The sequence below is a fragment of the Pezoporus occidentalis genome, unplaced genomic scaffold (genome assembly GCF_034315485.1).
Source record: "Pezoporus occidentalis ecotype Australia unplaced genomic scaffold, CSIRO_AGI_Poc_V1 ctg3, whole genome shotgun sequence".
Classification (NCBI taxonomy): domain Eukaryota; kingdom Metazoa; phylum Chordata; class Aves; order Psittaciformes; family Psittacidae; genus Pezoporus; species Pezoporus occidentalis.
This window is the reverse complement of record NW_026914940.1, coordinates 19,756,825-19,901,003: the sequence shown is the minus strand read 5'-3', so window position 1 is coordinate 19,901,003 and position 144,179 is coordinate 19,756,825. Positions and strand designations below refer to the sequence as shown.

Here is a 144,179-nt window from a genome sequence, read left to right as displayed (position 1 = left end):
ATCGAGAGAAGGAGACGCCAGGTTTCTCGATGGCATTTCCCTCCGTGGGCACAGCTCATGCTGGCTGCGCCAGCCCCTGAGCAGGAGGAGCCGCCGGCACCCCGGAGCATCTGGCACCACCTCCGCATGGAGGTGCCACGCTGCAGGCCAGCTTCCCAGGAAAAATCACCCGTCAATCACCAGCGGAGTCAGGGGAGATGCTCCTGGGGCGTAGGAGGAGGTGCCGGAGAACAGCTGAGCAGGGGGCTGCCGCTTGGTTTGGCTTTTGTAAAGTTACTTTGCCGTCCGCATGATCCTCTCGTTCTTCCTCTCACAGCGCAGGTAAACAGACAGTAAATGGCACACACAGGTCCCAGCAGACTAAGCCACAGCACAGAGCTGCTGCAGATCTCAGGGCTTGCTGCAGCTGCCTCACAGACACACCCGCGCTTCCCAGAGACAGCAGCCTCCTTACACCCCTCTAGCAACACACCAGGGTAAGTGCAAGTGACGGAGCCCACTGGGTACCCCCACAGGCACTTTCCAGCCTGTGCCTGTACCTCCAGTGCATGCAGGCAACCCCGCTCACTCAGCAGAACCCTGCTAATTGAACGTACAGTCCCCGACCACTGCGCGTTTGGCAATGGAGGAAAACCTCTGGATGCAAAACCTCTTTTCAGGTGGAATCACAAATTTACCACTGGAAAGTTTACTGGCTAATCTTCAAGAGCTCTCAGATGCAGTTTATGAGCATGTAAATGTTCTCTGCCACTAAATGGCCCCAGGGGACGAGAATAACCTGTGTGAGGTTTACTGTGAGCCTTTTAACTGAAGGAGCACTGGGCTATGGCGCAGCTTTCTCTAAGGAAAAGGTAGTTGCAAGTGTAGGGAGGCTGATCTCCTCCCTGCAAGCATCACCAGCTGCCTCCAGCCCCAGCCTGCCGTGGGTGCACTAGGGCCAGAAGACCTGGCAGCTGGCCTGTCCTGCAGAGATGGACATATCCCGTTTACCACCCCTGAGCCAAAACCTCTCATCCTCTCAGACTCAAGTTCTTGCCTTTCATTGCAAGAACCAGGCAGTTGTGATAAAATTAGGACAGCTGCTGCTGACATTAATGAGCTTCAGATAAGGTCTTCAGGGTGGCCACTGGGAAATAAATGAATGCTGTTTAAGCCAGCAATATAAAGCTCTCCAGGCAATCCCTGCCACCTCTCACTCTACCAGCAGGCACCAGGCTGTCAAGGAAGGGGTCTGCTTGCAGGGATGAAGCATCATCAGCACAGCAAAGCACAGCACAACACTGCCCAAGGGCCAGCATGCTGTGCCTATGGACTGCAACTTCATGGGCTTCTGGGGCATTATCTTTTGTAAATTAGTATTTGTTCTGGTGTAATCTGAAACGCTGCGGGCCCTCAGGAAAGGTAAATACCTTCCCATACTTCCTCTCCACCTCACCTCTGTGTGGGTATTACTTTATGCAGAAAGAGCAGAGAATGGGACTTTATAGCTGCCACATTTCCAGCCTCACTGCTTCCAGTGTCTCTGCATGATACTCACTAGTATCTGGGGTGAGAATCTGCCTTCCCATCATTGAGGTCTATGGAAAGTGCTTCTCACCCCAACCACAGCCATCCTTTCATACAAGCAGCATTCACATTGAACATCACTGGTGGACATGCAATGTTCATTTTTTTAGCCCCACAAGCAAGTCTGGAAAATAAATTCTCTCTCCTGCTCCCAGGCAAAAATTGGCCTTTTTGTGTGGTTGATGTGAGAATAACCAGACCTTGTTAATTCAGCCCTACACTCAGCAGTAACAGGGAAATAAATTAGCAGCCATGACACAAAGGAAGCAGAAGTGACAGCAATTGCTTTCTGTTTTACAGGGTTTGGGCAAGACCATTTGAGCTTAAAATACAATCAGCATGTGCTAATACTGCCACTTGCATGTAATGGATGCAGCTATCGTATCACAAAGTACAGCAGCACCAGGAGTACATGCAGATTAATATTGTAGAAGTGAAGGAAGAGCTTTAACATGCCCATCAGGAGCCTCACGTTTTAAAGCATGTAAATCTAATGGGCCCAAGATGAATAAAACCAGAGAGCAAGAAAAAAAAGGGGGGGGGGGAAATCAAGACAGAGTTAAAAATACAGTTATTTTTTAATTGTGCGGAGAAATTACTATGCAGTGATTTTGTGTTGCAGATGGACATTGCAATAGGCCACATTCTAGTGTGAAAACATCTCATTTACCTCAGCAGCTGCACGCAGTGTTTCCCCATGTCTTTTGCCTGGCCTCAGCAGCCTACTGGGAGCCATAAAGCATCTTGACTAAATTGGATGCAGGATGTGCATCCCATGGATGTGACTGTTGCCTTATAGCTCAGGAGGACCAGGGGCTCAAGGAGGAAGCCTCAGCAGCTCACACCTCTGCACAGCCACAGCACTTGGGGCATCAGCCATCTGCCATCCTTTTAAAGGTGGCTCCAAAGGCAGGAGACATCCTCACTTCACCCCAAAAGCCTGTTCAAGTGTTGGAGAAGCTGGGAAAACATTTTTGGGCCCTACGCCCTGCTCAGCTAGCAAGAGAAGTTAAGCGTGACTGGTGTGACTGCATACAAGGGGCTTTTAAGAACAGGAGTCTTGGAGAAACAAACCAAGAAATGCTTCTTCCAAGGTGTTCATCCAAACATGTGGCACATACAGTAGCGGCTATAGGATGTAGTAGTTTCAGCCCCCTCCACATATGATCCCATTTGCCTGTGGAGGGTTGAGTAAACACAAGGCAGAGGGTACGGCAGGCGAGGCAGCTCTGCCAGGGCTTATCATAATACCCATCTCTGAAGCAGGCAATTACACATGCTATGAATGAAGTTATTCAGTGAACACATTCAGTTCTCCAGCCAGCCTAATAGGCTGTAATTTAACTCTGTTTCCCTTCACACTGAAAGAAAAAGGAAATCGATAACTGATAGGCAAGCTGCTGATGTGGAAGAAATACTATTATAGCTCTAAACTGGTACTTCCTTGCATTTATGATGCTGTGATGCTGTGGGACCCCGCAACCAAGATCTGAACAGCCTCTACTCACTAACCTGGTTTAAATTCATGAATGGAAACCCTCCTCTGCAGCTAGCTAGACAGCAGGAACTCACCAGCTGAGATTTATTTCAAAGAATCCTCCCCCCTTTCCTGAGGCTTTTGTTATTGCCACTGCCAAGTTGCAGAGTCACAACAGCCACAATGGGGCTGAAACTCCCAGGGCTCAACCGCCCCCAGGTCTGCTCCAGGCTCCTCAGGTTTAACACCGGCTGTAAATCTTTCCAGCTCTAGTGATTTTCCAGCCCCCCATAGCTGCTTCTGCCATGACTTCCAATGGAGCAGATGGTAGCACTACTGTCGCTATTCAGTACGATTATTGAATATTTATTAGCTGATGTTTGTGCTGTTCACCATTGGGCCACCAAGAAAGTGACTGCAGGACACAAGTGACCACATGAGTCTGTGTATGATGATCTCTTTTGTCACACAGCTGCTGGTATCTAAGCAGTGAGGAGTGAACAGGCTGTCACTCCCACTGTCACCAACATCTTTTGCCTGTCACACTTTTCCTGCATATCACTGCCTTCAGGAGCCCCCAGACCTTCCCTGGGTGTTGCTGGGAGATGGCAGATGTGCCACATCAGTCTGCCTTCAACTAATCATTCAAAACTGCCAGTGCAAGCAGTGAAACAGCACGCTCTGATCCCACTGCAGAGACCCCCTACGGCAGAGAGCAGTGAGGGTCACCATCAGCACACAACAGGCCCTGGGCAGGCCACTTGGTAACAGACCTGCAGACACAGCACAGGTGGGGAGCCCAAGCAACCTCCTGCATTGCAAGGTCACTGGCTGTTGAAAGGATTCTAGTGTTTCCCTGTAAAAACCCCTGAGTGTACTCTCTTCAGAACCATGTCCACGGGCTAGGAAACAGCAATAAGCAGCCAAACTTTTCCTACAGTTCTCAAGTTCAAGTTAGGTAGCGGTGCCAGAGGCTTTCATCAGATGAGTAGAAACTATTTGCACATTGAGTCTTGTTCTTAACACTCCTCCTGGATCTGCAAACTGACAAGAAAAACAAAATCACATCAAGTACTCAGCCATTTGCCCAGAATCCGCAGGAGATTTTGGGAACTTCCTCACTAGAAGTCATAGAGACAGAGATGGTTTGGGCTGGAAGGGACCTTAAAAGATCATCTACATCCAACCCCTGACATGGGCAGGGACACCTTCCACTAGAGCAGGCTGCTCCAAGCCCCATCCAGCCTGGCCTTGAACACTGCCAGGGATGGGGCAGCCACAGCTTCTCTGGGCAACCTGTGCCAGTGCCTCAGCACCCTCACAGGGAATATAAACAATAAGGAAAAGGAGCAACCTGAGACACGACCTTATCTGGGGGGCTTGAAAACAAAGCTTCCCAAACCACCCCAGCCACATGAGCACAGCCTGCTCTGAGACCAGGCCAGAGCAGGCAAACATGGTTCTTGTCAGTGCCTGCCCCCAGTTTGTCAGCCCTGCCCTCCACCACACACCTTTCACCAGGCACTGTGCTGCACACAGGGCTCCCTGCAGGGCAGGGCTTCAGCCTGAGCCGCAGCTCAAAGGTCACAGCATCACCACAGCAGCCATAGCGCAGAGTGGGCAGAGAGGCAGCCGTGCAGAGCTGCTTACAGCATCCCAGCAGCTCCATCTCTCTGTGTAGCTACCGAGTAGGAGTTGTGGCGTGATGTTTAGGAGGGGCTTGCAGGGACAGGCTTTGAGCAGATCCCCTAGCAAGCCATCAGCAGTCACTGCACCTGGTTCGGGTTTTTTCTGACATTCACTGGGCACCAGAGGACAGGAGCCAAAGCCATGGAAGTACCCAAAATACTGTCTTTTCATCAGTCTGTTCATCCCTTTTCAGCATTGGTTGATGACCTCCTCCATGCCTCTGCAGCGAGAGGCATTCCCTAAGGAAACAGGCATCTCCATAGCAGGAGTCAACACCTCATCCCTGATGCCAGGCTGATCCATGCAGCTCACTGTGACAGCTCCTCTTGTACCACCAGCTTATTAAAGATGCTGCAGCAGTTACCCAGGGCCATTCCCAGAGTGACATTAACCAAACTGTACTACAGCAAAAAAAAAAAAAAGGATTGATAAGGATTTGTCCCTGCAAACCTGCCACCTCCTACACCAGAGCCAATGCAGTGATGAATGGTGCAGGCAAAGCAATAGCAGTCCTGCGGCAGGACATTTCCTGGGTAAGCCCTTTAAGCAGATTTGGGAATAAGGATCAGCATTGCAGGAGCCCCTGGTCAGCAGAGCTCCACATGAAGCTGTGATATTGGAAGCACCACTGCCCATCATTGAAATCTTATGTCTGTCACTCAGAAATCCTCTTTGATTTCATTAGAAGCACCAAAATGCAACAGGGAATTCCTGATCCTGTCCATGTGGCTACACACGACCAGCCAAAGGCCAAAGTTACTGTTCTCCAAAGCAGGCACGTGTGCTCCACACTGAGATTTAACTGTATTTTAAGATGAAAATCCTTAGTTTAAGATTTCGGTTAGCAGAGTACAGCTCTAGCCCCACAGCTTGGGCAGCCTTCAGCCCTAGAGCCAGTGGAAACAGGAGAAGCTTCTGACTGTGCCGTTGCCATTACCTGTGCCCAGGTTCGAGGAGCAGGGCAGGCAGCTGCCTGCAAACCGGGAAGAGCAGCTCCCAACAGCAGTACTACAGTGCCCATCTTACCCTTCTGCTCCGGGGAAAGTATTGCTAAAACCTGACGTTCAAAGCCTTCTTTCTCCCCTCAGCTCCGCTGTTGCCTACGCGTAGCGCGCACTCTGTGCGCACCAGCCGTGTCCCTCAGTGCGCACACACATACAGTTTACCCACACACGGGTATTCCTGCGGAGCGCAGCGCAGGGCCCCCCGGCCCCACCACCGTCCTCCGGGCAAACACATCCTCTGCCACACGTAACGTTAACACATCAGCGCCTCCGGTGGCTGCTTCTCTCCCAGAAGGAGCTCTAGAGAACACGGCGACAGAGCATTAACACTTGCTGACTCAAGGGCTCCACCAGGAGGAAATCCAGCCCGGTTCATTCCCTCGGAAGGGCTGACGGGAGGTGCTCCCCTGCCAGGCTGGGGGTGACTGGCAGGGAGGCCACACTTGGGGTTTAACAACGCTCAAAGGCAAGGAGGAGGAACGTGGCAGAATTGGATTAGCGGAGTGTCAGCTGGCCAGGGGCTTGCTCCAGATGTGCTGCCACACACCGTGTCCTCGTCTGCTGCTAAATCTCACCAGCCCAGAAACAGGGCCTCCAGACTGCCAAGAAACACTGAGAGTGAGCTTGCTAACTGCCCTGTCTTCACCCACTTTCTTCACTTTCCCAGCAAGGTCTGGGAATAGTCACTAATACACTGCACTCCACAGTGGTTTTACTATCAGAGAGCAGGGCTGGGCGCACACTGTCCACTCATGACATCAAGTCACGGGTTCAGTAGGACCCATGCATCCGCTTGAATGAGAATCAGTCTTTTTGAAGCATGATGGCCACAGTGTGAGATACACAGAGCCAGACCCAGCTTGTGCCGCAGAACCCTCAGGAGCACAAAGATTCTGCCCAAACGCAGCACTGGAGCAGAATGAACCTTATGCCCTGCATGCCTGTCTCAAGGAGTCGCAAAGGGGCAGCAGGGACAAGACTTTTGACTTGACACCCTCGAGGACACCATCTTGTGTGAACCTCAGCCAGCACAGACTGTGGTGCCTAAGGCTGGGCTGCAGGCATGCCTGGGGCTGAACCCTACACTGTGGGGCCCAGGCACAGTCAGAATGCCCAATGCAAGGGCACGATGCCCTAGACAGATCAGATACCACCCACCAAAATTACATTACTGGAGTGTTTCTTCTTTGAACCTAAGGCACTCCCAGGAAATTTCTCCTTGAGCCAGAAGATTCCAGAAAAAAAGTATTTTTTGCTCCCTAAACTGCAAACACCATTTCTGAGAACAAAACCCAGCAAGTTGAGAGCTCACTAAGTGCAAGACAGCGTATGGAGCACTCTTAACTCTCTCCCGCGACCCAAAAGCTGTAAACACCAACTTACTCTGGCATGGCCCAGTTTCATCATTCTGGATATCTCACAGGAGAGCATGTAACAACAAACAAAGGCATGCTCCTCTCCACATTCACGTTTTATTGAAACTGTACATGTATTATACACACAAACGGGAGCTGCTGTACCAGACTTTGGTATCTCCTCTGCATTTACAAAACCTGAGCACATAGCAGTTTCATGCTTGTATATTCTGTACACTCTCTTCCTAATTCACAATACTCAAAACAAACGCTTTTTCACAGTTTTAGTGACATAAAAATAGGTTCCATTCCTCAGATAACAGACCCATTTACAAAATTTTCTCTTTTTCCCCCAGTACCACAGTATTTCCAAAAGGTGCTGGATTTTCTTCCCAAGCCCATAGTTCTCTTGCAGTTGCAGGGCACTAGTGAGGGACATCAATCCCAGCTTTTCTCTGTATTCTCCAAGATCCCCTCTGCCCTCCCTAAGTACCTTATGTCAAATGAAGCAGGCACTTCTGTAGGCAAGATAGCCGTCCTGTTTCCGTGCCCATTGCATACTCACAATCTTTTACTGAGACCAAACAAAAAGAGTCAGTTCTGCTGCTTATTTTTACACCAGGGACAACTGTTCACTAGGAACTATGCTAAAGCAGTGGACCTGTTTCCTGGAACTCAAGTACCCAGGGCTATGCCTGATGTGGGCTGGCAGGGAAATAACACCCCTACCACCCCATCACCGATAACCCTGGGCCGTCAGCTCATCTCATGGCAGGCGTATTGAAAGCAGAGCAAGATGTTTGCAACAATAAGAAAGACTTATAAAAGCTCTTATACAAATTGCTGAACATTATGAAAAAATGCTTGGGTTTAATGAAGAACCCTTTGTCCAGCTCATGTGCACTCACTTCAGCTTTGAAAAAAAAAAAAAAAGAACATATCTATTTGCAAGTAACCCAGCTACAACTGAATAGTATCTCTTCCATCCCAAGTACCCCTGCAGCATGCTTGCCATTACTCCATTGCTTCATTTGCTGCATGTGACATCAAAGAACTTGAGCAACTTCCAGACACACACTGGAACACACCAAAACCCAAAGAGCAGTCCTCTGTGAGATGCTGCTGATCCACACTACTTCAAGATTTGGTTTTAAAAGGTTTAATGCCTTCCTCCAGAATCGATTCTGTGATGGTTTCAATGGTTCACATTAAACACACAACTTGAAGTACCTTCACACATTACTGGTGCTTCCTTAGAGCCTAAGCAGTACGTTTGTAGCACCTCCAGGGATAATTCTTTGGAACAATATGCCTTCTCACCCCACCAATGCACAAGTGAAACAGAGAAGGGGAAAATATTAAACCACCCAGCATGACAAAGGGAAGACAGACCACACCCAGAGCTGGCTGTTCCAGTGTTGGATGCTGACTGCAACTCAGCACAACTACAGACTGCTTAATAAGGCACTTGTTCAGAGAAGCATGGAAAAACAAGGGGCACAAGACAAAGACATACAGGATGTGTGTTTTCTCCTCTATTAACAGGCTTGCCTTTTCAAGGAGCATTCGAAGACCACTGACCTGCTCAGTAACAGCTGTAAGACAAAAATCGTATGTATTTGATTTAAACTCCCACCAACAGCAATCGGTTTTGCAACCAGAGTAAAACATTTCCAGACAGAACCCAAGTTAATGGGAAGATCAAAGTGTATCCCTGGATTTAGCAAGATTTTATAGTTCACAGGTTATATCTTCCCACAATCACTTATTACTCTATCTACAGCAAGATGAAAGGGAAGAGCTTTTATTCTAAACCAACTCTGTAAACATGAAAATAGAAACCATGAAAATCATTTATAACAACACATATACAGAGTGCTACCTTATCTGGTTTTCAGATTAAAATCCCATAACATGAGGTAAATACACAGTTTGCTTTCTTAAAGTACTACCGAAGTCTTTAAAAAGTAGCTGTATCCAGGTGATTTTTAAAGACAGCAATCACAGCAGATGAATCAAGGGAATCTTCAAAAGGCAATCCTCCTAAAAAGCCACATAAAAAGGACCCCCCCCCCCCTATTTTTTTCTTTAAATAGAGAAATATATTTACTTCTCTGGCAAACAACATGAAAACCCAGGAAAAAAAAAAAAACAGTAGACTCCAATTCCAGGAGAGAAAACGGAGACGACTTCACAGCATAAACTGAAATGGGCAGAGGGCAACAGTCACTGTTCATTTGCCAAGTCATCAAAAATCTGCATCCAGAGTGAAGACATTGTCCATTGTTTCTGCCATAACAGCAAAACGTTGATATTCTGAAACCCGCTTCTCAAAGAAATTTGTTTTTCCTTCCAGAGAAATATTTTCCATGAAATCAAAAGGATTTTCTGCATGAAAGGCCTGTGAAAGGGAAACACCATTACCCTGGTGATTCTGAAAGGGTAACAGTGCTTTAAAAAACTTCAACAAACAAAACAGTCAAACCCTTTCAAACTAGCTCATCCCTTGCTGCAATATGCTGTAGGATCTATGGACCCCTATCTAAGCAAATTCAGTACTGTCACTCCTCAGGAGTTTGGTCTGTGGTGAAGCTCACCAGTGCAAGGTGCTTACTACCCTTGGAGGACCACAGAGCTTGAGCACAGCACAAGCTTCCCATTACAAACTTGCAGAGCAGCTGAAGGGAAACAATGGCATAAATTGTTCTTGCTCCTTTAAACAGTGAAGGATATACATTAGTGCTGTGGTTTCAGCTGTCACTCACAGAAAGTGGAAGCACTAAATATGACCTGCTCCCAGGCACATCAAGAGTGCTTTGTGCCGACAGCTTTCCTGGGCTACCAGGGCAGGCCAGCACTTCAGGCAAACGCATCTCTTACCTTTGAGAACCCAAGCTCCATCAGTAACCGGTCTGCAACAAATTCAATATATTGTTTCATCAAAGTGCAATTCATTCCGATCAGACCTACAGGTAATGCCTCTGTTAGAAACTCCTACAAGTTAAAATATAGGCAACATTTAGAGAAATGAAATTTAAGAAGGAAAAGGGAGAGAAGACACCTGTGTTTCACAGTAACATGATTTGTGATATTCCAGGCTCCTCAGGCACTTGTCTGAATAAATAACTTGTATCATTAAACTCAACAAGTGTCTTCTGCTTCCAGTAGTTGTTTGTACCTTCCTTTATTTTTAGCACATTTTTCTGGAAAAGGCACAAGAATTTTTATTACTGCCCCTCTCGTCTGCCTTCCCCCTCCTCCCTGTACGAACCCAAGCTTCAGTGTACACCTGAACTCCAACTTCCACAAAACCTACAGACCATACTAAAGGGAGCAGGAATAGATCCAGAAAACTACTGTTTTCCTTGGCTTCCAGCCATTATGGAACAACAGATCAGAGAGGACAGTGATTTATGTAAGTGCTGAACACAGCCACGTACATACTTACGCACCAATGCAATATCTATCAGTGAGGCAAAGCCAGGGCATCTGTCATCATCACAGTAGTTAAATAACAACAGAAAAGAAACAGTAAACTACAATCCCGCCAAACACGTAGCAGTGCAGAAACTTGTAGTTGCAAATGGGTAGCAGCTCATGTGAAACAACCTGACAGCAGCCTCAGAACTCAGCATAGTACTTGTGGCCACAGCAGACCCTGTCTTCTCCTGAGGACAGGCGGGGATGTGCATACAGTAGGGAGAGACAAAGATCCTGAAAGGACAGAGGTAACAAACCCTTCTCTAAGTGACCCTTGTGGCTGGACTACATGGTTGTTGGAACTATTTTCCAACTGGAACTATTCTAACCTACCCTATCCTATCCTAAAGAAGACAGCCTTTCTTACTTTCTGTCATTAAGGAGGAAACCAGCTGCCAGCTTCAGCTTCTCCCAGTTGATTGACAACTGAATCAGGAAGTCTCTGATTCTTACTGTCACCATCAAGGAAGAGAGAAAGGATAATATAATGCATCAGGGATCCAGGGCTGAGCCAAGTTTCAATTTATTTATGCACACAAGACTGATCCTGCAATGCCCACGATGCTGTCACGGCCAGGCTTACCTGCTCGATTTCAACAGCATTAACGATGATCTCACGGACCCGCTCTTCTGACGGCCTGTTCACTAAATAATGGAACATGAGACAAGCAAAATCACAATGTAGACCCTGAAGTAACAGAGAACATGAGAAAAAAAAGTCAGGTTTTCCTTCCTTCACATAGTTTGCTCTTTGAAGATGCTTCATTCAGGTTAAAGACTGTCAAGCAGGAGGCTAGGAAGCTTCATGTTAGCACACGTAGCAGGCACTTTTAGTTTACAACCCAGTTAATAACATCTGAAATCCAACATGTGCCATCTATGCCAAAATAATGCTCAGCATACATATTTCTCAGGTAAATATTTTTGAGAGCTGCTCTACTGCGAGTGATCCTTAACAGAGCCCTGCTGCGTCCCTGCCTTCCACCAGAGATGCTTCTGAAATGCAGAAAATCTCCCACATCAAGATCTGCAAAACTACCTGCCAGTTAAGGTAGGCTGTTTACCTGCTCTCCACTTGGAGATACCTGTACAGAAATACTTGGTTTAAGTTCCTTCAATAGCATTCTTCCCTTGCTTCTCATCACAGCATTTTCAGAAAGAAAGATTTAGATTAGAGTCACAAAACCCAAGAACAAGTCTCTCCACACAATGTGCAGTTACTGTGAGGAATTCACTACCACAACATGCATAGATTTTTAATACTTAAGACTACTGTGCCCCAACTCAACCCACCCTCACATCCACCCCGCTATCCTGCACAAGGCCAGTAAACTCTGCTCATTCCCAAGCTTCCCAAGACTTCCAGAAAAGCCTCCAGCCAGGACAAGACAACATCAGGAAAGATGAGCAATTCCTCACAGTCTGAGGGGGATCCCAGACAGCTGCTCTAAGAGGTGCCTCCATTTTGACTGGCTACAGCTTGAGACTCTGGCATCAGCCATACCTACTGCTGCTAGACTAAAGCAGCACTGTGCTACTGCCTCTCCTCCTGACAGCAAGGTGGTGATTACAGCCTATATGGACCATTAGGGCACATCCAGAGTGAAAACCCATCAGAAGGATTTGGTGGACGGTGGGCTATGAGACAGCCCTCTGCTATTGTTAACAACAGGCAAAACAAATCCAAGAAGCAAAAAGTTTTTCAGAAAGGCCACAAAATCCTTGAGATTCAGGTCATGAAACAGCCCTGAAATAACGTAATTTGGGAAATACTCCTCCTCTAGGGACAGCACTAGGTGCCTGCTGCAGGGTTCCGTGGTCTTGTTCAGGGCAACATCACCAGCAGGCTGCAGAATGTGCCTGGCTTCTCCCTGAAGTGGCATGCTGCCCTGACTGGTGCTCCCACCAGCTTTGCACCTTTAAGAATCAGAATTGCACCAGCTCAAAAAACAGCCTGAGAACAGAGCCTACAGCTCAAAAAACATTAAGCACCAACAATTTATCTGTTCAGGTGCATCAGAAAAGAGTTTCTGTACTTTTCCACTGTGGATTCTTTTTACTGCCACTGCTTCTGTAACAGTATTTCCTGGTTTTTGGTGCAGGTGCTGTGTGCACCAAGCCTTACATTTCGCAACAGCTCTGCAGCTGGAATTATGCCAGTGGGGCTCAAGAAAAAAAAAAAAAATCAGTCTTTTGGTGCTCAACTCTGCAAAGTACAGTTACACTGCTGTATGGAGGAACTTAAATCTCATTCACCTGAGAGTGACCCTTCTGACAAATATACTTCACTTGAATATATCAGTTCACGATGACTCACAGCAACAAAAGACACAAAGAAGGCCAAGGCTGAAGAACTGTTTTGCTTACTGATCATATCAATTTCTTCCAAAGTGTCTTTTAAATTAAAGGCATCTTGCAAGATGCCTCTTTTCAAACCAGTTTACCTAATACATGGAAATTACTTACATTATGATAAAGATCTCTATTCTTTTAGACCAACTCTGGTAAATTCAAACCACTAGCTTTTTATACTGCATACAAAACTGGTCCTTCCGCTTCTTTAGTACTGCCAGCACCACAAGATGTGTGGTACCTCAAAGACGGGCCTCAACCATAAGCAACTGCTGCCAACTGGCAGGCAGCAGTGCAGGAAGCAGTGAAAAGCAAAGGCAGCTGTCACCACATGGCCTGACACATTCAATGTGCAGCCCCTCAGATACATCACATCTTAAGCTAAGAAGCACTCACCTCTAATGCAGATCTGTAGCTGGCCACACCCAGGAATTTCTACTGCTGTGCAGTAACACCAGAACATGGAGAGGAATGGTATCTGCTGCTTATGCAGCACCCTAACACAGCTAGCCAGGCAATGGATGCAGGCGACCATCTGCAAGCTCTGGGACGCACAGCTAGGGGCTGTAATGGGGAGTGGTACAAGGAGACCACTTGGACCTGACTAAAGGTGTACAGCAAGGCTGTACAGTGAGGTCCTTGCTCAAGAGAGCCAACACTGCAGCTGGAAACCATGCAACTCCACGCCAGTCTTTGGGCAGCCAGGCACAGGAAAACAAATGTCCCCTTCAATCAAAAATGTCCACCTTTTAAGTCATACTTAAGTCATACTAAGCATAAGAGTATAGCTAATATTTATGTTTATTCCCTTTAAAAACAGGCATTACTGCTGAGGAACATAGCATCTTCATTAATATAATTCTGCCTTTCCCCTGGAAACCCACCTTTCCTCCCAGACAGTATGTAAGATATTACATACATTACCTCATCTCTGCTAATAAGTTCATTGGAGAAAGTCAGCCCTGGCATCAGGCCCCTCTTCTTCAGCCAAAATATAGCAGCAAAGGAACCTGAAAAGAAGATGCCTTCAACGGCAGCAAAGGCAACCACTCTCTCACCTGTTTAACAGAACACATTTTCAGTTAGACACAAAACAGTGTATTGCTTGTCAGCAAGATGCACCATTTGCATCAGACAGACTGATGCTGGAGAGGAGCAATCCCCTCTGCAGCACCAGGTGCTGTATTTGACCACATCTTTCAGCAGATCTCGAGGCACATGGGGTCTACACGCACAACAGCACTTAACCACAGGCAATGCCAGCAGAACTGAAGAACCAGAGCACCCACTGAAACTGTCACAGGTCAGAAGGGAAAGAACATATCTATCCAAAGTGGGCAGGACATTGGTACTTCTTTATCTCTTTCTCCTAAAAGGCAGGAAAATGGATGTGTAATTAATAGACAAAACCAAGAGAAGAGCTGATCTCCTATAAATTAAACTAAAAGCCCTACTTGTTGAGAATCTACATAAAACCATATTCTTGTAAGAGTGCAATACACATAATGTAATTCATCAAGACACAAATAACTACTTACATTATCCCACCTTTCATCCAAGGATGAACTATTGGTCCCAGTTCTCCCTGTTTTCTACAGGAATGTATTTCTTCAGACTCTTAAAACCATCTGACTGCCTAGTGAAGACACATCATTCCATGTACTCTATTTTTAACAACTTCACAAGAGCCTTGGATAAATTCTAGCATGAAAGCTTATGCATTAAGTGCTGGTGCCTTTTCACAGTAAGAACTGCATAGAATTTTCTTTAAAAAAAAAAAAACCTCGTAACAGCCACATGTTCTACTTCCCCTACGAGATGCAAATGCCATCTACTGGCTCATCTGAGGAAATTCAAGTCAGGAAAAAGCATGAAGAGCAATACAAACTGTATCAAGAAGTTACTAAGGAAAGAATTTGTCTGGCAACACTAAAAATCTCCTAGGTTACTTCTAGAGAGGAATGGAACAAAGCTGCTCATACTATATAGATTCAGTGAAGGACAAGACTGAATATCAATAAGATTTTTACTACATTCCACCTAACTAGCTATCATACAAATGAGTTACGCTGAACCAAAAATCACCAATCAGCAGCATCACATAATGTGAGTGCACAGTGGGAGACCACAGAACAGGTACAACAACTGAAACCTCAGCATAAGAAATCAACCAAACTGTGGAAACCTGGCTACAGGGCAGGTCCCCAAGCTGTAAGGAAACACCACGCAAACAAGCCACTCAGCCACTTCCATATGCCATATCTCCGTATGATATATCCATAACTGTAAGACCTGGGCCTCACAAATGTTTTAAATCTGGGAAGTTTTCTCAGTAAGATTAAAAAAGAGAAGAGTAAAAATGCACCTTACAAAAATTTGGATAGGATGCATGAAGTTTGGAGGCACCGAGGGAACATCACCTTTTGAGTTAGGGAACCTTCTGATTCCTAGAACACCCCATGCTGCTGGGAGCAAAATGAAGGAGATGAAGAAGCGATGCCATCATACACAGCAAGCAAAGCCAGACTAGGGAGGTAGTGGGACACTCCAGGACAGGAGGATCTACAGCTACAGAAAGAACTCCACTCAAAAATGAGCTGTGAACAACAGATGATGCAAAAAAATGATATTCAGATTTATTTTGTTTGTCTGGATGAATCTCTCCATCTCCTACACTTTCTCTGTTTGGTTTAAAAAATTCACCAGACTCTGCTCATTATGCATTTCAGCTACAATACGTCTTTCAGAGTCAACATTGTAAGCTGTATGCAACTGAATGCAACACTGGAAAGGATGCTCTGCATTATGCTGATGGAAGATCAGCCAGTGTCCCAGCTCTGAAATGAGATACAAAAAGTAGAAACTCGGTCCCAACAGCAAACCAGAAACACCAGAGACAGATGATTTTTGAACCTTTTTCACTCAGACTCAGTCACGCTGTTACAAAAAAGGCTAACTACATACATTTGTCTGTATAAACATGAACACAGAAAAAGCTTGGACTTCAGCTGCCCAGTTCTGCACACTAGGAGCCAACTGAAAGAAATAAGTGAAACCCCTAGAAACTCACCACTCCAGGGTGGTGAGGCACTGGAATGGGTTGCCCAGGGAGGTTGTGAATGCTCCATCCCTGGCAGTGCTCAAGACCAGGTTGGATGAGGCCTTGGGTGATATGATTTAGCATAAGGTGTCCCTGCCCACGGCAGGGGGGTTGGACCTAGATGATCTTAAGGTCCTTTCCAACCCTAATTATTCTATGATTCTAAATAAGGTCTACAAGCAAAACCTGAGGAAAGTAGCATAAAGACAAAGACAGAGAAGACTACAAGCATTTCGCATAACATGATTCTAGTGGGCACTGACATTACAATATTGCTTTAGCTGAAGATATACATGCTCAGCAAAAGTTACTTCTAATTCTTTAGCTAAATCAGAGAGCCAGAAGCCACTACATCATCTGTGGAGAATTTACTTCATGTTCCAGGGATGCAGCTCACTTCCAGAGGATTAGTTTGTGACATGTGACAGGAACAAATTTTTAAGAAGCTACACACCAAAAGTGGATTCTCTGTCATCAATCCACTTCAGAGCCCAGTCTGCTTTCTTCTTGACACAAGGCATTGTTTCAACAGCATTAAATAAGTAATCCCTATAAAAGAAAAGAAATAGAAAACATCAATATAATAAAAAGTGACTGATGTAAATCTGCCCTGGCTGTCCACACTGGCTCCACCAGAGGAACCCATTATGCCAGGCTCTGAACTAATCCAAATAAGAGACTCGCGACCCACAAGGGACAATCATCTGGTCTGGTTTTGTCTGGGAAAGAGTTAATTTTCTTCCCAGTAGCTAGTACGGTGCTGTGTTTTGGATTTAGGGTGAGAATAATGTTGATAACACACTGATGTTTTAGTTGTTGCTGAGCAGTGCTTATACTAAGTCAAGGACTTTTCAGCTTCTCACACCACCCCACCAGCAAGTAGGCTGAGGGCACAAGATGCTGGGAGGAGACACAGCCAGGAGAGCTGACCCAAACTGGCCAAAAGGATACTCCATACCATATGACGCCATGCTCAGTATATTCACTAGGGGAAAGCTGGCCAAGGGCCACTGCTCAGGAACTGGCTGGGCATCGGTCAGCCGGAGGCGAGCAATCGCATTGTGCATCACAGGTTTTGCATATTCTAATTCTTTTATCACCATTGTTGTTATTTTCCATTCCTTTTCTGTCCCATTAAACTGTCTGGATCTCAACAAGTGGAGGGGGAGGGAAGGAGCAAGCGCCTGTGTGGTTTTCCTGCCTGTCGGGTTAAACCACAACATGATCTTTGATAACAAGGGCACAAGGAGGCAGATGTGCAGAAAGCAACAATACCAAGGTCTCAAGAGGAGGTGAGCTGCAGAGATGGGAAATGAAGTCAGACCCAGGAGTGACCACTCACCAGACCACCCACCGGACTCCAAGCCAGACGGCAGCTACTTCCTACCCACAGAGCTAAACCTCATCTTGCACAACTCCACAAAAGGAACTGGACAATTCCCATGAGCACAGGCTCTGTTACCATGCTAAACACCTGAAATGAAACCTTGCAGTTCTCGCACTGTTACCACACAGGATGCTACCGTGGGATAGATACCAAGCTCTGCCTGACCATCAGCACTGTGGAGTCTCTGAGGGAAAGTGCTTCTTTTCAAATGTATTACCATTTGCACTAGGAAGGTCTACAGACAACAAAGGTATGGGGTCTCCAAAGAATCCAATACGTTAAACAGTTCAAGTCATATGAAAAAGCACTGACAACAAAAAAGCTGTCAGGATGGCAGTAACATCGATTACTGTACATTAGAAACACCAGCTGGATCACAAGCACTCAATTTCCTGCGGCAGATCATTTGCTGATGTGACAGCAAGCACCTCAAGAACATAATAACCACAACGAAACTGTCTAACAGCATTTCATATCGTCCACACTTTCTGCAATCAAAGATTTATACAAGTATTAACTAACTTTCTGACAGTCCCACACAGGTCTGTTGGTCAGTGATACTTCCCTGTATTTTGGGGGTGAGGCATGAAAGTCTTGAAAGCTTTAAGGGGCTGGCCCCAACTCCCCTAGTAAGTCAGTATGAAAACGGAAGGCAGCTGCTTGCTTCTACTGCCCAGCAATCGTGCCCCCAGTCTAGGTGACAAGATTTCCCCAAGGTCTTTAACACACCCAGAGGTTTACCTTTTCTCAGGATCTTTGATGTAGGTGTCTATGAGCAAGCTGTACATCTCTGAGTGAACGTTCTCAATGAGAATCTGAAAGCCGTAGAAACAACGGGCTTCTGGGATCTGCACTTCCTGACTAAAACGTGCCACCTGCCAAAACCAGAAAGCATGGCAATGAGGACAGTAAAACCAGTTCTGCATGACAGTACTGTAAACTTAGAATCACAGAATCATAGAATCATTAGGGTTGGAAAGTACCTTAAGATCATCTAGTTCCAACCCCCCTGCCATGGGCAGGGACACCTTACGCTAAATCATATCACCCAAGGCCTCGTCCAACCTGGCCTTGAACACTGCCAGGGATGGAGCATTCACAACTTCCCTGGGCAACCCATTCCAGTGCCTCACCACCCTAACAGGAAAGAACTTCCTTCTTACATCCAACCTAAACTTCCCCTGTTTAAGTGTTAACCCGTTGCCCCTTGTCCTATCACTACAGTCCCTAATGAAGAGTCCCTCTCCAGCATCCCTATAGCCCCCCTTCAGATACTGGAAGGCTGCTATGAGGTCTCCACGCAGCCTTCTCTTCTCCAGGCTGAACAGCCCCAACTTTCTCAGCCTGTCTTCATACAGGAGGTGCTCCAGTCCCGTGATCATCCTCGTGGCCCTCCTCTGGACTTGTTCCAACAGTTCCATGTCCTTTTTATGTTGAGGACACCAGAACTGCACACAAAGACAATAGATCTCTACCCTGAAGAAAGGATGTGAGCTGTTCAGCCCTTCTTTATTCACAGGTATGTCAACAGGTGTGGTGCAGAAGAAAATAAAGAAAGCTAGCTAGAAATAAATACATCTGCTGTGCATATTGGATAGAGAGCTCTAGTGAAGCATGAGGGCACAGGTACACAGGAGAACAGCGAAATATTGCAGTAGAAATCACTTCCTGTGGAACAAAGCCTCAGACTTTTTGTTTATCACTAAAAAAACCCAAACCTGTATAAGGCACACTCATGCAATATATGCAGATACTATGACATTCTACACATTAGAGACATTCAAGATTTAAACTGGGCATTTGCAGCCAGCTACCACTGATAACCTGTGGTGAGACATTCTGCAGAACTGATTTCAGCAGGAAGATTTCTCTACCTTTTTAGCATCATCCACCTGCAGCCCTCAAAGATTTTAGGATGCTGTTCAGTGAGAGCCAAATGGGTTTTACCAAAATGAAGCATACAGACCATGGCACAGCACAATCCTTCCCTACTTCTCATCCAACACAAATACAGGAAGAAGTGTGGGATTCTATTAATTCAATGAGAAACATGGATCAACACAGTCAGGCAGAAGGCTGAGCTTAAAAACTGCATCCAAGAGTGATGTGGAGTCTTGCTGACCACAGCTGGCCCAATTTAACTCAGACACTGGCCCCAGTGGAACAAGCTGCTTATTCCCCTTGGCAAAGGTGAGATGATGGGAAGAAAAAAAAGTGCACATTTAATAAACTTACGCATTCATGTCAGAAAACCAAAATTAAAAGCCAGTAAGCCAATAAACCAATAAAATCAGTATTTAAGGCCTCTCTAAAGCTTCCTTACCAGGTTTTCATTTACAATTCCATCACTGGCTGCAAAAAATGCCAGAACATGAGAAATAAAGTATTTTTCATCTGCTTTCAGCTTGTTCCAGTGAGGAAGGTCCTTTGACAAATCAACCTAATGAAAAGAAAGAAGAAAAGCGTTATTGTCCTTTGAGTCTGTCATTCTATAAGAACAGAATCAGTCTAGTCAAATGACCACAGCAGAGTTTTGGATTTTGCTCTCAAATCTTCACATGTAAAGGATTTAAATACATGTAGCTGTAAAAGACAACAGACACACAGCAGTACTGCTGTCTCCCTCTGCAACAGTAACATCATGTGTTTGCTTTGCAGTTTACACTCCGTAATTTAGAATAAAAATCAGTGTCAGTTGAATTATAAATAAATCAGATTTTGAAAAGCATTAGTATCTTCTTACCATGAGTATGAACATGCACCAATAAGCTGAGTTCATTCTGAGACACTTAACTCTACTTCAAATAAATGCTAATGCTGCAAGAAACTCATATCCAGGTGTGCCAAACGATGGACTGAGGGGACCTTTGCCTTTGGCAGGTTTTCAGCCTCCATCCTGCCAAAGAATGGCACAGGGCTAATGCTGTGCAACTGCTCTCCTCTACCAGACTGAGCTCCAGCCACAGCAGAAACCGCAACTTCCTTGGCAAAGCCTTTTCTGTTCGTTTGTTCGGAGGGATTTCTGAACCACAGCAGCAGTTAGGTAGGGCCAGATGTGAAAAATATGGAGGCCTAAAACCATATATGTGTATATGTGTGTGTGTATAAAACATGTACACGTATAGGTGTGCATATCAACACATATACACAAACAAATTTTACAGTTAACTGTCCAGCTCATTGGGAAATGCACTGTCAGATGGCAGGACAGTGTAAGAAGGAATCATCAATATGGTAAAATGCTGATCAGGCAGGAGTTTTAAATGCCTTTTCTTTTATGGTTTAAATCAACCTCTACTGCAACAGGGCAGCAAGCCTCCCAGGCTAGCAATGGAATAGCACTTCTACAGGCAGCAGCTCCTCACCATCCCAGGACACTGGCCTATTTAGAGACTACCAGTACTTCTAGTTCATTGCCTGCAACTGCAGATCACCGGCCACACACAAGGAAAGGCTGCAGAAGCTCTTGAGTTAGAATGAGTTCAGCTGGCAGGTAACCTCTCCCGATCAGTGCAACGCCCAGAAGCTTCCTCTGCTGCAAGCGTAGCAACCTGAGTACTGCTCAGGTCTGGCTAACCTGGGAAAAACTTACAGCTTGCAGTGTAACACTGTAACCAGTGAGAAGCATTTTTATCAAGTGCCCCAATTATCACCATCTTTCTGGAAATTGGGTGCTTAACACTAAAGACCAGCAATCACATGAAATTACACAGAAGATCTTACATAGCCAAGGAGCTTGTTGCAGGCACCGGCACCACAGCAGGATAGCAGCTACTAGACCACAAATCAGAGTGGTAGAGCTCTCTCCGTAACCAGAGAAGTGCCCCAGGATCCGATTACACCTCTGCTAAACCAAAAACCTAGAGCAGATCTGCTGAAGTTGCCTGGTGGAAGCAGCTTTTTTTCCAGTGCCCGTGAAGGGAGTCCTGCTCTGTCAGAGGCACCTTGTGTTTGATGCAGTTAACTCCAACCCCTTACAACATGGGAGCCAGCAGCAGAGCTAGGAAAGATGCACCAGGACCCCAGTTTGAGTGCCTTGTGCCAACCCACTGCTCACCTCTTCTGCAGTCCAAAAGGAGGCCTGAGCCTGTTTATACATTTTCCATATGTCTGGGTACTGGATGGGGAAGATGACAAACCGACGTGGGTTTTTTCTGAGCAGAGGCTCATCGACAGGGTCCAAGCCATTTTCAGCAGCACTCTGAGGGGAGCTCTGAAGATGAAGCACACACAGATCTCGTTAAGGTTGCCGTTACTTATTACTTCTCTTCCCCATGTCCCAGAGGCGTGGTTCAGAAGCCACTCATGTCACACACGACACTCACCTGCCCCCCGGGGGTACCTGCTCCCCTGCCCTCCATCCGCACTCCCACTGCCAGGGCAGCAGGGCTGCCTGCCTGGATCCACCGACTGCTCCCTCCCAGGAAGCTCCTGCGTGCGGAGGAAGCGTCTCTCCAGCGCAAGGAGGAAATCTGCCCCAGGAGATGGCATCAGCGGCTGCAGTACGGCACAGGGGAGGTGTGTGCAAGCTGCTGCTGCTGCCCGCCTGCACCCAGCACCGCTGCGCAAGCCTCACCCCCCAGGATACCTCCAGAGCATTTCCTGTACATCAAGCCACTGGAGGGACTGACTTACTTTAAAATGCCATGAGAGCACAGCAACTAATCCCCTTTGGTAGAGGAACAGCCCTATGCCACAGCAAGTCTGCACGGAGAGGTCTGCCTATGCAGTCCCGAGGGGAGCAGAAGGCAGCCCAAGTCAGCGTGGGTCTGGAGGCTGCTCTTAAATGCTCACATGAAGCTGTGTGCCCCTCCTGCCAACAGCAGGCAGCAGGAAAAGCCCTGCCCGGAGGCACCCACCCCACCTCACTCCCGCTGCACAAGCTCCTGCCAAACACCTGACCACAACTCTGCCTCACAGAGCTACCAGCCTGGCTGAGACAGGCACAGCTATGTTTAGGAGACAGGCCAGTGAAGAGCAGCATGGAGAGGGCACTCCACAAGTGGCACCTTCACCTCACCTCCAGCTGGGAAGACCCATCCCTGGGATCAACATCAGACAGCATCCTTGCCAGGCATGTCACCAAGCACCTACTGAAGACAACCTCGGAGAGCTGTCAGGAGAAGGGCTGGCAACTCACACTAACCAAAGTTTGCATGCCATCAGGATGCCTTTATGTGTTAGTTACGAGATCCCACCTCCACCTCCACATGAAGTATTACACACAATACAGAAGGGAAGGGGAGCAACTGAATACCATTGCTTCTACCCTCCCAGGAGGTGCCAAACTCCTTTCCCTACCCAGTCTGCTTGTAATCACTCACGCAATAAAAAAGTGATTCTTTATATCAGTTTGGAAAATACCCTCAAACAAATAATTCTACTCACATTTAAAACCAAACAAACCACAAATACCTATGCAGCTTGCATAGCTGGCACATGTACCGCAGAGTCCTAAAGAAAACACATCAGGAAGCACATTCTGGGTTACAATTTTACCATTTTATTACGTTTTTAAATATTACTCAACTACATGAGACAGATTTCCCAGCACCACCTTGCTGAGTCCCTGCTGAAGGCTACGACAGTGCCAGACCTTTCGTATTTCCTGGGATGCAGACAGTTGCAGTAACCCACTGGAAGTGCCAGAAGGGAGAATGTGGGCTGGCTGGGGAGGGCTCCCCACCTTAGCACACACCTTCTCAGGGCCTGCCACACAGCTGGCACCTCCATCTGTTTCTGCACCAGCCACATCGGTGGAAAGGAAACACTGCAAAAGCCTTCCTTGTTAGCCCAGTGTTACCCTGAGCCTTTTACCCTTCCATACTGCCTGGGGACTATTCCCAAGTATATATTTTAGCTTCACAAGCTGGTCAAGCAGTTGCTAACTCAGCCTTGATGCTCTTAAGCCTGTCAAAAGCCAGCATACCCAGCCCATAATGCACAGAGATAACCTGAGAAATACTTCTGGTGTCCAGAAGTGAAGCAGAGCACATAAAGAGTAAAGTTCCAGTATGGCAAGAAAACTAGAGACCAAGGAGCACTTGTCATGTTTCCAATAGCCTTTAACAGCTACAGACCACAGAGGGGTCAACATACCAGAAACAGTGTCAGTACACAGCGAGACAGAAAGGCAAGAGAAGAAAAAACCTGTGAAGCAGTGTGTGTGCTCTGTAGAGCCCTCACGCCAGGAAAGCAGAAGGATGATGGCTGGAGAAGGTAACAGTCACTACGCCAACACACCTCCTGTTTTCAGTCTGCACCCAGCACCTTTTCCTTGTTCCTACAATGGTGTATAAAACAATCAACACTCAACATAATAATGAAGAACATCCAGTTTATAATGTGAACATTCTACTTTCTGTTCAGACAACATGAACCAAATGCACAAAAGAGCTGGAGCTGGCAGACACAGCCCTACCCCTGATCTAGCAGGGTCAGCCAGAGCAGATTGCACAGGACTGCATCCAGCCAAGGTTTTGGTATCTCCAACGATGGAGACTAACACAACCTCCATGAGCAACCTGTGCCAGTATTTGACTCCCTTCACAACAAACAAGTGCCTTCTTACATGCAAATGTTATCTCCTGTGTTTCAGCACGTGCCTGTTGCCTCTGGTCTCATCATGGGGTACTACCAAGAACAATCTGGCTCCATCACCTTTATTCCACCAGGTATTTACACACACTGATGAGATCCCCAGAGCCTTCTCTTCTCCAGGCTAAACAGGCCCAGCACTCATGGCTCCCTCTTCTTATGACAGATACTCCAATCCCTTAACTATCAGCCCTTTGATGGACACACTGCAATACATCATATCCCAGTTGTTCTGCAACTGCAACCAACCCTTCTGGTGATGACAATAAACCCAACAGACAACAATGACTGGAAAGTGATACTGGAGCTCTTTCCCTTAATTTCAACACAGCAGACTAGGAAGCAGTTAACATGTATACACATACAACCACCACCCCACAGCAATAGCTGTTGGGCTGTGTATACAAGTATCTTGGTTATCAGCTGTAGCCAGGGAAAACGCTAAAGGTGCTGGCAGAGCCAGCACTGTGATGTGGCACATACCATGTTGTAGTATCTGACCGTGACCTCTTCCACACCCTGAAAGAAGGCAGTAGGTACACTGCACGAGCTCCCAAGGGCTTCAGGCTGGCCCTGAGTAGCCTAAGCCATGCTACTGGTGACACTGAGAAGATCACAGTGCTCTGGGGAGACACAGCTTCCACTGCACAGCAGCTGAGGAGCACAGCACCTGCTGGTTCTGCCTGCTGAAGGGATGCACAGCACTAAAGCTTGCCTCTGGGCAGGCTGGTGCGAGCACCTCTTCACCATACATACATGTGATCAGCATATTGCTATTCACAGAGAGAAAAAAAATAAGGGCTTTTTCAGGCTTGTATTTAACACAGCAAATCCCAGATTTAGGCAACATGAGTACTGCTGAGACGCAAAGGTTTGGGAACATCACGAGGGACTTTGTATTACAGAGATCCTTCACCCTCGCACCCCTCAGCCTGGCTTCGCAGGCTGGTGCTGCGGAGCACCCAGGAGGAGCTCACGCACCTCCCTGGGTCAGCCCTTCCCGGCCCACAGGAGCTCGGGGTACAGCGGACTGGCGGTGCCCTCCCAGCCCCGGGCGGGCTCAGCCCTGGGAGCCCATGAGGCAGAGCCCTGTGCTGCCCAGGCCCTGCGCCAGGTACCAGGGCTGCCAGGCCTGCCCGAGGCCGGGCCCGACTCCCGGCTGCGTTCATACATCACAGGTAAGCTCTGAGTGCTCTCCGCAGCCACGGTGCCGCCGCAGGGTACGGCCCTCGGGAGCGGAACAAGGACGCGAGGGCGCCCCGTGCCCTTCCCAGGGCCACCGCAACCGCCGCCACGGAGCCGCGCCACAGAGCCACGGGCGGCCGGGGTGGCCAGGACCCCTGCACGCCCGCCCCGCGCCCCCCGGGGAGGCGGCGGCAGCTCCCGGCACCCGGCGGTGCGGAGGCCTCGGCGCCCGGCTGCAGCCGGCTGCTCGGGCACGGGCCGGGCCGGGCCGGAGCCTGCAAGGCCGAAGACGGGACAGCGCCGAGCAGAGCTGCGCTGCCCTCGGCTGGCTTCCGCACGCCCACCGCACCTGTCCCCGGCGGCCGGTGGGTCCCCCGGCCGCGCGGCAGCGACTGCACGCCCGGGACATCTGCCGCGAAGCCTCGCCGCCCCGACCTTACCGGCTCCGGCCCAGCCGGCTCCTGCAGGGCCGCTCGCCCCCGGCTCTCGCCCATGGCCGCGGGAGGGCGGTGGTGGTTGAAGGGGGAACACCACGGTTGCGGCAGCTCCTCCTCCCCGGGGCGGGGCGGACAACGGCCGCTGCCCCTAGCCCCGCGGCAGAGCTCGGGCGCCAGAGGGCCGGAAAAAAGGAGTGGCAGCGGGGCCGGGGCCGTCCCCCATCGCCCGGCTGACGGCAGGGGATGGAGCGGGGGAAGCGGCCCGTGCTTACAGCCAGCCTCTGACCTCAGGGCAGACAGCGCAGGAGAGTGTGCGACCTCCGCGGCCGCCGAGAGAGAGGCCGAACCGTGGGGTGGTGGAGCGCTGACCACAGTTGATGCGTTCAAAACCAACAACAGAAAATAAACAACCTCCCACAACAGGGAGAAAACTGTGGACAATCCTCCAGAGGACGATAATGGAAGATGAACTAGTGGAGGGAGTTAACCGCTTGGGTCAACTATTTACTGGAGAACATGTACAGAGTTAAAGATAGCAGTGGTAGCTGCCACTGAGGCAGAACCTGAAGTGCCTGTACCCAGTAATAAGCAGGCATTCTAAAAGCGTACAGGAGCAACCAACCAATGTATGGAAAAGCCTTTAATCCACCCTGAGCTAATACAGAACACCCTCCAGCAACTGTGTAGGAGACATACATGGTTGCAGTGGTTGGAGATGCTTACAGGGGCTTGCAAGTGCAAACAGTGCCAGTGAAAGTCCCACTGACATTTGTTTCTGTCACTTCTTGCAAGCACAGAGATTGCATCCAGAGCTAGGACCCAGCTGAGTTCAGTGGTCTTCTCTTCTTTCCTCATCCCAAAGCTGGGCAGGTCCTTGGGCCCTGTTCCTGTAGGGATGTGGGTTATTTACTAAAACACTGAAATAGTCCAAGACTAAGAAGAAAAGTCCCACCCAATGGGCAGCGCCTGGTTTGTCATGAAGACCTCACATCAAAGACAAATCTAAAAGCAAAGACCGGTGAGCCACAACGAGCAGCAAGACAAGCGGGGAGCACACAAGCACAACTGAACTGTACTTAGAGTCCGAGAGAAATGCCTGGAGACCAGGGTGGTCCCTTGAGGAGGAGGAGGACATGGAGGCCTGGTGTTCTCAGTAGAGATGAATCCACAGACAGTGTGTACTGTCCTCACGACCGGTACCAGGTGCTCTCCAGTCCAAGTGCCAGCCAAATGTCCCCACCACCCCACAGCCAGGGAAGGCACAGAGTGCTCAGGGAGGGCTGCAGGGAATTCTGGTATCCTCTTCCAGAAAGGTAACCTTCAGTTTTGTTAGTTCTCTGCCATCAAGAATTTCAGATTATTTTCTTCAAGGCACCAGGCTGCCACAGAGTGACTGAGACCTTCCCTCTCCCTGCTTCCCAAGCACGGGAAGTGGGAGCTGGGCCAGCTGGGCTGATCCAGACCGTCTGTATCTACCTCCTCTTGCTTTATACATTCTGTGAGAGGAGCTCAAGCCTCCCCAGGACAGGGTGTGAGGAAAGTTCAGCAGCGAGATCCATGCAGCATGGTGACCATGCTCATCCGAAGCTCAAGAACAGCTTTGGGTTTTGTACATTGAGTTTTCTGAGGAGCAAAAACACCGCCCTAAGCAACAAGTTACTCAGCAGTACACCAGAAACACGCAAACAGTAAATGAGAAAAGGTGGGTTTACACCAACATCTGCTGTTACCTGTTTACTGCTCTTTCTGAGTGTCCTGGTTTCAGCACACCGAGTCAGCTTTTCAGTGCTATTACCCAGGTACCCATACAAGTTGCTTAATATTCATATCCAACAACAGCTCCACTCACTGGCATACAAAGTACCAGGGACTGCAATTTTTTGTCCAGAGCAAATGATTAGAGAAACACTGATTGATGTAGAGCAAACCCAACTGACCCATTAACACCGACAAATTACACTGGTGTGTCTAATGTAGAGTGTGCTGATGGTGTATGAGGGAGACGTGAGTTTCAGGGCAAAAACCACTAAGCAGCAAAACTTAGGCATGCTAATCCTGTCAAATAACACTGACCTTCCTAGCAGTTCTCTTAGCCCCCTAACCTGATTATCCTGGCTGCTCTTGCAAAACTCCCCAAACAAGGGATTGTCCCGATGAGTATTTGACAAGATTTAAGAACTACCACAAATAAGTATCTTTAGCAATAGAAAGGAGTTCTAGTATTTGGGGATAACTCCTTAAAGTCACACCTGCCCTTTAAGAGATGCACAGCAAACATCTATTTACATAATGCCTAGATTAATATACAAAGGAATAATACTGCAAAGGAAGTATACCACAAGGATTAACAAAGCAGCAGTTGGCTGCTCTTGCACCTCCACAGAAATCCACCAACTTGTTAGCTTTGCTTATATTAGTTACAACGTGTACATGATACTGAAATATGGAAAAGCACATGTGGAACTGTAAAACAGTTTACAAGCAGAATAATCATACACATCAAGTACAGCATTATGCATGATTTTGCATGATTTCAGGTTACTCAGCTCTACCTATGATGTCATATTCAGAAGGAGCTCCTCAGCAGGAGGTGGAAGCTGTACTGATTCCTTAGCTCCCAATTGCCCAGTGGTGCAGCACAGAACTACAGAATACCATGTTGGCAAGGACTTCAAGAATCATCTGGTCCAACCTTTCTAGGCAAGCATGACCTAGCCTAGATGACCCAGCTCCCTGTCCTGGTCTACCAGCCTCATACCTGCACTCGCTCACAACAAACATGGGTGCTAGGAGCTGTGTTTCTGCATGGGGAGGGACTCTGATGTGCAGGATCGCATCCGCTGTCATGTCCTGAGGCAGCACACTGCCAGAACGGGTGTTCCTGCAGGGTGACCTGTGGCTTCACAACAGCTCTCTCTTGCTCTGCTAACTGCAATTAATGGAGGTGCAGCAGCAGCACACACCTTTAGTGCACCTTTGGACAGACCCTGAGCTCATGGGATTACAGCAGAGCTTTGCATTCCTAAAACGTGCTCTGTCCAACAGAGTAATTATGATCCACTAAAACCGAAACACCACAGTTGCATTTAGCAGTCCTAAAAATAATAAAAGCAATTTAAAAAAAATGGAGTCCATATTAGCAGCGCACTTTTTCATGGCAAGGCAAAATCAGTTACTGATACAGTGTCCCAAAATTTTACGTTCTAAAGCATCCCAAATGCAGTAATCACAGCTTAAATTATAATTGCTCTTCCCTCCCCTTCCCCCAAAAGGTATTACTTATTTTAGGAGTGGTTAGATGCCTTTTAAAAATGCTTTATAAATATCATTTTCTCTATGAAGAATGCCATTTCAGGTAAATTGAAGAATTTTCTTATGTAAATTAAATTCACTTAAAATGGTTTTCTTTGGAGTGTCCTTGCAAAGCAAACTAACTACAGGCTGTGGCAGCAACCTATTTTCCAATAGGCTCACATGATTACAGTACTCACACACGTTTGTGTTAGTTGCCATTATCACTGGACAAGGGATACTGAGAAGTTTTACCACAGGAGCAACCAACTGTTTCTTGCTATACTAAATGGTATATTACTATAATAGTAACTTGTGATATTTAACAACAAAAAATACCTGTATATTAAGAAAGCCATTGATAAATGGGAGCAAAAGAAGTCCTACAGGGTTATGTTTCAAGCAAGATATAAAGTTATCCTCTTAAAGACAACTCCACAGAAAATCTTTAAAAGGTATATGAAAAATTAAAAGCTCTCCGTGATGCTCAATTCAGCAAATCTGTTCAATCATAAACTACTCAAGTAGCTCCAAATGAAAACCATGAAAGTAGTTTCCAACTAGGAAAGGACCCATCGGTGCTCCTGGTGATGCTAGAAGTTCTGCTGGGCAATGAGTACATTGCGATGGAGGCCAGATTCCAGTTGTGATGCCTGTTCTATGTCCTCCCCACACAGACCACGTGGGAACTTCCAGCACTGCGAGTTCAAGAGTCTCTGGAGCTTTTGCTAGACCCGTTCACCTACACACTTCAATCTGTGTGTGGACATTCACACCTTGGGATAAGCAAATGCCACACGCACTCAAATCCAGTTAATCCAGGCTTGCAGAATTTTCTGTTCTGACAGACCTGTTCTTAAAAAGGCAGTATGAAGAGTTCAGATCAAATCATACAAAGCTTGAAAAGCAAAAGGGAATAAAAGCTACGATAGACAGCCGTAGTCTGCCCTAGAGAGAGGAAGCCAGAGAAAAGCGTCACTAAAGCAAAAATTACAGACATGGAAAAAGCTCAGAACGGCATTTACAGATTCACACACATGACAAGATCCACAGATTATAAGGACACTATAAAAGGGAGTTAAAGGAGAACAGCAGCAAGCTTCCTCTGGGAAGGTTGCAACTAACCCACTGCACTCTCTCACACGGTGTTAAGCATGATGAAGAGGTGTGCTGAATTAGGGCACCCTGGGAGAAGCGGGACCGTAAGGGAGGCGGGTGCTGGGGACTGGGCACTTTTTAGACCTGCACTCCAGCTACCCAGGGAAGGCTCCCTCCTTGCCCTCTGTGCACTTCTCCTTGGGTGTATATGTGGAAGAAGTAAACTTCAGAAAAACAGCAGCTCTGTACACAATTGTGCAAGTTATACAAAGATAGTTTTAAGAGATTAGTAAAATTTCCCTTCCTCTGGCTCCCTGAATGACTGCGGCTGCACAAGAAGGGTATTGCTTTCCATTCACAGACTTGCCACTTTACAGCTTTTTCACTGCATGTTACCTAATGACCAGATGACTAACTTGCAGGAAAGAAAACTTCCTCCCAGACCAAACAGATGGGAAAGGCCACTTGATGGCAAGTCCATCCAATTTTTCACTTCTGGAAAACTAACAAAGCTGGAACAAGCAAATTTGTTTCTGCATTGGATATAGTCAGCTGAGAACAGAAACCAACAAGAATTAGCTCTGGAAGTTAGCACTAAGGTGTCAGCTCTCCCTAGTTCAGAACAGAAACTAGTCTAGTAGTTGGTGATAATGTTTCATTAGGAGCTAACTTTATCTCCTTTTTCAGCAGTTACGGATTTAGGACTATTCAAAAATGTAAACATTACAGGATTTTCTTTTAACTAGTTTCTCTACCTCTTAAAAGTGAACTAACAGAAGGGCTTAAGCCAAAGGGAGATGAGGTGTATGATTTTAATAAACATTTTTCTTATTAAAATCTTGATATAGTTTAAATATACCATACAGAGGAAAAAAGCTATTTATAAAGCTACATACACATTTCAAGTCAATGATGACAGCATAAATCATTCTAGAGTCCCTCTTATCAGAATGCCTTGTGTGTGTATATATGGTGAGCTACTGAGTTATCTGTATAATTTCTGTCTAGCTATACATTACAGGACTTTAAAAAAATGTTTAACCTATATACAAATATATATACATATAACATATATTTATATGTTATACATACACATACACTTATATACATATACACACAATACATATATATATACACACGCATAGTACTTTACATTTATATATGGCCTTTCATCCAAGGGCCTTGGATACTTTTTAATACATCGAGTCTCACAAAGCTTTGTGAGGGAGGGAGCTTTATTTTACAGACTGCAGATTTGATGCCTATTCTAAACAGTTTGTCTTGTTGCCTTCTACTTACTTTACACATTTCAGTTAGAGGCATTTTTGGTAATGGAAATAATGACACCAGTTAGAAATCCAGGCATATGTTGCTTTGTACCCTTGTAACTATCCTCCTTAGTATATGAGAACAGCCATACCAGCATAAATTTTCTCTATACTAATACACCTACAGCTAAACTTGTGTAGCTGTACTGCTTTTCGTTTTTAGCTGATATTAGCACAGTAAAATCCAATACAGTTTTGAACTTAAGATACACTGGAGGTCACAACAGGAAATCCCGACTAGAATCCAATCCTCAAACACTGAAACTACTCTTTTCTAAGATAATCGATTTAAGAGCTATTAGTACATGCAGAAATAATTCTACACCCGTTTCCTCAGTTATCCGCAACTTAACTACACAAGTCTGAACCAGTCAGCCTTATTTAGAAAACAGGATTTTCAACATCAATTTGGCAACTGGTGATCAGAATTTCTGATGTCAGCTGTCCTCCACACCTCTAGCAACTAAATGATGAAAACAGAGGCTTTTTTTTAAAATCACAACTGTGGGTAACTTCTGGTCATCCTCAACTAGCTGACAGAAAGGAAAACCCAGTGGAGCTCCAGCAAAGGTGAATTCCACTTGGATTTTGACAGAACGATAATTGAGTTCTTCCAACAAAAGGAAGAAAAATCGCAAACATGGACTCACGGTGTTGGAGAAGCAAGAAAGAGGGAGAACAACATCACCACCACAAAAGCTCTTAACCTTCAGTACTTCAGCCTGCTAAGCTTTCAGATACTTGTTTTGACACAGAAAAAGTAGCTCCTTCCTTTATTAATCACTTCCTAACTCTCAAAAATCTCTCAAGCATTAGGGAAAACAAGTCCTAGATTATGGTCAAAGACTGCCCTCCCCAAAAGCAACCAACCACTTCAAAAGTGAACATACAGCAGAACCCACTACAACGCAGTTTGGGAATTTTATTCTGACCTAATTACCTTGAGAGTTTTCAGAACAAGCCACTTTCCCTTCAAACCAATTCTGTGAAAAGAAGAGGTTGCCTGGCCTGTTTCATTCAGGATTCTCTGCTAACTGTAAAATGTGGGCTGAATATCTTCTGCAGGTCAATTTTTCAGTTACAAAATCCAGATTTTTAATGAACAACTATGTTTAGTGTATGCAGTTAGCTAAAGTATAAATGGCTAAATAAATAAAAACTATTGTTTCTTCAATATGGCTTGGTATTTTGTCTGTAATTTCTTTATTAAAAAACTGTAACAAGATACTTAAAAAAAGGCTAGATACAAAAGAAGTTAAGCTGCTCACGAACATTAAAGTTTTCCAAAATGTATCTTCAATAATCATGATCTTATAAACATTTTACAGTTACCAGAAAGTGCCCAGGCTGAGTTTACATAGTTAAGATAACGTAGTACAAGTGTTGGGTTAGAACTGGTAGTGGAACAATCGCCTGACTGTCTGTTCACTGAAACAGGGATACAAAAATGTTGATTGTGAACTATGAAATACTGTGCATTGGCCTCATCATATGTACAGGAAAAAAAACCCCAAACTGAAACAAAAAGCCACTAAGGTTACAGATTACATGCAAAATATTAGTGATGGTATCTGATGTGCCAGAGTTCAATGCAATCAGAACAAAAATTGCAATGAAAGTGGTTTCGTAGGTGAACGATCCCAACTCTGGGATCTGAGCTGTCAGGAACTTTTTACAAGTTCAATATACATGATACACAACTGCAGCCAACCACAAATTAAACACCATTTAAAAATAAAAAAAGTTAAAATAAAACACAGAACATACTTAATTTTTTATTTCGAAATTCCCTACTCCCTCTATACAAGAACCTTTGCTGAAACACTTTCCACAAAGGCAGCAGTGAATTTTCAGAACATTTTACATATTTTCCCTCAGCAAAAAGATAAATCACAGTGTAAATTATATTGTTCTGCTGTCATCTTTGGCTGGGGTTAGGCAAAGGAGTTACTGACTAGCAAACTGTTGCAATCAGATCTTGCCAGTACTCCTTAGGCCTTTATGTTACAAATTTAGTACAGGAATGTTTGCATTTAAATCTTTAAAGTACCACCAGGGGTATGACAGCATTAACTTTCATAAACTTTTATAGACAAATGGAAAAATCTACAAAACTTAGCTAGTAATATTACACAGCAATACACACTTTTTATACTCTACACAAAACCAAAATTCTTGGTCTTAATGGCGAGTAACAATTTCTGTTTCAGAATCTGCTTAGAGGAATAGAGTGGGACATAAAGGCGAGAAATGCAAGTGTTTGCTGTAGGAAGATGTTGGTCATCTGGAGGTCTTATTGTAATTGACGGCATAGGCTGGAATCCCTCCTCACTGGCAGGCAATGATGGACTTGAGGTCCAAAAGTAAACCTGAAAAAAGAAGACAGCATTTAAAATGTTGCTGTACAAGGCTAAAATTTGTATTGCCTACATGTTGTGTAGGGATAGGTTAGAGAACTGCACAGTCACAGCAAGTTTGGTCATACTATGTTCAATATTCCAGCTAACTCAATGGTCATGCTACATGGTTTTGTAGTGGCTTCCTTCCTTTGACTGTTCATTTTATGTTTTTCTGTTAAAATGGATAAAAGCAGCATTCAAAATGATCCTGCATCAACAAATCTTCAGTAAATCACATGCCCCCAGGTGGATCTGGGGAGATGGTGACTGCCATCAATACAAAATGCATCAGAAAGGTTTCACAAGTTAGTGGCTACAGAATGTAATAGTTGTACAGAGAAAAAGGCAGCAACAGAGAACATTTGCTTTACTGTCTGAAGTGTGATATAATGACTTGCAGGGCAGAATCACTACCAAATATGCCTTAACAAATGTGTTCTAGATTTTCTGTTTTTCAGATTAGTCCTTATTTCCTTTTAAGCAAACTGTAAAGGGAGTACCTTAAGTAGTAGAAGGTTTTTAGGAAGCACACAATGAACACAGTTTATAGACAACTTTTACAAAATGAACCCTGCTGAACAGTATCTTGCTCTTTCATGCTTCTCATCAGCTATTCCTAAAGGGCTCTGAGAAAGAGATAGTGTCATTACTGACATCTTTCAGCGAGGACACAGGTATTGCCTTTGGGATACACAGATTATCGAGGAGGAGAACTCAACCTCAAGACCCCACTAGCCCACAGCACAGCTGCCAAACCACAGTTAGTTTAAGAGTAAGTGTGCAGAGACTCTACTTCCGTGAGAGACCTGTGAATATGGATAAGGACACACTGCACTTAACTTTCAGCTGCAAGGAAGGTCTAGGATTCACACCTGATGTTTCCAGAACTGAGCGTCTAATCAAACCCTGTTACATTGCTTTGCAACCTTAATTTTTCACATACAGGTAGACACAGTTAAAAACAGTAATGATGCCTAAGTTATTCCAGTTCCTCTGTACATTTCCCCTGGGAACAGACAACTTACAAGATCTTGTCTTTCTGTCATGCTCATCTTCTCAACTATTGACCAAAACCAACGCTTGAATTGCAAAAGCTTCTCGGCATTTTCTCCTGTGTGAAATAAAAGAAGATATATAATTCAGCTGGTGCACCAGACAGTAAATATTAAGAAATCTGTTTTACCTGTACTGCAAGTTGGATCTCAGCTAAGTCTCATTCATAAAATCCAGATACTGGAGACACTAGTAGCTTCAAAACTAATACACATACTTCTGAATGTAAAAGCTAACTCTGAAATACCTCAATACAACCCTCATCCCCTCCCTCTTAAAAAGCCTAACAACAGCTAAATATAATTTATAAAATAATTTATAAAATATTTATAAAAATAAAAATATTAAAAAATATGCAAGAAATATCAGACTGTATCCATCACATTTATAGTTCTGAAGTTGGCTCAGAACTTTTAGAAGGAAAGACAGGCTACCAATAATACAATCCTTGTATTTAAGATATAGTGACCGGAAAGCTGGGAAAGCCTCTCCCCACCCCCCTATTGAAGGTAAATATTTTCAAAGGTATGTAAAAACAATAATAACTGTATTAGGACTTTCAGTGACTTCTTAAGTGATGTCAAATTTGAAGAGGTAGTTTAACGCTGGTAACTTTACACAGAACAGGCAGCCTTAAGTTATTCCTGCAACTCAGTTTCTGAATGAGGAAGTTCTTTCATACCTGACTCATCATTGAAAGAGGTAAAGCTGATTAGCATTTGCACATTTACTTCACCACAGCCATTTACTAAAAGTCTGAAATCTTCTGCTGTCAAATCTTCTAATGAATTCTTTGGAAGTACATCCAGGAGACCCTTCCTCATTGCCTTAAGTAAAAGACCACAAGGTTCACATTATAGTCATAATCATTTTCAGACTGACTATAAATGCATTACCAAAACGTTCCATGGGAAATCTCCCATTATCTCAGAATTCCTTATTCTTATTCTCCTAGCTGTTCTTTCCTTTCAAACCTTTGCCATCTGAGATTCAAATATTCTGAAGCAAAGAACTGCACCAATCTGTTAAACCCTACACCTACTGTTGCAAAAGAAAGCAGTAATGATTTGAACTAATATTCTGACCAGAAGCAGAAGCAAATGCACTCTCTAATGCTAAAAAGTCAGGTATTTTGCTGAGCTACACTGAATCTACTGAGCATTACAAAAAGCATCCTGCATGTTACTTTTTCTTTGCTTCCACAGATACTCACATGCCAACTCTGCTTTAAAAATGTTATACACACACATATTTTATATGAATAAAATCCTGAAAAGATTAGAAATTTCATTTTCAAAATGAAAGTATGAATAGATTTGTCTTAGGAAATTCCCAAGTGAATACAAACATTATGGCTTTCAACTCTTAAAATAAACAAGAGTGAAATTATGAATACAGCCACATACTGAGATCAAGTAGCCTATTTCCAGCAACATGTTCTTTCTGTGAGAACTGTGGAGCTAAACTTCGCAGAGGTAATCAAGCAGTCTGCTAGCCTATCTCAGAAGTATAGCAGGAAACCACCGCCCTCAGAAATGACCAAGATTAGATGTAGTATCATATAACAGACAGTAAGTAGTTCCCCGTACTGGACCTTCATTAACTGTTAACAAGAATATATGGTTCCATAACTTCAATTTAAAAAGTTCTTCCTTCAAAATCCAAATTATTTTTAATGCAGTTTTATAGTCAATTGCTAGGGCTCTTGCCAGGGTAGTAAAATAAAAGCAAAGCTGTATGTTTCATAACTGATTTTTGCTTTTCAAACGAGGACACAAGCCAGAAGTTCAAGGTGATTTATGTAAGTATTTTGAAATTGCTTTTTAATCTGTTTATAAGGCTAACCAAATCAAAGGTGACAGATGACTGTAACAGTCACTGCTAAATACAAAGCAAAAATTCCAGGAGGGTATGTGAAATTTGAGCTCAAGAAATGAATATACAAGCTTAAACTAATGAGATCAAGTTTAAAAGAAATTACCTTTCATTCTACAAAAGTATGTGGTCTGCACAGTACTGCACAAACAGCTGTATCATTACGAAACATTAGGACATTACATATTTTTAACCAAGCTGTCAAGACTTCAAATGAAACCTGAGTAGCAATACTGTTGTTAATGATACCAGAATTATCTCACTGAAAATTCACGTATTTTTTTGTTCTTCCGTTTTTAAAAACACTGCACCGAAGACTTACATGTAGAGGTTGTTCTGCTACTACCAACATCCGGTGTTCTGCGTATTTCCGGACATATTCATATACATTCTGAGGAGTGACTGGTATATTTACACCATTGGAAATAAGTTCAACCTATGGCAAAGTAACAAGCACCATTTAAAAAGAAAAGAAAAAAGGAAATAAGATTATTACAACAGACACAGTAAGCTGCACAGTGATTTACTACTTAATATGCCTCTAAAAACAAGCAAGATTTCCTATTAAAGGTTAGCTTTAAAGATTCCCTAGGACTGACTGTGCTATCCAGACTTCATGGTAGGCTCTATGTCAGCTTCAAGGAGAAAAGCCACACTTCAGTGTCCAAGAACCACCCTGTATTTGAATCTAGGAAACGTCAAACATTATCTCTGCCACCTGGCAAGTACATAGGTTATATACATGAACACTACCGCATGCATAAGCTGTCCAGTTCTGAAGCTACAGAGATACAGGTTTTTCTGTGCTTACCTGCCCTCCACCCTCCTCCTTACACAGGTCTATTGCAAAGGCTAAATCCATTGCTGCAAACACTGCATCAGCATCTGTACTCTGCGAAGCGAGGATAAGTTGCCGAAGGCTTTCATACATAACCGGATCAAAAAAAGCAAAGTCATGCCAGTTCACCTATAAAAAAAGATAGACGTTTGAAAGTAATGTTTGAAGCACTCCTGTCATTCAAGAATATACTCAAAATTATGTGATCTGTGCCTAATCTATGCACTGGCACAGAGCAGTGCATCACCCATGTAAAAAGCATACAAACACTTGGAAATAAAGGCAGTCAAACTGATATATTCAGCCACCTCTGAAGGTACATTGGAACACTCAACTGAGGTGCATTACCAGAACGTAAAGATAGACCTCTAAGGCCTTTCCTGACGTTAAGGGCATAGAGGCTACAAGGAAAATTCACAGTTTTTTTTTTTGCTGAAGAATATAATTAGAAGGGAATATTTCTTGGAAGATATCAGGGGATACTTGGAGGCATATCTTTCTGCCATTAACCCTTTTTCATCAAAGATTGTATGTATCTTGGATAACCGATTATGTGACCAACAGTTTTTAAAGAAAAAACAGCAGTAACAAACCTTGGTTTAAGTCTGTTGCATCACACAGAACTCACAATGCTACTGACTAATGCATGAAAAGTGCAATATATAATATGGATTTCTGGCGTGTGGAAGCATTTTTTGCCAAAAGTTTAGGTAATTATTCTCCGAATTAAGTTATACCTACACCTGAGACAAAATGACAAATTCAAGGAGTTCTCTCAAATACTGAGGAAAACGCTTTTTAGAAAGCTGACATGCTGTTGCCTAGTACTGTTGAACACTACATCTTCAAGTCTTCAGTCTCAGGCAGAGAAAAAGAGGAGACAGTAAGCTGTTTCTGAAGATAGTAAAAGGCTGACCTACTATAAATCATTACATCTTGGTCAAATACCTGACTCCTGGTACACGCACTCAGTTCAAACTCTAGGAAATGATAAAACTAATATTCTTCAAATTAAATTTAAAGGCAGCCTTACAGTTCCAGTATCAACTCTGCTACTCAATGCATGCACGAAAGAAAATAAAACAGTTTTTCAAGATTAAGTTTCATTAATTGAAGAAAATTAAAATTTCTGTGTCAATTTACCTTTCTGCCGAGAAGAACTTTGATTACGTGTCTATTTAACGTGATGGGACACAGCTCATTCTGCAACAAGCACAATCCTAGGATTCTGAAAACATGCATATGGGTTTTGATTCATCACAAAAGAAATTACACTGGAGATCATTCAGCAAACTCACTTTAGGAAAGTCAAAATATTCTAAGAATCAAGCTGCAGGTAGCTTTCCAGCCCTGTCTATCCCAAAAAGAAAATCATAGACATACATGATTTCAAAAAAGTATTTCCTTCAATATAAAACTTCCACATTGTTAAAAAAAATATAAAAATATAACAGGAAAAGAAACTTCACACTGTTTTCACACAGTGCAAATTCCCCACTATTTAGCTCCAAGTGAGAAATACAAAGCATAAAAGTAATAAAAATTTAGCACCTAGTATCATTGGTACTCTCCCTGGTATTTTGTATATTCATCTTTTACATGTTTCAGACTGCACTAGTTACTAGTAGCATACCTGCCAATGTTTCTGAAACAATTCAGCCTTGCTTCTGTATTTTTACCAGGTCTTGGTGTATAAAAACCTCGTTTTCCAGGTTGGTAGAAAAGTGGTGCATTGTCATCCCCATCATCTGTATCATCTAATTCCATATCTACAACACTGCGGCTGGAACCATGTCGCTTTCTGTTTTCCTGTTTTGAAAGTCAGAATAGCAATTAACATACTTAATTCTAGTTACTGACACACATCAAGAAGCTATTTGCTGCTAGACCCAAAGGTTCAAGTTCACTGCTTAAGAATTTCCATTATATTTCCTAATGGTAACATTTTATACCTCTTGTCTTGCATGATAAAGGAGAGCTACAGTTGCTTAATTTTTTAAAATTAACTGATATAACTGGAGCTTAAGTAAGTTTAATTTGTGCAACAATTCATTACCTGCACTTTATCTGAAGAGTCTAGCAATCCAAGATCCAATATACTGTCAGCACCATTCTCCCTTGACAAGGGAAAAAAAGATAAAGGCAGATTTAATTTCACAGTAAGGAACTGGGATATTCTGAAATGAGACAGATTAGATTAAACCAAAGTCAACAAGTCTCCAATCCAAAGAAAAATACATACAACAAAGCAAGGAATAAGTTGTATGTATCAGAGTTAGCTGTAGCATAGTCAAAGTGTTTTGGTCACAAAATCTGTTCTCATTTCTTACCTAAATCCTTGATACTTTACCTGCCATGTGCAATAATGAGTTCCATTGCTTCATCAACTCTTGCTCTAAGTGAATCTTCACTAGCTAGTAACAGAAGCAGCTGAGCAGGGGACAGTTCCAGCAACATTCCTGTGATTTTACTTGCAAATGCCTGGGGATAAGGAATTATATGACTTGGTATTCTCCTCCAGTTCGCTCATTTTCAAATATAGTTTTATGAAAGTTTTAGTATTTTTAATATAGAATTTACTGCAAGACACTTCCTAAGCTAAATAATAAATTACAGAAACAAAATCTTAAGAAAATGCCAAATAATATAGGAACAGCCCTACTTGTTCTAATAACTTATGTTAAACAATAATGGACAAGAAAATTAATTTTTAATTTAAAAAGGACAAGAACAACGTATAATTAAGTGTATGAAACTGTTAAGTCTTACTGGTTGCATTGCTTGCACTCGAGGGTAGAGCCTTTCTCCAAGGGCTTGTCTGTGTGCTGGAAGAGGGTCAGGGTCATCGCTAGGATTTCCCTCTGATGCCGGTCTAAAAGGCCGCGTGTCAATGGAAAGTTGTCTTCTAAAGTCCCTTAAGAAAATTAGAGCACTTTGTACTTATTTCAGAGGAAATACACAAAAATCTAGAACAGTATCATTTGCACACAGATGCAAAAAAGCATTAGCTTTTATGCTGGAATAGTAGTGTTGCTCACAACTGCTTGGAGAGAATGATTCAGAAGCACATAATCAAATGAACCAGAGATTTTTAGTTCTACTAGTATTCTGGATACAGCAGTCAGACATGCCAGCAATGAAAATGTTTATGAACTACCTCACAATTTTATTCTAGTACTCAATTTTTTATTATTGTTTTAAGCAGGACAGATGGATGGCAAATAGTTGAGACATAATCTATCAATGCTAAAGTAAGCATAATTATTCTTTAAAGAATTGAAGTATATATTGGATTGGAAAAAAAAATTTACCCTGAAAATTGCTCCTGAAAGTAAAAAAAGCCAGACACCTTTAATTTGAGGAAGTAAAGGTATCTTTCCTGAAGATGACCGAGGCAATAATTCTGTTTGACAAAGTATCTCCAACAAATTGAAAATATATATCACTTACCTATCCCTATCTCTCCGAGAACCAGCTCGTAAGCCACTACTTCTCCGCATTTCTCTCTCCCGCTCCCTTTCCCGATCTCTCTCTCCCCTATTTCGCAATCTCTGCATCAAACCTGAAGGGGAAAAAGCCTCATAAGCTCATAAACATCTTTATATTTCTTTCTCCTACTTAAGTTTCAGTGTAAGGAGGACACGGCTTCAGAAGACAGCTTGAAAGACGTAAATGAGACAGACCACTTCACTCAAAAGTAGTGACTGGGGTTCAGTCAAACTTAAGAAAGGAACCTGAAGTGTCTGTACCAACTTACAAATGCTGAAGTACTTCAAGAGTTATATATACTTTCAGAAACATTAAAATGTATTCATGACAAGCCAGATGGAGCAGTTATATTAAAATGTGTAACCTCTTACTAGCTAAAATCTTGACAATTATTACCTACTGGAGAGGAAGATGCTCAAAAGAACTGAAAGCACGTAAAGCAGACTTTTGTTTCTAGAAAAACAAGAGCTTCCTGTTTCTAGAAGCAGAAAGAATGCCATTTCCTTGCCCCAGAGAAGTAACATGCACAATTTTCACAGTTCCTGTGGTAACTAAGCTCTGAGACAATGCCAAGTACTTCAGTGTAAAAAAAAAAATCCAAGGCTTTTATGAATGTTATCTATAGATTAACTGCTATGCATCACTTACTTGTATGGGTACCTTTGTTGGCATTCTGAATGCAATCTAGATTTGGCAGTTTCTCGTTTGACAGAAAAGCTTGTGCAATAGCAGTGTAAAAGCTTCGTGCTACACCACTGCCTTCTCCAGGCTCATCCTTAAAAGTAACTTTTACTCTGTGTACAGCCATCGGAGTAGTAGCACACCTGCGACCAAAATGATTGTTGAGCTGCCTCATGGTCTGCTGAATTAGAAGATCTCTGTCTCGATCAACCTAATAAAAACACAAAAAAGTTTCAACTTCACAAGAAGTTTCTGGACACTTGTGCACAGACTGAGAAAACACCAATTAGACTGTGAAAAACTACAGCTCACAAAGTAAAGTTTAAGACACCTTCTTGCAGATTCTGAAATACAATTTCTCCTAGCAAGTTATATTAGCAAGTTATCCTGTGTGCAATAATTCAATTAATGAAAACAATTCAGAAAATAAACTAACATTTTTTACCTCCAACGTTAAATCCCTGGATTGCTGGTTTCTAAGCTTTTCCATCTCTCTACGGAACTTTGATTCCTTTACTTCAAAGCCACCTAATTCAGTCAGGATCTTAAAAAACAAGAAACAAAATCAGAATGAGGGAGGTGCACAATTTAATTTGAAGCGGAACTGCCCTTACACTGGGAAACACGTACCGATCCAGGCTCTGCTCCAACATCTTCCATGAATACTCTACCAAACAATTCTAAGGAAAGGCGCCAACGTCCCAGCAACATGTCATGAGATATAACCATGCCCATGAAGCTACACTGTGGCCTGATAGAAGGCAGGAATAAACAACAGAGAAGAAAATCAGCTGAAATTTCAGACACAGTTTGTGTACTTCATCTTTTTCTCATCCTCTGCCTTCAAATAAGCTCTTCTGATAAACACCACCACAGTACAGTAAGTTTGTGGACAAAAGCATACGAAATGGTTTAGTTTCAGCTGAAACACACATCTTCCTTCCAAGGAGAAATTACTCTCAAAGCATGTAACTTCACTGCTCCATGGAATTTACTGTTACTGGTCCCCCTTCAACCGAAACCTCAGTATTTTTTTTTAAAAGAGCTGCAATTCGAAGTGCAGGCAGTTCAGCCCCTCACTGCAAGAAGGGTGGGCAGCATCACCCTGCACACATGGCAAGCTGTCAATTCCAGTTTTTAAACTTAGCTACCCAGGACACCATAGTAGGTCTGTAGCAGGAAGCCAGGTAGTAAAGGACTTTTACTATAGTTTGCCCAGACTTCCTTGAAGACTGTTTGACTGTTCATTTTAAAGCTATCAAACTACAAATTCAAACTAAAGCTGCCCATTTAAAGTTTAGAAGACTTTTCAGAGTCCCAAATATTCTTTTGTCAGCTCAGTAATATTTCATAGAGTGATTTTTAACTCGAACTACCTGAAAGATGTGAGAGGTGGCCCTTCACTTTCTGTCAATCCTATCTCTGCCAACAAGCTGCTTTTCAGTTGTGCTGCAAGATCATGAGCTGAAGGCCCTGGCTTTGAACTCTCAGATTCTTCTGTAGGCACGTTTTGTTCCTCCCCTTCCTTCTTTTGCCGATTTTGCATGCTCATAACATTTTTTAAGTTGGCTGCATAAGACATTTTAGTTGGAAGAACCTAAAGAGGAGAAGTAAAATTTAATTGCACTTTCAAAGTAGTCTATAAGGCTTTTTCAGGATACATGTAATTTTTAAACCTCACAAGTATGAGCACTGTAATGGACCTGTTAAACACAATAACCTCAATCATTTCAACTACAAAACCACATATTTTCCCACTTCAGGCTTGCCATTTAATGCTTGGTCTGTAGGCAAGTCAATTTACTGGGATATAGGAATATTAAAGTCTTTTTATCATAAATAATGATATAATTGGCATTTCAAAATTAACTTGGGACCGTACTGCAGCCTTTGAAAATAATTCTTGAAATCTGCTATAAATCAGTAATCCTGAAAGTTCCTACATTAAAAAAAAAATCCAAACCCACACTTTCAATAAAAGGTCCAAGTTTTCACACGTACTTTCACACTTACGTAATTTGAAATTATTCTGAAAGCCACTTAAAATTCTCCCTGAAAATACTGAAGTGTCTTTTTAAGGAATGAAGGTAGTAGCTTCAATTGTTAAAGTAATAAAACCTTTAAATCTACCTCAAGGCAGTTTCTATCCACTGTGACTTCCATTAAGCATTTCCCACTGTTGGCAGAAGATGAATACAGACCCTGACTTGGTCGGCCAAACAGATCTTCTTTGCGAGCATTTGGCTGAAAATTAACAGAAGCATTCTGGGTAAATAATATACTTCAGTTAGAAGTGAAAAAGCAAACTGCAGTTTTCTTCCAGAACATCATCTCTGATGTCACCTGTAATAGATGAGGCTGGTCTGCCAATGGGATGGCTTCTGCCAGAGGAACCTCAAAAGGATTGGGTGGAATGCAGCCGAGGAACGTCATAGAGTCTGATCGTCTGAAAAATGGATGGTTTTGGCCAGTCTCTGCTGGAAGGGAGTCATCATCTTTGTCGTTGAGTGTAGCACCTAAATATCAGAGAAGATTTCAATGCAATTTTAACAGTTACAGAAGCAAAGAATTTAAAATACCAAAATGTTAATACGCTTCCCTCTCAGCTACCTGACTGGAGGAACTTTAATACTTCTACAGGATGCTTCCACAAATCCCGTATTTTTATTAAGATGCAGTTATGACTTTTTTTCTTTTTACCGTAACTAATTTTACTGAACACGTACTCCTAATCTATATATACTTGGTACAGAGTACATATTCCACCATTTTCAGCAGCAGTTTCATCAGATCAAAAAAATCAGTTTAACTCCAAACCAAATTTTAAATCCTGTCATAGTATAGAATAAGTAAGAGATGACAAAAAGAAGGCCCAGAAATGAGAATAGGCAATGGCAGAACAAATTTGGCAAGGAATTATGGTAAGGAAACCTTTCAAAAAAACCCAACTTTAGTGTAACATACAAGTAGCAAAACTTATTCAAATTCTCAGCTAGCTAAAGGGGAAAAAAAGCTAAGAAAGCATAAGTGGTATTTTTGCATACTACAGAAGTGTATCTGTACACTCACTTTGATTGGTGTCATCATCATTTTCATGTTCTGAATCTTCATTGTCAAGACCCAGTTCCAAAAGTTCCCGAGTTCTTAAAAAAAAAGAAAGAATAGTCAATCCTCTTGAAGAAAACATTAGGCAAGACACAGCTGTAGCAATCAGTAAAAGCAAGAGTATAATCTGTAAGTGTGCTTGAGAGATATACAAAATAAGAATGAACGCACTCTAAAATCAAAGTACTGTAGAGTACTTCTCATTACGTACTCACTACTTTACTCACACAGTTACTCTCCTACCCATTTGGCCACCTACTAAGTTTGATCTAAAAAGCTGCAGCTTCAGACAGTGATTGGTATGCTTGTTTTTAAGGATTCTGTCTATATATAAAACCTAGGAACCCTACATTAGTGTAAGAAATACAAGTGAGTACTAGTCTAAAATTTACTCGTGTAGAATAAATATGCCCAGTCTTACAAAAATGTCAGTGATCACACTTCAGAAAGTTAAGCCTGCAAGCTGCATATTAAAGAAATGGATTTCACTGTATTAAGAAAACAAGGATCAAGAACTTTGACTTGCATTCATTTCTGGCAGTTTGTGCATTGTGAAATATATTCCGAAACTAGATGATGACCAGTAAGATCTCATTTCATACAGGCTACTAAAACGTTATCTAGCAGACTCAACTGTTTGAATTTGAACCACTGATCTTTAATTGAAAAGGTCTGTGCCTTCACAGCATTATAAGCATTTTGTGTGAATTTTGCAATTCTTTGATGAACAGTTATTTGCCAGATTTCAATATGTGAATTCTGAGGGGACAAGCAGATTCCAGGAGTATGTTATTGCCTGGAAAAGGCTTAAAGCCACAGCTCTAACTATTTAAGTCAGCCAGTACAAAATCTCAATCATTTATTGTTTTAAATCACCCCTACTTGTAAGGAAACTACTGTTAACATCAGCATCCTCTGGTATGCATTTTGAGATCATAATAAGCCTTACATTATATACAATAATATTATATACAAGCAAAGATATATTGAACATGACACTGGAACTAAAGCAGCAGCCCAATATATATTTAAAGTATCAATACCTCTTATTTTACAGTTACTAAATTTATAGAGAAAAGGAAAAGTTATGTTTAACCTGTGATACTGACAAGTCAGGGCAGGAAGGGGCAAAGATGTGCATTTATTTAACCGTTGACTATGACTATTCAGGTATGTTACCTCAAAACTTAGTAAGAAATGGGAACAGATAGTGCAGACTACCAACACACAGATAATTCTACGACCATTAACTGACATTTCAAAATCAAACAACATTTCTAAAAAAAAGAAAATTAAAATCTTGCAATATATTAAAAAGTAATAAATGCATCCTGTAAAATGCTAGAGTTGAAGTAGCAGGGATTTAGAGATTTTCAACTTAAGGACATTTTCAGCTCTTTGATTTTCCTACCAAGTAAGTCTCAAATATCCAAAACCAAATGGAAAACAGCTAAGCCCATCATACTGAACTTTTTTATTTTTTTCCACATTGTTCTTAACATGTTTGAGAGAACTCCAAATAAGTTTGTCATCATGTTAACCGTTAACAGCAGACTGATGAAAAATTGCCCTGGAGCTTAAAATCAAATTAAAGTTTCAGCAGCAAGAAAGAAATTTTTTAGCAATCAGTGTAAAAAGATTTGAACAGGATACTGCAGCAAGCTTATCGAACATACATTATACACCATTATATATGTATTTTTTATATTACGCATGTTACTACATATACAGGCAGAGACGCAGATGTAAGTATATATTTGAGTTGCTGAGTAACACAAATGACTAAAACAAAAGGGCATACACCACTTGTGCAAAAGTGTTTGTTTCTGTGAGTCAGGCTCAGTACCTTTTCCGTTCCAGCTGAGGAGTATCCAATGTTGTCTGTTGATTCATTGCTTTAATCCAGTAAATAAGGGCTTGAAAAACATACGCAACATGCTTTAGTGAACAGACATCCAGAACAGGAAGAACATCTGAGTGCTCATCATTGTGAGAACGCATCAGAGACAGTGCGTAGTTCAGGAAGTCACCACGTGCTGACATCATTCCCTGACGGGCACTGAGTAAAGTAGCTCGTCTAGTGAAAGAAAAGGATGGAATACAGAGAGATCAGGCATCACAGCAGAATGCAGCCTTTACCTATTAGCCTTTATTTCTGAAAGATGGATGTGAAAACTAAAAAACAGAAACCCAGTGTGGTAAGAGTAACAACCATATTCCATGCTTTACTATAAGCAGCTCAGGTGCTGCATATTACAAATAATTAATACTCAAGGTGAATGTAACCCATAAAAATAAATGAAATAGTATGAACAACATAGGAAGCCAACTTAAAACAGTAAGTAAACTGCTGCATTACAAAATGTCAGCGAACAAGAAGATTAGATTTGACTCCAAGACTGCTAAATCGTATCACATAATCAAGCTATTTTCATACCTTCTTCCCTCAAGTGTTCTTAAACTGGCTTCCTCACGGGCTGTCATTCTTTCCCTTCTGGCTGAATTCTGAGAAGCATGGAGAGGATGATTTGGATGGCCAGGATCACCAGCAGATGCTAATGCAGAACCATAACGCAGCTGAGCTTCAGTAGAGTCCATGATACTAACCATCCAATTCCAAGTAGGAATAAGCTTTTCTTCTACGTAATTCTACAGAAAATGAGATGTAATGAGTTTTGCAAAGAGAACTAGATGACGAGAATGCAATCTCAACATAAGCCTCCACCATGGCTTTTATAGTTACACCTGATTCCTTCCAAAGAGGGTGTAAAATCACAGTTCAAGAATGACCAAAGAACAGTTTCAGAAAGCTCTACTGCAACTGCTGATTTACTGTAGTGGTATGCAGCTCTCAATACTTTATTCCTTGGTGTCTGTAAAGCTTTCTCACCACCCCTCTCTCTCTTTCGGACATCTCCTCCTCAACTTATGATCACCAAGCATCTTCCAGGTGTGCACATCTTGGGGATTTTGGTCCAACTGCTGACTTTCTAGTAGCTTTAACAGCCCTCATCCCGCTATGGCATTCACTAGCCAGATCTTTCACCATTCTTCACCCCTCGCAACTTACTCAGTAAAGACAACAAAGTTAAAACCTGCACAGAGAACTATGTCTGCATACAGACCTCTCCTGGTCCAGTCTTTCTTCACCTGTTCCCAATACAGGGAGAAAAGCAGGCTCCAGAGTCTAACTGCATTGACCTGTTTTTTGGTTTTTTTTTTTATCCAACATCAGGGACAGCAAACAGACATTTATCTGTACAAATCTTTAATCTCATTTAATTATTTGGTCCTTACTAACTTTCTTCTTTTATAAACTCAACAGTTCATATTAAAAAGAATAGGGCGAAGGTTTTCAAGTACAGACCACCAGTATCTCCAGAACAGTCAATCCTGACTTTATTATCACTCAGATACCAGTCAGACTAAGCTAAGAAAAAAAGTATGTATAAGAAATATGAACAATTTAATGGAATTAGTAACTACAGCTACTGCAGCATACACTACCTCTCATATAACAGAGAGGTAGTAATATAGAGGTAATATATTAGAGAAGTAAAACAGAGAGGCTGATAGAGCTGGGATAGTTTAGACTCAAGACATAAACTCAGAAGGATCTTACCAGTGTGTGTAAATAGCTCATAAAAAGGCATAAAGTATACAGAGACAACCTCTTCCCAGTGAATGGACAAGAGGCAATAAGCACAAACTTAAATACCTGAAATGTCCATTTAAACTTTAGCAAAAAACTTTTACTCTAAGAGTTGTCAAACAACAGGTTGCTCAGAGCACTTGTGGAGTCTCCATCCTGGGAGGTATTCAAAACCTAACTGAACATAGCTCCTGAGCAGCCTTCTGTTGACCCTGCAGGGAATTTAGACTAGACTATCTTCAGAGGTCACGCTCAACAACTCTATGATTTTACAAAAAAATAAAAAATAAAAATAAAGTCAGCTGTAGTGGAATTGTTTCTCTGCAGAGATCTGGATGTTCTTACCTGCAAGTTAACTGCATCTTGGTAAGTCAGCTTCACTGCAGCTGGGATCTGGGAGTACACTAAATGATTGTACTTGGGAATCAGACCCATCAGGTCAGATATCTGCCGTATCACAATACTGTATGCTCTTGCTAAGCTGCTCGCAGATGTTAAATAGCTGCTTGCATTACTGGCTTCAAGGGCTGCAGCTGCTGCTGCAGCACTCGTACTGATGGTACCACTTCGACGCAGGTTTGACGGATCAATGTAAATCAAGCCCGCTGAACTTGCTAAACAGAAAAGAAGGTATGACATTAATGAATTCATCTACCCTTTGTTACGTATTTTCTGTATTGACTTTTATCATGAACATTTCTAGAAATAAACTGGTAAATATTACTGACATCACAACTGTAACTAGCACAAAATTACTAGCTACAGCAAGCATACTCATATCTTAAGAACTACAACAGATAATTCCTTTTTTTTACATTCAAAACCAGAACTGGAACAGTCAAGATAGGTCAGCACTGTCCTTCTATAACAAAAAGATAAGACTTCATCCTTATGAGAACAAATGAACACAGAGGAGGGGGCAAGGCCAGAGACAACTGACATGCATTTTATTCAGACTTGCCTGCTGGGGCTGACGTACTAGAAGGAGCAGTGCTAGTAGTTCTCTGGTTTTGGGTATTACGTACAGCCCACTGCATGGAACGGGGAGCCTGGGCAGCACCACTGGCATGTGAGCTATTTGTGGTTCGTTCCAGAGGCTCATCAAGCATGAAGGTCTCCTGTTCTATGTCATCACTCTGACTGCTGCTGCTATCGGAGTCGCTGGAATCATTAGACTGAGAGTCGTCTTCAGAAAAAAATGCTGGAACACTGCTAGCTCCTGTGAGGAAAACAAGCAATAAATGTTAACTGACAACTGCACATTTGTGCCTGTATGATGTCAGTGCTCTAAACTTTTCCAAGAGAAGAAATTACACATACTAAAAAGGTTCAATTACCGCTATTGAAAATCTTCACTAAATTATCCTTGCAACACGCTGCTAACTTTCCACAAGTTTCATGAAAAAGCAGTAAAATTAATTACATTTCAGAAGATAAACTAAGAAATAATTTAATTCAAAAGTTCTTCACTGATTGTGCCCCTAGGCAATGAATTCTAAAAATATGCTTCCAAACTGGACAGTAGAGCACTGGCATTCAAAATGGCTTAAAATGATTGGTCAGGTTTTATGTTTTGTTTTAAACTGTATCTAACTTCTATACCAAAAAATGAGTGAAAACATTTCATTTAATGAGAAAGCAGAGAAATCTCTTGTAACACATGCAGAAGCTCTGTAAGAGCAAACAAAATTAGGATGCATCTTGGTGCATCTCCTTGTCTAAAAGTCTGTGTAGTACAATTACGGGCAAAGGGAAAGCAATGGAAAAGCAGGAAATGTGAGGAAATGGGGGGGTGGGGTTGCTAGGTGGTGGTGGGGTGCGAAAGAAGCTGGGTAAAGAGAAAAAAAAATACAAGAAAGGGAAAAAATAAGATTATAAGGGAAAGGTACATGTGAAAGTGTCACAACCAGGTAATTCTCGCTCTGTCCAGTCTAGCTGTGAAGTAATTTCTCTAGTGTACCTCTGGAGTGCTGGATGCAGTCCAGATCCAAAGGGAAAAATTCTGCCCTTGTGAAAGCCATATTAAATCACTAACACATTTATCTTTTCTGTACAACTTGATATCTGAATTTAAAGAGCTAGATCATACACAAGATGATGTGGCGTACCTGCTTCTGACCCAGCAGTAGCTGCAGTGACAACACTTCTGCGCCCACTAGCATTGTCCTGATTACTGTGGTTACTCTCACTGTCACTTTCTGTTTCAGCAGCAGCTAGCAAATCCAACTCCATATCACTGCCTATAAAAACAATATACAAAACATCTCATGTTTAGAATGTGGAAAAAAATAGCGTGACTGTAGTGATTCATATAAGACATCTTAAACCCAGAGCCTCTTACTATAGCAGAAGTTAATGGATACCCAAGGGAGATGTCATAAAAGCAATGCAAACATGCAGCAACACATGGAATATATTTTCTTATTTTCCAGCAGTTTGCAGCCCCTGGCCCTCTCACACCATACTGCACATACACATTCAACACACACACTGAAAATGAAGACTTTAAAGACTCAGAACAAGTCACTCAAGCCAAAGACTCTGCAACTCTTCATGTACATGTATTAGCACAATTAGCCATATAAGGTTTCAAATTAATACTTAAGGAATACCTGAAAATTTAAAAAAAATGTAATAAAAAAATACAGGTTCTATTCAAGTTTAACTTTTGAGAATCAAATGTTCTGAATACTCAGCAAGTGAATAGACAGATTTTCTGTACTGTAAATGTATTGACTGAAAACACAAAGCACAGTCAGAAAGAGATGATGATAATTTTTTTAAAAACATAGTTTTGAGCCATCTAATCCCCAACTAACTAAATACAAGTCATATTAATTGAATCCCCTGTGTATGAAAGTTCTTGCATTTTATTCAAAATACTGAACCATAATTTATTATTTTCTGATTGGTTTGTAAACTAGCTCACCATAATTCAGATCCCTTTTGAAAACACATCTACCATTAACCACTATTCTATCATTGACCATGCAAGAGCTGGGCTACTTTCAAAGCCTTGGGTGAGATGGTTTAGTGTGAGGTGCCCCTGACCATGGCAGGGGGGTTGAAACTAGATGATCTTAAGGTCCTTTCCAACCCTAACTATTCTATGATTCTATAGGTTATGTCTGTATTTTACAGTAGCAAATACAAAATGAAAAATAAATATTGTTAACCAGGAACATAACATTTGTTTTGTTTTTTTTTTTATCCTTTGGCACCTTAGTATTTTCTCCTCCAGCAGAAAGAGACAAATGAATGTATTAATGTGCCTACTACAAGCTATCTGTCACTCTCCTTATCTCCTTTTGTAAGATGTTTTGAGACCCCACTTGCAACACTGTGTGCAATTTTGGTGTCCTCAACATAAGAGGGACATGGAGCTGTTGGAGCAAGTCCAGAGGAGGGCCTTGAGAATGATACAGGGGCTGAAGCACCTCCCATAAGAAGACAGACTGAGAGAGCTGGGGCTGTTCAGTCTGGAGAAGAGAAGCTGCAAGGAGACCTCCCAGCAATCTTTCAGTAGCTGAAGGGGGCCTACAGGGATGCTGGAGAGGGACGCTTCATCAGGGACTGTAGGAACACGACAAGAGGTAACAGGTTTACACAAACAGAGAAAGTTCAGTATAGAAATAAGGAAGAAGTTCTTTACTGTGAGGGTGTCTAGGTACTAGAGCAGAGCCTTGGGTGACATGGTCTGGAGTGTGGTATCCTGCCCGTGGCAGGGGGGTGGAACTAGATGATCTTAAGGTCCTTTCCAACCCAAACCATTCTATGATACTATGACGTATAATCTGAAATCTTTGGATTCTCTACTTGTGCAAGTCTCCCATGTCATTATCGCTGGTGACTTCAAAGATACCTTTTATTTATGATGCACAGACTGCTTACCCAAGCAGTAATGTGCTATACATACCATCTTCATCATGCTCATCATGCTGTCCTTCTGCTTCAGCATTTTCTTCACCGTGCTCTTCCTGTTCATCATGATGGTCTTCTTCACCAGCTACCCCCTCAACCACCTCAACCTGGAAAGAGCATTGTAATTTTATACTAGAATATCTTCCGTATCAGACATAATCTACATATTTTCAAAAACTCAGAGCAAAATTTATATTAAAGACAGAAGAAAACAAAAAACCCCTCACATCCAAGAAAGATGAGCTCACAATTGAATTGACATGAACAGAAAATGAACTTATAGCCACACAAAACTTGTCTACATTTGTACAGGCCACAGTTTTGGGGGAAAAAAAAAAAATCAGGCACACAAATAAAACACAGCACTGGACATTAGATTTTAATTCTGAAAGGGTAAAACTGACTGTAAAACCTAGAATTAGTTTCTAAATATTGAAGAGCTACCATCTTCATAAAAGACCCTGTAGTTCTCTAATAGAACCTAAGAAATAGCAACCATGCATGAAAGAGAAGTTTTTAACAGGGAGTTGTAATATAGCACAAGTTTATATATAAAAGGAAATAACAGATGTATTAATTAGTATTCTAAATCATACTGTAACTGTCAAATGCAAGACAGGGTATACTCTAAAATGACTAAATACTGATGAATACAAAACAAGTTACAAACCTCTACTAAAACAATATGCTTACGGCACAGTAGGGCTATTTCAAGTGCTACTCTATCTTTTGCAAATCGGGGTTCCTGATGCATGTGTTTCTGGTTCAGACATTAAAGTATGTGCTAATGCATTAGGTGCGTGCTGAGAAAAAAAAATAAATACAAAAAAAAAGAAAACCAACCTCTTCCACGTCTGCTGAAACAATATCATCTTGTTCTTCATCCCTGCCACGAACTGGCTGTGACTGGCTGATTCGTCTTTGCTGCGGATTCCTTATGATGTAGGATGACTGAGATTGACTAGAACTTTAAAAACAAAACAAAAGTAGGTTGGACCCTTGGCTGTCATTATGTACCTAAAGTTACTGTAGAAATATGTCAGTAGGAAAATACTTCCAAAACGTTTGGCCAGAATAAAAAGCCCCAGAACAAGACCACCTTTAGCAAGTCTTTAAAAAGAACAAATAGTGAGCTTCAGTGAATTTTACCTGCTAGACTGGTCAGATGACGGTCTGGGTGGCAGAGGCTCCACAGAAAACAGTTCTTCACTTCCCTGCATGGCATCTATACTAGTGCTAGCAAGTGTAAAGGGTGCTGTAGGACGTGCAATTCCCATCCTAACTGGAATAATTAGAGATTCTGCTACATTGCACAACTCTTCAACAGCATAAGGCAATAATGCCTGGAATACACGTTTACATTTTCCAATTGGCTGTGGAATAAAATTGCTATGGGAAAAAAAACCAGAGAAAAATAAAGGTTAAATAACTTTTTAACACACACACCCCCCACCAAAAAAAAGTATTATGGTAATATCAACTTTAATTTTTTCCCTCCAGAAAGTCAAGACAATTTTTTTTAACAGATACATACATTTGCATTTATAGCAACTATGCGCAGCTATTCCAGTCAGCTAAAAACATCCTTCAATAATTCAAGACTAAGGCTGAATACCGAAATCTATTACTGACAATCACAGATTGTAGTTCTAAGTTAAAACTCCCTTCTTCCAAAAATCCTAACATTTTAAACAGAAAGGTTCAGTATGAACATGTAAGTTTAACAAGTTTTGTATTAAAAAGCTACATGACATATCATTAGCTAACATGCAGGCTTGAGGTTTGCAACTTTCCGCATTATGCTGCCTACAGACCACAAATTAAGATGTTTCTGCATACTGTTGATTTTTATCAACTAATTTAATAAAAGAATAAATGTTGAAAAAATAAACCCACCACAGCCAATGCTCACAGGCATCCCACCACTTCACTTACTTTTTCTTTTTGGAGGAAGCCATTTCCACGCTAAGAATGACAAACACTCTTGCCACAGAACGCAGGAATCTCATTGTAACAGCAATAGCTTCTTCTCTGCGCCCTGGCGTATACTTGTTTTGTAATTCCTTTACCAGAGTACCCAGTAAAGTATCTAAGAGCTGTAGAAACAGGTCATTACAACCCAATACAGTGACATGTAATTCAGAAGCATAAAACAAGACACATTAAGATTTAAAGGGAGATCACAGTTGTAGCACTAGAAATTTACAAAAATACAACCAACAAGTTATTTTCAAATTATTCTCCAAGAATATCACCAGAGATAATCTATAGTTTCATATTATTCAGAAAATCTATGTAAAATATGGCTAAAAGTGCTTACCAAAATGTCTGCTGTGCATTTGACAATGAGGCAGTGAGTAAAACAGTCCAAGCGAATAGTTCCACTTTGTTGGTTAAGGTAAACTTGTTCTTCAGGCAGAAGATGACCTATCCTACTGCTTGCACTAAGACTTGGAAAGAATAAAAAGAAAGGGAATGAATTTTATATAAGTCAGCAGGTCTCAAATATCACATCAAACTTTACATTGACAACTATATCTAAATACACACGGGTCTTTGTTTTCCTGGGAGCCAAACATGATCATGGACTTCAGTGCATTCCAGTCCTGCAAAACACGTTCCAAAGCAAGCTGAGCAAAGCGAGGAGGTTCTAAATCATGATCAGGCATATCAGAATCTAAGGAGACAAAAAAGCAACTTAAGAAAGAGGTACTGAAACATGGGATTTGCCATTTATTACACTGAAACAGCTCTTACCTTCAGGATTTGCAGTTTTACGATTACGATCTTCCCTAATTCTAGGTGGTCTGTACTGGCAGTGTTCCACAGTTTGTCTGGCAACTGTCTGTACTAAAAACAGCAGCAGATGCTCTCCCCTATAATGAAAAATTGATTAGTGGAGATATGATATACCACATATTTAAAAATAATAACAATTATTCTACCCTGGGCATTGCAAATATGAACTTGCCTGCTATTTGGCATGGTAACAAGATTTGTGGTAGTAAGCAGGCGGTAAAGGAGATCAAGGCGAGCAGACTTCTGTCCAGCAATTAGTGTTTTACACTTGCACTTTTCCCAGCAATCACAGTATGCTGTTGGAGATGTTCGTTTGAGTCTACAAGAAATAGAAAAGGTGAGCTGCAACACTTCTCAGTAACGTACCAAACATTCTCTACACAGGCAAAGGGTCTTAGTGTGCACATTAAGATTCCTGGTAAGAGTTTCTTGTTTATTGCAGCAGCAAGATGTCAAAACCTAGCTAAAAAGAGAAATGTAGTTTGTATGTGGCAACACCTGGTATTTGCTGTTCTTGTTTCCTACATCCATTTCTTTTCATAGCACCTAACTGAAACTCATCCAAGACCATTTATCCTTCCCCAAAATAGCCTTCCAGTCAAGGAAGCTGCCAATGTTCATGACATGCAGTAAAAGCTCAGTAACTGCTACAACACTAAGAATTGTAACAACACTGTTATAACTGTATCTGTTAGCTTATTATAGCTAGGATATTAATGCCGTAACATTTACACCCTCTAACAGTGCCACAGAACCTCTGCAGCTTCAAAGCTTTCGCCAGGCTGATCAGAGACTTCTTGACTGTTCCTCTGACTGCCTACTCACTTTTCCCTTTATTACAGTTGATCTAGGCATTTAATAGGCTACACTTTTCTAAAAGTTTACAAAAATGATCTGTCATCAGGATTCACTGCCTTCAGAAAACTGCTAGAGACATCCAAAATTAAAAAAATTATTATTTAGATATATTATTCTCAGAATATAAAGCACTTTGAGAATTAGAATTACACACTCTAAATTCTACAAAGTGAAAAGTAGAAGACAGCTTCAGATTACTCTTCCCATTCTAACTCATAAAACAAATCTTGCAGAGCAGAAGAAAGGTATTTTAAATATTTTATTAATCTTCTGTTCTCAAATATCAGAACACTTCAAGGAAAAAAATTAACTATCAGTAAACAAACCCACAAAATACTGATTTCATTATAAGAAAGAGAATACAATACTTACTTGCAGTCATGGCCTTTGTGACAGACCCTTGCACATTCTGTGCAACAACAAAGCGATTCCAATAGGCCACATGTTCGGCATTCAAATATATCCTAAAAAAAGCATTACCAAAAACGTTACACAGTTTTCTCCCTGCAGCACTTGCAATCTCACAGTATTCCAGGTTACAGTGAAAAAAGCACTTGCTCGAACTCATGCCTTCACTTAGAATTTAGTTAATTCCAGAAAGTGAAACTTCGTTGTTAGTTTGAATATTCAGTGTTTGCAAAAAGCTGTTTCCATGAAATTGCCAAAGTTAGCCAGAGGGGAAAGAGCCACACTCACAAAGAGCCATACTCTGACCAACACAGCCAGCTTTAAGAGTACAAAGCAACTGGAGGAGGCAATGATCATACCAGACTAAACAATGCAACTTTAATAATTTGAAGATTAGATTAGTAGACTAACACAATCCATGGTTGAAACACCTTCCTATTTACTTAAGGAAAAAAAAAAACAAACAACACAACAAAAAGCCTCACCTGGTTAATATGTTCTGCACCAGTCCATGTAAAACTGCATGTGTCATTACAACACAAAACATACAAAGGAGAGTCATCTGGATTTGTACCAGAAGGACAAACCATTCCCATAAACACATCATCTTCTTTTTCGCTGGAAGTTGCTTCAGCTAAAAGAACAATCAAATGCCAGTGTTAAAAACCACCCCCAAAATAACAACACCCCACCAACAGAACCAATACTGTACAAACACCTACCATTACAAAATCCCCTACAGAATTAGAATTTTGAATAAAGTCTCTATCACAATTGCTTGAGAAAGCTTTCTGCTCATCACGTTACAGGTATTTCTTACAGATGCTGCTTCAAAATCCTGACTGAAAAATACAACCACCAACTCTGCCCCACTTTTAAATTCACTGACATTCTAACCAAGTCAGTGGACCACTATTTTGAAGGATTAAAAAGTAATTCACGGGCAATATTCTTATAAGGAATACCCACAGTCCTGTAAGGCCTTGTCACACCGCAGCTCTAATCTGCTTAAGTCTCTTGTTGAGTTCAACTTCATATATTTTCTCTTAAACAATTAGATAGCAACATTGAAAGAGAGTCACAAAATGTGTTTATACAGAAGTCTTTTCAAGAACACGATCTAGCTTGGCACAGTGCTTTATCATATTGTTTTTTTTCCAATTCAAAGAGAAGTTCCAGGTGATACCTCTGAGCTACTGAAAAGCAGTACCATAACCCACTGATGTCTGTAAATCAATGAAATGCTGAAAAGACTAGGAAGAGCACAAAAGCAGTTAACATTCATAGAAATCTATTGTAATATACTCACTGCAAAAGAGGAAGATACTCCTTAAGAGGCACATTTCCAAAACATAAAGCAATATGCAGTGTTTTGGAAAGAGATGTTCACCACCATTACCCGCTGCTCAAACACATGTAATTCCACACTCAAAAAAGTACTGTTAATAATGAATCTGCACACATGCAGAACTTTAGAAGGAAACCACAGGCTAGTAATTACTGAAACTGGTGTACCTTTAGCAATTTTCTGTGCAGTTTCTAGAATTGTAATTGCAGCAGGATATGCCCGGCCACTAACTGCTGACATAAATGGTGTCATGCCTCTTGCATCCCTAGGGATTAAGAACAGCAGACAAGTTAAAACACACTGAATTTTTTTGTTCTAACAAGAAAGGTAGGAAATAAACTATGAAAAATTAGCACTGCTAATCTTGTGCAAACAGAAAAACCACAGAGTGAATAAGCACTCTTTTATATGTTTTATTTTTGTGAAATAGACCTATTATTAAGGGATGGTAGGCCACAAATACAGCCAATAGTCTAACATTCTCCAATTTAACTAATGCACCTTTAAATAACCTTTTCTAAAAGGCTTCTATGTAATAAATTTCATGTGGTATAACATTACAAAGGATAGTGAGAATTCATATGAAAATCCTTACTTAGCTGACAGCAATTCTCGAAGATAAGGTTGTAAAACAACACTATCACATAGTAATTTCAGTATGAAATGAGCATTTGCCTTCCGATCCTTTGATTCCACTACAGATGGCTCAGTAGAAGGACCTGTAATGAGAAAAAAGAAAAGTTGCAGAGAAACAGTTTTTCCTCAAAAAATGACTACTTATTAAAAACAAACAATTCAATGTTTCACTGGGGTAATTAATCAGTAGCCTGACTAGTCAATGGTTTGCCAGTTTCAGCAACATTTCACTGAAGTAAATTTCAGTTCCAAATCACATTCTGAAACACAGACAGTAATTCCAGTTCCATACTGATTACCATATTTTTACATGTTTTCCATTCCCAAGGTAAAAATAATTTTTACATAAAACACAGCATGGTGCTTCATTTACTTTCTGCACACTTGTGAAATTCTGCTTCAATCCAATCTTGCTCTGATAAGAGGCATTTTCATATGCAGGAAGTCTGCGCAGGCAAAAACAGCTTTTGAGATAATTTTCCTTCCAAAGCATAGTCAGAGAAGCAGTATGTCCTCACCTGGTATCGTGGAGGTGCTAGGTCCTTGGCCGGTGCCAGTCGCTGCTGTGGTAAGAGATCCCACAGCGGGGGCCAGGATAAAATCAATGTCACCATCTTTTAGTAAACAGAACAGCAGGATGTATATCAATACATAAAAACATCCCTAACAACATGCTCTTTCTGCAATGTCTAGCACACTGCAGGCTTTCTGTATTTAACTGGCACTTCCTACAGATGGCCATATTCCTTGATTAGTAATGTAACTCAGTGTTACAAAACACACTTTGCAGAAGTTTGACACCAGCATTAGAAAGACACATACTGGACTAAAAACCAGTCATTAAGTCTAAGTAAACTCTCAAAAGCTACCTCAGTGACTGCTTGCTACCTCAATGACATAAGGTATTTCAGTCTCAAGCTGAATTTAAGTGATTCATCTTAAAAGCCATAGTTGCCTTTATTAAATCTTTCATTCTACAGTCTTAATATAATACATGAGAAGACTTACCTGGATCCATTGCCGGAGGATCTGGAACCCAGCTGGGAGGAGCTATTGGTGGAGAAACTGGGTCCTGGTGATCACTTGATGAAGCACCAGCTTCATGCCTGCCCAATCCAGCAGCTCTCAAAGATCTTCTCATCATTTCCCTTAATCTCAAACTAAATACAGAACAAAGGTATAAATGAAAATGAGACTGTATTTCTAATTAGAACATTTTAAACACAGAATTGCACATTGAAAAAGGAAACCAAACTCTTCTTATCTCCATTTTTCTTCCGCATAAAGAATAATGAGAATAAAAAGCATAAGCTGAGGGGTATTATTACTTCTATTTGACATTGGTTTTACCCTAAACTCATTGCTAGGGTGTTATTGTGCAAGGACTGTCTCTTGCTGCTGCTGGGCTTTTTTTTAATCTCACTGCAAGAAGAGGTTAATGAAAGAATAAAAATGGGTCTTGAAAAAAAAAAAAAAATCTGAAAGGAGTTATTTGTTTAAGGTTACTTAACGTGAAACACTACTTTACTGAGAACAGTCAATACAGTTTCGAGAAATGCTGCATCATCTTCCTAGAGGGAAAGGTAGTAGGAGTGAGGTAGAAGCCAAAGAACCCAGTATGATACAGAGATACAAACGTAAAGGTAGCTTTGGTTTTTATTTTTTAATGCACTACCTCTTAAGAGTAATGTTTCCGACAGAACCCGAGGGGGAAGTTTCAATCCTCACACTTATCTCCCGTTATCAAAAATATCATGGGGGTAAGAACTGCAGCTTGAGAAGGATAACGACATCCTTTCATTTCAATTGCTTTGACTACACAGCTAACTGAAACAAAAAAAATGTACTATGCCCTCCTCCAGAGTTCTCTGAACTAACTAGAACTCAGTACAGATAACCATCAAATTCCCTCACGGAGAGCACCACTCTATTTCCATCATGAAAAGAAGAACAACATACATTTCATCAGAAATTAGGATTGTGTCATGGTCAGGAACCTATCCTTTAGAGCCACCTAGATACAAAGGACTCCCACTACAATATAAATACTTAGGGTAAAAAGAATCAACTTAAGTTCTTTCCCACTGGTGTCATGTTGACTGCAGTATTCTTTGTCTGTGTAAGAGACCACCTCCCTCAAAATTCTCTTAAAAGCAAAAAAGCCTGGACACTATAACAGTACTTCCGCAATAAAATTTAATTCCCCTTAGTAAAGAGGACTAGAGCTTATCCTCCCACCACTAGTTTTCACACCAGAAATGGCTTCAAAAAACCCACTAGAACTCTAGTTTGGTACTTGAAGAAGTGAAATCTGACTTGCAAGTAGCAACAGAGCCCATTGTCTAACTAGACTGAAGGAAAGAATCACTGAGATTGGTTATTAATATGGAAATCAGCATACAGAAAACAAGAATAAAGCATTAGTCAGTTTACCTTCTGCTGCTTGATGATCCTGCCCTATTTCCTGGCCCATTGCTTGATACCACAGAGATGGCATTTGCAATAGCTTCCACAGCTGAGAGCCTTTCCGCAAATGTGTTCCTTTCAGAGCGCTCTGCTTCTGAAAGATGAGAAAAAGCGTTAGTGCCAGCATTTTACTTGGGAAAATTATAAGGAAGGACTAAAGTATGAAACATCACTAATCATAAAACCTTCCCTGCGTTATTTTTATTAATTTATATTTTTTTAGAGGGACAGATTCATATATAAATTTTTATTTTGGACAAGCTTAACCATGATTCTCACTGGGTTTGGTTTCTAAAAGGCCATCAAGGAAGGAAATTGAAGGCATTCAAATTGCAGAATAAGCTTTTAGTTTTCAGTATCAGCAAGAGATAAAGACATCTCACATAGCTGATTCCAGACACTTCCTGAGTCAAGGCTTCAAAAGTATTGTCAACCAAAAAAATAACCGGAACACCGTAAAAATACCCTCCCCACACTTCACAATGAGCAGCTATGGACAACAATGCAAAGTCGTGAGTTTCTAAGATACTCTACTTATAAGCATGCTTAGGAAAACCGTGTTACGAGTATAATAAGGTAGCACAATCAGTTTACATAAGACAAAACGAGCATTTCTTCCAACATCTAAACCTTTAAGTACCATGATGTCTAAAAGTCCTTGACATAACATGGCTGAATTGTGCCAAGTGCTATACAGAATGTAAAAAATTGCCGAGTTAGTTACAGTACGACTTGAAGCAGCCACTTATTGTGATCACACAGTACTTCTGGAGCCCTCACAAAGGGGGTCACAGCTCTTGAGAGTGATCCCTCTAGCAATATAAAGCAATACAACTGTTCCCTGCAACAAACAGATTCCACCTGTCCTTCGTCCAGCAGTAAACTGCAGCTGAATTTTCACTGCTCTGCCCATGAAGTCACTATTCATTTTCAGAGACTCACCTACTGCAAATGCCTTGGCTTTAAGGGTAATTTGCTGTTAATTTGTCCAATGAACTTTGTCCCAGTTCTCTAGAAAAAACCCTCAGTTTGTATGTGTTCGGTAAAATTATCTGACATTTAGTATCATGACTCTTTAATGATTTCACATGTTTTGGACCTTTCTTTTAAATGTGTCTTTTCCAAGATCCTCTCTACTGGCAAGACTAAGGAGATACTAAATCACAGAGAAACAGAGGAGCTTTGCAGGTCTGGGGCCACTTTTCCTGCAATTCTTTAATCCAGCACTGCAGGAGCTATGGCAAAACTAGGCACAGGATCCGAGAATGAAAAAGCTTATCCCTGCCCATAATATTCCCTTTCTGGCACTTAAGGAGGAATCTACATGAAGAAGAGTGAAGAATCTCAGGCAGGTACTAGCTGGAAAGGAGCAGTATGTTTTGTAATTGTTAAGGAACATCATATCCAGAGTCTGCAATTGAAGCCTTAACTCCTAAATCAAACGTCTTTTCAGTTTAACAGATGGCTGTACAACTTACAGACAGTAACATTAATCAGCACTGGCCTCCAGATGATGAACAGAAAATAAGCTTGTCTTAATATCCATTGCTAACAGTTACAGCAGAAGGTGGATGTGACTTGACTCTAAAGATATGAATCCCCTTTTAAAAGAATTTTTATGATGGGAAAGAGAGAGGCAGAGGGGTGTTAGAAGTCTATCAGGTTCATGTTTTTCATTTTTCAGAAAGTTAAATTACATCCAAATGAAGTTACTGAAAAAACGTCAAGGTTGCAAAGACAAGCACTCAAATTAGGAAAAGTCAGATTAAGTTTGCCCATGCATCCTTATTTCTGCTTCCTTGCGTGCTTACAGTAAAATAATCTTTCTTTGTTAGGTTTTGTTTGGTTGGTTTGGGTTGGGGTTTTTTTGGAGGGAAGGGGGGAACTGTTTGCCCCCACAACAAGACCCCTGCCTCAATCAGTGCACAGGATGGACGACACATTAAAGATGAAGAGCTGTACAATGAGCAAGCTGTTTATGCCTTGTTTGCTGCAACATTTGAAAGCTGCGTAGTAAGGCAGTGACAGCTTGGCAAGGAGAGGGGGAAGCACTGTCTTCTGTTTAATGCCACTGAACACCACTTTGGAGAACTGGAACCTATTTCTGCTACATCTAACAACACACAGCACTATGATCATGATACATTTTACTCATTTCTAGACACCTGAAAGGTGCCCAACTCACAGAAATAATTAACATTCAGAGAACAACTAAAACTACCAGTAATCCAGCTGTAGAATAAAGTGTTTTGAAATAATACCTACTAAAAAAAAAAAAATTAGACCAGGCCCATGGCTTCTCAAGCAGAACCTTCAAAATTAGTTAATAGCTTTGAATACATAAAAACTTCAAACTATAATAAAACTTCAAGCAAGAGATGAGAAAGCTGCAGCATTACCCCCATTTTATAAACAGGGTTATGAGGAACAATTAAGGTCTATAAATGACTAAAATTCAATGACAGCACCATACAAAATCCCACAAGGAAGTTCATTCATTATCCAGTGCAGGGTTTGTATGATGTGCAATAAATAAGGAATGGGGCCACACACTGAATGATGAGGATAAAAAGAAATATTGAATAGCTACCCATTCGGTGAGCACCGTCCATCTTGTGCACTGAATGAGGTAGTCCTGTGGAAAAAATAGTATGACGGTGTAATTAAAGACCATTTCACAATGCACACCCATGCACAGCACAGGGGTAAACTTCATTCTGGCATTTCCTAATTTTTGAGTGCTTGACTTAGCAACCTTGCTCTGTTAGCATACTTCTTACATAACAGTATTTAACTGTGTCAGTAAGTGGCATTAACAGAAGGCCATTCTTTCACATCTCTTAATACATGTCAACTGCAAGTAGCATTTCCTACTGAAGGCATTAACATATATTACAAAACTTGAAAAATATTGAATACTGTTTCTCTTAAAAGCTTGTTAGTGAAATAACAGGGATACTAGTGATAGAAAGGTGGAAAAGCATTTGTTTTCATCCACAATCAACATGTGGATGTGAAAAGTTTGTTTTTTAGAATCAATAAAAACTGTTTAGTATTCTTAACTAAACAATTCTTACAAATCCTCATGAGAGTAATAACAGTGTTGTCACAGCACCTTTGAAAGGCTAGGACCTATTTTAGGTCCCAAATTTTAAGACACCTGTATAGGAAGAATACAGCCTTTATTTCAAATGTTCTTGAAAATGTATAAAAAAGTTTATTTTCACAGTATTTTCATTATATTTTTGAGCTCACCCTCTTCCTCTTTTGTTTCTTTGTTGCTGGTTGGAAAGCATACAGACACGCAAGCATGCAGAATATTGCGGTTTCCATCACATCTATGGCCAAGGAATGTCTGCAGCATTTGTGGATTCTGATCCAAGACAACTGCTTGTTCAAGATTCATCAGGTATTGTCTGCAAGCCTCATAGTCACATCGAAGAATGTGCTGCATTAAAGTTTGTTTCTGTACTCAAAAGAATAAAGTATTTTAACAATTTAAAATACAAAAGGCAGACATACAAGCTTCCTAACTTCCAGTTTTCTGGTTCTGGAGTTAATAGAAAGGCCTAAATCTAGGACATTAGCTGGAAGTTAGTACAGGAACTGCTGAGAATACACATCATCTCAATTATACCACTGATAAAAAAACAGAAATCAGCAAGCATTCAGGGCACAGACAAATTAAAAGGAAAGGAGAAGCTTAAGCAGCCAAAACTATCAGGCTCACAAAACTATGTCTTTGGCTTCAGAGCTGGGTTCTTAAAATAGATTACTTCATGGCTACATGTAACAGGAAAAGTGGTACAACTGAAAAACTAAGGAGTCTACATCAATTAGCTCCTACCTATTTGTTTTAAACAAGTGATATACATGCTGAAAAGCGAATGAACAGAAGCTGCTGAAGGTCTGGGAGGCTCACCCCATATACAACAAGTTTTTTTACAGCGATGGAATACTCCACTGTGAAATGAATCATAGTCTAACAGGTACACAGTACCTCCTGGTGGCAGCACAGCACACAGAAGATCTAACTGCACCAAATTACTTATGGTTTTATACAAGTTTGATAAATAAATTCACAACAGACCTATTCATACAGTAGCACAGATGAGTACAGAACTCTACAGGTGACTGGGGAGAAGGACAGAATATCTTTGCTTAATTTCCTAATGTATGGTCCAAATATATGATACACAAGAAAACAAGTTGTTGGATCCATCAGTAAAAAACTATATACTCATAAAACAAATAAAACTGTACACTGGCAATAAGCATAAAAAGATAACAGTTTTAAAAGTAATGCCCAAAATGGATCTTTCACTCTACTGTAGAAACATATTTGTACTTTCTTGTTTCTAAGAAAATCTTCAGTTGAAATCAGTTTCTTTGAAATAGTGAAATTACAAATCGGTATCTAAACACAAAGTTGCTTTACACATAACTTTATTAATGCAAGAGGAAAAAAAGTACATAGTTCTGTAGTAAAGAGAATACTTTACCTCAACAGCCATAATGATAACAGCAGCTTTCTTTTTGATGGTCGAGTTAGCAGGAAGATTTGTTAAGGAATGAACACCCATTCCAAGACTACTAATAGGTGGAAGATCAAGCCAGTCAGGGTCTCGTATCCCACCCATACAATCTTTTGCCATTGGATAGATTGTACCATTTCCATCTCTAAGAACAATAGGAGATTCCTACATTTGGAAAAAAAAGTTTTTATCATTAAATCTCTACAATTTATGAATATTATCTGTCCCAAAAGGTCCAGTTCTGCTTGACTGCCAGTAATGACAACAGTTTACCCTAAATTCTCACTTAGATCATTGTCTCCTATCATGACAAGTGGCAGAATAAGATACCACACTTCCTTTCTCAAATGCTTGAAATGTGCTTAACGTACTAAATACTATTAAAAGTATTTCCTGATGCTTTATATTCATTACCAATGAAACTCATAGTACCTATACTTTTCGTTTACTTAAATGCTTCAGAGAAAGTTGAATATATTAAAATGAAACATTCTATTTCAGTTTTTGCCAAAAGTATTTCCTTTGACTATCCTAAGCAAAATGTATCACATCTGCAGAAGTTACTAGAAGAGTTCAAGTATTTTTTAATCAGCCCTCCTCATGAAGGCCTAGCACAGTGTAATCAAGTTGTATAATCAGATAAGATACTTAACACCAGATAGTAGAAAGAGTTGCATAAAACTTCAATATATCGTTTTTAATGTCAAATACAGTTGGGTTTTTTTTTCTTAATATTTCCATTTATTCTGAAGGAGTGGATTTTCATCTGACCCAATTCCAAAGTATAACTAGATGACAAGTATACACTAACACAGGAAATACTGTCAAGTTTTTCCCCCTTTTTTACTCTGTATTCAAGGTAGAATTTGAGTGAGATTATTAGAAGTGCTTAAGTGAGTTAGACTGATATTTCCATCACGCCTTAAAAATATTTATGGTAGCAGCAAGTCTTTCATAACCCATCTGAAGAACTATTTCTTTGCCAGTCTTTGGAAAAGCCTTACAAAAGGCTGTACCATCCTATTCAAAGATGATGGAAAGTTAAGTGCAGTGAGGTTAAATTATTGAGATACAAAACCACAAACCTGTCCAGCTGTAAAAATAGCAACACTTCTCTCATTCTGCCCCAGGAATGCAATGCTGCTAGTAGGGAAATTATTTTCCTGTTCAGCCTTTCCTGTGGCAAGGTCAAATATGCAGTATCGAACCCAGTTCCCAGTTTTCAGAACAGCATGCACTCCTTCAAAGATACACGAAGAAAAATGTTAATGTCTTTTACTGATCGCATCCAGTAAAAGAACTCCTAACTAAAGCACTTTTAAGGAATCACCAGTATCAATGGAAACAACAGCTTATGTTAGTTTGACAATGGTTGGTTTCCACTAGGAAGAGAAACAGGTAATAAAGGCTCTAACAGAGTATCTTACAGGGTAAGTCCTACTTACCTTTTGAATCTACATTTACTGCGAGGATCTCTGTTTTTTCAGGAATACACAGCTTTTTAGGTGTCCTCTGAAAACAGTCAGGAACTTTGGGAGTTCCACCAGTTTTTACAACCTGAAAACATGCATTAAATTTTAAGATGTAATTAAACTCCCAGTGCTGACATTTCAGAATACCCAAACCTTTTTTTAAAGTGTTTCACAAAGACATACCTGCAGTTCATCTATTCTGAGCAGCCTACAGTCTTGGAGAAGAGAAGAAGGATCAGGATCTGAATTAGAACTGCTCTGACAGTTCGCATTACTGGACGTGCCCGGAAATTTAACAGCAACATAAGCACCATCCACTTTTAGCACCTACAAGCAGAACACATTACAGTTTTACCAAAAGCTTTGAACAGAAACAGTTTAGGTTGATTTGCTTCAAAATAAACTAGACCTTTATCAGGAAAAGAAAAAAACAAATATGAAAGTATTGGTAACAAAGTTTTTTGTAGACAGAGTCAAAGCACTTGCTCCCCACATAGTGAAAATTCCCTCTCAGAGCACAGACCCTAGTACAAGTACTAGAGAATCACTGATGGCTGTAACAATACTACCCAGAAGTTTCAAAATTCAGACCTACTCTAAAGATCCACGAACATTAACTCTGATCTAGACACTACAAGGGCAGAGTTCTAGTGAGACTTGCCAGACAACACTACACAAAAACAATGTTTTTGTAAAAAATATTAATCAAGGTACATTTAGATGTTTTCACGGTAATCAGACTAACTCGTAAGTCTGATATCACATGCCAATGGCACAGCCACAGCTTCTACCCTGACACGTAGGGATTGTTTTTGTAACGACTAAATGCTGCTAAAAACACTTTACAAATTTGGGCTGCTTCTGCAAACAGAAGATTGTAAATGGTCAACCTCTAGCAAAATGTATGAAATCTCATTTACTAAGTTTCAAATTTATAATCAGGGGCTGGGGTGGGGGGAAGAAACACACCTTAAGAAAAGGCACAATCTCCAAATATTTAAAGCTTCCTATCTCCATAATTAGAAGTTTTCTTTTACATGCTTTCTGTCTGCTCTTAATGTTACCACTTGCATCACTTTTCACATGTTCAGAGAAATGTTCCAGTTTTTAAAGTGCTGGAACTCTATGGTGACTCTTTCAAAGTCCACATGCCAAATATTTTTTCTTTCCCATTTTATGGTTCAAGAAAAAAAATCATGTAGCTTTAAAAAGTGGAAAATACATTTACTTTGATTTGGCTGAGAAGAACTTCACCTCTTCAAAGAGTAACTAAAATGCAGTTCTGTAACTAAATAGCTACTAGTATGGCTACTGGCCTTTGCACAGAAAGAAAATAAAACTATCCATTGACGCAGCAAGCAACTAGGAGCCTGAGTGAAACACCTGATAGGAATTGTACATAACAAGCTCCAAAACAGAGATGTGGTATAATGGATTGGCACTGAACAAGATAGGTAAGTTGCTTCTTTAATTGAAATTATGTAAGTCTTAATTCATTGAAAAATACATTAATAAAAATAAAATGCAAGAGTCTAAAGGATTTCAATGCTTTAGCTTACAGAACTAGTGTACTTATACCATTCATATTGCTAATGCAAAAGTTTCATCAATCAGAAACAAGCATTTTACAGAACTCTACAGGCAATGTTTGCCTTATGAGGACTAAACTAAAATAATGGAATCAAACAAATTACAATTAAGCAACAAAAATGGAAGTCTAAAGGTTTTCTTCCCAGACGCAAGATCCATTTCAGAGCATTTTCAGCTACAGGATAAAGAGATCTGATCCTTCTTTTTAATGTAAAAGAAAAAGAAATTGATAAGCTGAAAGATGAACATACATTCTTTATGTCTTTATTTGTCTCCTTTACCCTTATATCAACCCACCAGCACACTCCATTAAGCCACAATGCCAAAGCACACTGGCAGAAAACATTCCTCTGAAGTCCCTTCCTCAAAAAGTGGAAGCAGATCCTGAGCCCCACTTCTCCTCCCCTGTTCTCTCGTATGGTTGTTCACTAAAAATCACATTAAAGACTGGTATATTTTGAGGCTACTCAGCCTAAGTTGACTACCAGCACTTGAGCCTTTCAGCAGTAAACCTGTCTGGATCCACCAATCATCTGTAGATTCTCTCCCTCTCCAGAATCACCATATTCTCTCTAAAGACACAGCAGCAAAAAAACAGGTAAACATAATTTTTATGTCTTATCTCTTTGTTGGAACGGAAAAAAATTTAACATCACAGAAAAGGCTCCTCCCTCTACCCTCAAAGTAGAATAAGCACTTCCAAAGAAATACTGACACATTTCTTTAAAATTAAGATTAAAAGTTTAAAGATTAAAAAGATTAAAAAATTTCCTAATAGATAGGTAATTCTTTCCTAACAGATAACTCTTCTGGGATTCTATCCAGCCTGAGCTCTTTCAATTTAACCTTCTCAATGAAAGACTTCAATCTCAGACAGAAATCAAACAAAAAATACAATGTTCAAGCGACTGACTGAAACAATACAAAGTACAAGTTAAACAACTACTCTACTGAAATTCATGTTTCACAAGATCTCTAGTACTTGATAAACTTTCTGGGCATAGGATCTGCAAAACTGGTAATACATGGAAGTCTCACCGGATTAAGGATAACCTTGATGAACAGAAGTCACTTGGGGAGGCCCTGGACACTGCCAATAGAAAGCCTCAGACCAAAACAAAACACCAAAGAAGAAAAGGCAGCTCCAACCCAGGTTCTCTACCCTTTTGTTCTAACTGTGGTTCCAAACACCATTTAAGCCTTCCAGTAGAGGAGATCCAGAAGCTAATGCGGGCAGGTATCTGAAAGTGCATGGGATGGACAAAAGCAACTTCTTTTCCTCTGATATCAGTGAGCAGTAATGAAGGCTTATTTCAGCCTGTATCTTTTCTAAATGACAGTGAAAGATGACTCCATCATATTTCTTACCACTGCAGACAACAGAAGAAACAAGTGCCAAAATTTTTCATTATTTCAGTCTTCCATTAGGTGGATAATCTTATAATCATCGTCTCCTCCATGTAATGACATACTTTAAGGAACAAAGGCTTAGTTTTGCTCCAAGCCCATGAAGGATTTAAATGGTAATGAGACTGGAATATATTCCAAGGAGAAAGATGACTAAATCCAAGAGCGTATCTAGCAGACTTACGCTTTACTCATTTCTTTGTTATGGTAGCTCTTGACACAGCACACAAACACTTTTACAACTGTATACAGAAACAGTAAAACTCGCTGTCTTGAAGATCTTAGAATCCAAAACATGAAGGACAGATAGAGACAACAGGGCTTTCCCAAAACTGATATGAGGCAAACAATGGTTTAAGCAACTTCAATTAGATCTCAAAACTTCATTTATAGAAACTTGAGTATTTCAATGACTTAACTTGCTCCACACTCCCTTTTGCAGAAATGACCCAAAATTGGTAATGAAAATTCACTGTGGGCCTTCTCCTTTCAAAGATACTGCTCAAGGCAAATCTTCCACTCCTGCACAAGTAAACCATTAGGGATGTAAGCAGAAGGACTAAATCCACGTGCCTAGTGTGGACAGTTATTTTCTCTTCTGGTAACCTTTTTTTTTTAATCTTCTCTGAATCCAGCAGAAAGCAACCCAATCTCTTCATTTTGTACAAAACCTTTATTGGCTTTCCTGTTGTTCTGATTTTTGAAAAGCAAATCAGAGAACTGTCTAGATGACCTGATCCCTCCGAACATCACACTACAATGCCAAAGGAGAAACAGTGTTTCCCTCTACAGCACTAAGAGCAAAGCTTTACTAGAGAGAAAATGAAAACATTACAAAGGCAAAATAAAGTAATAGATCAAACAACTTTACAGTCATACTAATGAAGCGTAGCATTTCTAATTAATAAAATAAAAAATAAATCTGTTAGTATGTTACATGAGATTCACCTGAATATTAAGTTGCTGTATATGTGAAAGTCAGTCACAACACATGTAACTCTCCACAATCTCACTGGAGAAGTAAGAACCATTGCTTAAGTCACCAAAAATAATCCTCTGGATAAAACCACAGCTGCTTTTCTTAATACTGTGGTTCAACCTAGAGTACCAGAATATTATTTTTTAAGATTCATCACTTTCTATTCACAACACATTCAGTCTTTTATGTGTTCATTGTTTTATGGACAAGCAAAGATGCAACAAAAGTCTAGTCATAAACATTCTGCAGCATCCCCAAAGCTATGATTCTTTTAACAGCTTATCTAAAAGGGAAAACTTTTTCTTTCCCTCCACAAAGATGGTGGGACAGTGTATTTTAGACAAACCTTGCCAACAGGAACATTCTTAACGTCTTCCACAAATACAACTTCCCTCAGAGACCACTGTTCTTCATTTACTTTCTCCTCCTCTTTTGGGGCAGGAGTAGATCGTCGTCGCTCTGAGACAAAAAAAGTTATTACCAAAAAAGACAGACTTGAAATATTTAATCAAAGCATCAAAATGCAATGTTCAAACATCAAACCTGTCCCGCAAAAAAGATTATGAACAGTCCAATCCAGAAATTCACAAGAGGTTAACAAGAATCTGACTTTAAAAGTCAGAGCTACCTAACAGTACACCATGCCACTTCCATGTTTTTTCTGTGAAATTAGCACTAATAAGGCCTATCTGATAAAAAGCAATTTTTAAGGACATTCAAGCAAAATAATTAGAATACAATAAAATGCTTCATCAGGGTTAAGTATTTAAGCTTTGATGAAAAAGGTTGACATCATGACATCATTCAGTCCTGCTCAGTGCTTTTTATCACCTTTACAAATAAACTTTGTCCTCTACATATGGATTTTTGGTAAACATCTAGAAGAGGAGCAAATGAGGCAGAAACATAGCTATTTGGGCTAATAGTAATTGCAATAGTTAGATTTGTTGCAAAAATATTATCTGAACAATAGCTATATTAACACTTGGGATCAAATTTAAACACATAACATGGCTTACTTAACACTGACAAGAATCTTCAATCTCCTGAATTGAGTATACAGCATAATTATCAATATATTTAAAGTCAGAAGCAGAAAACTTCTAAGCCAACTGTGAAGTTAATTTCTAACACTACTACAAAATCTCAAGCAAAATTACAGTCAGGGAAAAATGACAGTTAAAAGAACTGCAGAAGAGAAGAAATCAGCAGCAAAAATTAATTAGTACTACAGATCTGAGCATACGAGATTCCTGGCCACTGAATGAGGCCATCTGATTCTCCAGATGAATGCTTTTTAGAACTGTAGTATATGAACAATTAAACAGGAGCAGAGAGATTTCTTCAAATGATAGCATTGTAATCAACTGTTTATAAGTGTATGGTTTAAACAACAGAAAAAAATGCTTAAGAGGTAAGTTGCATAAATTATAACATAGCCTTCTAGGTTTTTAAGTACAACCTGTACTGTAAGACTTCTCTCACTGCTTTTCTGCATTAGTGAAGAAAGTCTAGTTCTAAGCATTTTATGTAACAGACTATGAATTACTGCTTTATTCACTGAAGTTCACAGAATCATAGAACAGTTAGGGCTGGAAAGGGCCTTAAGATCATCTAGTTCCAACCCCCCTGCCGTGGGCAGGGACACCTCACACTAAACCATATCACCCAAGGCCTCGTCCAACCTGGTCTTGAACACTGCCAGGGATGGAGCATTCACAACCTCCCTCGGCAGCCTACTCCAGTGCCTCACCACCCTAACAGGAAAGAATTTCCTCCTTATATCCTATTCACCTGCAAGACAAACTGTGTAATAACAGCTTAAAGGGAATTTTCCAAAACAAGTTCAACTTCTCAGCTGTAAAGAAACTCACTCTTATATTGCAATTACACATAAGCAACTTTATCTTCAAACTTCCTCTTTATCACCTCCAGAAAGATACTTTTGATTCTGAGAACTGTTATGCTTGCTTAGATATACTTTTCATCAAGTAGTCACTGCTTATATTAATATTCTTAAATTTAACACTGACAATTCACAGGTTATCTAATGTCTATTACAGAGCTTTCACATACACTGCAGTTCAGACTGAAAGACCAAAAGGGATTCTGAAATTAGTACAGAATCTTTGTAGAACTGCCTTTTATGAAAACTTCTATCTACACAAATATTTTATGTTGCTATGAGCTACATATTACTTACTATATGGCATAGATGCACTGCTTGCTATTGAAGATGCATCACTACAAGTGGAAGCTGGGGATGGTGGAGGACCCATCTCAGTTTTCACTGGTTCCTGTTTGCTTTCAGGTCTGGAATAAATGATATAATTTAGCATGAAGAAGGAAAAAGGTGATTTTTTTTTTTCCATGAGAATGATATCCCAGCCACATTTCTTTAATTACACTTTAATGAAATAACTCCATACTCCATCCTAATCAACAAGACTATATATCTGATGTTGGGAATGGTGTTATCCTGATTTATCAGATATTAGCTTGATAATATTAACTGAGCATAGATACAATATTATAGAAAATAAACATCTTTAGATGTGCCTCATCTGAAGACAAGAATAATTACTAGCTTTGTATAGAAACCTGAAACACTAGCTAGAGCTGCTGAACTTTTTCAAGCTATTCTTGAAATGGTTTAAATCCTGTTTTAAGAAACATTTAAATGGCAACTGTCAGCCTGATTTCCTCTTCCTATCCCCAGAGTATGGAGGGACTGAAATAGGTCTCTCAATGCCATGAAGGGCCTGAAAATAGGTCCATAACAAAACCACTTAGTTATTAAAATATAAAATCTTGGAAACTTTGTGAAACACTGCAGGAAAATCTTAAATCTAATATTCCTTCTGCATTTCATATTTGCATAGCTGTTTCACACAGCTGAGACACCCTTCTGGCACTGAGCATTTCTGCACAGTTAGGAGAGTTAACAAAAAAGTTAGAATCTTACAAAGGCTGCAGGAAGTTCAAACTGACAAAAGCCTTTTTTCTTTTCATTTTTTTAATCAATTAATTCAAGAGAATACCACATAAATGTCCAGTGTGTGTGCATGTGTGCTCTCAACACTTACTTTGCCTCAGTAGTTTTGCTAGCTTTCTCCATGTTTTTCAAGCTCTCAGGTGATCGAAGCTGAAATCGACAGCTGTCATTCATGTTCCAAACAGATTCCATCAACACACCCACTTTAGGAATTCCAGCACTGATTGAAAAAGCAACTGCTCCAGCATGATAGAGGGGGTTATTTCTTAAACACACCTACAGACAGAAATATTTTTTTCTATGAGAACAACGGGTTATACTGAGAGAAGTCACATATGCATGCCATTTTCTTGGTGACATATGCAGTACTCAAAAAATAAAGCTTATGGAACTAGATGAAGAGGGAAGTCACCATGATGAACTACGCACTTTTCTAGGGAAAAAAGAGACTCTTGTGCCATTCACAGCTGAAAGCAACCACTTTAGCAGTGCAATTGCTTAATAAATAGTATTTAGATGCTCAATCACAAAAGGAACAATTCATCTAATAACAAAGGCTCACCCTGGAGTCAGTTATAACAGATTGGGAACAGAAAGAAATGTGTTCCCTTGGAAGAAGCTGTTTTGTCTCATACTAGTTCTAATACTAATCACAGAGAATCCTAACCCTCTGTGCCAGCTATTAACCTTTCTGGTGAAGGCTTCAAACCAAAGGCCTATCCCACTGCATAAATAAATCAAACCCAGACTCTAATGTATTAGGCACTTAAACGTCAAATAATTTACAAAGCTATTTGCCCTACTGAGAATCCTATTTCGATACGTATTCTCTCTCAGTAGGTAAGTTAAAACAGAAGTACTTCGTATGAGTACAGCTTGTTCCTCCATGTTTGCAGCCATCAGTCATACATGTAACGGTGACAACACTAACAGAACACACCAATTTACAGTCATATAATTAAAACATACTATTTTAATTCCATACTATTGATACAACTTTTGGGCGTAACAAGAATGCAGCCTTCATTTTGTTTTCAACAGCAGGCTGTAAACTTATCATACATCATGATTAAAACGCCACGTGACAGCTGCACTTGCCTGGGTTCCAACAGTTATGTTTGGCATAGAGGAGATACCAGCACTAGACTTCGGCTTTTTGTTTTTTGCTCTGGCCTTTTCTAGCATTTTCTTCCTTTGGCTGAAAGGAACTACACCCCTGTGGAAAAAGGCATATTATTTTAAAAAGGCTTTGTAATAAACACTCATTTTATAACTTTGAATATTTATTCCTTCTGCTTTATGTAGTGATGATTCAACATACAGGCCTCTGTGCCACCACCTCTGACAATGCTCTGTAGAAATGACAACTTTTCCTGTATTCACCCCCAAAATTCATCTCAGCTGGCCAATTTATTTGGAGGAGGAGCACATATGATATGTCATTGCCAAATGGCTTTTCTTCTAGTCCAAAATGCTGCAAGACCTCTGTCTCAGATGGTACACTCCAGTCACAGCTTTTTAAGTTGCGGGTTGTCCCCAAAGAACTTGAGGACATCCTTCCCATGACTAGTGATAATCTCCAGAACCTGCAGTCATAGGAGCACAGGGTGAGGCTTTTTGGTTTTGTATTCTGAAAGCCTCACTTTCTCTCTGGGGACATGGCTGAAGGAGTCTAAGACTCTTATAACAGACTTAAGCTGCAAGAAAGGGGAAAATAAGACACTTCTTTTGTAATTTAGCTGTTTAGCTGAAAACTCCCACATACACAGTTAAGCATGCCTATTATTGTGATACTTCATGTTTTAGTCAGTAGGTTATGGAGTTGGACACTTTTATTTAAAATTGTTAAATAAAACATGAAAAGTATCAGTCCTGCGTAACACTGGAAACCAAAATCCTGTCTAGTGTACTAGAGACCATTGTAACTATGGATATCAATAGTAACAGATGGTCTACATCAATCTGATTAACACAAATTCACCACTGCTGACATTTAATCCCTCCCAGAAAGGACAAGCTGGTTAATAAATAAATTGCTTTCAAAGATTACATATATACTAGTAAGTCTTTTTATATATTGCACCAATTATCCTAAAAGCAGTAAAGATGGCAGGTACTAATAGCCAGGTATCTCCAATGTTATAGCTTACTTTGTTATAATTTGTTTCTATATTATGAGTAACTACTTTAAGTGAGGTATGTCATAACATAACAAAAGGGTCAAGAATCAGTGTGCTGCAGTTTTGATTTGGGACTAGAAGTTAGAATAAAATACATCTGTGTTTAAGTTTACAAGCTTAGCAACAATTCTACTTGCATATATTCCAAAGAGTTATTAAAATTTAATGAGAAAACTGTTTCATTGAATTAATTTTCAATGCTTTGATTCCCAACTCATCACCAAGTATTTAACTCATGCATGCCTAAAAGCTACTTGAGCTTTGGCCATGATGTGTAATGCAATGACTTTTGACACACTGACAAAAATAATGCATACTGACAAAGCATTAGTACTGTTCAATGAATTCACTCAAAAGAGAAATTCATTTCAGAGAGCTTTTGGGAATGACATTTTTGTGGGTTTGAGGGTATTTCTGTTGTGGGTTTCTTGTTGTTTGTTGGTTGGGGGTTTTTAAACACAGACTTCTCAATTATCAAATTCTTAGTTAAAATATTTTAACTAACATTTCATATTTTACGATTTTTAAAAGAGTTAAATTTTAACAAGCTCTAGAGGGAACAACTGATGTTATTGCTCTCTTCTTTAAGATCTGAACCACAAACTAATAGACAAAATTTTCTAACAGAACCTGAGAGAAGATTGTGTACCTCCTACGTGGGTAAGTTTATTCCATACTCATAATCTGAAAAGGCCTGAAAGGTATAAAAAACGTTATTCTCTGATCCTGTGTAGTACTGAGCTATCTGAATCCTGACGCGTTTATACACATCTCCTGAAAGAATAACCTTGTCCTTTTAGAGTTGTTATAATTAGATCAAAAAACTTTTTTGGCATTAAAGAAGAAAATAAATATGCTTTAAAAAGGGAAACTAAGCTGAAGCGCAGAATTATAAACATCAGAACAACTGTAGTTCAGTTTTGCAACGCTCCTCAGAGCACAACATGAAAAAATCCAGTGGATCTACACTGCTGTAAATAAACACATTTACTTACCACCAATACAAATTGTTCTCTAGTTGAGCACACGTATAAAGAGCACAACAATGTAAAGAAACAATCCGCTCTCCCTGAAGCTCCGAGTATGTCTGTGCAGTGTGTTCTAATTTAGATGCTACGGAGCTTAAAGTTTCATCTACCCACGTAGCAACCTAAGTGAGAAGGGAAGAAAGGAAAAAAAAGAAAATTTACAATTTAATGTATATTTACTGGTTTTGAAAGGGGAAAGTGGGGTGAAGCAAACCACAAAATGGAAAACAATTATTCTCTTTGGGATTTTATTTACTACACCCTTCTCTTTCTTTCTCTCTTTTCAGGATTTTTTTTTTCCTCTATTTCCAGTCCCCTAAAAAAAGTAAATTTAAAAAAAACACCCACCAAAAACAAGAAAAAAAAACCAAACCAACAACAAAACACAAAAACGCATCACAAAAAAAACCTCACCACCAAAGACCATAGAGGTGTCAAAAAAAACTTCAACAAGTACATATACTTCATTAAATCAGTTTCAAGTTCACTCATAATTGGGCAGAAAAAGCTAACTTTACAGCACTAAAGTTTGAATGCCCTGAAATTTATAGTAAATATATACTGAACATTAACAAGCTTCTCTATTCTTAAACTAGTGTCAGTTTCTACTGTAACAGCAAACAGACAAGTATTTCAGATAATCAGGTAAAACAGGTATCTTCTTACTGTTTCAGCTGTAAATCTGCCACATACTGTTTTTTTAAAAAACCTTTTGCATCTATTAGAAAACACTAGCTGGGTTTCTGTTTCGGTTTTTCCTCTCTACAGAGGAAAGTAAGTAGAACGAATGAGCGAATTAAGTACTTTCAACTACTGATGAAGCTGAAGAATCAATTTCTCTGTAATACATTGCAAGTAACTGGAAAACCAAAAACCTCAACTTTGTCAAGTTCAGCAACCTAACACATCTCATACCTTGTTATTTTCAGTGGCAACAGTTGCTCTAATACTATTTGCGGAAAGCAGCACTATCTTTTCATTGGTTAATCCCAAGAACATGGCTCGTGGATGATGCAGTGAAGGATTCTTTGGAAACAGAAAAATATTTTAGATATTCAAGCATATAAATCATTCTGAAGGTAAGCATTTGAAGGTACACAGTACCTGTGCATTTCTGTAAGGCTCTGATTCACTCCACTTCCACTGATAGAGTTCTCCTTTACTGCTAACAGCCACGAGCTCAGAATACAGAGCCCCAATCGAAATAAACTTTGTTCCATCCTACAAATACAGAAATACAAAGTGTGAGATAACAAGATTATAAATACACACATATAAATATATAAATGAAAAAAAAAAAAAAATAACTTGAATCTGTTTTTTTCAGAGTTCCCATGAACGTCATACTTGAAAGTAAAGATACATCCAGCTTGTCTGAAACTCAGCATGCCCTCAAACAAACACACACACAAAAAAGCATTACTGCTTCTGACAGAGTGAGGGAATAAAGAGACAGATATTCTTTTCCTGAAGCTTAGCAATAACACATACATGGCGATTAAGTTTCTTAAGAGCTTCCACAACAGTTGAGGAACACAACACTGCCCATTAAAGATGGGAAGATCTCTTGAGTTCTGATAAAAAAAAAAACTTCCCTCTAAAATTCTCACCTTCTGAAATGAATGAAGAAACAATGTAATTCCATTATTTCATTCCTAAGCATACTCATGAAGATATCTTTCAACTACCCAAAAAGAAGCAATTACCAAATTCCCTGCCTCATCAGTTAAACAATTCTCATCTTTTACTTCTGAAGGTAAATAACTGCAGATGAAGCTTCTTTAAAAGAAAAAGTGACATCTTAAAAAGTGACATATAACACACTGATTTTTGTATCATTGTGACCTGATATGCTGGAAAAGTTCCAAATTAATGGGTTCTTTCCCCCTCCTCCCCCTTTTCTCCTGTTTAACATTTTACCACAACTCATACAGCATCTTTCTACTTCTTAAACAGTTCCACTTTGCTCAACTGCTTCATTCTGTCCCTTACCTGAATCTCTCACAGGCCTATTTTGCCCCCCTCTCATATTTGGTTGTATACCCACCATGCAGCAACTACATAACAGAAGCTCACCTTTTTCAAGTTCCTGTTCCCCCCTGTACTGAAACCAAAGTCAAACTACAAAGCTGTAAATTTGAGAGATTTCACAAAACATTTACTTCTGTTTACAGAGAAACATTTGTAAGGCCTATCTATTTGCTGCTTCTCAGCATGTGCAGCTACAGGACAATCACATTCTTTCTAAATTTTTTACTGTAACAACTAAAACTTTCCTTCCACTTAAGGGAGAATACAGCTTTTAAAAAAGTGAAAAACTGGTGTAAATTCAAATGCTGTCTTCTACAGCTATAAATCTGAAAGACAGGCACATGATAACTCATCTTCTGTGCAGTTATTTCCCATCTTTAGCGGCCTCCCAGATTACAACGTACCACATTTAAGCAATTCCACCATATGAGGGAAAACTGAACCCTACCAGACCATTAAAAAAAAACAAACCACACTACCCAGTATATTTATCTGTCCCTAAATAAAGGGGCTTTCCTTTCAGCTCTAGAAGTTTACAAGTGGAAATATTTTAGTTCCATAAATGTGACTTCACACTACTTTTTTTTACTTTATTCATGTCCAAAAGTGCACTTTTCAAAAGGTACCTGTCCTTGAATAACATGGGATTCAGTACATCCCTTACCAACAGCTCAAAATGTTTGCCAATACTTTGGGAAAGAAGAGAAAGAAGGCAGCAGGGAATGACAGAACAATCACAAGCAAGTCTTTTTTATACCCTGATAACAGGATCTAGAATTAAGTAAGTCGTAAGAGACTTACTTTGCTCTGGAGGGCATCTACCCACACAACACAGAAGCAGCACAAATGCTAATGTGTGTCATGATTAATACTTGCTATCACATAAATATTGTATATTCTGGGGAAGAACTGCCATCAGAACCTATTGTAGTCTAGTAAGATCCATCTCTACTTCATCTGAATAACTGAATTTTCAGAAGATATCTGGCCTAATGCTCCAAGGAAAGCAATTAATTTTTGCTCCAAGACAGTACCGTTATGACATTTAATCTTGCTAATGTGTTTCACAACTTTTTATAACCACACAGTTTTATACCTCAAGCTCAACACCAAAGAGACCAGCTGTTCCAAATTTTTCCCTCCCTTCCATGAAAATGTTAGCAGTTGTGATCTAAGTGCTACAGGAGCTCCCATAAACACAAGTTAACCACCCTCGTCATGCAGTACTACAGTTCTGCTTCAAATGCTGACATTAAAATGATGAAAAATAAAGGATAAATATTTGCAAACAAGACTGCTTATTTTGCAGTAATTCCTCAGGTACTTTAATCCCTTCCCTAGCTCACTGTCTTTTCCATTAACATTTCAAGATCTCCTTTCCAATTTTCAAATAGGAAGAAACATCTGAACTGGCCTCTCACAGAAATCATCTCCCTCAGGATTCACCTTGAAGAATTTCTGCTGGAAAAACCTTCAGAGTGAGGCTATAGCAAGAAAAAAGCCAGACAATTTATTTTGCATGTTCAGCTGATGGACTGAAAAGTTTAACTACTTTTGGATGAAGATGAAAGGCCTTTCCAGGAAGAGACACCTTTATTTAACTGGAAGCTAGGCTTTGTATCAATGCATATGCATTGGTATCTTGGAAGAAGTTCAATATATTTAAATTGAACAAGCATGCAATTAGTATCACAAGAAGTTAATTCCATAAAAAATGCCCAATAAAAGACAGCAATACCTGTCCTCGGGCAGAATCTGCTGAGTTTGCAAGTAACAAACACCTCACCCGGGGGGGGGGGGGGGGGCGGAACCCACACTAATTTCATAAGTATGTTTCAGGGCTAGAGGAAAGAATGGGGTTAACAGGGAAAACATTCCTGAAGTAGGAAAAAAAAAAAACAAATCCACAACAAAACAAAAATAAAACCATAATAACTGGTGTTACCAAAACAAAGTAGTGGAAAACAAAAAGCTAAGTTAGTACTTCAAATATAACCTACATTTATTCTTTTATGCTAAGCCCCCTGAAATCTCCCTCTACACAAGCTAGTTGACCATGCCCTTCTACCATCATGATAAAGCAAGCTGGACAAAAGCTGCCAATCTTCACTGACAGAGGTTCACCATTACTGGCTGAAAAAAATATGAATTAATACTTTAGACCTAAAAGGTCTGGTTGGGAGAACAACTTTGAGACAAACATTCTCTTTAGGTATCACCAAAATGAAGATGACAGGACCTAAACGTGAGCTGCTGGAAACAGAAATAAGCCTCTAAAGAAACCCCCCCTCTTCAAGCTTCTTTATCTATACTTAGTCTGAAAGGAAAAAACAGTGGCAGAAAAAGGAAGCATGACATTTCAAAACAGCAATCTCAGAGATACTGTGGACAGACAGAAATGGGAACACTAGAAAGACACCCCAAGTCCATCAAATTTGGTCTAATAAACATAGGTTAGCACTTCCATTCCTCAGAAGTTTTTTGGTTTGGTTGGTTGGTTGGTTTGGGTTTGTCATGCTTTGTTTTTTAAAGTCATTTCCTCAAGCATTTAGGTAATTTATAAAAAAATTACTACAGATACCCAGTTAGCAACATATAGCTGGTGTTCCTATTATTCTGGTATCTCACATGGGAGTTACTTCTTGCCTTGAAAATGGAATCAGGGTTACAAAGAAAACCAGCTAATAAAAACCAAAGGGATTCTGAAGAAGCAAACAATACTCATTTAAATCACTGGACAACTCAAAACACTGCAAATAAATGTCACCTTACACTATTGCTACTTAAAAGCCTAATCCACTCAAACAGAAAGTATCTCTGGGAATAATAATGCTAATAAAAAAAAAAGATGATTCCTTGATGAAGAATAGTTTAGATTGTTTCACGAGTGTCCTACTGCCTATTAAATGCTTTGACAACCTAAGTAAAAACAGGAAGAAAAAAAATAAAAACCTCAGACCTTATGATCTACAGCAGTGCCTTTGAAACACATGGAGAAGAAAACAAACACTATCAACAGAAGCACAGCTTATAAGTTATTTATCATTTTCCTAAGTGCATAATAAAGAATCTGCCTTATTACATTATCTCACATAAACGTGGATATTCAAAAAGGAAATGCAAAGCATGCAAATAAAACAATTTAAAAAATTCAGTACCTTATCTGGCCACCACTGCAAGTCTTCCCCCAAGGAAACAGGACTTTGAACGGGTGTATTCTTCTTGTCCAGGTTTGGTTCCCCTTCCTTACTTGTAGAGCCTCTTTCATTATCAAATGAGGCTCCATCAAGCCACCTTCGTTCACGCAAACGTAAAACGGACTCACGTTCACGCAACAGCTCAGAGTCTCTCTCTAAGGGAAGAAGGAGAACTGGTATGCAATTGGGTCACACCAGTGGGATAAAAGTAAGCCACTCTCTAGTAAAGACCCTTCAGGATGCAACTAACAGCAGTTAAATCTACTCACACAGATTAAAAATAAAGTCCTGACATGCAACATTCAATACATTAACCCTTTCAAGTGTATGTACTTTAGAATTACTGAACATAAAAATAAATTAGAAATGAACTCTTACAGTTCTGTGCAGTATAAAAAAATGCTAAAGCATTTTCACTTACATCATAAGAGGCCAAATACATTTAACACTGCAATTTAAAGTTTTATAGTACAATACGTAGGTTTGTAGCACTGTTTTATCAACGTAATAACAACAACAAAAGAAGTCTAAGTCTATATAGTCTGCTAGAGACCTTTATGCAAACCAGAAAAGAGTATTTATTAGAGTTTCATAACTTAAAAAAAAAACGAAAACACAAAACCCAGTAGTTTGAAAAGGTTAAAGAAAGCAAGCATTAAAAAAAAAAGCTCTCATATAATGTTTGATAATCCAACCCCTTTTGTTTAAAACAATATTCCATAGGACTGGATTTAATAAATTAAAGTGTGTCTGTTTTGAGTAGATCAAATGAAAACTTTTCAAGAGTCAGACAAGTTTTAAAAAGGATCCTTGTAGGAAAATGTTCCTTACCAAAATGCTTCCCCTCCAATTGGCCTACAAACTGTCTAAAGCCAGTACACTCTGCAGTTCACTCATGCAGATAAATTTTTAAAATCAGGTAATCAAACTAACTTTCCAAGAGTCAACTATGCATGGAAAATAAGTATTAGAAAATTCGTGGTAACGTCTTATATAGAAAAACCTTAGGAAAGGAAAAAAAAGGAGGAATTTAGAAGGAGTTATGTCAGATGCTGAATATTCGTACATGTACATAATGCATTTAAACCTATTAAGTACTTCACTTATGCTCATAAAAATCAACTGAATAACATGTATTAGATGAACACGTTATTATATCTTTGTTTCAACAAATTACACCACGTCTTGGGTCTTTTGCTGTAGTAGACAAATGGGAGTTTTCATATCAGCCAAACACAACAGCTTGTCGTACACGAATTATTTCATAAAGTACTGTATTATTTTCTAGCAAACATCACATTGACCCCTGACTATTAATTTTGTAACAGGAACTTAAGTGTTTAGCAATTAATATACTAAAACATGCTTATGAAAGGCAACAAAACTGCACTGAACAATTACAGCAGAGGTTGGATTAACAGTTTGGAAATACTCTACGCATTTGCGCAACAGCTTCAAAAAGACAGGAAATTGCTGCATGGTCTGTTATAAATCTTTTAGGTGTAATATGCTTTAAAAAAAAGAAAAAGAAAAAGAAAAAAAAGTAAAATGCCTTAACACTGCTCAAGGAGGTTTTTTTTAATCAGCTGCCAATAGTTCTCATTATCCAACTATAAGAATGCTTCCAAAAAGTAAGATTTAGGGGTTTTTCTCCCTTCAAAGTAGCTATAGTTCCTCATTCCATAAAGGTAATTTCTATCATGGAACAATTAAGGAAATGTGAAGAACAGTGAACAAAGAGCAACCCAAAAGAAAGAAAGAAAAAAAGAATGCTGCATGTCATCGTTGCTCATTTTTAAGCCAAATTAAAGATTTGTAATGCAATCTATGTATTAGTAGGTACTTACACTACAGTTTATTTTAAACTTAACATGCAAAAATTGTGTAACACCTTGCAACACCAAAGATCCATAGATTTAAAATACATGACTATCAAGGTTCTTGCAGAACTTACCTGCTAATACTCATAATTCATTAATAATTTTGATAATGGGTAGCAGTCTATTTGTCTACTCTATATTTGACAACATATCACAGTCTACTTTCGCATTACATCAGAATCTACACCACCAGTGTGTACTACCACTAGCTTTTTCCACAGCAAACTACTTATTACAAAGAAAAAAGGTGCAAAATTACCTCTGGATGAGCCTAGCCTGGAAAGTGATGAGCGCCGAAAGGATGGATAACCAAAGTAACTAATATCTTCTGAAAACATAGCATCAGCATCAATAATGACACTTGGGTGAGCAGAATGTATGTCAGCATCCAGAAGAGACATAAGATCCTCTATAAGAGGAGACAAGGGTCTTAAGTGAATAATCAGCTACTTAAAACAACAGCTAGAGAGACCATCAACTAAACAAATATCAAAACAAAAAAATCCTATTAATAGAATTTCTGCTCTTCAGATTCACCAGTGCAAACTCATGTGCCTCCTATGCAACCACATTTACTATCAAGCTTGGCAGACTAGTGAACAAAACCAGTTTCCCTACAAGAACTGCTCTGTCACTTATCTAACCACATTTCCCAAACAAGACTTGCCCAACACACATTTTTCTGTAACACAGAAATTCAAACTTTAGCCTGTCACTCGAAAGAACAAGGCACCAGGATAAGATACATACATACATACATACACACATACATACATCTGCACACACACTCATGCACATAATGCAGGACTCCAAAGATAACCTAGAATTAAGGGAGGACAGAACTGATGATGAAAGCCGGCTTTCACAAAGCCACATCTTTGATGTCAAAGAATACATTCCTTCGCAGAACGTTTCTTCAACAGAATGACAAAGTTTAATACACAGGTCAGTAGCTTGTAGCTTTCAGTACAAATCTTTACATTGAGCTATGTTACAACAGTTATCTGGAAAAAAAACCACAATTTTTAAATACCATGCAGTTAAAAACAGAAACACAACCAAAACAAGAAAGATGAACTTCATTACTGTGACTGCCCTAGCTTCTGTGTTAGAGAACTTTGTTCAGTTTATCTGAAATACTGATCACCCTTAAAGTACAAAACAATGTCCTTCCATTTACCAGACTGCAGCTACTATCCACACGCAAAAGAGGCTACCAAAAATTCATATAATTTACTGAAATTCAGCAATATGGCTTATAAGACAAGTAAACCTGACAACCATCTTGCTGCTAAAGAAAGGACAGCCCAGCTTCCCTCCTTCATCCCTGTGGCAGACACCAAATCAGGCAAGGCGGAATTTCTAAACCCACAACTGGCATATTCACCTGGCTTCAAACAATACTTCACAGGGTACAGAAGTAAGGTGGGAAGCAATCTTCAGACTGACTTGACTGGGTAGTCCACCACATTCCCAAGGGTGATGCCTCACCACACACAGCAATGCTGACTAGACCGTACTGCTGCCAAATGCAACAGTTCTGCCCCATCCTGGACTTTCAAGCAAATCTGACTAAAAGCTCAGGCTCCCCAAATTAGGTTTCAGCTAACCCATGCAGGTACACAAACCTCATTAAGATATAAGGGAATCACAGGATAGCTCTTTCTGGCAACAGGACAGCCTTATCTGCTTAATGCACCCATGAAGCTAAAATGATGCTATACAGCGTCCCTTCAACAAACACAGAAGGAGCACATGTAATTTCAACACATCTAGTTCTCAGCCTGTACCTCGCTGTAAGCATAAAACAAGAGTGGCTAGAAATCAAGGTCTGAAGTTAAATAAAAGCATTCTTAAATAGTATTTCATGGTTTAAGCCCAGCCAGTAACTTAGCACCATGCAGCTATTTGCTCATACCACTCTTCCTTTGCCCCCTCTGGGCAGAGGCAGATGGGGAAGAAAATCAAAAGAATGTAAACTCCATGGGTTAAGAATAGTCCAATAACTAAGGCACAATATACTACTACTACTAATCATAATAATGATAATGATAAGGGAAATAACAAGCAGAGAAAATATAAAACCTAAAAAGGCAAGGAAAAAGAAAAAACCCAATAAACACAAGTGATGTACGACACAATTGCTCACCACCCGTCAACCGATACCCAGCCCGTCTCAAGCAGTGATCTGTTTTTCTGGGTAACTCCTCCCGTTTATACACTGGGCATGACATGTTGTGGTACGGGATACCCTTTTGGCTCGTTTGGGTCAGGTATCCTGTCTCTGCTTTCTCCTGGCTTCCCATGCGCCTCCTCACTGACAGAGCATGAAAGAGGAAAAAGTCCCTGACTAGGGTAAGCACTATTGAGCAACAACTAAAACATGGATGTGTTATCAGCGTTATTCCCAGACTAAAGCCAAAACACAGCACTGTACCAGCTACTACAAAGGAGAAAAATAACTGTTACAGCTGAAACCAGGACACAGTAAGAACTGATTATTATGGGTCTTTTTCTAAGTGTCTGGAATGGGAGTGGTGGGTACTGGGGGGGGGGGGGGGTGGTGAAACACAAACGAGTGGGTATCCAAAAATTGAAAAGGAGCCAGAAGTCTACACTGCCAGTATTAATTTACTTACCTCTTCCACTTACCGATATTAAAGAGTGTTGAGACTTTCACATCCCTCCACATCAGAATATTCATCCTTAAATTTGTGAAGTCTCATCTCCAGGAAATGTAATACCTACCAACTACAACCAGCTGCCCCAAAAAAACTGCACTGTAATCAGTGAGTGCTGTGGATTTCAAAGCAAGCAAGACCTGCACGAATGCTTTCTGCATTAAATAAGTAAGCCACTCAAGTACAGCCTGTGCTTCTAAAAGCATACCATTTGGGACTTGGTGGTTCATCCAGTACATTTTAAGCAGTCATCCTTGACAGACTGCTTGGAAACCCTAGCATTGGATTTGGCAAACAGGCTCTGTCTTACTAAAACACTTCAGATCACTCAGAATTACCTTATTCTGCCTCTACTATATCTATTTTCCACTGGCTTTCCACAATGATAAAGAGCGGTACACCTCACCTTAATGTGTCAACTTGTAAGTACCAGACTTTAAGAGATGAAAACAAAGCTGAGACTCTGTGGTATCTCCCAAAATCCACATGCTGCTTCTCTTCCCTCCTCCCACACCTACCATGACCACCTCTTCCTAGCTAAGCTCCAACCTCTCCACAGCCTAGCAACTCATTCTCATTTGGTTTTGATCACTGTGCAACCAAGAACTGAAAAAAACTTTTATCTCTGTTTAGGAATGGAGTGGCCTGTGCAGAAAAGAACTCTGCAGCCTCATTAAAAGACAGTATCTTGAGGTTTTTGAAGGTAAAGTAAGCCAGAAATCCTCTCGACAGGAAACAGGCACTAACTTGTGACATTCACACACCCTTCCACCACGTTAGGCATCTAGAGTTCAGCTGTGTTTCCAAAAGAAAAGTAAAAATTCGAGCCATCAGAATTAAGAAACAAAACCATGTTGAGGTTTTTTTTTCCTAAATGTGCATTAAGCCAAGTGAGCAAATGAAGCCTCTTCCTTCCCTCTTATTTCAACTTCAAATAAGATTTTAATTTTCTTCCAGTATTTCTGCAAGAGATCCCCTTTCTTCCATTTTCCATACATGCTAAAAAACCTGCTACAACCAATAGGAAAAGGAGCCAAATTCACTCCATGCTCCCCTTCGGGGGGGGGGGGGGGGACACGACAACACAACAAAACATTCTCAATGACTTTGTTTTCCTGCTCTTCAGAAAATTCCCATGGGATGACATCATTTACCTCTTGTGCTGTGCTAGACCAGAATCAGTCAGCACCCTTTGTATTTAGACGTAATAACTCTGACTAACCTATTTAGGTAAGGAAGTACCTATGATTTCCTAGTAAACACCACTGAAAACTGGAAGCAAAAGGATACCCAGCGCAGAGGGGGAAAAAGACCAAACCAAACAAAACCCACAACCCCTGCCCCAATTAAAAAGCCAAGTTTAGTAGCATGTAAACAGCAATTCAAATATGAAAAATTTTATTTTCAACAGTTTCATGTGTAGCATTATCACTGGATTCAATAACTGAAGGCATTGCCTAGATTGATTCCAATCTCTAGTTGAGCTCACACTAAACCTTTTCCCATAATGGGGCAATTGTAAGTTCTCTACCCTCTTCTCAGCTGCATATTTTTATGAACTATCCAAGAACTGAATGCCTTGAGCATCTCCTTCTCTTTCAAGTTTGGATTAAACTGGCAAAACTGACAAAGAAACATGTATTTTTGTTTCCTAGGAAAGCGAACTCAAACAGAACTCCACAACTCATTTCTCAATAAGATATATTTCTTCAAAACATTATCCAACTTGAACTTCATCTTAACAAAAAAGAGAGAAAACCACCACTAAAAACACAAAAGACACCAACAAAACCACAGAAAAACCACACACCTAATTGTTTTCCCCAAAGGCAAGCCACTGAGCTAATCCTACGCTGTGCCCCATTCTCATCTCCTTTCACTGCAAGTCAATACAGTAAGCACTGCAGCAACACCAGCCCATCTCTCTTCTCTATAGTAATAAAAAAAAGCCTTTTAAACAGCTCATCTCAATTCCAAAATCCAAAGTAGCCTGCATGTTGCCAAACCCATGTTCCACAAGTCTCACTAGCAAGAACCCACTATATCATACAGAAGTTCCTGAGCAAACACGCACACATCTGAACTATGCAAACAACAAAATATCTTAACTTCTACAAAATCTCTATATAGAAGATTAACAGAACATAAAGCTCAGAAGAAGCCTCTAATACAATTTGATGTGAGCTGGAAAAATAATCTAGAGACTTCAAGTCTTTTCTATGCTAAATGATCTTCTTTGTAGTTTTTACCTTGATTATTTTCTTTATGTACTTGTTACATCAAATGAACCCACATTCCCCTCTGCTAACCATCATAAAAGAAAGAGGACTAGAGAAGTCAAAGTACGTAAGAGTCCAACAATAAATACCTAAGAGACTCTTACTGAAGGCAGTCTGTACAGAAAAGTAAAGTTCTGCTCTTCTTTTGGAAGAATTTGGGTAGGACTCAGACCAGTTTCTTGTTACTCTAAACGAACAAAAATCAGGTAACAACCTTCATAATACTCACTGCAATTATCACAACTGACTTACTAATGTGTCCTGATTTGCATTCAAAAAAAAATTTATTAAGGTCACAGTTGCTGTAAAGTACTTTAGCTTTTTCATTTATTTATTTTTTTCATTTATTTTTTAAACCATATGTAAATTATTCTTAAGGTTTAAAAAACAAACAAACAAAAAGCTTCTCTGTCTTGGAAGGCTTGGAGGAGCAACCCCTAAATTTAAGGGTCACAAAGCACCAGACATGCAGAAAGTAAAAATTAGCATATACTTCAAAATGCAAGAGTCTCAAAAGTCCTGAGATAAAAAGAGTCGGGTAATTCGCTTTTTTTTTGTGCTTGGAAGGGACAAAATCAAGAGACTTTAAAGCACAATTTGAAATAATAAAAAAAAAAAATAAAAGGGGAGGAGAAGGAGAGAAGTAGAAGTTCTTTATCTTTCTGAATCATACATAAAAACCTAAGAATTGAATGCCTATAGCTTTCATCAGTTATCTACAGTTTTCTTTAATGAACTTTGATGTTAAAGAAGAGCATCCAGAAGCAAGGTGACAAATGAAAGCAAAACGAGTGCAAGGTTTCTAGAGCAAAAGACTTTAAAAAGGTTCTACACAGTTCTGAAGTTCAGGATGCTGGTATTTTTCCAGAGAGCTATAGGCACGTTTCTCTGGCCACCAGGTTTTCCTGAAAATTAGCCTGCATGGTTATGTGACACAAGCAAGGACAGGTAGTTTGTACTACTTAACATACCAACAATAGTCATGGCAACACTGACTCTCCTACTGTTCTCATCACGTTTAGATAGTAAACTAATTTCTGTGCAAAGAACTTATTTTTGTCCATAAAACTGAAATAAGACAAACAGAGAAGGCATAGCATGTGGAATCACTGTCCCTCAAAGTGTTTAAAAACCATGTAGATGTCCTTAGTGACATGGTTTTAGTGGTGGACTTGGCAGTCCTGGGGTAAAGGTTGGACTTGATGATCTCAGACAGAGATCATAACTTGATGATCTTAGACACCTGACGATCTTAGACAAGAAGAGACACCTCTGTCTCTTCCAACCTACATAATTCTACGATTCTATGCTCTACACATTGTGAATTACATCTTTGAAGACTGGAGTTAAAACAAGGTTTCATTTCAATTGTCATTTCCACATCTTTTCCCACAAGAACTGGGAAAGTTATCCCAGTTTCTCTATGTGGTAAAAGAAAAAAAGGAAAAAAATACTAACATTAGAAGGCTGCAAATCCTTATAGGAAGGACTAGTCTAAACAAGGGAGAACCTTTAAAAACTAAGCCAAGAACAAAATGGTTTCCTGGACAGCTAATGAGGACAGTGAAACTCTGCATACTACTTTAATGTATCTCAAATACAAAAGATGCACAGACTGTAATGCAGGCACCTTCAAATAAAAGTTACCAGCCACAGGCTGTCAGTCCCTATCAACTGATCCTTATGATCTCAAGCAGTACTAAGAGAATAGTTAATGCCGTATAAAGCTGGTTAGTATGGTTAAAAGGAACTCCTACAGTAAATGATTACTAACAATGATTTATCTTCTGGAGACTGGTTCTGGAGGAATGCATTTGAGCATGCTTAAAGTAAAAACTCCTGTTCTGAATACTTGGAAAGACTTCAGAGAATTCACTTCCTCCAGGGCATCTGTCTAATGCTATTAAGCTGATCGCTAAAAACCAAGAGTCCAGTTAAAGGTTTTTCACTCCTTTCACCAGATGACTCTTGATTCTACAGCAAAATAAAGCAGCTTGAGAGATGCAACTAAAACTAGAGAGGCAAAATTAAATACAAAGCCTTTGCTTCAGAGCAAAAAAACAAAAACGAACAAAAAGAAAAAAACAACTTTGTCTAATCATATGATTGACAAGATAAGGATGGAGGAAGCCCATGAACCTTCCTGGTGAACCAGATGAGCAGAAAAAAAAAAACACTTAACTAGAAAAATATCAAAAGGTCATTTTGACATACAGAAAGAAAAGCTAGTATGTAGTCAGAGTTTAGATGTGATCTTTTCATGCAGTGCACCTAACAAAGACATTATATTTGGCTGCTATGTTTTCAAATATGGTTACTCAGCAAGAAAAAAATTATTCAGCCAATGCAAAAGACAACTCAGTGTTTTATTAAAAGCAATTGTATGGGATGGACAATATTAAAAAAATAGCTGGATTTTAATTACAGTGTTTTACTGGTATAGCCCCAATACTCCAGCATTTATGAGGGGAACTTGATGAATAAAATCTTCAAATTGTAACAACTATAAGTTCTTCTGCCCTCACTTGAGGTATTTTGACTAAAAAAAGAGATGTATTATTTTTGCTCTAAAACTGCTGTATCTTAAGAAGTTATGTTAGTAGTGAAAAACATGCAAGTCGCTAGGTTTTAAAATTAGCTTTTATGAGCAAGCCACACAGCAGTCTCAGCATCTCATTGAGCAGCAAAATACAGATGTAAGTAACACTGATGTTACAAAGCCTGGGATTCAAAGAAACCAAAAAAAAAACCACATACAAACAAACAAACAAAAAAAAAACCTTCATGCCACCCACAAATAGGGTCAATAGTTATTCTACAGTGCCTGACCTAATCCCTCAAGACATCCCCATACATCTTTTGGTTTGTGCATCTTTAGATTTTGCTTCTATAAGCAAGAACTGTCTTCGCTGCATACCTTGCACAGCACGGAGAACGCTGTCAGCGCTTAAATACAGAAAAATCAGAACACACTGGCATTTTCTTATCAAAAGTTGCAGGATACAAACCTCCAGGAAGATATGATTCACTTGCTGTGTCATCCCCATCATCTCCATCTTCATCATCACGACTCAACAAATTATTTACAGCAAGGTTTACATCAAGATTTGTTCGCTGGAGCTCCCGAATAATAATACTTCTGGACTTTCCTTGTAAAACAACTTGTGCCTGTAAGAGCAGAGCATAATTGGTTCCAGGTCACTGTCAGCTCATCAACCACCAGCCATAAGAAACAAATGTTTAATTCTAAAAATAGTCTAATAAAACCCAAGAGTCAACTACAGTACATACAGTAAAGATTCACACAGATTTTTTTCAGTTTCTTTAACTAGATAGTCAACCTTCTCTCAGCTCAAGTAACTGAGCTGAATTCCAACTTGGGTACTGAATTTCTCAATGGAATCTTCTCAAAATGCTTAATGCTGTACCTGACGGATAAGCAAAACCTGGTTTTGAGAATGTTCTGTATGTTCCCAAGAAAGTGCTTAAACTTCCTATGCCAATTAACAGTTTTGCAATCAACTGTTGTCCAAAAACCACACTTCATTCCCTGTCTTTGACATCAGCTTCTCTTTCCAGTGCCCTTCAATATGTAACCACCTTACTTCGCCTTTTTTTCCCCATCATTCTGGTTCTAACAGCTCATCTTCAGCAATTTCTTTAACACTCAGATTTTATTAGCAAAGTGCAAATGCAGAAAAAGCCTTCCATATGTTAAACACATGCAATGAATTTACAAAAACCAGAAGCATTCTGGTCTACTCCACTAAACTGAAATCCAAAGCATTTTGTTTTTCCAGACAGACTAGCCTTTACTGAATGCCAGACAAGATGTCGGAGTTCTGGAAGATCACAAACTCTGTGAGTAAGGTAAGAGACCAGCACAGAATGTTTTCATAATGCAGTAAAAATGAGGCACCAAAAAGCAAAAAAAAAAAGAAAGGAACATTTTAACAGCACACAAAGGTAAACTTTTTTTGACATAACATTCTATGCCAGAAGTTTACAGGTTTCTGAGACATGGTGGAATCTATTACACAGATCAGATGTGAAGATTTTCCCACTGGTCTGCTTTAGAGTTACCCAAAAATGTTCTAGATACTTTCTGCTTTACAGACAGACAAAGTATGCTATTAAAAAAACCCAAACAAACAAAGATCACAGCAAGGGAAGCAAAGTTACAACTTAATCAACAAATGATACATTAGATTACAGAACTGAACTGACTGGAGCAGGGGATATTAGTCTGTTTTCTGTTTTTTGTAAGGTATCCAGGACATCAATAAACACTCTCAAAAAAACAGAACAAAACAAACCTGGAGGTGAACAATGAAGTCAACCCTACCAGTCCACAGTTGAAAGAGACCACTGGGGGTCATCTAAGCAAACCACCTCCTGAAAGCAGGGCTAACCTTGCTTCAGAGTAACCAATACCTCTAGTATTTTGCTTCTGCGAAGGTAGAAGCTGCCAGCTTTTACTGGTTTTGAATTGAAAAAGAGAAACGTGGGTCTATAGATACCCTGCCTGCTACCTCGTATCTTGTGCCAGTCATGCTATTGCCATGCAAGCAGGTTATCTGTGGCCTTAGCAACTAACATCTGTATTCTAAATGTAGACTAGCAAGTTATTTGGAACTAAGAAATACAATGCATTAACAAGCCATATTTTGAATATATTATTTTCGTCGTCTTTGTTGTTTTAACAAATGGCACTTCATCACACAATGCAAAGTCCAACACTTATTCAAGCTTTAATGCATTAGGAGGCATAATTAGAGCAATTTATACGTTAATCAGTTACATATATAAAAATATTAAATAGACATGTCCATGAAGAAAAAATATTAGTATTTTAAGGAAATCAGACGTTTAATGTCTTCCTTTCAAATCTAAAATGGATCACTTCTTTTATCAAACAAGAAAAGAAAGTCAACCTGCCCCTGTTCCTTATTCTCCTTCACTGGCCATATGCTTGAAACGATTTTCAAATATTTTTTCTTACATCTTTCTTACATCTTCCATCTGAAATGAACAATACATGACATTCCTCATCTAGATTAAACCCATACTTTGTCTAAGTGGATGTTTAGGAAATAAAAATGCTAGAATCCAAAATAAAGTCTATCACTCATGCTATGCATTTAAGAATAAAAGCAATTTAGCTGGAGAAAGACAATCTTTTCAATTATATGCCATTACTCCTCAGAGAAATTGCACTACTATTACACCACCTTGCTGTTCACATGCTATGAGAAGCTCTCTAGTTTTCAGCAACAAGCAGTCTCTAGTTCACATACCTGTGAAATGAGCTCCTCTGGAATGACTGATGCTGGAATCACTGGTTGTGGTTGACTCCCCAGCAGTCCAGATCCTCTATCACGTCCTGTGCGTATAACTCTGGTCTGCCTTCGAGAATCTCGAGCTCCAGCAGATGATCTACCAGAAGATCCTCCTCCACTTCCACCAACCCCTGAACTCCAGCGACTTCTAGAAGATTAGGTGACATTTTAATATTTTTTTTTAATACAGCAGCATACTTCAGGGACTACTTCAGAAAGTGAGTATATGTTAACAACTTTTAGACAGTCTCTAAAAAACACTGAAAATTGACTTCATAGACAAACATTATGAAAGTATCTCTCAAAACTAGTAAGAACAAGAGCACCAGGCAATCGATAAGTTCTGAAATATGCAGAAGAAACACAGAACAGGATTCCAACTGGAAGTTGTGCTCTTTCCTACTGATACAGTTGTGTGGATGTGTACATACAGAAATACATGCACACACCAATTCCCAGAGTTTCTAAAAGCAATGGTATCAGCAGCGTAACATCCAACACTCAGCTGTTAACTTCCTACTATAAAAGCACATATGCAGCAGCTTCATGGTCACTGGACTTTTTGACAGAAGGTCACTTACACTCCTAAAATTTCTGAGAGTTTATTTAAGAAATTGCTTAAGAGTGCACTGGAAAATAAAGTAATCTTATTTACTGCAGAAGAAATCTTATACTCAATAGTCCGCTGATTCTTATGAATGTTTTTCAACCTGTTTTTGTTAGATAAATCAACATCAACCATATACATTGCAAAAACATGCTTGAAATGAAGAGTTTTTCATCACTATGAGTCAGGATCAAAACAAGGGAGTAAAAAGGCAGTGATGCGTAGAAATAAGACAGTTTGCCATCTTTACAGCTTTTCACTAATCTTAACACCACAGAACTGTTCTGGATGCAAGACTAAACATACTGTTGTCATGAAAAACACTCTAGTTTGTTCTTCAAGGTTATCTAAACTTTGTTGCACAAATCTAGCTCAAAAGATACTGGATATGGTATTATTACTATTTAATAACCGGTATCAGCAGAACTTTCCTGCTCTCAACCACCCTGATCCTCAATCTCCTTCCAAGAAAAAAAAAAGTAAGAAAAAAAGGTATGTTCTCTGAAACAGCACAAAATTCACATTGAAAGTATATCACATGTAGCTAGGAAAGCTAATTAAGAATACTTGTCTTTCTTACATGTTATGGCTGAAGTTGATTATTAATACCCTTTGCCAGATAATCGGTTTCTGAAAGTGGGAAGGGGGCTGAAGGGAAAATAAGAGGAAGTCAAAATCTTCCTACACAATTCTTAATTCAACTTTCAGCAGGGAAGATGTGGGTTTAAAGGTTGTGTATTGATTTTAATACTTATTACAGATGTATTTTCTACATTTATAAACTATCAATGGCGGAATTAAGAAATCTAACAGTTAAAAGCATTTACATTAGCATAAGTCAAATATTCCAAGTGTGCCCTAACTTGGTCCTGGTATGGGGGAAAAAATAATCATAGGGACGCAGCTATTCCTATTAAAGCTATCTAAACCTAGAATAAATATTAATATTGAAATCTTTCTGCTCATTTTTGCTTACCTACTGGTTTTCCACATCTCTTTACTGCCCACTAGCATGCTAGCAATTTTCCAAATCCAGTGATTGGAACAGGATTTGACAATTTAAAAGTTTTTAAGACTCAGGTTATTAAATTAAGGAGTCCCTTCATTGAACAGAGCAGTTACAGTGTCTACTATACCACTACTCTACTAGTTTGGAGACTTTCAAATACCCAATTCTGAAACATGCAAGACGAGAGATGAGGCACCCTTTAGGGTTTTAACTGGTTATGCTCAGGTAAAAATAACAAGGAAAATAATTTTTTACTTTCCACAGGAAGTTTTTCAACGTGACAATACCAATTTGCCTTTACAGTTTAACACATGGCTTTCAGGTTCAGATTCACAAAGATTTCACAAAAAGCTTGGGGGAGGAGAGGGAAGGGTAACAGACTGAGTTATCTTTCATGCAACAAAGCCCCAGATGAAATTAGCTTATTTGGCAACATAAAGAACATTCACTTTTGTGGAAAAGCTGTAGTTCCTCCCTCTTAATAAATCATTCACATGCAGAAACCAGTCTGTAAACGCAATTCTCCTCACTATGGTCAGTAACCTTAGGAAGCAGCAATGTTCAACACATCTTACAAAAATATATTAACAGAGAGTTCACTGTGATTAGGTAACAGAGATTACTCATATAAAGGGACACCATCAATTTTAAAGCTAATAATAAAAAAACCTGAATCTGTATAGTACATTTAGTACATAGTACAATTTTAAAGATTCTGAATGACAACCTTTTCCAACTGTTCCCTTCCTATTACTATGTGTAGGGCCCAACTAACAAAGTACTGCTCATTACCTGGGGCAGGGGAGAGAAGGCACAACAGAACTGAGCACACAAATGTCTGCAAACATAGATAATGAAGATTCTTCCTGCATAAATGCACTCATTTTACTTTATGCTGCTTGCCTAATGGGGTTTAAATTGATAGTGTCCCTCTAAAAAACTGCTTGTCAAAATCGAGGAACTAAAAAATGTTCCAAAAAAAAGACGGCACAGGCAAAACCAAGCTATTCTTCATACATATATGAAGAATGCTCCATGTCCTAGGTACTGAAGGGTCACTTGTGTATCTGTTATTTTGACCAAGTCAATAAAGTTTTTCTTGTTACACCCTACCTACACGACTGCCATAATCATACGTTCCCTTATACATACTGCATACAATTTATATATGTGTATACACATATACTCAAATATGGAACAAACAGATTGCAGCCTCAATCCTATCAAAACTTACCCAAGGGTGTTGCCTGCCAGTCTGCCCAGAGTTTCAGAACCAGACAGAAACCATGGGGAGTCACTAGTCCTGCCTGGCCTGGATGTCCTTCCTGCCCCTGAGCCACTGCTCAACTTTGAACTGAAAGTAAAAGATGGTAAATCAGTCACAAAACAATCCCAAATGGGTTAAGAACAAAACCTGGAATCCCAGGTCTAAATTCTCAGGGACTTAGTCTGGTAACATACCAGCTTAAGCAACACCCTTGGGGAATATTCCAAACTAATCTAACTGTATATTAAGAGGTACACTGAAAGAGAAAGTGGAAAGCATGCCTAACAGATCTTATGTACATCAGTAATCCATAATAGCACAGTCGCAAATACATATTAAACTAATTATGATTTGAGTTAGCGACTGCGCTAAATTTTCAGTTAGCACATATGTACAAACTGTAATCACCAGGTGTTCTTTCCATAAACCTGAGCCTGAGTATGCTACTTAGATATTAAGAAGTGACTTGCACTCAAATATGAACCATTTAACAGTCCTGTTAAGGAAGACTTACCTGGACTGAAGACAACAGGTCTAGAAAGTGAGCCTCTCCAGATGGGACCACTTTCAGAGTGGATTCTACATGAACCTTAACAATTTAACAAAGTTTCTTTTATTTTTTTCTGAGGGGCTTTTCTCTTGAAGTTAAAGAGATCCTGTCTCACTTATTTTCGAGTCATATCCACTGTTTATTCCTATAAAAATCTGTCAAGCTAGGCTGTTTGGCTGCATCACCATAACCATTACGTACCCACTCAAAGTACCCATTCCAAAGGAACTCTAGTTTAAAAGTAAACAAAAACCAAACCAAAAAAGCAGCTATGCTGCTTATCCAGTTCAGAAGAATGATTTAATATGAAGAAAAGAGTTTCTTACCCATCATTATTATCAGGTTTACCCAATTCCAATCTGTCTGGTTGAACTGAAAAACCAATCCTGCAGACTCTACCATCCTGCATTTAAAACAAGAAAACCAAGTGTCCAAAACAGAAATGTAAGACAAGTGACAGAAAAAAATACAAACAAGGCTTCAGTTACTGAAGAATGTTGATAAATTTGATGTTAGAGGAATTAATTTTAACTGTACAATTTCAAGTTTGTTATGTGAGCAGATTTAAGTAATTTACCTCAAGAAGAAATGCAGCATGATTTGGTCCCACCACACACTGTTTAATAGTGGCCTGTTCCAATACATTCAAAGGGGGGTGGCTGAAAACAAGAAGTGTATATATGTATAATAACATTTCTAAACTTTTAAATTCTGAAAAAAAATAAATATAAAAACCAAGTGGTATATGGAAGGCACAATACACAGTGACAGTTAACGATACAAAACCATTCAAGAATGACTAAATATGTACATTAGTTGAGGCAATAATGATGTATTTTTGGTCATTAAATACAGAAAATACAGCACAAAACCTTAAAGAGATAAGAGTTCTCATGTAATGTGATCGGCAAGTGACAACAGGGATTATTCTTCAAATTAAGGCATCACAGGGAGGCTATTTAATAATATTGTTTATCATAAATGAAAATCTAACCTTTTTTTACTAATATAGGAATCTGAAGCATTTTTGAACCTCAGTATTAGCAGAATTGAGGCTAAGAGTGTATCTACAGCACAATCATTTACTTCTTGTTGCTGTTGCTGAAATATTGTACTTTCCTAAGTGGTTTACAGCAGCATGTGGTATGTCTTACCTGTTTAAATTATATTTGTTCAGCTTCTCTGAAACTTCCCTTAATCTGAAACAAAAAGAAATGAAGTTGTTGTTTGAAAGACATCATCCACAGTACACAAAATCCACTTAAGCAACATATTTACAACATTATAGGAACAACTTACCACCACATTTACTGAAGCTTGATATAAATGTGACATGGTGCTGGAAGCCTGTATAAGAACTGGATGGTGTTCAGCTTCAAATCAGGTTTTGCTTTAGAGTTTTACCCTTCCACCTACTATCTTGCCACAAAACCCCATTCTTTCTTGCATTTCTATGTGGTTTGCAGGTCACTATCAAAAAGCACTACTATTGCCTTGTTACCACCATTTACATCTTTACACACAAAATAAGCAGATGAAGCAATGAGCATTAACTGTAGATATACTTGTGGTTCCTTGTATAAGCTTGAATACGGTATCCCAGAGCAGACAGCATTATCATTTTCTAGGAAATCCAAGTACGTGGCATATCAGAGCCAAAAATATGCCAGTCAGTTCCCCAAAACTGGAAAGACAGGGGAACAGATGCACAAAAGCCAGCACCAAAAGGGTCAAACAAAAAACTTTGATTAGTAGAAGGAATAATCAAGAGCAAATTAACTATATATAGGGTTATGTAAAACATTACCTTTACTAAAAGGGAAAGAGTGTTTCCAAACATTCTTCCATCTTACTTTCATGGCACTTCACCAAATGGATGATCAGAACCAAAAAAAAGGGCCAACCCACAGATCATTCCTGCTCAGAAGTATGGTATCCAAAAGTGGAAACCAACACAGTAATTTCTAATACACTCAGAAAAGATCCAGGCAGCAAGGATACTCTTGCAATATCAGGTAAGTGTTTCAGGTAAAACTCGAGCTCCTTTCTTCCCAAAGATAACAAGCAAACCTGAAAAGCCCCTAAGCAGCTTCCAATTTTAGTTAGACTATATTCAGTCTATTAAGTTATAAAACTGAGATGAATCCTGTAAAAATAATGCAAGGTCTTCCTAATTAAGAAAAAAAAAAAACACCCCCACCTTTGGCACCATATTCATCTTGGCATTCCACACACCTCCTTAACCAGCAATACCTATCCAAACCTAAGAGACATGCACAGCAGCACTGTTTTCTTCTGTCTGAACCCATGTCTTTAAACCCATTCTTTTCACTTGCTTCAACACTTCAGTTTCTACACACAGACTGCTATGGACAACAGACTTCAGGTACTTGCAAGCCCTGAGCATGAGAAAGAATATAGATTTGAAGTCCAAACAACCAAGCCTTAACATTCTCAACTGTCTAACTCTAAAGTGCTTGTCCTGAGGGAAAAAGGGGAAAGATACATGTCTGTTTGAGAAACAAGGTAAGTCATACAGATAGAAATAACTTTCAAGCACAAAAGGAAAGGACTACAGTGAAAGGAGAGCAGGAAGGAAGTGAACATGCTTAGAATCGCCTTTTGCTATCCAAGCCAAGCTGCTGGTTTGCCAATCGGCAATTTCACACTCCCAGTTTCCAGCCACAAGTGCTTCACACAGGCCAAGAGTACATACATAGATAAGGTTTGTGAAGACAGCCCACAAAAGGGAAAGAGAGAACATAAACCTCACAAAGTATTCCAGAAGAGTGAACTAATGTGGGAGAATGTGGAATGAACCTGGAAGACAAATGGCATACCTTCCACAGCTTACTGGTTTGGTTTTATAAAGCAAGCAGGGATCTGCTGCATAATACATGAGTTAAAGTTAAACATCCCTAAGTTTCATGTCTTAACTATATCACCTAACAATTTCCTATAGGAATCCTGAGCAGTTTCCCATTAACATTTCTCCTCTTGGCAAGCATAAGTAATAATAGAATAGGAAAACCTACATTTAAGTTCATTGCACTGCCTATGTGAAAAGCTAACAGCAAATAAAGTAGCCCTTTCTTGAAGATGGTTAGTAGACTAGTCTATGAGCAACATTTAAAGCTTCCTTATCCAAGCTTTGTGTCACAAAACCTGAGCATACAGAAAATGGACATTTTTCAATTTAAAAAATTCATCATAATCCTTTTTTACTTGTAAAAAAACCCAGCTGCTAAGACTTGCATACTCAGTGCATCTATTACTAACACAAACCTCAAGAGAGTAGGTCTACCTGCAACAGGCTTGGGTCAAGAGCTCTAACAGTACTGAGAAGAGGCTACTGTGAGCATTTAAGGAGAGGGAGCAGAGAAGGATACAAGCAATGATGCTGAAGATACTAACCTCTCCTACAGGAAGGAAAGAAAAACAAGTTAACCACCTCATATGCAACTGCTATAATAGCAGAATTAGCAGGTACTGCCTAATAACCTTGGAGATCCAAGAGAACTTGAATTTGATGCAGAACACCCCTGGGTGAAAAGTGTAGCTCCCCAGCACCCCAGCTGCTGGTTTCAGCCCCACTCCTCCCCCTGCCTGCTGCTGCCACCATCGTCCATGTGAACACCAAGCACAAAACTAAACCAGCAGAAAAACAGAGTAAAGCAGAAAGATGTATTTGTGTATTCTGCATGGAGAGTATGTGTGCGCTAATAAAAACTCTGGAAACATTTCCTTCGGCAGTCTGAGCCTTTCTATTTGCACAATCGCATGGTATTGGACTACCAACCCTCTGAAGGGAAAACATGAAATGCATATTTAAGATCACATTAATTTTAACAGCACAATTCAGTAATTTCAACTGAAGAGATACAGCCAGAGACAATTCAATCAATTCTTGCAATAAGGAAGGTCAACACATCTACTGAGACCTTTCTGGATAAAGCAAATCTCCAATATGAATGCCTGGGCAGGCTAAGCTTTGAAAAATGTCCATTAAAGCCATTAAACCATTTCAAAAGACAAAGAGGCAACATGTATTTTGCTCACAGATTTCTGAAGAAATGCACTAACTTGCCACACTTGTACACACAAAGCTTAGTGATGAGGGCTCCTGTGTTGAGACACACATTCTTTAAATATCCTTCCCAAAATTCATCCAGAAACAGTTGTGAGGAAAACAAAAGTCTGTCTGTCCAAGCCAAGCGGGACTGCTTCGAGTTAAAGTTTTGCAGCTACAGTTTCTAGCCTCTCCAAACTGATTAGGCTAGAAGGGAATTGCTCACACTAAGCAGCTGAAGGGGCTCCAGTTCAGGACTGCAGGAGCTCAACTTTACAAGTGACACTTTTATTCATTGCAAGATATTCTTTGTCTCAAAGAACATTTCTATTTCCAGAGAAGTTTATCTGAGGACCCATCACTCTACCACATCTTGCTTTATAAAAGCAAGTTAAACTCAGAAGTGCAAGAGAGCTACAGAGAAACTTTATTTCAAAATACCAAGTATTTTATTAAAAAAAATGGGCTTTGGTACATTTTCAAGTAAATTTACTCTATTTTAACAGGTGCCTAAACCCACAAAAGCAAAATTCTAGTTTACATTCTGTGGTTTTACCCAATTTGTGAGAATAAAAATCTGTTCTGAAGTTGTCAGGCTGTCGTGAGATTTATTTTTAAGACATTATAGACTTCTATAGCACCTTCCCTATGCTCAGTCCCCTGTGGCAGTCCAGCAGCAGCAGTCCTACCTTGCCAGTCATCCTGCAGGAATATCCATCCTGCCCAAGTACTTCCATCATGCCAGAAACCACTCACACACAATCAAGACATAAGACATAAGCAGAACTCTTACTGCTATAAGGTTTTAGAATAGTTCAACAAATGTATGTGCATCCTTCTCCTGTATTAGGAAACCAAATTAAAAAAAAAAAAAGAAAAAAAACCCATACCTACATCATCTATAGGCAGTGAACATCTGCAAGACCTTTGCAAGCAGGCAAGTAACATGAAAAGCAGAGTGAACTGTAAATAGAAATCTCATGCAGCAAGATTTACATAATTTTCCTATCAACAACTTATTCGCTGTTGAACAGAAGCAGTATTTACAGGTGCTAATAGCTAATCTGACATTTTGCAGCTTTGGTCAAATGACAGTACATCTTGCACACTTGTTCACAGGTATTAAAACAATTTCTGCCATCTCAGAGATTAATTTCTGTAACAATATAAAGGAAGCTATTTTTCATTTTTCTCTGCAACTTCAGACTATATTTCTAAATGTCAGCTAGGTCTTTGAAGAGCACACGGTAAAAGAATCACAGAAGTTAAGCAATCCAAACAAAGGATTTAACTGCAGAGATGTAAAACTGAGTGTTTGCATGCTGCAAGTCTCCAGAAGGAAGGAAGTTTTTCTGTACTCAGCCACGAACACTATAGAGTCCCTGACAGAATATTCAGAAGTCTCTTGGATTTTTCCTCAAGTTGCTCCTTTATAACCTTAAAGAGTTATTTGTACACTTTAAAATTAAAACTATTGGGCAGGGGCCCCACCACATGAGCTTTCCTCACCTCAGCACTACATGGTGATGGTAAGAGTTGCAGAAGAGGAAAAGGAAAAGTGCATTTAAAAAACAACCAGCTTGGTATGATGAACAACTTTGAGCAGGGAAATTAAAACTATTAGCCCTGGTACATTTTTCCAAGTGAACTTAATAATCAATGAAGTCTGTAAGTCAACAAACTTAAGAGACTTTCACACCAGAGCAGAAAGAAGTACAGAAGAACTGATACAACCTTCATCTCCATCCCTCAGATGAGCCACTGAAGTGCTACAAGCATAGGGAGCCAGACCCAGAAAGCAGCTTTGTGGCCATGAATAGGTTTAGCAGAGCAGTACTGCACAGCCTCCAGCTCAAAGCCCTACCACACTTGCCTATGTTGAATCACATGGAAATGAATGCCTGTGCCCGTCTACTGGTGTATATAAACAGAGTTTCAGAAATGCAGAAAATGGACTCCAATGAGAAGCTTAAGAAAACATCTTTGTTTCCCAATCCCAGGATATCTTGGCCACTGGACGCTGTCACTGATACAAAGTCACATCCAGCTTTTTCCATGCCACAATACAGCACACAAAAGGACCCCAACCCCGACTGCCATGTCAAACATCAGAAAGCAGTTTCTAAAGCAGAATTCCACAGTTCCTGTACCAGGCACCTTTTTCCTAATTGAATAAATGAGGAAATAAACCTCTTTTCCCCCAGTGAGTAGGAAGAAAATGCAGCGGGGGAAGAGGAGAAGATTAGAGTGTGCTTTAAGTATTAAGTCATTCTGGGTAGTAAGGGGGGGGCATCCATGTAAAACAATGCTTAAGCACCACACAAAAGCAGACAGTAAGATTTCCTGGAGAAAATATAAAGTAATGCACATTTTAATAAAAAAAAGAAAAAATCCCACGCACAGGTACAAATTGACAGCCTCTGATGTTGGGATGATGTGCTTAAGACTGTAATACACAGGTCACTGTAACAAGAGGACAAAGAAAGTCACTGCTCCACTCAGTCAGTAATCAAATGTACCATGGCTTCACCACATCCTCTCCTCATTCCAAGAAATATAAAATAGGACTATTGGGTTATTACACACTAAACCAACACCTACTGCCCAGGAAATCCCTGAGCTGAAAATTCTTAGAAGCTGGAAAAGCATCACTGTATGTTTGCCCTATTTTAACACTCTTCTCCTGTCATCTAGCACTGGCCACTGCCACAAATGGAAGGAAAAAAAGACAGACCCTTGTCTGACTGTAACAGCTACTCTTATGTTGCATGGTATTAACCCACATGGGATTACACAATATGGCTCCCAAATTTTATTTTCTATTTCATAAGACTGTCAGTTTGGTTGATAGATGTGGTTCTGACCATTTAATAGCTCTCTCTTGAACAATATTAACACACTGTGCTGAATCAGTAAGCTATAGCAGAAAGCTAATATGGCAAACATCAAACAAAGTAATCTCCTGAAAACAATTTTCTGCAATACCACTGAAAAATCTTCAGGTAATACAATAACTGCAGGAAGTAAATTCCCTTACAGCAGACCATTATTATTTCATGATATAACAACACTCGTATAGATAATGACCTACATCTAAAGTTAGGTATAAGACAGCCCACAACAAGGTTAAACCAGGGCAAGAAAAAATGGCAAAGATAGGACAGTGGCAACAACATCAGAAGGTTAAAGATAAGATACCCACCAATATCTAATACTGAGAATTAAAGACATACTGCAGACACAGGTAAAATGACTTAGTCATCTTCTTCACCATACAGAGAAGATAATCATCAGTTTTAGTTTTAAGAAAGCAAGGCAGATTTTATATCAATGTGCGGGAGAATGAGCGGAAAGCAGTATATATTGTCTTCCTGGACTTCAGTAAGGCTTTTGAAACCGTCTCCTGCAAGATCTTCACAGAGAAGCTCCTGAAGTATGAATGCATGAGCAGACAATGAGATAAGCTGAAAACTGGCTGAACATGTGGGCCCAGATGGTGGTGATCAGCAGCATGAAGTCTAGTTGAAGGCCAATGACTAGCAGTGTACCCCAGGGGTCAATACGAGGTCCAGTCCTGTGGTTCAGTATTTTCATTAACCATCTGGATGATCGGGCAGAGCATACCCTCAGCAAGCCTGCTGAGACACCCACCAAACTGGGAGGAATGGCTGGCATGCCAGAGGATCATGCTGCCATCCACAGCACAGCAATCTTCTGACTTCCAGCAAGGAGAAGCAAAAAGTTCTGAGTATGGGGAGGAATAACCCCATGCGACAAAACATGCTGGGGGCTGCTCAGCTAGAAAGCAGCTCTGCAAGAACAGGACCTGGGAATCCTGCTGGACACCAGGTTGAACTAGCATGAGCTGCCCTGCAGCAAAGACAGGGAATGGTATCCTGGGCTGCCTTAAGGCAAAGCATTGACAGCAGGCTGAGGGAGGTGATGCTTGCCTTTATTCAGCACTGGTGAGGCCACACCTGGAGTTGTGCATCCAGTTCTGAGCTCCCCAGTTCAAGAGTTCTGGAGAGTCCAGCAAAAGGCCACAAAGATGATTAAGGGACTGGAGCACCTCTCAAATGAGGAAAGGCTGGGAGCTGAGACTGTTACACCAAGGGGCCAGGCAAGTGTCTGAGAAAAAAAGAGTTGCAATGAGAAGTCTGAATATAAACAAAGAAATCACAGATGGAACAAATGGCACTATCCTGACATAGCTTATAGCTGTTACAGCACACCTACATATGTTATTTAACACAATATCCAGAGGATCTGGTAGTAAATCCTACCGCTACAGATCACCTAAATGCCTAGTGGTATTTCTGTGGAAAAAAGAAAAATACCCCACAGGAGAATAAGTCAGCCTCAATCTGATGTTATTCTATGACAGCAGACTTCCAAAAACGTGAGTCCCAGATTCAGGCAATACAAGACAGAAATCTGTTCCCTGGTATAGAATGCATCAAATCATCATTCTGTGTTTCCAGATTCTGTTCAGCTGCACAAAGTTCTTGTAGCTGCAAAAAGTTTCTGTTTAGCATTTAACAGAAGGCTATTCCTTCAGCCAGAAAACCACTAAAAGCTAAACAATTGGACCAACCAACTCAGCTGGGTGGAAGTTCTGAATTTTAAAACAATGGAAACTGTAAGCTATTTAGCTATCCATCATTTCAGTAAGTATATCCTTCCATGAGAGTAAGATGTAGATAACAGGAATTTGCAACACCATGGTTGTCTTCAAGGATACTTTAAAAATACACAAAACAGCGTAAGCTAGTATTACTATGTTGAGCAGCATGAATGCTAACTACTAAAATGCAGCTAGGAAGCTGTACAGTGGTTTGACTAGAACACATGAAACTTAAAAGACCACATTTAGACAAAAGGGAGTGAGGAGGAATCCTATTTTACTGACAGAGCATTACTGTAGCAATTCCACCAGGGAAGAAAAAAAAAAAACAACAAACAAAAAAACTATGAAAATAAAAATCCAGTCATTGTAAAACCTTAAAACCCTTTTGTGTTCCATTTTGACACATTGTGGAAGCTTCTTCAAAAGTTAATTGCAAGCCACCAGGGAGGCTCTGTACGTACCAGCACACCAACCTGAAGCCAATTGCCAGGTTCTGGTCACAGCTGAGGGTACTGTGGAAACCCAAATCATAATCTCGGCATCATTTTCCCCTTCATTCTTGCTCTAAGCTTTTGGAAGCTCTTACCACTATGTGTAAAGTTGGAAAATGGCCTTTGATTAGAGCATTCAAAGGTTATCAAAATATTTTAAGAAGAAGGAACTGTCACATCATTAAATTCTTTGTGTCTTGGCTGGAGAAAAGCAACAGTATATTTTATACAAGTGATTTTATTAAAAACAAAGCACAAACAAGACACTGAATTCTAACTGCTTTGCAAGAAAGTCCAGCATGCTTATTCACATGCTGAATTACTTTTAGCAATAGGGAAAGATCGTTTAGCATGTCCAGTCCTTTACTTGCCAATTCTTCCATTTCCAAGGCTCAAAGCCTTTAACAAAACCTCTAACATCACAGTATTATCTGCATGTCACTTTTTCAAACTTGTTAAAAAATGCTTTTTAAGTATCAGGTGCTCCTTTCCACACTCCGCACTGTCTTCTACTAAACATACATCTTCAAAAACCTTCCTTTCAGACACTGCATCTTTGATTCAGATAGGAACAGAACAAGGCCTGGCACACGGAGTAGAGCAGAAAGCAAGCACCATGCCAGAAAAACAAGCAGCCAAATCACTTTATCAGATGCACACTGCAGGCAAAATAACCCAAAAGAAACCTCAGCTGTTGAGGTGTGCAGCTCATCACAATACTTCTCTGCACTGCTGAAAACAGATTCTCTTTACCATCTGCATGTACCACAGCCACAAAACTCCAGGTGCTCCCCCTCAGCATAACTAGTGTTTTGGTTCCTCTACAAGAACTCATGAAGCAGCACACTGTGTACCTCCTGCTTCACTTTTTGCCTATGGCCATACTATTTTAGGTAACAATCTTGCCAAATACAGATTCTGCACCACAAGAGAAAGCAAGCTGTGGCTGTTGCAGCAAACAGCCTGTTACCCCCCATGCCCTCCCACCAAGAGCATGGCAAGCCTGGCCAGCTTACATCCTGCCTACCCCATCGATCTGCCCTACAACATGATTCGTATCACTGGAATGTTTCATTAAGTACCTTTAAATGCTTGTTCTAGAGATAAGTACATTCTGCCAAACTCAGCAAATTAATGTAAATAATGCCAAAAAAAAGAAAAATAAAAAGAAAAATAAAGGAAAGAGAAAAGAAAAAGGAGAAGGAAAACTTCTGTTACTAATGTACAAAGTATGGCTAGAGCCGAAGAAAGGAGTTTCAACAACCTAAGAGAAATCCTTATTAAAGGTCAGACAACAGTAACTCAGTTATACTAAAAGGAGAAACAATACAGAATGGATTAAAAGCCATAAATCCTCTTTAGAAGAGCACTTCTTGATGTTTACTAGAAAAAGAAAAAAAAAGCAGCCCTGATCATTGTCAGGCTGGACAGAGAACAGCAAAACTTCATACCATAAATGAAAGAATAAACACCGACAGACACATTTAAGAAAATTAATTAGTGAAATGAAAAAAATAAAAGGATACCATCCTTACTCAAGGAAAAGACAAACCCAGTGACTTCAAGTGACTGTTAACAGAGTAAGGCCCATAGCTCTCGGCCAACAGCATTCACATGGGTATTTATTTTCCAGTTAGGTTTTTTCGTAAAAACGCTGTAGCACAAACATTTTTCTATATTAAGTCAATGCCAGACTCCATACTGGAAACTATATAGTGACAGCATAATCTTTTTGAGAATTGAGAGACTTAATCAAGATCCATCTCCTTGTATTCGACTTACCTTTGTATATCCCAAAGGTGAAAAACCTAAGAGTTAGAGGAAACCTAATGCAGACCAGCAAATGAAGCATTATGAAAGATTAAGCAAATTTGTTAAACGCTGCTTTAACACAGGCTTAGCTTAAGCTAGCCAACTACTACTTCTACACAGCATTAAAAAAAAAAAAAAAAAAGGACAAAAATTAGCATCCTGCCTAACTAGAGATGAGGGCAGAAAATAACACTGCCAAGCCCTGTGTACAGAACACAGTTTCTGTCTGGACTATTTTCTAATGAACAGGCAAACTACAGCTGCACATGTACAACCATCCTCCATTACTCAAGATATTCCAACAGTTCACAACAGTGATTACTTTGAGTAAAAAAGCAAGAATCACAAACAAACAAAAAACACACCCCCTAGAATGTTTTGGGGTTTGTATTGTTTTGTTTGGGTTTTTTTTTCTGAAGATCAAATTTCATAAGATCACTGCAATCTGCAGTAGCCTTCATTGCTTTCATCTGTTAAGTTACACTACCGTTGTCACAAATTACATTAGCTTATCTCACAGCTGGCAATAAAATGACAATGACAGTGAGAAGTTCCAACACAGTCCATGTCCAAAATAGTACTAGTCATGTGAATGTTTTAAAACTTTTTTCATCCTGCGTTCCTTAATAAAACATCATCATATAACACTAAATCAGAAACATAAGGGAGCAAAGCTATTTTGGGGCATCTTTTGGCTAAAAGGTAGTAACCAGTTTAATGAAAAAAAGCTGTCCAAAACAGAACTGCAGAAAGCACACATTTCATCTCCATGGTGGATGTAAACAATTTGAGGAATTGCTAAGAGACATCTTATGGCACACCACCAACAGGCTTGGGATTGCAAAAACCAGCCAATGAGGCAAACCAGAAGATGCTATGTTAAAAATCATTTTTAGAACAGCCACAAATAATCATGCTGGGGCGTTACAAAAAGGTGGCAATATTCAGAACCTTTCTATACCAATGTGGACCGGCCTGTAAAACATGCTGATTTGCTGAAAGACAGGGTGAAGCATATTTACCGTGAGAAATTCCGCCTGACAAGTGCTGGCAAGAGCCTTGTGAGATGAAAACATTTTTCAAAGATAGCAAATTCAAGAGATACATCAGTCAACTGGAACCAAACCGGCAGCTTTACATAAACACAGATGACCAGTGCACCCAGCTTATGCCTTTCTACTCAGTTTTACAGTATATTTGCAGTGTTTAGAATAGGCAAATTTCATACCTTTGTACCAGTGTGATGGTGCATTTTCTCTCAGAAATGTAACAAAAAGCTCTTTAAACTGAAACAAAATAGTTCATTTTGCTTGGAGGGGAAGGGTAAAAAAAAAAGCAGCAGTGCTGGTTGACTGAAGGGTTTTTAAGCACAGAAAGACTCCAAAAAGTAGAGCACAGAGTTTATTGTCAAAACAGCTCTATGCAAGAAAGAGTTAAAAATTAAGATCTGAAACCTGAATAATCGTTGCTGTAGTGGACTAACTTGAACTGTGACCATCCTCACTTAAGCTGACAGGTTTATAGCTCGGACAAAATACACGTACACCTTGAAAACTACATTTGCACACTTATTTCAGTATTTTTTTCCTCCCACTTGTTCCTCCCAGTTTAAAATCCTCTAGCCACTACAACTAAGCTTTGTCCCCATGCTTTCTCTGGAGCATATACAAATGCCAACTATTGCAGTCTTCTATGTGAAGTTGTTACTAAGAGCCAAATCTGTCCTGGACTTCACTGAATTCAAGCTTAAAAAAAAATGTTTATGCAACTGAAAAGAAGTAGTTTTTGCATATGGCTTTCTTCTGGTAAGTGGCTGTTGAGCTGATGCAGGGAAAGAGAAAACAGCAGCTTTGAAAGGGAGAATCTTGCAAATTTAACTACCTAATTGCTGTTAGCATAACCACTACAATAAAAGCTACATTGAAATCTAGTGTAATCACTGCAGTAAAACCTACCTCGAAACCCCTGCTCCTTTATCTGATTTTCAAATATATACCACCATCTATTTCAGTTAAGCCAGGAACAATTAACTCTGCCATAACTGTAAAAGGGCAGCTACAACACACTGCAGAGCGTGCCATGGTACATCCTTGGTTGTTTTCCTGCAAGTGTTAAGTAATTTTTCACTTAAATATAACTGTGTACTGAACAGTTATTTACTTAAACTTTAGATAGTTTAAGGGGGGAAAAAGTGCCATGTCCTTTTTACCTATTTTACGGCTTAATTACAAATTTTTGACACACATCATTTTACAGAAGTATCCTATATGGCAACTAGAACATTTAATAAATACATGCTACATCAAAATTAACTCAGAAGAATGCTATTGATTATAGATTTTAACTTTTACCAAGAATTAGCACATAAACGTCACTGAACCTTACTGTTCTTAGAATTAAAAGCATTGTTTTCTGACAGCTCTGACTTGCACTGCCATGCTTAAAGCACGGTTATTAATGTGATACTCCATTAATCTTGCTTTATCATTAGTCTAACAAGAAATATGCTCAAGCCTCATAGATAATTTGAGGAGGAAAAAAGAGGCAACATTTGTGCCCCAATTACTGTTTTACTAAATTCCTTGTGACAAGTCACAACTACTCTCTGTCCAGATCACATTCACAGGAACAGTTTCACATTACAGTAGCCAAAATAAACTTGCTGCTTTCAAAATGGAAGGAACTCAAACCTGCTTCCTCTTCTCTATTCTTCACTCCCAACTCTTTCTCCTGCAGCACTTTTCGAAACCCTCCCTTTTTTATCCAGCTATTCTGATGGTCACCCACCAGTTCAACTTCCCAGTGTATTTATTTATAAAACTAGCCCTGATAAAGTGAAGTATCATTTTAGCAAATTAAGTCAGTTTACTGTGGGATCAGACACTTAAAAGTTAGTGCAAGGTAAGAAGTGGGGAAAAGAAACCTTCCCCCTTCAGAAGAGAGCAATTACTTTTAACTGCAACATCTCAGGAAAGTTTCAGCAAGAATATTCACAGACAATTACCTACACATTCTCTAAAAGCAGTATCTAGAGCTTAGCAAACAACTGTAACCAAAAGACAACCCTGGCAGAGCAAAGTCCAAAAAGGCCCAGACTTCTGGCCTGTGTAACCTTTCACATTCAACCAGATATGAAATGGTGCTTATGTGTAAGTTCTGATGCTTAACTTCCCAAATCATCATCCTTAAATGACAACAGTGAAATAAGATCAAACCTTAATGCACTGATGCTCAGTGTATGAATCCTGTAACACTGTATAACCACACTGGTGGCGCAAACCTTTTGATGCAGCTAAAATATTTTCTTTTCAAAAAAGTGTTTCTAACTAAGAGTGTGATGATAATAATAATGCCATGATAGCAGGGGCTGGAACTAGATGATCTTAAGGTCCTTTCCAACCCTAACTATTCTATGATTCTATGATAGTCATGCCATTCCCTCACTTTCTTCTAAAAGAAGTAAATTTAAATTTTGCTATGCTTTCAAGAAATAAATCATAAAAACAAAGTCAACACTTCTACATTACTGAAGTCTCATCAAGCAACTGTAAGCCAGAGAATTAAAGTACTCCATCAGCAATGGTTCTCCTGTAATTAAACCATCTATTCCTGTTAGAGGCAGGCTAACTTCACTTTTGCTAAAGTAGATTAGGAAACGGTTTAAAGTGTACCAAAATAAAATCACTGGAGCTAAAAAAAGTACTGTATTATCTGCTCACAACTTGCGAGGTTTCTATTTAAGAACAATTCAGTCAATTCCTTCTTTCCCTCAACTTCCTGTCCACAAAGAGGACAGGTACTCTCCCAGCGCGCCTGTGACCACAGAAGGGGGAGTTTAGGGCTAAACAAACACTTGCTCATCAGGAGCTCTCTTTCCCTCTCCATGCATGACTCCCACAGACATGTGGCTCCCTGAACAGAATCACACCACACCCTACACCAGCTCCTTCCAGCAACATCTGCTTGGGATTTTTAATACATTTGCTCATCAGCAAATGCAAAGCAGGGCAGGAGGTGTTAAGAAAATCTGACAGAGCAGCAGCATGCATATCCACTGATCACTTCCCTATTACCTTGAAATGATGTTTTCATGTACATAAACTACGTGATACACAGGCGCAGGCTCAGTATGCACTTGCTAGGTATTTTTTCCATGGAAATTGATTATCAGAGGGTGTAAACAATGCGGGCAAGGTAAAGCACACTTTCAGTTCAGGCATGGCTTAAAATAAGTAATATTTGAATAATAGAGAAAGGCACTGAATATATGATCAAGAAAAAACAAACTTGTACAAGAGCGAGATAATGCCTTCTTCCCGTAATGCTGACTGTCCACAAATACTCACTGTAGCTTCAAACGATCTTTTCTCAGTCACATTATTTGTTTCAAAGAACTTACCGCAGGAAAACTTATTACTTGCCACTTCTTAACACTCAAATTCAGAATACCCTCTATTTAACCAACTTCATTACATCTCATCTTCAGGAGAAGAGAAAAAAAACATATTAACATTGCATCAATGACCACTTCAAAAACAACACCTTACCCTATGCTAGGACTTGAATGACTTAGCTGACTAGAATTTTCTTAGTGTAAAGCAAAAGCAAAGGCAAAGCCTTGAGACAAATCCTGTCCCTGAAGGTTAGTTCATGCACAGTGAAAGACTCCTCATTCCGCAAAGTAGCAAGTTAAACTGCTCCTGTGAGGTCTCATAATAGCCAAGAAAAGGTACCTGTCTCGGTTACACCCACTTCCTAACCCAACGTAAAATTAAGAAATACACTAAGAAGAATTTACTAAGATTGACTTATCTATGAAACTCTGACAAACTTCTTTCCCAAAGCACAAAGTCTCCAACCCTGAAACATACATGGAACAGGTGGATAACCACAAAATATATCTAATACCCACTGCAACTGAAACTATGGATCACTTTTTCAAAGATTAAAGCCATTAATTATTTACAACCCAATACTTTATGGAGCTGTTTCTCAAACTGCAAGCCCTATACAATTTTTCTCAAGTTAAATTTCTCATACTCAGTTTGCAGAGAACCAATTGCTGGGGGAAATTCCAAGTTACCTATCTTCCTAAATAAACTTACCAGAACAAGTTTAACTACCTCAGTTCATCCTAAACAGAAGTTTAGCCTACTATCCATTTAAAAAAGTGAATCTTAATGCAACTGCAAAACTAAATATAACCCTATTCTCTACGAGATTTCTTCAGCACAACTACCTTCCAGACATTTGAGTGAATACCACGAACAAGCCTACACTGTTTCAACTTACTTGAGAGAGGTCTAATAACTACTATCAAGGTACAATACTAGCTAGTGTTTCCAAAAGCAGTAGTTAAGAAGTACTTTCAGATGATGAGTAGGCATGCTCAGGAGTTTTCCTAATTATTTGTGGAACTACAGTTACTTTTCCCTTCTTTTTCCAGGTGTTTTACCATTCTCCACGTTGCTGCATGAATAAGAGGGACAACAAATTGCACAGAAAAATCTAATAAAAACTGTAAAACACAGAGACACAAACTAGACCAAACTGGAAAAAAAAAAAAATAAAATCAACCCTACTTCCTCACATTCTGGAGCCTAAAGCAGAGCAATACTTCAGGAGAAGGATGCTTTCCAAACACACTTCACCCCTTCACACATCTCTGCTGATGATTAAGCATAATGCTTCAAGTATTTTATTATAAAAATTCAAAACTGCCATGTATCCTGAACACACAGGCACTGCAGCGTTAAACCCCTTGTGGTTTAAAATGTGATTATTCCTTAGATGCAGAACACAAATCCATTACTGAAAACAACACAATTAATCATGTTCAATATACACCACAAGTGAAAGCATACAATGCAGAATTATGGTCCCAAAATCACATTCTGAGAAACAATTATCACCCAGGATGCAGACAGAAAAATCCTCACTTGGGCTACTGACCAGTATCTGCAGCACAGACTCAAAAAAGTCTATAAAACGTGAGAGAGAAGAAGAAAAATCATGGAGACATGAGATGTTCCAAGATCCTTAGTTCTATGAGCACATACATGAGAATGTATTAAGCTATCTAGATCCTGATCTATATTGACAGCAATGCTACTGATAAAATTGAACTGGCATTTCCAACACGTGTGTGCCTGAACCCTACTAATGAATCATTCTGATTTCACTGCATTGCAAGTTCTGATACACAGCTATTGCACTTCTACTAAAATTATATTTATGAAGTGGAAATTCATGACTTGCAGCTCAGATCAAGGAGCCACCTGATTTTTCAAAATCAGTCACTGCTTAATAGCACTTCTGCAGCTTTCTCCATATATTAATTACCACATTATGAAGCTTCCTGTATCAAATAGAAGTTGTGAGAGCTGCTGCTGTGGTAAGAAGGAAAAAAATTAAAAAAGAAAAGGAAGTGTTATGAAGACTGAAGTGGCATCATATTTAACATCAATAACTCAACAAAACAGGTGACATTAAAGAAAAAACAGATGAGCTCTCTCACTCTGTGTAAAGTGTGATAATTACACATTAAATGTTCTCTAAGGGCCTACCAACATTCAAACAAGATTTTAAAAACTGGAAAGAAAGAAAAAAAAAACACATTGGGGTCCTTTCAAGTTCAAAGTCCAGCTCTTACCCTAAATCAAAACAGCCCAAAGAGGCAGAAAAACTCCTAGTACAGCATCACCTCTCAGTTTGTCACGCTAAAGGAAGATGATGCGCGTCAAATACGAATGTATTACTGTGGAGAAAGCCAATCAACCCCCTAGGAATGGGTAGGTCTACTAGAAACAGGATCCTGTAAAATGTATTATCGGGTTAAGGAAAAAAAAATACACTCCACATTAACACACTTCAGGACTTAAACCTATTTTATCACTAGAAATTTCTCTTCCCTGTTTAAGGACATGGATGATGGATGTAGCTCGGCAGAGATTTTATCTTTACAATAACCTATTTTCCTCATCATAAGCTCTCAAACCTCAGATGTGTTTTAACAGGGGCATCTCAGCAAAGACTGGTCTAGGAAAAGTGACCTAACTACAAACAAGAGTGAAATGAGGTGGACCCTGACCTACTATGAAACTTGGCAAGATCAAAACCAAAAGAATATAACCAAGAGCCCATACTTTAAGGTTCATAAATATTAAAAAACTATTTATAAAAATTAAATAACATTTTTCTACAGTGCAAAAAGAGTATGCTTCTACCCAGTGATGAATAAAGATCTCAATTTATTCACACACAAATTTATAAAAAATTAAAGATTAGCAGTCACACTTCTTAAGAATTTCTGTATAAAAGGATACAAGGAAAATGTACAAGCTGTAACGCATACCAGTAGTAACTGCTATACAAGAAATATTTGACAGCCACACAGAATGCTGTCAAATACACATCAAGCAGTGAAGAAAATTCGGTGCATGGATTTATTTTCTCCCAACCATTCAGGTTTCTCCCCAGCCTGCAATTTCTGTCCCCCAATCCAACACAGAAGTTAGCTGCACAGTTTCCAAGCAGGCTGTGCTTCTGTTCTAGCTGTCATTCCCACCCCAGCCAAGGCACACACAACCAGTAATCTGGAGACTGGGCTTCTTTTCTTATTTTAAAAGAGGTACGTGTGAGAGAAACGCACAGAACACTGGGGGGACGAGCGCCTTTAACATCCCCAGCGTACGTTTCCTTTATCCTTGCTGCCATCATTCGCTCACACACACCACGATCCCCCCATCTGCATTGTCTGCCTTGCTCCATCTCTGATTAATATGGACACAGCCACACTCGCTCCCTCCTCATCGTGCTGGGCCAAGCATCCTCTGAAGCGCACTTCCCCAGGCAGACTCCGGGATCCCCCAGCAGGCCGGATTACCGCCGAGGCCGCCAAGGGGGCGACAGGCCCGCGGCGAAGGTCACGGCCGCCCACCCCCACGCCTTGCCGGGGCAAAGTTTACAGCGGCGGCCGCCCGGAGAGGCCGGGTGTGTACGGCGCGGCCCGCTCCGCTCCTACGAGAGGAAGGAACCGGGGCCCTGCGGCGTGGCTGTAGGACGGCAGCACGGCGCTGGGGAGGGGAGGTGCCGGTGCGTCCTCCGCGGTCGGCGGTGCCCGCTCCCCCGAGGTGCCCCCGCCACGCCGCGATCCGGCCGGCCGCCACCGGCCCCTCCCCTCACCCACAGGGGGCCGAGCCCCGCCAGGCCGGCCCCTCCCCTCCTTTCCCCGCCGCACGGCCTGCCCCTCACCGGTCATTGAGCTGGTCCTCGGTGCCCGGCAGCGGGTGCACCACGAAGTGGATCGAGGTCATGTTCCGCGCCGCCGCTGCCCACCCCCCCCGGCGGAGGGAGGCGGGCGGGCGGGGGCCGGGCACACAATGGGGGCGGGGGGGTGGCGGGGGATGGGGCGCTCTGCCTCTGTCCCTCCCCTGGGGCCGCTTGTGGCCGCTGGCGGAGTCCTGGGGCTCACCCGCCGCGGTGCGGAGCGCAAGGAGGAAGGAGCCCGCCGCAACGGCGCCGGGAGGAGGCTCAGCCCTCACCGCGCTCACGCACGCGCCGCCATCTTGGCTCCAGCGGGCGCTTCTCCCTTCCTCCCCTCCCTCCCTCCGTGCGCCGCGACGGGGAGGGCGGGGCGGCAGCGCGCTGCCGCCGTGCAAGCCGCTCGCTGACTGGCGAGCACGCCACCACGCTGCGCCCCCTCACTAAGCGCGCCGCAGATTGGCTGGGGAGGCCCGGCGGAGCGCGGTGACGTCATGCGCGAGCGGCGTAAAATGACCACGTGCCCTCAAGAGCAGCTCCCCAGCGGGTGGGGCGGCGCGCGAGCGGATCCCTGAGGCGCAGGACGGGGTTTCCCCCTCCTCCCGGACGCGCACCCGCGGCGGGGCGGGGGCGGGTGGTGCCGCTTCCCCTCGGCCGGGGGGTGGGGACAGGCTGGGGCGGGTCTGAGGCACGGACCCTCCGCGCCGCGGGCAGCGCGACCCGGCTGCGGCGTCCGGGCTGTTCTTGTAGCTCCTTGCCGCGCCGGTGTGCTCGGTCAGGCCGTTCCCCTGAGTGGCGTGTGCTCCGGCTCGCTAGCCCCTGTTGTGAGCGGCCCCTCGGCCTGTCAGAATGGTTTCGGGGTGGAAGTGGAGCGGGTGCACGAGGCCGTCCCGGAAATCTCCGGTGCGGGGTTGCAGCTGGGCTTCCCCCTCCTGGTGTACGGGCAGCCGCAGATGTGGTTCAGACCCATTGTCCTTGGTCGACTGCGTTCCAAAGTCGGCTCGTCGATTTGTAACTCGGCGAAGAACGCGCGCAGTCCTACCTCAACAACCACCCTTCTCCAGGGACACTGGTGGTATATAAGGATGAAAAGTTACCTCCCAAGCCGATGAAGTACTCAGTGCTGCTCTTGCTGTGCACACTCCCTTCGAACGGGGTTTAATTGGTACTCTTAAAGAGCGTACTTTGCAAATGTTGCTGTTCTTAACAAATTAACATCTCAATTTGCTGAAAGTTGAGTAACAAAGTCAATAAAAAGCCATTTGTTTCTATAGAAACTAACACTTCGTCTAGGATTGTACCAAGATTTGGGTTTTAAAAATACTTTTTACTGGAATTTGCAGCTTTTGCACACTGCTTTCACTAATTTTCAGGAAATCGGAAATGTAGAAAAGCAGCCTGGAATTTTATAGCATGTGAGGAATGCTGGTAATCACATGATAATAGTACAGAAAAAAAAAATCTAGAACCTAGTTCAGTAAGTTGTAATTAATTTCTAAGCCTGTGTAACAAACCCTGGAAACCTGTCTGTTCCTCTGCTATCAAATCTAAGAAATTCTGTGACTTCCCATCTTCCATTCCCCTTTCTTCCCTAGCTCCTTTTCCAATACAGCCCAAAGGTTGCACATCCAGGAGTTGGCTGATGTAGCTGCTTACCCTCCAAAGATCTGGGGAGTTGTGAAGTTTTTCTCAGTACAGCTCTCCACAACATGAGGGAACACGGGAAAGAGAAAAAATATTCAGCTGATGTGTTCCAAGTTTCTTGTTCTCAGACACTGTTCGCCCTATGTTCTGTTCTCAAGTGACAGAGATGTTCAAATGGATTCAAAATGCAAATAAGTAATTTAGTTTTTCCTAGAAGGAAGATCCTAACAGGTTTCTGGAAATGCACAAGGCACGGAATGGGACTCATTCTGTTTCAGTCACAAACCAGTGCAGCAGCTGTGCTTTGAAAAATAAGTACATCCATGACTTGCCTTTATTTTCCTCTTAGGCCGGAGTTCTGCATTTGATTATACCAAAGTTTGTTAGTTTTGTCCTGCTTTTTCTTTTTAGCATCAGTCTTTATGCTTTTCTTGAATACATTTTTGTTGTTTATTGCAGTGATTGATTCTTCTAAGCTGGCTTGACTTCAGTCATTTTATCAGCAACACTTGCATGTTTCGATACTCAGCTGAAAGACCTTGCATCTTAATTTGGTTAAAAAAAAAAAAAAAGATTGTTTGTGTTTGACAGCCATTCCTTTTTTCCACTGAATTTAGGAAGATGTGCCACATGAACTCCTGACGTAGGTCTGGTTGCATCCTTGGGAATGCTTTGGGAAATGTTGGATATGGTTCAGGAGCTTCGGGTGTTTATGTTTGCTCTTGGTATCAAGTTGTACTTGCCCAAAGCACTTGCATTTCCAAATAACATGACTTGTTCAGTGGTGTTCTCTTAGGGGCTGGGCGCAAGGAAGAGATTTCCATTACTCTCTTCATTCCACCTTGCACAAGGGTTGTGGAAACACACTAGGTAAAAGACAGGAAAAGAGCTAGGAAAGCCCAAAGGGGGCACACCTCTGTTAAGGGCTCAGCAGTCAGCTGCTGGTATTTCCAAGTAACCCTTTTCTGTAGCCTTAGTTACATTGTGACTGAGCCCCAGTTTTAGCCACTGCGTATGGCTGTGCCAATACAAACAGTTGTCATAAGCAAAACTGAAAGAAAAATTAAAATTGACTCCACTGGAACTTGGAGCCAGAATAAACTTGAGTAGTGCAAATGTCAGCTTTTGTTCACACTGAGAGCTTACACTGCTCTTTAAGATGGGAACTTATCATAAACGTAGATGGGAGAACACCAACCCAAGTGTTCAGCTGGCATTGTCGTTATTCCAACAGGAGGTTGTATCAGGGTGGAAGTTCCAGCTGCTGTCAAGAGACCCACACTGCTCTAGCAGGCTGCAAGGCTGTGTCTCACTTTTGGAGCACCAGTAAATGGTAATGCACTGAATGCCTCTGTTGTCCACTGATGCATTTCTTAGAAGATAATCATGTAGGTAACACTGTGTGATGGTCCTTTAATTATCTGAAATTATTCCATATAGAATTGTTTTCTGATAACAGAACTGCTCATTCTTGCAACTTCTGGGTTTTAAGAACTTAAGAATAAAAGACTTTTCCCAAGTGCTCTGGATTGTTGTGGTCTGTTGGGTGGTGTCCTGGGTTTAGCAGTAGCAGCCATTTTTTCTCCTTAGTAGCTGGTGCAGCACTGTGTTTTTGACTTTCGGCCTGGGAACGGTGCTGATAGCACCAATGTTTTTAGTTACTGCTCAAATGTTTGGTCTGGCCAAGGACTTTGTGAACCTCATGCTCTGCCAGGGAGGAGGGGAAGCCGGGAGGAAGCAGAGACAGGACACCTGACCCAAACTGACCAAAGAGGTATTCCATACCACAGCACGTCATGCCCAGGAGGTAACAGAGAGTTACCCGGAAGGGCTAGGCACTGCGGAGCTGGATGAGGTATCGGTCGGTGCTTGGTCGGACTGGGGGGGGCGAGTTACCGGTCTGCTGGTGGTGAGGTGATGTATTCTCTTCCCTTGTTATTTCCTTTGTCATTGTTATTATTGGTGGTAGCAGTAGTGATTTGTGTTATACCTTAGTTACTAAACTGTTCGTATCTCAACCCGTGGAAGTTGCATTCTTTTTGATTCTCCTCTCCATCCCTCCGTGAATAGGGGGAGGGAAAGAAGGGGGGGAGTGAGTGAACGAGCTGCCTGACTGGGTTTAAACCACGACAGGTGGCAACATCCAGCACTGAAATAGTATTTAAAATTCATATTTGCCAAGTCATGAAAAAAAAAACAAGAACAGAACTCGATTTTTTTTCTTTACAAGATGGGTCTTTAAGAGAGGACTTCTGTCCTGGCTTAAGAACTTTAGTTCCCTGTGTTGCACAACTCCTCAGTGTACAGATGGTGCTATTTTCAGGCCTACTGATAAAGCAGCAGCTTCCTTATGAAGGTGCAGCTATAAATACACCAACACCCAACCAGCAGAACAAGTTCCTTGCTGGTATACTTGTCTGTGCGAGATTTTTTGCCAGCTTGAAAACACCATAGAAAATAACTCCTGTGGGATCATTGCTGTTGTGTTTGAGATAGATTGAATTTTTATATGAGTCAGCATTTCCTGAAGTTCTCAGGCTGGTAGAAGCGGATGGGTTTGAAGGGACTTCTGGAGGTCGTCATACCCACCTTCGTGTTCCACACATACCCGGTTCCAGCAGATCAGGAATGTTCCCATCAGAAATGGCTTGTGAATAATGTGCACCTGTGCAGATCTACTCCTGACCGCTCACTAAACCCACCAGACAGCTGCAGGCCTGGTGCTTTGCACAGAAGTCTGTTAGTCCAGCAGGGAGGAGACGTGCTGGAGGTGTGAGGATTAGGATAGGAGGACTGCAAGGGACTTGGCTCTGTACACAGCACAAGCAGATGCTGGTGAGTGCATCACAGGCAGCGGTGCCTGAGGCTGGTGGGGTATGTTGAAGTCAGGGACGAGGCCCTGAGCAGAGGCAAAGGCTTCTGGCAGCTGAAGAGAGCTTTCCTGGCTGTTAACTCCAGATGTCAACAGATGGTATCAGGCTGGCAGCATAACATTGTGTTTGTTGTGGAATAAATGAGTCCAGCATTCCTGGAAGTGTCAACAAGAATGCTGTGCAGAAAACTGCAGCTTCTCTATGATTCCCATGGAACTTCCCTATAACAAACAACAAACTGCACTGCAAAGAGAGAAATTTTGTTTCCAGCACCTTGTGCAGCAAATTGAGTCAAAGCAGGGTCCTCACTGCTTCTTGCTCTCTCTCTATTTAGGTAGAGCATAAGACTCAATTGTTTGGGGCTTTAAAACCATGTCCTGTGTTTTGCAACACTAGTACCTGCACAGTTTGCAAGTTAACACTAGAAATTCGACAATTCCATCTGAGGAGGACTGCTCTGCCTTCCATTTGCTTTCTGCTGTCCTGAGCTATGTTTTACCGTGCTCAGGTCCCACGTTATTATAGCCCAGTTTTGTTTTATATGTTGCCTGTTTATGATAGCTGAAACTTCATCTTGATGCCAGGTATGAAGTGTTTATTATCTCTTATTTTCGAACTTGTACCTGGCTGTCAAGTGAATAGGTTGCTATAATAGAAAAATCATTTGCCTTGTGTACAAAATAGTGCTGATCTTCAAGATGCATTGTCTAAGGCCATGAAAAAGCAGGTAGCTTAGTGAAGTTCAGAGCTGATGAAAACTTGTTTCCCATGGATTTTTTTCTTACAGTGGGTTCTTTGGTGTCTGATGGTGCACACACAGGTGCATATCCTGTGGTTCTCCAGTGGCTAGAAGAGGTTGAGCTCTGCTGCAGTCTTCCCCTCAGCTGCAGCACTACTCATTTCTCCTGCCCCCTCTCTGATGCTTGGGTCAGTTAACAGATACCCCCAAGACCAGAACCTCATGTCAAAATTTGTCCAAAAATAGACTCGAATGTTTGGAAGTTAATATGGTGAGCTAGGCACTTTGACACAGAGCCTGCTGATACAATGCTTGCTGCTGCACATGAACTGAAATATACCTGTTTAAACTCAGGCAATACTGCGAGTACCTGATCTCCTTTCCCCTTTCTTGTCTGAGCTGCTCAAATTTCCTCTCCCCTGCTTTGCAGTGAAGGACTCCTGGGCTAGAAATTAGGATTTTGCATCTGTTTCTCCTTTCTTCAATATACAGGATACATACTTGATTCTGTTTAGGGGAGTCGGCACAGTATACTTGTGATCGAGGTGAGATCTCTGCCAAGTACTCAGTGGAGTTTGTAGATCCACCAGTATCTGGCAGACTGAGATTTTGTTTTGGCAGATGCTTCACTGAACATTGCTCCTCACCCTTGTTTAGCTCCTTGCTAGCATCCATCTCTTCCAGCTCCCACTGACACTTCTAAACACCTCTTCCTCTGACTAGGCATCCTGGACATCTCGCTGAGGCCCAACCACAAAGTTTATGTTATGCCTCACGTATGTGTGGACCAGCCCTGTCTGCTGACAAATGCAGCTGAGCACGAGGAGATGTTCCTAGGCACTGTGCAGGAACTGAATGTCCTAGAAACTGAGGCTTTGGGCAGCCACCTTGTGCAACTGTCCCTGAAGGCAGTTTGGGCAGAGCTTGCATGCAGAGTGTAAGTGGTGGGTGTATCTCTGAAGCTTTGAGTCCGCTCTATCACCTGGGCAGGTGTTCCTGTGCAGGCAGCTGAAAAGCAGAGGTGTTCCCATTTTCACGAGAACAGCTTCCTGTAAACTCCTGGTAAAGAATGAAATAATTGTCTGAACTTTAGCATCCTAGAAGGCGCGTGTGTAGCCCTAGCAGGTTGTCTGGGCTTCCTGTGCAATTGCCTTCTCTGGCTCATCTGTCTGCAGACTGCCAAGGGAGTCTGGATTATTAACTGGGACAAGAAAAAGGGTTTTATTTCTCTGTTAGTTCCATGTGATGGGTTAGTTACTCTTGTCTTAACCATATTTACCTTCCAAAGTAGCAGTTTGGAAAAAAAAGCTGCCAGTTTAAATTGTGAGGGTGAACTGCATTCACAGCAATAGTTCTGTATGGCCTTGATTCATGTACTACCTTCTGACATCATTGCAGAATAAATTTGTTTCTGACAGGGAAAAGAGTAGAGACCTTCCAAGGCAAAAGCAAGTGAATTATTCCATGGACATCAATGCGACCAGGATTTGCGTTTCTATGGAGCAGCCTACTTTTTAGCCACTGTTCCTCTGCCATCAAATAGCCACCTGTCATAAACAGCTATTTATAATATAGAAATTAATAGTAGGTAGTTCTGCATTTGGTTTTAATTCCACTTGAAAAATTATTAGAATTAAAAAAAAATTCAAGAGGAGTCAAATGTACCAGAAGTCAGCGGGTGCTGAATGCCCAAGCACTCAGGAGATGTGTTTCTATCCAAAACTGTTTTGAACAGTACCACAGGCACACAGAGAGAAGACTGAGCTGCTTTTGAAACAGCTCCGAAGCAGCCTTTGTTTACAGCTGGCATTTTAATCAAACCAGAGGCTGTATCGTTTGCAAATTAATAAAGCATTCAGGAGAAATGTGGCCAGTGCAGAGTTAGTGTACACAGGGGCTGCAAGTTCACCATCCCTTCTGAAATAGCTCTTCCACATTTCAGCAGCAAGAGGCTCCCGTCACAGGTGTGCAGACATGGTATCAAACACAGCTTTCCAGGGGTGAAAACATTCTCATCTCTTGGACCACACTGTTCCCTTCAAATGATGGGCTTTGCATTCAGGAAAGATCTCAGCATTCTGCTAAAAGTCTTATGAGCTTTCTTCTGCTTTGCTTTTCCACCCTTAAGTCACTAAGGACATTCACATGAAACAGGATGGCTGTTTTAACTGTTCCTGCACGTCCCTGTAGCATATCCCCAAGCTGAGAACATAATTGCAGTGGGTCATCACAGCCAGTCTCAGAAGTGATTAAATGTCAAAAAAAAATAGATGTTGGCTTCATGTAAGGAGAGGCAGCACTAACATATGGGACTCCCATGATATAAAGTTTTAGGAGTTTTATGATGATGGAGCTTAAGTGCTATAAAGGAGAAAAGAAAGGTGCAGTGGGGGCAGTGTTCAGTGGGAGATGCAGTAGATGGAGACCTGTGTTGAGAACTGCTTCAGTAGTTAAAATTTAGCTTCAGTGAAACTAAGAGAGGAAAGAAAATGCAAATAGTTTGAAAGTTTTTTTCTCATTGCAGTGTAGGAGGGAAGGGATGCAGGTAACTGATGGATGAACATTTTATTGTGAGTAACAGCAACTGCAACTCTTGTCTGTTGTATATCCCTGAACATGTGCTGATGCATGTATTTATAGAGATAGGTAGTGGTTAACATGGAACTGCAGGCAGATTTGCAAATACAGAATTACCTGCTGCTGACTGAACATACAGGTAGTTTCGCTTGCAATGATTGTTGCCTGCTGCTGTAAGCCAAGGTGAACTGGGATGTTTGTAAATTCATCAGGCTTTAATTATTTGGGCTAAAATATTTAATACTGCATATCTGCCTTTGTCTAATTTCTAGCAGGAGTGTCAAATAAAAGGTTTAGATATTGCAAAAGGCAAAGGTAGAAAAAGAGGCCTTAAATCATCTTTGAAACATTTTGTTGAAAACTGTAATGCCACTGGAGTCTGAAGGAGGGCAGTTTCCTGCAATATTGTCACTGCCAGGAAACTTGAGAGTTCACCTGTATTTGTGTGATGAGCACTGGGCGAAAAAAACTGAACTAAACATGCCAGGTAGGAACTTGTTGGCATTTGGCAGATCTGTTCACGCAGGGTTACGTACCTTCTCCTCCTTTTCCCCATGCAGCCTGTACTAACTGCCTAGACTCAGCTAGATTTGCCTAAAGCTTTCCCAAACGCGGTGCCTTCCAGCTGGCAGGGGAGAAGGCATTGAGCCCTCCTGCCCCTTGGCTGCTCCTCTGGGCAGAGCGCCCGCGGGCACACTGCCATGGCGAACCAGCATCGAGTGGGAAGTGTCTTCTGGTGTTGCCTAGCTTTTGGGACTGCAAAGTCCAGAGCACAGTGCGTTGTTTGGGGTGTCCCATTTAGAAATGCTGTAAATTTTTAATGCAGAAATTGCAGCAGTTTGCCTGAGGAATGTACAGATTATAGTATGTAAGACAGTAGGGTAGGAGTTCAGATAGGCTTCAATCATAACAACAGATGAATTTATGATTAAATGTATATCTTATCCTATTTGGCTTCCTGTTTCCTAGGATTTGTTCTGCTGCTCTGATAAACTATGATTTAAAATGCACTGAAGTGTCAGTTCAGTCTAATAGCCCCTTCTACACTGAAACACATCCCTGCGTTATTAGACATTGTGCTTCCTATCTGTCTACCAAAATGAGGAAGAGAAGAGCTGAGGTACGGGACTCAGCCAGCAAAGGCTGACGCATGGGCTGCCAATTGAACATCGAGTAGGAATCAGATCCAGACAGGTCCCTGAATTTAGGTGTTAACTACAGCAGTCAACGGAGCTGGGAGTGTGATTCAGCTGACCATCCTCTGGTGAGCTGAGTCTCTCGTGGCAGTGGGAGTTGGGACATAGCTCATACAGTGTGTCACACCTCTGGGTACACATCCACAGCCTGGAGGTAAGCCCATCCCCATAAGCATGAAGTGCTGATGACAGAATTCAGGCTCCAGCTGCTGGCATTGTTTCTTCAATTTAATGAGGGGTGGGCTGGAGCGGCTGAGCCCCAGTGATGGTCTGACCTTTGTGTGGGGTGCATGAGCGCATTAAACCTTATTTAGGGTAGTCAGAATGGCACCAGGAAAGAGCACCCAAGGCTCTGCAGTAAAGAAATGACAGCACTCTGTTAAAATTATTTTTACAACCTCAATAGACAAGTTCAGACAAAGACTCAGCTGAACCTGCTGAGTACCTGCAGCGTTCGGATCTACCACGTAGTTCTGAAGCTGTGGTTTAGATTTTATTTTCGAGACAAAAGAGTAATTTAGAATTATGCAAATGAGCTTCCAAACGCAGGTATTATGCAGATTTGTGAAGGCAGGAGCAGCGTTAACCCTTGGTTAACCCTCCTCACTGTGGAGGGAGCGCAGCCACAGCAGCTCTGTGATAATTCCCTTCAGCCCTCACACTCTTTAATAACCGTGCTCTTGTGGCAGGGCCTGAGGCGTGAGGCTAACTCTCCTGTACACAAACGCATCACCAGATGGGTTTGGCTTGGTGGAGGAGGTGTGTTTGCTGCAATGTTCACCTCGCTGTCCTGCCTGACACAAGCTGTACCCAAATCCAGCCTGGGCATCTCAGAGCAGACAAGCACTGCATCTGCCATCTGCTTCTTCATACAGGTTGTTTCCAGAGTATTTGAAGTGACTGTTGTGGGAGAAATATTAAATTGTTTTTCAAATGTCAGCAGTGCAGTAACATTTTAAAAACAATTGACACTGTCAGCTAGCAATCCTCATCACCTGCTGGGCTGGCTGGTGTACACAAGATGTAGTCGCAGCCTTGACTTTCTGGAGAGGAAGGATGTTAAAAAAGCTCCATGTAGTGCTAATCTGTGGGTTTGATAGGTCATTATCCCACCCAGCTATAAAGGTGGTAGGTATGACTCTCAGCCATGAAGAGATGGGTTCTGATAGAAATCCAAGGCCTGACCTGCTCTGGAAGTTTGCCCGGATCTCATGACCAACAGCTGACTTAGCTGCATCAGTGCAAATACTAGTGCTGAGCAAGAAATCCAAAGGTTTACAGCAGTGAAGTATGGCAAATGGCAGCAGCTGGCAAATCCTCAAAACACAGAAAGATGTAAGTGCAGCTAATCTCTCATGGAGGTGCCTGACGTTGGATTAAAACAGTCATGGTGGCAGCCAAGCCTGAAGAGAAAGGGAGAGTTCATGTAGGGTAGTTTTGGAAGGACTGGGTTTGTGCCTCAGCCATGCCCAGTGGGATGCCAAGCCCCATGAATATGGGGCTTGTTCTATGTCAGGCAGGGACAGGTCTTGCTGAGGGCAGAAAGGAGTCTGGCTGCAGCACTGGAAGACTTGACTCCACATTTCCTCTTGCACTTCAGTTGCTTGTGGCTCTCTATGTGAGAGCTCACAGAGCAGCAGAGGTGCCAAGGAAAACACCGAGGTGCTTGGCATTCGCTTTCCAGTTGCTAAATAGGAAGGTGGGAATAAGACTTTCCCCTCTACTATCTTTTAAGAAATGCATATTTGTGTGGTGAATTACTTCAGTTAACAAATACTGTATCGGTGCTGCTCTAGGAGATGGAAGTAATTTGGGTTTATCTCCTGGATCCCGTACACCCAAACTCTCACAAGTTTGCTCTGTTCACCAAATTGCTCCCTCCCTTCCTTTCTAGCTGAGGGTGTCATTTCAAGCTGACTGTCTGAGCCAGTACCAAATATTGAATAAGTGCCTCAACATATTCAAACCTGGATGCTGTCAGGGAATTTACAGACTTAAAACATATGTCCAGTTTTAAACTGGATACATATGCATGCGCATGAAGATTAGCACAGTTTAACTACTTTGGTTTTGCTTGGGTTTAAGAGCATTTTTGGCTCAAAAAAGTGACGTCTCTCACGTATTTGGAAAGAGTTGTCCAAAGCACATGACCAACATCTGTTGGTTTCAGATATGCCAGAGGAGCTCACAAGAATGTAATAGATGCAGAGATCAGAGAAAACATTGCTCTGTGTATTTTTATTTCCAAGATGGGCTTGGATTTTTCCTGTTACTCAGCAATGTGAGTGATGGGCTGGTGATCTGGTTAGTGAAAGAAAACAAGCAACAAGCCCACCTACATTGGTTCAGGGTTTTGTTAGTTCTGGAGGGAACAGCTGGAAAGGATATAAATCAGACGCTGCTGCTGTACTGCATTTCCCTTGCCAGCTTAAAAGAACTAAAATAGTTTAAATAGGCAGAAATATTGTTTTATGTCAGCCCACATCTCAAAACAAATGTGAGCACAAAGCCCGTGGAAGGAAGTCGCTAGGAAACCTCTGCAGTGTGCTGAAGAAGTTGTGCAGCGCAGGCACCTATATGAGAGGCGGTACTACCTGCCAGCCTGCTATCTCCCCAAAACTGCAGTGCAGGATTGTAGTCCACACTCATTTCCATAAATGAAGCATCAGGAAATGCCTCACAGCTCATTTTAAATCAGAGCAGCTTCAGGGGACTGTAAGCCATTCCCAGAGCCTCCCCTGAAGACTTGACACTAAGGTCCTGTCCATACCAGGGCTGAAGCCCTGACTTCTGTGTTCAGGCAAGGTTTGGCCCGGTTGCTTTGCTATCGCATGCCTGCAGTCATCTTAACTAGGTTCTTAGCAAAGATCTTTGCTTCTGTGGGCTCTACCCTTGTCTAAGCTGAGATTTCAGTACAGTAACTTTAAGGCAGACTAACCCTCTGGAGGAAGAGCCACCAAGCCTCTTTTGCACTTAGTCTCAGGGTGGGTTTTGGCAGCAGAGTTCAGGCAGGCATGCTGCTGTCTCAGGTGGTTTTTATGCATGGGGATACTCCAGAAAGTTGATGTGAATCAATTGAGAATGTTAGAGGTGCAGGTCCACAGTGTCAGGGTGCACACGTTAAAGCCCCTTGTTTTGTACCAACTAGTTGTACTTAAGATATCTTAATCCTCATAATGCTTGATTTCTTTCCCATGGCTACTCCATAGCTGAACATGTTCATTTAAACCTGTTTCTATGAGGAAACTGGTAGCTGAAAGATTGGAGAATCATCAAGGACACACTTTTTATTCATCATGAAGTCATCTGTCAGTGTAGCTTGTGGCTGGGATAAGAAAGGTGAAGACATCAGGTGTTGCTAGGATTGCTTGTCTGTAGATTTCTCAGTAGCTTTTCCCAGAAATGGCTGCTGTGAGCACAATGAACAGGGCAATGTGGCCACGCTTAAAGAGTCTCCATGGAATTCCCTATGTGTGAGAACCCCCAGTGGTGCAGCACCGGCAAATTCCTGCCTGCCACCACCCATCCTCGCTGCGTGGAAAACGCCTGTCCATCACATTCCGCACTCCTCCCACCTCTCAAGGTGACCCATCCTGGCTAAAAGCCACTGGCACTCAGCAAGTGGACCTTGGGATCTCCACTCCTCCAGAAACAGCAATAAATTAAGGAAACCAGGAATACATGTTAAGCCAGCCTGAGGATGCTTCTCTGAAGAAAGATTAGTTTTAAAGCACAGGTATTAATTACATGGCAAAGGAGGCACTCTGGAGAAGACATGATGCTGATATGCTATGCTCTTACATGAAGTGTGGCTGTGACAGAGTTTTCCATTCTGGCTTATCTAGTCATTGACACGTAAAAAAGGAAAGATGCAGATCTTCATTTTAACTTCAGAAAAAAGCTCTTTTTTACACAACATATAATTAACATATGGAATCAGCACTGGCTACTCCTGACAGGTTTAGACTAGCTCTGTACTCAGTGGTCTAGCAGTGTTTGTTAGCTGTGTCCCTGTGTGATTCTGTGGGAGGAAGGGCCCCAAAGCATTTTGGAGCAAGAAAACTGTGCGAGAGCTATGGCAACATCTGTGACTTTTCTGGTTCAGAGCAGGTTGTCTGCATTTGAGAAAGGATGACATACATGCATAGTGGTGCATACTTCCCAGTGGTGTTACTGGAGCAAGACTGCATCCAAAGACTGTCAGTTCCCACACTTTGGGACTCAGAAAGCAGTACCCACTTCACATGCTCTAACAGTAGTGATAACCACACCTGAACTAGTTCCCTGCACCGTCTTTATGGCCAGTGAGGAGAAACGGGGACCTGACAGACTCAGTTGCAGAGCTGCTGGTGGGATTAACCATGCCCTAGGAACACCTTTCTTCTCCACTGTCTGCAGAAGAAATTCAGAGGGGAATGGAAGTGTTTGTTGTAGGGGTTGGAAGTGAGTGAACCCTATCAAGATGCCTGGTGACTGCAGCCAGGGAGCTGTCTGCCTGTCTCTGCTCTGAAGGCGAGGGCACTGGGCCACTGTCAGGTCCTGCTTAGTGTCACACAGCTGTAGCTGTCACCTCTGGCAGCCATTCATCCTGCCCCTTTGGTAGGCACAGTTGCCCTGAGGCGAGGATGTGCTCCTCCCATGGATCTCCTTAACCACAGACGTTAATGTGTCACTACTTGTCTGCTGGATCCCGCGTTCACCGGGGCCACGTGCCTCACGCCAGTGCAGAGCAGAGCAGGACCCGGGCAGGTCCTGCTCGGATGCAGAGCTGCTGAGTAGTGAGGAGAAACAGGAAAGGCAAGTTCAAAGGCAGGTGTGACACAAAGGAAAAGGTGACGGTGATGACACCAGCAGCTGCTGCACGTGGCAGGCACAGTCCCATGCAACCTGCTGGTGTCCAATGGACCCCCCACATCATGACGTGCTGCAGCAGCACTGTGTCTCCACTTGAAAGTGAGAAAGGATCTCCATCTCCTCCAGAGCACCCAACATGAGCAGGACTGTTAAGAGGCAAGGTGCCAGAGCAAACCTGACCCCTGCTCATCACCACAACATCCATGTACATAGGGAATTACCTCTTCCAAAGCAGCAGCCCTCACAGAGCCTAGGAGTTGCAGAGCATCTCAGCATCTCACACTCTGCCTGATGTATGTGGGCCATTCAGGGATCAATGTTTCTAAAATCGGGTGTGATCATTATGCTTCATTAAAGTACAGGTTTATTTTTAAACTCCACAATAACACAAGAAGCTGCTGTCTGACCCTGTCTCACACGCTAACAGTGCAGCCTAAGAATCCTGGAATCATAGAATAGAAGGAGGGAAAGAACTGAAATGTTGCATGATGGCATATGGAGGGATTCAGAATTCATCTAAAATGAAGATGATGAGAACAATGGTTTTGTCTGGTCTTTGATCCCTTTCACAAATACAACCCCTGGATGGGTTAGATGGGTCTCCTGCAGTGAGCTGGGGTTTTTGTAATTGCCACTGACTGGAAGTCAGTTCGATTTGTGCATTTCCCAGTCTGTTTTATAATGAAATCAAATTACTGTTCCCACATCATCAGAGATACTTTACAAGTTTCCTGGGAGAGGACATAAAGCGCCAATGCCAACTTCTTTTTCCTCTCAAAGAGGATGTTTTTGAGTTTTCATTCTTAAACCATTTAACTTGATAATTACCCACAGAGGACGGAAACCAATTCAAACAGCTCTTGGGTAACAGCACTTCACAGAGACATCCTGCACTCCATGTGCAGCTGCAGGTCAGTGACATGTTTACCTGTGCTACCAGTGCTGCTCTGAAGCTCCAGCCCTTTTTGGAAAGAGACACTGTGACTTCATGTAGCCTGGAGAAGACTACAACTGGCTTCTGTTGGGGTTGATTCAGTTCTTGTATCCAGGAGTTCCCCAGATTGGAAGCCAGCCCTGGGAAAGGTTAAAAAAAATAGAATGAAATGAAAATCCATTAACTGAGGAACTTTGTATTTCATAATACTTAAATGGTGAAAGCGTCTCTTGTAGAGTGGCGTGTCAGGACGTACCTGATGCCTACAGGTATTTCCAGGTAGAGGTTCAGATCCCTGTGACCATCCCTAAACCAGCTTTTCTTTATGCTTACCACTGTCAGTAGCACTGCAGAAACAAAGTACCGGAAGCTTTTCAGTTTTAACCATCTGATTATCCAAATCAGCTTTGAGGATACTGTAGATAAAACCTCTAAGGCCCTGAGATAGACTCCCTGGAGAAAGTAAGGCTGACCCAGCTGCTGTTTCACCACTGCAAAAGGTGGCCCATGCTTAGTGTCAGGAGGCTGGGCCTGTACAGCTGCACAGCTCATCTTTCTGGGTCATTGCAGGTGCTATACACTGCCAAGGAGATCCTCATTGCAAACAAGAACTGCTCATCCTTCTTTAAACAAGGAAGAAAAGCTTGAGAAAAGCAAGGCAAAGTTAGGGTTGAGGTTTTCTTGTCATCACCAGAGCCCATGCCTTTTTCCATCCATGCAGAGTGAAGCTGTCACAGAAGTGATGGGAGGTTGGTGGTGAGAACTGACTGCCAGAGAAAGACATAGAGTCGTAGACATCGTTACTAGTCTGGAGTGTCCAGCCCGTGTTGGTGACTGGTACAGATTTAGTTGGTAACTCATTTCTTGTTAAAACTGACAGATTTTTTTCTTTCCTAGCAGAACAGATGCAAGTGGAAATACACAGAATTATCAAGCACTTTAAATAATTTTATTCTTGATATGAATCCCATAAAATATCAGAACGCCGGTTTCTAAACAAAGGACCTAAATAAGCTTGGTTTTGATATTCTTACCATGTTACAATTTGGAATAAAAAGAGATTTGAAATAATCAGCTTTCCCAAGAAAACGTGACTTCTGAGACTCACATAGTTCTATTCATCCTTGTGTAATCCTCAGGGACCCCAGTGATCCCTTCTGACAGGCAGGTCTCCTCCTGTGCTCAGAGGTGCTGCCTGCCATACAGGGAATTCTCATTCACATCTTGTCAGATGCTCAGGGTTGTCTTTTAGGGCAGCAACACCATCTTTTGGGGAAGTACTTTTTTAAGCATACTGGATATGCAGAGGTGCACTGGCATTTGAGTAACCTGGGCACAACTCTGACAAGGGGCTAGACATTACCTTCACCCTGCAGAGGAGAAAACAAAAGGTGGCCTTGGCACATGCAGGCTATTTTCTGTGGAAGTGAACATGGATGTTGGAGAAATGAGGGGAATTCTCATTAAGAGTTCTCTCTTACATTGCACTAGCACATTGATTCCTACCCCTGCAGCAACACTGAGTTTCGTTTGTAGAGGGCTGTCCTGAACAGAAGCAGATGTCAGACTATTGACTAACAACATAAGATGCAGTTTTTCAAAGCAAACAACATTTTGTTCTTTATTTACATTCAGGTAGACAAGACCTAAAAGGGAAGAGCAAGACCCAGCAAATGCCCTACATACTAAACTGCACAGGCACCGATGGCTCTTGGCACTTGTTTTCAGTGGGAGTTTGCACCCCCGGGGCGAGCTGTGCACTGCCAGGTGATGCCCACCTGCCCATTCACCAGGGAGCTGGAAAGCACAGATAGCACACTGCCTTCAGCTGCCCCACAATTTACATCTCTTTTGGGCACCAGACTGGCCGTTTGCTGAGCTATTTGAACTAAATGGGAGCAGTAGGAATACAGTAATGTTGGCTGAAAACAGAAACTGAGGTGAGGGGATTTTCAGAGCAGCTTTAGGGCCTGAAGACTACTGCAGTCCTCCTGTTCATGTTACAGAAATGTGGTGTGGGCATCTGGAAATTACTCTGGTTGTGACATTTATTCATTTAGGTGTAAAAAAGCATGGCCTAGCTCTCAGATCTTTGCTGCTGTGTGCCAGTGGGAGAACAGAAGTGGAAAAGAGCCTGGGATGATGTGGGAAGCATTATTTGAAAGGAAGACACCTTAGGACAGCACTAGGAAAAAAGGAAAACTCCTTTAAAGCTGACTAAGCATCAGTGTCGGAGCAGCAGAGTGAGAAGTGTATCAGTGTAAAATATTCAACAAATCATTTAAATTTGAATTGAAGGAATTCAATTGCTCCATTATGAGTTTCAAGTGGAGAAAGAATTCCTTGAGGAAAGATGTAATAAGCAGTTACTGATATAACATGATCTTTTTTTCCCATGAAGGTTAAAGAGTATTAAATCTGTTGGTAAAACCAAGAGGATATCAAGGATATCCTTTACATAAATAAAGGTTATCCTTTACATAAATAAAGGATATCATTTACATAAATAGTGTGTGGGGAATCCAGAAATCCCATCCCCAGGAGCTCATTCTACAGGTTTGTATGAGAAGCCAATGTCACTCTGAAGAGCAGGAGGCTGAGCTGGAGCCTGACACCCTGGGTCTTTTCCAAGCCTTTCAGAAATGCTTGGCTGGACACATGGGTGAACAGTTACATGGCTAGTTACTTCTGTTCCATATGGAAATTAGGAGAGGGGAAAATGACCATTATTAGCCATTTGAGCACATGGTTACCTGATTTCAGCTGCAGGGTTCTGTATGCTGTATGCATTCACAGTTAAGCAATCTCTGGCTTTCTGTACGAGGGTTAGTCCAGTCTGGGCTTAAAGCGATATCCTTACAGCGTGCTTAAGAATGTGGTTGGGGTGTTAAGAGATCCTGGCTGATATCTGTAAATCAGGATGTCAGACACTGTGGAAACCTGCTAGGTCTGAAAACACATTGAGCAAACTCTGTTTGAATTGATAAGTACTTGCTGTACTTGATCTGTTCTTGCTCAAAAGAGACCAAGAGAGGCTTTGAAATAACTGGTTTATTCAGGCATTATATTTGGAAGGGCAATGAAGGCAGCAGTGCTTCCAGTCCTTAGGGGTTATATTTTGGGTTTGACTGGTTTAGGGTTGGGGTTTTTTTTTGCAAGTTTCATGTCATTTGGAGAATCCTAAACTCCATCTCCATAGACTCCCCTGACTCTGAGTGGGGAGGTCCCTGGCTCCACAGTGAGGACAGGGGAAGGCAGTCACACCTGGCAGTGGTCTGAAGGATATCTTCCAGTTTCCATCCCTGTACTCTGCTTTCACATTTTGAAAGAAGGGTTCTTGGCTTCACGGGTGTCAGGAAGATCTTGACAGCCAGGGGTGCTAAAGGGCTCAGAAACAATGCGCCAAAGAACCTCCGCGGTGTTTGACTTAGCTGTGCTGGGATATTTTTGCCTTTAAGATCATCGTGGGAGTGAGCTGAAGACAATCCGTGAGACTGACAATGGCCAGATCAGAGATGGATGCTGTGGTCTCTTCAGTCCTTCATCATCCTCCTCCTCCTCACACTGGGTTAGATCTAACCATGAAGGCTCCCTGGGAGTGCAGCAGACTCAAAGCTGGAGAATGTCCTATTCCACTGATAAGAAAAGACAATTTCAAAACAGTATTTACAAGTTAGGCTTGATAGGGAACTCATTTCCTTGACAGCCCCAAATGTTTCATTGCCAGATCTTAGCAGAAGTCACTTTGACTTTACTGGGCAGGAACCTGAATAAGCTGAAGCCTGCATCATACCAGAGCGCTTTTACCCTTGTAATTCCTCATGTTGCAGCTGCATCCACGTATCAGCAAGTTGCCGGCAATGTGCACACTGTATTTGCAGCCATGGGTGACTTGTGGTGAAGGAGAACTGCTAAAAGACCTTCTTTGCTAGAGGGATTATTGGGACTACCCCACCAGCAGCTGGAGTAACACACTGCTTGGCAGAAGTCCCTCCTTTCCCTATGGAAATGGAGCTGAATTAATTCTTGAAATGACAGCACACCTTCAAGGTGGAGCTGACCTGTGCTCCAAGCAATTCCCATTCTTCCACGTACCTTCTCAGCCATGTTTGTTGCCCCTTTCAAGTGGGGCCAGTTAGGCTGACCCATGTAAACATGGGTACCACTTCCCCATGCCTGAGAAGTCACTAGCTCAGCAGTGATGTTGGCCAAGTCACCTGCACATGGTTGGTTACTTTGCCATTACTCATCCATGCCCAGAAGGGCAGGCAAGCTCTCCAGCAGCTCACAGGAAATAATTACAGAGCAGCTCACCTTCCTGCAGCACAAAGCTCTTCCTGATACATCCCAGAGGCACCAGCAGCATTACTCGTGGTGTGTGATGCTTTCCAGCATGATTGTCATGCCTGGCTCAGCCATCAGCCTGCTCCCATCTGGGGCTGGTCAAGCCCAGGACAATACGTCAGTGCTGGGGAGCTGAGGAGGAAGGGGAAGAGTGGACATGGCTCTGGCTAAGGGAAGCAGCCCATTAAGAAATGGCACATTAGCTTGCCTCCGAAGTGAGCAGCTTCTGTAAACTGGATGGCTCTTCATGAGTCAGGAGCCCAGCCCTTTGTTCCAGAGCTGTGTGTCTTCAGAAGTGGCTGGAGAAGGAGCAGGCATTTTGGAGAAGCTGTTTCACACTGTGGCCCCACTTCCCATTTACTTGGCTGGTTCCTGTGCCACCTCTGCAGCTCACCAGCTGGAGAAAGGGAGTGAAAGGGGAAGGCTGGTGATCTCTCATTCCAGCTTTGCTCAAGTGATGTCTTCTTAACGGCTCCACCTGCACTTCTCTTTTTTTCCTAACCTGGGGATACCTTGAGTCTTCCTCGTTGCCCTGCAGGAGCAGATGCAGGTTTCTGGCGGAGACCCAGTAGCCTCAGAAAGTCTCCTTACCTGTTTATAGTGATGCCTTAAGACACAGTGCCTGTCTTCAGGAGGTTGACCTCACAGCCTTGGCAGACAGAGAGCTTGTGTGTTGTCCATGGCTGGTGGTATGTGGTGGTGGCACGCAGCTGCTCACCCCAGCACAACGGTGGACTGGAAGAAACTGGGGAGTAGGACCTTCATCCTTCACCTGCCTCTAGCCCTGCTTTGTGGGAAGAGGTGAAACGCCCTTGCCCGATGGAGTCCGTGGCCACCATCTCTCTCACAAGGCACCATACAGGCTCTTTTTGTTTGGGTATTTAGCACAGCAAACACCCCAGTGACTGGAGTGGCCCACAGCCCATTGTCATCTTGGAGGCTCATGGAAAACCCTGTGAGCTGATGCCCACTAACAGCAAGCCTGGTGCATGGGCCCAACAGGCTTTTGGGGGCTGTGGGAATTTGACTGAGCACTGAGTTGTTTAAGATGTCCTCAGCTGCCTCACCAGTCACCTACTGCCGCTGAGGCTGCAGAAGATGCCAACTGCACCACGATCTTTCCAGAAAGAAGCAAGGCCATGAGGGAAGGCTGGGAGATAAGGCAGAGAGGAGGTAGAGGGAGGCAAGGCCTACATTCTGGATGGTTTAGAGTTTTTAGCCAAAAGCTAAAGTCAGTTTAGGGGTACCTCTCCCCAGCCTATTGAGATATCAAGCCTGGCCTCAGAAGGACTTGCTAGCATCTCCTTTCATCACAGAATCCCACACCATTGGCTTGGCATCTGTAAGGGAAAACATGCTCCATGCAATCTGTTACTGTTGTGGTATCACCATCAAATCGCACATTTCCGCTCAAAAGGGTTGTTGGTGACAAACTTTATCATTAGATAAAAACACACCTGTGGGCACCTCTGCCTGCAGCCTCCCTGCTCTCCTGCTGGGTGCATGGTGAATCCTCAACCCCCCTCATTTCCTGCACCAGGGAGGTTTAACTTGAAATCGTTTTCAAACTGCTTCTTTTCCTGCAGAAGCTGTATTTGACACAGCCTGCTGTTGGTCTGTACCCCAGGACTCTGACAGGATGACCTAGCCCAATGCTTGGTTCAAGTGGTCTGCTCCAGGCAAAGTGACCATTCAATTAACCAACTAGGCAATGAAGCTAACTTTCTAAGGTGTCGTGAAGTGAAAGTGCCTTCATTATAATACTAAAACTCACACCCACAGGTCAAAAAGACCCCCGGGGTGAAGTCCCCTCCTCTAAGCATAGTGATTAGAAGGAATACCACAGCAAATATAATTCTATGTAGATTACAACCAATCATTGTAACGGGCAGTGTACCAGCATGTAATTTTGTGTACAAAAGCAATGGGAAAGCAAGTACTGGGTGTGCATGATGTGTGGAGAAGTCCAACCAAGCACCCAGGTCTGAGTAAACAGCGTGTGGATGGTTTACTGCACACTGGGCAAGAAGACACTTCTTGGACCACACTGTGAGCAACTCACCTTTCCCTGGCACTCACTGGGGGAGCTGCTGGTGCTCCCGGGGATGCCAGCACCCCACAGACCATCCCAATGCTTCTGGTTGCCTTTGCCTAACACCATGGCAGGCCATGCTGCATGCCAGCAAAACACACATAGGCTTCATGTGTCCAACACCTTGTGCAAAGCACTTGCACGTAGGGGAAAGCCATAAAGAGCAATTGCAGCTTTCTTTAATTTATACCTTTTATTTGAGGCTGTGGTAAACAGCAGCAAAAGCAGAGGGGAGGGGAAGGCTGCAGGGGGACGTGCTTTTTCAGCAGGTTGGCAGCAGCCTGCTGCTGGGCGTGCATTTATTTCCCTTCTCCCAGGGCAGTGGTGGTCAGGACCTGGGAATGGGAATCCCCACAAGTTTAAAGAGGAGACTGAGGTTAAAAGCCTGAGTGGAGACCTGGGCTGTATTCATGGTGGTTTCTGTCTGGAGTGGAAATGGGCAGCTTGCATTCCCTCTGCACTGCTGTGCCAGGGCAGGAGAGGGGAACAGCATGGGCAGCCATGCTGAAGCAGCATTGTGCGTGAAACCTCACCCAAGTCACACTCCCTATGGCCCATGGCTCCACTGCCTGGCCGTTGCACACACATCCCTGCCATGCCTCAAGCTCCCCTGGTCCATGGTGGGAGCTGCAGCAGGAGGAAGGTGCAGTTCTGCATGGAGCTGGGCTGCGCTTCCCATGGCAACTGTGGAGCTGTGGTACGTCGGTGCTCCCACGATGTCACAAGGAGCCTGGTGGAAGGCTGCGGGAGCACCGCCAGCGCTGCTCATACACTCACCTCTCACACAGCTCGAGGCAATTTTTCCCCTTGGCAAGTGCAGGCTGCCGCAGCCACAGCCCCGATGCACTTTGCAGCACGATGTCATGGCACGATCGCCTTTTGGAAGAAGCCAGGCAAGATCTGAGGCAGGTGGAGAGAGAGATGCAGAGCAAGATGAGGCTGCTGGACCTGCACCTGCGGCAGCTTCGCGAGGATCTGCCTACGTGCTGCCCGCACCATGTGTGGCCCTGCTGCCTGCACCAGCCTGATGCCTGCCCCTGGGAGAGAAGGGCCATCACCGCGAGGATGGATGTGGAGCGGGAGCTCAAGAGGTAACCGGGATTGCCCTACTTTCAGCAGGCATCTGCACCCTTTAAGATAGGATGAAGGGAGGCTTGGAGTCAGAACCAGGAGCAGAGGTGTAAACAGATAAGCAGGACAGGAGAGAAATAGCCACCTTCGGAGAAGTTAGTTGAAAGGGAAATGGGAATGCATGGCCAGGCAGCCTGAGAGGAGCCACGCAGGCAGCACCTATGTCAAAAATGATTTGGACCATGGTGCTGTGGTATCAACCATCTCACAAACTGCACCTGAAGTAAGGTACACAGCAAGATCCAAAGCTGTTCAGCTGTGGAACAAAGTCTGTCTTCAACATAAAATCAGTTTAAATCTGGTAAAACATAATTATCTTCATAATTAGCCAAATGTGGCTGCATGTGGGGTGCAGCACACCACAGACATGTCCATATTTTCCCATCTCATACAGTAGGAAGAATAAGTGTCAGGACTTCTGCATCTCCCTTTTGACCACTGGTGTGATGATTTTGTTCTGTTAATGGAGTTCAAGATTGACTCTAGTAGAGATAAAATCCAAAGGTAGCCCTACAGGAGTTGTTGAAGGATGAAATATTTGGGTGAAGGCACTACCAAGCATTGAGAGACCTCGAGGATTAAGAAGTCCCTTGGTCATCCATCATTCAGCAGTGGGAGTCTCTTGATGCATTGGCATTTTCTCCCCAGACTCAAGCCTCTGAGTTCACTTACATTGCACCTGGAGATGATGAGACCTTCATCTTGGCAATTGAAAGTGTGACATTTTTGTTACTCATGGTGCAGCAGGTACCATCTCACAGTCTGCCATGTGTGTTAGAGGGAAGCTAGAGGGAAAATGGAAAAAGCCTGACTTCTGGGTTAATTTTACTCTGACTTCAGCAAAACTGAAAGCTGCTGTGGGGTCAGCTTAAACTTACTCGGTAGCTGCAGCCCACTTGCTACTCTGTCAAGTAGCAGATTTCAAATCCCAGGTGTTACAGCACTGTGTCCAGGTTTTCACCTGGGCATTGGGTACCAGAACTGGGCAGGTGAAGCATCCCCTTGTAGAATCATTGCACACCAAAATCCCAATAAAGAAGTAGAAAGTCAGTCTGAATGGAAGCTGGGGGTGTCTCAGAATGGGCTATGGGATGCTGGGGCGTGCTCTCCCTGAGTGCCAGGCTCCCCCCAGCCCTGCCACACTTGGGACAACTTGCTGGTTTGAACGTAAATCCACACCACTGCCATCTGAAACCACACTACAGCAGGATTTCAGCCCATCACGCTGGGGAATTCAGCCATCCCTGCTCCCCAAAACTGCTGGGAAGCTCCAGTTCTCCTCAGCACATTTATTCTCCTCTGACCAGCAATGTAAAAAAAAGATGAAAGGAACAGGTGAAGGAGCCAGCTCTCAGAGAGCACAGAAAACACATCCCAAAATCACCACACCACATTGAATCACTGCAGGCTTTAAGCAGGATTGCTGAAATGGGTGTACCTGGCTAATGAACTATTCGTTAGGGATTTCTCACCTTAGTGGTCATGGTTCCCTCATTGCTTGCCCCATTTCCTCTTCCATTACATCCGTTATCTTTTTAATTTGTTGCCTTGGGTTCAGTTTAGCTATTGTATCTGAGGTGACCCTTCCATTGCCTACTTTACAAATGGTTTCAATAACAGCCAGCCCTCTGGTTGAGCAGAATCACTGTTTGACAATATTGGAAACCATTTTAATGGCTCAGTGAGCCTCCAGCCCAGCTCTGCAGGATCATTTGGGTTTGTTTTTTTTTGCCAATGTGTCTCCTATCCACTGATCACTTTAAACAAAACTCCTCATTAGAAAATGTGATCTATTGTAACTGTTAAAAATGTAGGACAAGGTGTAGGATGGACACACACAGCTTTGTGGTGGTATGTACGTGTGAAAGAGGAGAGCTGGCTTCTCTGTATTAGGTGAAAGAGCTTTTCAGCTTCTCAATTGCCCCATCCCAAGAGAGGACACTACAGTACTCCTGACTGCTGTGACATGCAGGTGAGAGCGACTTCTGATGGTGCAGACACCACCCCACGTGCTGTGCATCAGCATGAATAGGGATCCAGTAGTTTGCTGTTTATTTCCCTTGTCCTGAAGTTGGTCCACACATTCCTCTGTGAGTTGGACTGAAAGGCTGTCCTCTTGTTTTTATTCCAGCATACAAAGAAGACTTAACAAGATGGTACATTCTTTCCATGATCACAGACTTTTGGCTTTGGTAGACATGAAGGGTTTTGACCCCAAGGAAGTCTCTGTAACAGTGAAAGACAGGAAGGTGAAGGTGGTAGCAGAGCACGAGGAGGAGTTCAGCACCTCAAGAGGGAAGGAGTATAACTACAGAAACATCTCTCAGGAAATCACCCTGCCATCGGGTGTGAGTGAGGATGAGGTGACCTACTCATTGTGCCCCAATAATGTTCTGAAGATCGAAGCAGTAAGGTGCTGCCCTTGTCTTCCGAGCACCACCCCAGCAGGGAGCAACACCCAGACACAGTCACTCCTCTGCCACATCTCTCCATCGGCTTTAGGCCTGTTCCCTTAATCATGCACCAGCAGCTCCCTGGGCCTCTTCCTAAATAAAAGGCAGAACTCTGAGCAGATGTGTGTGTGAGCCTCATCTTGAAGGGCTTTGGTGGGCAAAAAATGAGTGCCAGCAAGAAGATGCAAAGATGGCTTTGGGCATACTTTGCAGTCATTTGCTGGGTACCAAAGGCATGGCTGGAGGTAGCGTGGTTCAGGGCAGGTGTTGCTGTTACATACGACCTCATGGATTTCAAAGGCTGAAAGGCACTGTTTACCCTCAGTCACATTTCTCTCAGTCCCATCACTTCCTTTTGAGCTGTAGGATATCTCTAGGGAGAAAACACTAATAATAAACACCTTGAGGGGAGGAGCCTCCTCCCCCAAAACAATCTGTGCTGTTTGTTCCCTCAGTTTGGTTCTTGCAAAGGCTGCCCAGCAGGGAAGAGCCATGGATGAAGGACAGAGAGCTTCTCCTTAAAAGATGGTGGGACTAAAGCAGGGCACTTACCAGCTGAGGAGGGGATGACTAAAGCATTTCCTGCTGTAGGAATTGATAGCTCCAAGTCAATATAAAAACATTTCTCATGTTGGAAGAGGGGGAGAATTGTCAGTGTAATTTCTTCAAGGTAAGATTAATGAAAAATTCAAAGTCTGAAGTGAGACCTCACATAGCTGCAGCCCCTGCTCTCCCTGAGCACAGGGAGCAACAGGATCAGTGGGATGGAGGTGATGACAGGGGATTGCATTTGCTGCCCTGGCCTCAGTTCCAGTGCTCACCACCCTCATCATAAAAAAATTCTTTATTGCATCCAATCTAAATCTACCCTCTTGCAGCTTAAAACCCCTTGTTCTTGGTAAAAAGTCTCTCTCCTCTTTCTTACAAGCCTCCTTTATATACCTATGCCACAAGTAGCCTGGTTCTGCTGATGCTGGTTGAGGATGTTTAGAAATAAGCCACACCTCAACTAGGAGCCTGTAAGGGAGCCTTCTGTGAGAGCAGCATCAGGGATAGGGACTGGGGATGCTACAGACCTTCAGCAAAGACCATCTTACAAAGCAACCCATCAAGTAATAAAACTGATGCCCCTTTGGGATGAAGTCTTTGCACTTAGTAACTATTTCTACAGAAGCTGTCAAAGTGTGCAGAAGAGAAGCAGATTTCAACACCTCCCATCTACCCCTGACTTCAGGCTTGCAGAATATGTCAAGTCCCTCAGCAATCGAAGGGCTGGCTATGACTGCTCCTATCCTTATTGCTCATCCTTTAACATATGCTCTTCACACTTTGTTCCTAAATTGGGCTCCTAGCACCAAATTACACTCCCAAGCAGCAAGACTTTATTGACAGATATGACTTTATTCCCAGATTTCAAGACCAGAAGGCACTGTCAGATCATCTGCCCTAATCTGTTGTATTATCTTATACCGCAATTAAACTGCCCGCAGTCTAACTTCCAGGAAGGTATGTAGCCTTTATTTGAAGACTTCAGGATACAAACTCCAGCATGTTTCTTTGTATTTTGTTCCAGCTGGCAATTTCCTTGTAATTAAACGCCAGGCCTTGTTACCAACACAAAATCATCTGGCATCCTCAGTCCTTTTTTTTCTCTGCCAGGTAACAGAAGGTCTCTGAAGCTGACTTTGTAGTAACTCTGCAGCAGCTATTAACATCTCCTACACTGTAAGCAAGTCACTTTTCAGTCTTGAAATCCTGAAGTTTTTCATTGCAGGACCTGGTGTCCAACTCCAATATCTTTAGCTCATTCTTGCCCCTTTTCAAGTTTCCAGTGCCAATGGCAAAGGTGGCCACCAGGACTCGCTGCAGTAATTCCCTCTCTCCCACCTCCTCATGCTGCAGATGTGGACAAGGTTGGTGTGGCACTCCAGGGGACACGAGGAAACATTTGGGGGGAAGTACACTTCAGTTACTGAAGGAAAAACTGCTTGGTATACATTTTTCTTGCAGAAATGAGCCACAAATAGCCATTTTTCCCTACTGATCAGGACTCCCAGTGTTTACATCCAAAGAGAACTTGCAGGCTGAGGGACACATCTTAGGGGGCATTCTGAAGAAAATTCCTAATTCATTTTATATCCTGTGGGATGCTGGTCTGGGCTGGTAGGAGCATCTTTAGGA

The 144,179-nt window shown here is 41.4% G+C and overlaps 3 protein-coding genes across 5 annotated transcripts; 1 reads left to right on the top strand and 2 right to left on the bottom strand.

Moving 5' to 3' along the window:
• Positions 1-7,189: 7,189 nt before the first annotated feature.
• On the bottom strand, positions 7,190-25,826 carry RRM2B (ribonucleotide reductase regulatory TP53 inducible subunit M2B). 3 transcript variants are annotated; one of them, XR_009966351.1, is made up of 10 exons: positions 25,633-25,826; positions 21,468-21,623; positions 19,734-19,850; positions 18,152-18,285; positions 16,478-16,572; positions 13,848-13,981; positions 11,155-11,259; positions 9,972-10,085; positions 9,202-9,492; positions 7,190-8,686 (listed from the first exon to the last, which is right to left on the bottom strand). XR_009966351.1 is itself a non-coding variant. In XM_062627271.1 (9 exons), the coding sequence occupies exons 1-9, from the start codon at positions 25,684-25,686 to the stop codon at positions 9,340-9,342; spliced, it is 1,062 nt and encodes a 353-aa protein (XP_062483255.1). In that variant the 5' UTR covers positions 25,687-25,826; the 3' UTR covers positions 7,190-9,339. The 3 variants fall into 3 exon arrangements, 2 of the variants coding, with proteins under 2 accessions (XP_062483255.1, XP_062483256.1); XM_062627271.1 differs by having other exon boundaries at positions 7,190-9,492; XM_062627272.1 differs by having other exon boundaries at positions 7,190-9,492; positions 21,468-21,621; positions 25,600-25,691.
• Positions 25,827-30,816: 4,990 nt separating this feature from the next.
• Positions 30,817-117,515, bottom strand: UBR5 (ubiquitin protein ligase E3 component n-recognin 5). The gene is made up of 59 exons (XM_062627273.1): positions 117,153-117,515; positions 99,055-99,099; positions 98,478-98,559; positions 98,227-98,303; positions 97,318-97,437; positions 94,426-94,615; positions 92,137-92,296; positions 84,428-84,577; positions 82,250-82,461; positions 78,165-78,281; positions 77,976-78,086; positions 77,028-77,182; positions 74,951-75,068; positions 73,944-74,128; positions 73,061-73,170; positions 71,204-71,316; positions 67,065-67,208; positions 66,855-66,966; positions 66,495-66,649; positions 65,377-65,574; positions 64,130-64,340; positions 60,842-60,968; positions 59,417-59,568; positions 58,927-59,022; positions 58,368-58,491; positions 57,940-58,037; positions 56,910-57,058; positions 56,389-56,480; positions 55,331-55,477; positions 55,117-55,235; positions 54,910-55,036; positions 54,680-54,809; positions 54,295-54,455; positions 53,509-53,748; positions 53,203-53,326; positions 52,355-52,466; positions 50,547-50,678; positions 49,396-49,657; positions 48,784-49,048; positions 47,224-47,435; positions 46,633-46,863; positions 44,751-44,824; positions 44,025-44,197; positions 43,812-43,925; positions 43,058-43,278; positions 42,312-42,432; positions 42,127-42,225; positions 41,649-41,892; positions 40,962-41,073; positions 40,281-40,425; positions 39,862-39,992; positions 39,568-39,628; positions 39,145-39,320; positions 38,655-38,739; positions 37,485-37,640; positions 36,996-37,109; positions 35,481-35,625; positions 34,771-34,856; positions 30,817-33,715 (listed from the first exon to the last, which is right to left on the bottom strand). The coding sequence occupies exons 1-59, from the start codon at positions 117,212-117,214 to the stop codon at positions 33,503-33,505; spliced, it is 8,397 nt and encodes a 2,798-aa protein (XP_062483257.1). The 5' UTR covers positions 117,215-117,515; the 3' UTR covers positions 30,817-33,502.
• Positions 117,516-139,125: 21,610 nt separating this feature from the next.
• On the top strand, positions 139,126-142,119 carry ODF1 (outer dense fiber of sperm tails 1). The gene is made up of 2 exons (XM_062627375.1): positions 139,126-139,505; positions 141,677-142,119. The coding sequence occupies exons 1-2, from the start codon at positions 139,273-139,275 to the stop codon at positions 142,059-142,061; spliced, it is 618 nt and encodes a 205-aa protein (XP_062483359.1). The 5' UTR covers positions 139,126-139,272; the 3' UTR covers positions 142,062-142,119.
• The last annotated feature ends 2,060 nt before the right edge of the window (positions 142,120-144,179 follow it).

Bases quoted from the DNA above. Each gene is read 5' to 3' on its own strand.
- RRM2B (XM_062627271.1), bottom strand. From the start codon at position 25,686: ATGGGCGAGAGCCGGGGGCGAGCGGCCCTGCAGGAGCCGGCTGGGCCG. The intron at 19,851-21,467 runs GTGAGCAGTGGG...TCTTTTCATTAG, and splicing joins CCTTTTGGACTGCAGAAGAG to GTTGATTTGTCAAAGGACCT. The intron at 18,286-19,733 runs GTAAGGAAGCTT...TGGTTTTGGCAG, and splicing joins GAATTGTAAATGAAAACCTG to GTGGCACGTTTTAGTCAGGA.
- UBR5 (XM_062627273.1), bottom strand. From the start codon at position 117,214: ATGACCTCGATCCACTTCGTGGTGCACCCGCTGCCGGGCACCGAGGAC. The intron at 75,069-77,027 runs GTAAGTAAATGT...CTTTTTCCACAG, and splicing joins GAGAACAATTTGTATTGGTG to GGGTGTAGTTCCTTTCAGCC. The intron at 35,626-36,995 runs GTAAGTCTTCGG...CTTTTACTTAAG, and splicing joins TAGCAGAACAACCTCTACAT to GCAATGAGGAAGGGTCTCCT.
- ODF1 (XM_062627375.1), top strand. From the start codon at position 139,273: ATGTCATGGCACGATCGCCTTTTGGAAGAAGCCAGGCAAGATCTGAGG. The intron at 139,506-141,676 runs GTAACCGGGATT...TTTTTATTCCAG, and splicing joins GTGGAGCGGGAGCTCAAGAG to CATACAAAGAAGACTTAACA.